Below are 103,861 nucleotides of genomic sequence, written 5' to 3' on the forward strand. Positions count from 1 at the left end.
GTGTGTTTGTAAATATTCCTTGCCTCCTGTCTTATTTCTATAAGGTCAGTGATGACTAACTCGTATCTATTTCAGAATTTCTATCGGAAGGAAAAAGAGAAAACTCATGTTTTTGCCGAGAACTTCAGTTTAGTTTTCTCGTTTTAGCGAGATAGAATTATTTAAAATAATTACAATACACTACCATAAAAACAGGGAAACTATTGCACTAATAAAATAATGAGGCCTTATACCGTTAAGCGTATATCAGCATCAGAACCCGAGAAGATCCGGGGTAGAATAGGTCTTTGCAATCCATGCTTGTCGTAAGAGGCGACTAACGGGATCGGATGGTCAGGCTTGCTGACTTGGTTGATGCATGTCATCGATCCCAATTGGATTGTCTGGTCCATACTCGATTATTTACAGACCGCCGTCATGTAGCTGGAATATTGCTGAGTGCGGCGTTAAACAACAAACCAACCGACCAAACACCTGTGTGTGTTGCAGTGCTGTGGAGGAACACGTTGAATTATGTGACGAACCTTCGCTCAAAGGGAAGTAACTGCATGCCAAATACAGCTTCGTTCAATACATTTTAGAGCAGGGTTTGTCTGACGTATGTCAGTTCGTAAACTATTCGGTTGAACAGGCTTGATTGCGCTGGACCATGCACTGTGTGAGATTTGTGAAACCTTTACTATACAACTTGTGGCCACGACTAATGTGTGACTTTTACAATTTTACTATACATCTGTTGTACTGTTCTGCCTCAACCGATCTGTGTGACGTCTACTATGTTACTATACAACTGTTAAACTGTGTGGTCTAGGCCGATCTGTGTGACGTCTACTTTCTTACTGTACAACTGTTGAACTGTGTGGTCTAGACCGATCTGTGTGACGTCTACTATCTTACTGTACAACTGTTGAACTGTGTGGTCTAGACCGATGTGTGTGGCGTCTACTATCTTACTGTACAACTGTTAAACTGTGTAGTCTAGACCGATCTGTGTGACGTCTACTTTCTTACTGTACAACTGTTGAACTTTGTGGTCTAGACCGATCTGTGTGAAGTCTACTATCTTACTATACAACTGTTGAACTGTGTGGTCTAGGTCGATGTGTGTGACGTCTACTATCTTACTGTACAACTGTTGAACTGTGCGGTCTAGACCGATCCGTGTGACGTCTACTATCTTACTATACAACTGTTGAACTGTGTGGTCTAGACCGATCTGTGTGAAGTCTACTATCTTACTGTACAACTGTTGAACTGTGTGGTCTAGACCGATGTGTGTGACGTCTACTATCTTACTATACAACTGTCGAACTGTGTGGTCTAGACCGATCCGTGTGACGTCTACTATCTTACTGTACAACTGTTGAACTGTGTGGTCTAGACCGATGTGCGTGACGTCTACTATCTTACTATACAACTGTTGAACTGTGTGGTCTAGGTCGATGTGTGTGACGTCTACTATCTTACTATACAACTGTTGAACTGTGTGGTCTAAACCGATGTATGTGACCCTTCCTATGAAACTTTGACGAGTAGGCAGGTAATATATGGAACTTTAAATTAAATAATATATGCATTAAGAAACGGACCATTTTGGTATTTTTAGGAGGTATTTTTCTTTCTAAGCAAGTTAATATAATTGTCATGTAATTCGGCATCGTGGTCTTTGCTTTATCCAAAAGGGAAATTGATTTATTTTCTGACTGTATTTCTTCCTGTCTCCTCTCCAAGGAGGCAATACTGACCTGGAGGGAGTGATGTAACCACCTAACACAATAGCGACGCGGGAAATGACCCATATTGGACAACACAAGTATGGTTAGACATGTTAAATTACTTTCAACTGCGCAGAATAGGTTGTGTCCTGCTTATACACAGATTACCAGCTTTTATAATTTGACACGGACTGGATGAGACAAAATACAGTAAGTATATTATAAATTCAATAGGTGTGACCTTGTTTGTCTCTGATGACATCCTCATCAACATACTCTGACCGTTTGCACAAGCAAACTGTCTGGGAGGACACTGACTTGTAAACAGTGAAGCCATGTTTATATGGACGTACGTATGTGGTGTCCCCAGCTGTGATATTGCTGGAATATTGCTAAAAGCGCACACGCACGCACAGACACACACACATACGTTTCCTACAATCTATACTACGTTAAACAAGTATGGGAACACCCACTATTTAGCATATATTTCAGTAAAAGTAAAATTTACTGTACAGTCATGAAGTGATACGAAGTCTAGTGGTGCATGTTGTTTGTTTGTTTGTTTGTTGTTGAACGCCGCACTCAGCAATATTCCAGCTATATGACTGCGGTCTGTAAATAATCGAGTCTGGGCCAGACAATCCAGTGATGACATCATGAGCATCGATCCACGCAATTGGGATCGATGACATGCATCAACCAAGTCAGCCAGCCTGACCACCCGATCCCGTTAGTCGCCTCTTACAGCAAGCATAGTTGCCTTTTACAGCAAGCATGGGTTGCTGAAGACCTATTCTACCCCGGATCTTCACGGGTGTAGTAGTGCGTGTGGAACATTGCAGAGGTAACGTAAGCAGACATGCAGCTACAACCCTGAGGGAAACCATATTGGTTGCGTTTGGGCGACAGTCCAAATGACAGAAAACACGTGGAAATGTTATTGAATGCAAGCGTGACCATTGTCACACGATGGTGTCTGCCACCCAAATAAAACTTTCCACGTACGCGACGTGATTCCTGTGCAGTCACTGCACACACGAGTTTAAAAGCTGAGGAAGCAGAAATTTGTCAATGTTCAGTTTTGCATTTTATCGAAGCAAGGGAGTTAACTGACAGTCCAGTTTCCACCCTTGCCGAACTAGGATGGAATTCCGGAGTTTCATTTTGCCTTGACTAACGAGTATAGTCCAATCAAAATCGCGAAACGAACTAGACACCCGGTTCGTGAACAACATGGATTTCAACATGGAATTTTCGGTCAACTGAAGGATTTGCAAAGCATTTGTACCGCCAACTGGACGTTGATAGATATTTGGCAAATCTTTTCATGTTTTTAATCAAGGTGCTCAAGTGATTTGCTGCACTTTGTGAGGTAAAAGACCGTTTTATGACAATATAGATCTTGATTATCGATGAGATCGTCTTGACTTGGCGTCGCCATTTTGTTTGAAGCAATTGCAGGTGATATAAGAGGTGGAATCTGATTGGTCAATAGGAGGGGCATAGAGGGGACATAACTCTAAATAGCCACTGGTGGCTCTACGATCGAGCCTGGAAATTCCAGCCTAGTTCGGCAAGGAAGGAAACTGGACTTTTGGTTAACGCCCTTGACTCGGGAAGATGGCCGTCATGGTACGAAGAACCCTAAGTGCTGTTGATCGTGGACGGGCGATTGCATGGCTTCTGGATGATGTAGCCATACGAGAAGTCGCAAGACGCCTTCAGAGGTCATCATCTGTGATCCATCGTCTGTGGGAACGTTTTCGGTCAACAGGTAGTGTACAGGACCGACCACGTTCAGGCAGAACCACATCAAGGGTCGATGTTCGTTACATCGTTGTGATGGCCTCACGTCAGATTCATCACCGCCAATGCACTTCGACTTCGACATGCCACACATGTGAACGTCAGTGAACAAACAATTCCCAACCGTCTGCGAGCCGCTGGTATCCGTAGTAGACGTCTTGCTGCTAGGACCCCTCCTCCCTTCCCGTCTTCAACGTCACAGAGCAGCCCGTCTTGCATGGTGTCGTGCCCATCAGCGTCGGAATCGTCAGGACTGGTCACGTGTATTGTTTTCGGACGAGTCTCGATTCAGTTTGCAGAATCAAGATGGCCGTATCCGTGTGTTCAGAAGGCGAGATGTAGGTTTCCATGAGGCGACGGTCCGTGAACGTGACGGGATTTGGCGGAGGGTCAGTCATAGTGTCAAGGGGCATCAGTTTGCATCACTTGACCCCCTATTCATGGCAATCAGACTGGTATCTGATATACGGATGAGGTTATTGGACTCTTTATGATTTGACCGCCTCCGTGGTCTAGTGGTAGAGCGTCCGCCCGGAAAGCGGAAGGTCCCGGGTTCGATCCCCATCCGCGTCATACCTAAAGACGTTAAAAGATGGTACTTGTTGTTACCCTGTCTGGCGCTCGGCATTAAGGGGCTTAAACAAGGACTGGTCGGCTCGGAGTCAGTATACTGTGTCTGAGTGGGGTATTCATGTTAAACTGCGGCATGGTATCTCAGTGAGCTAGCACTATAAATCGGCATCAGTCCGGACTAGTACAAGCAGCCACACAAACACACACACGTACATGCACATCGCTATATAAGTGCAATAATCTTGGACGCGACGTTAAACCCCATTTCACCTCACCTCACCCCTTTATGATTTCGTCTCTCTACGCCATTGGACCTGGTGACATGTTGCAGGATGATTCTGCCAGGCCACAGCGTGCACGTGTTGTCACAGACTTTGTCACTCAGAGGGGCGTTTGGCGAATGCAGTGGCCAGCATATTCCCCTGACCTCGCCCCAAATTGAACTTGTTTGGGACATTTTGGGACGACGTGTTCGCGATATCCATACTCCGCCTGCAAACCTGAAACAGCTAGTCGGATTCCTTTAGCAAATATGGTTTTACGCCGTTTTTAGCAATATTCCAGCAATATCACGGCGGGGGACACCAGAAATGGGCCTCACACATTCTACCCATGTTGGGAATCGAACCCGGGTCTCCTGCGTGACGAGCGAGCGCTTTAACCACTAGACTACCCGACCGCCCCTCCTTCAGCAGGAATCCCAGGCAATGCCGCGGGCTACATTGCGGGCACATGTCATGATCAGGTCAATGAGAGCTCGATGTGCAGAGTGCGTCAGGTACCGGGGCGGTCACACCCATTATTGACTGTGTGTACTGGCGTGTGACTTTTCAAAATGACCCCTCACACTTTCCGCTCAACATAGGGGTATTGTTCCATTTGTTTACTGGTGTCTGATCAGAAAGATTCATCCATTAAATGCCACTATCTGAAACTACCCAATGTGTTCTGGTTGTCTTTGTTGTCTTTGAGATACGATGGAAATATGGTGAGTGAGTGAGTATGGTTTTACGCCGCTTTTAGCAATATCACGGCGGGGGACACCAGAAATGGGCTTCACACATTGTATCCATGTGGGAAATCGACGTCTTAGGCGTGACTAGCGAACACTTTAACCACTAGGCTACCCGACCGCCCCTGGGAATATAGGGTGTTTCCTCATTTGTTTGACGTCTTATAGTAAGTGTAGTACATCTCCGCCCCATGTATCTTAATGGTTATGTAATTATATCAACTGAATAAAAGATAAAAGGCGCAATAGGTTGAATATACTTCTTATATATAATATTGTCATTGTGTTTGTGTTTGTTTCAGGAAATCTAAACTAAAACCTACAGAAAGTCCGACTGACATGGAAAAGAATGTGTGACTAATCATAACCTGACACTTACTCCGGATGCAATGAATCAGGCACAGCCTGAATTGTGGGGCGAAATATCTTCCTCATCAGTTCACGGTTCAAAAACACACACGCAGTCACACTCAACTTGTGCACCTATTTCCAGTGAGTAGCATAAACCGACGAGCACAATGGGAGATAGCCCAGATGAGAGTGATGACGATATTGCCCAGAGACACATCCTCCTCCCCTGGGTGCCCTCCGCAAGGACAGCAGCAAGTCCCTTCCTTGCCGCCGCAGAACTTACCGGCATCAAAAGACGATGGTCTAAAAGTGACAGATGTTGCATACACCACATGCCATCTCCATATGAACCAAAAAGTCGAGATTCATCAGTACCAAGCATTGATCAAACCACGTCATATGGGACACCTGCAGAAGGAGACGTACCTGAATCAAGCGTTGATCAAACCACGTCATATGGGACACCTGCAGAAAGAGAGGCGCCTGAATCAAGCGTTGATCAAACCACGTCATATGGGACACCTGCAGAAGAAGACGCACCTGGATCAAGCGTTGATCAAACCACGTCATATGGGACACATGCAGTAAGAGATGCACCTGAACCAAGCGTTGATCAAACCACGTCATATGGGACACATGCAGAAGGAGACGCACCTGAATCAAGCGTTGATGAAACCACATCATATGGGACACCTGCAGAAAGAGACGCACCTGAATCAAGCGTTGATCAAACCACCTCATATGGGACATCTGCAGGAAGAGACGCACCTGAACCAAGCGTTGGTCAAACCACGTCATATGGGACACCTGCAGAAGGAGACGCACCTGAATCAAGCGTTGATCAAAAGACATCGCACGGGGCACCTGCCGGAAGAGGCGCACCTGAATCAAGCGTTGATGAAACCACATCATATGGGACACCTGCAGAAAGAGACGCACCTGGATCAAGCGTTGATCAAACCACGTCATATGGGACACATGCAGTAAGAGACGCACCTGAACCAAGCGTTGATCAAACCACGTCATATGGGACACATGCAGTAAGAGAGGCACCTGAATCAAGCGTTGATCAAACCACGTCATATGGGACACATGCAGTAAGAGGCGCACCTGAACCAAGCGTTGATCAAACCACGTCATATGGGACATCTGCAGAAGGAGACGTACCTGAAACAAGCGTTGATCAAACCACGTCATATGGGACACCTGCAGTAAGAGACGCACCTGAAACAAGCGTTGATCAAACCACGTCATATGGGACACCTGCAGAAGGAGACGCACCTGAAACAAGCGTTGATCAAACCACGTCATATGGGACATCTGCAGTAAGAGACGCACCGGAACCAAGCGTTGATCAAACCACGTCATATGGGACATCTGCAGAAGGAGACGCACCTGAATCAAGCGTTGATGAAACCACATCATATGGGACACCTGCAGAAAGAGACGCACCTGAATCAAGCGTTGATCAAACCACCTCATATGGGACATCTGCAGGAAGAGACGCACCTGAACCAAGCGTTGGTCAAACCACGTCATATGGGACACCTGCAGAAGGAGACGCACCTGAATCAAGCGTTGATCAAACGACATCGCACGGGGCACCTGCCGGAAGAGCTGCAAGTGACTCAAGCGTTGATAAAAAAACGTCAAATACAACGCCTGTAGGTGGAGACGGGCCTGTATTACCCGTTCAGAACACATCTCACGGCACAACGGAGAATACCCATCCTCCTCGCAGAAGAGAGATGCCTGACGCAGGGGCCATGTCGCACAAAGGATGGATGTCTCATGCAACAGACCAAGATGTTGTTGCTATGCCATCACAAGAACAAGGTAAGGTTGGCGATTTAATTTCTTTGTACATTTAAATTATTCTGTTACAAATCCATGTTAGGAATATGATATATGATGCTAGACATCAGTGGCTCATAACTGAATAGCCCCGTGGGGATTCCTAATAGGATAAGAATAGGCTTATGTTCGTCGTAAGATCTAGTGGTAACCACTTGGGTCCGGTGATTAAGCTCTGTGACTTGGTGTCATAGTACTCTGACGACGTGGATCGTTGTTCATAAAGTCAGTCACTGGATTGTCCAAACTTGTATATTTAAAGTGGAATGTTTCTGGCTGAGGCTTCAAACAAAAAACAAAAAAAACATACCCGAATATCCTTTTTATTTACATGTGTCTAATTTACAGGTTTGACTGTCAATGTTTTCAACATCACGAACAGTGAGGGAATACATGTCACCCAGGAACGGATCGTGTCGAAAGGAAGACTTTTCGGTGAGTGATAAAATAGGACTTCACTTTTAGGCAGCTTCACGTGGCAAATCATCCAAAACGAGATCAATGAGTTAAGCTGGCGTGCAACAGAAAGAAATATCATTAAAATCAGATCTTAGTTTTCGCTACCGCTAAACAAAGATCTAAGGACATCCCTTTACTGGTCACGTCAAAACAACCTTTCGCAAACTTACACCGACCAATGAAATGACTGACAAGAAATCGTCATTAGCCAATCAGAAGGCAGCTTTCTCAAGCTTTACGACACTAGTTTCAAACTGGCGACTACGTTTCGAAACATATTTTGACGTATTCTCGATTAATTCTCTTTAAACCGATCAAAAGATCATTCTGGAATGATTTATAGTTGGTCTAGATTGATGGATATAATCATAAAAGAAGTAACTGTCGTTCGGAATACCCTCTGTTAAATATTTCGAGGTTGCATAATTAGAAAACACATTTCGTCACTTTCATGATCTGGTAAGCGAAGCTCTGATTGGTTGGATGAAAGGTCGTTCTGACGTGACCCGTAATGTGATGTCCTCAGATCTTTGTTTAACGGTAGCGAGAACTAAGATCTGATTTTAGTGAGATTGGTCACTATACAACTCCTCCCTCCCTTATACTGTCCTTCTCCCCACATCTTGACAAGAAGAAGAAAATATTAGGATAACGAAAAAAGTAAAATAGGAATAGTTTTGTACTCTCAGGGCAGTGGTTGCTATTCTATTGCTGAAATAAATGTATTTGACCCAATCAGGAAATTCGCCCTTCATGCCAAAGGTAAAGCCTATTACTGGTCTCCATATATATATGACAATATCTTACTTACCCTAACTCTTCCTCGTCAGAACCTGACGTTTCTCCATCAACAGAACCAGTCGGTCATGACATGACTACAAGTTGGAATCAGAAGGACAACCCATCTGTACAGTCCAGAACAGATACATATATGCCACACTGTTCCAACTCTAAATCACAGTTGAAGGGTCAACAGATACACCAAGCAAAAGAGGAAGGTAATCACTTGCTGTTGTTCTTCATAGCATTTCGAGATGGGTAAGGGATTCGAGAGAGTGAAAGCTTCCTCTGATGGACCGACCATTTGATATTCCGGAGAGGGCCTGGGATTTTATCCAAAATAAATTGTTCCCGAAAATTCTTGAAAAGATATTTATGCTTTAGACTGATCAACAAAAGAGTATTTGTTGCCATAAGAATTACATTGTTGTGTTTTTCTTTTAAAAAATATATTCAGGATCATGGTTTGAATAACAAAAATGTCTCCTATTAATGCTGAGCACGAGGCAGAGTAACAAGAAGTACCTTCTTTCAACGTCTTTATTTTGGTACACGTCCAGTGATCAGACTCACCATCCTTCTCCTGTCCGGGAAGCGTTCTGTTGTGGTGTTTGTATTTGTCAGATTACTTGCAATAGTTTTTGCATAGAATAAATCTTAAAAATGCTATGTTTCAGATACCAGTCGTTCGCCAAAACTGAAGCGGATCTCTGGTAAGTATATTTATCATTCAATATTTGCTTCCACTGGAGATATGTCTTGGGTGAGTTCAAGTGATCGCCTATGAGATACCGGTGCAATGAAATCGCATAACAATGCTTTGAAAATCATTATGATGTCACTGGTTACCATGATGTCACAATCAAATGACATCACTAATCTCTCAACTACTGAAGCTGGTTAACAGCACTTTTTTACACTCAATGACATGGCACTGCTTATGATTCTAACTTAGACTTAGTACGAGGGCTGGTCAAAAAGAGTAAGGAACAGTCATCAAGTTTGGACTTTAGAGAAAAGTACTCCCTAAGAAATTCATGAGCGCATGTCAAAAGGTTACGGGCATAAGTGTCATAGCTATTCCACTGTTAAACGTTGGGCAGCTATGTTAAAGACTGGGAGAACGAGCCTTGATGATGATCTTAGGTCTGGACGACCTTCAACTTCCATCAATGAATATTCAATCAAGGAGGAAGAAAAACTTTTAGTCAGATAGATGTATAAACCATTGCTGAACGTGAGGAAAACGCAGGTCTAAACCATGGATCCATTGAAACTATTATTCATGAACATTTACAGCTGAATAAGCTATCTGCTCGTTGGTTGCCAAAGTTTCTAAATTCTGGTCTTAGAAAAAAGAACTGACATTGCCAGAGAAAATTAAGAGCTTTTGAGGAGGAATTTGTCAAATTCGAAAAGTGATTAGTAACGGGGGATGAAACATGGGATTACCATTATGATCCCGAGTCAAAACGTCAACCCATGGAATGGCACCATTCCACTTCTCTGGCACCAAAAATCGTCAAAATCAGTGATGAAACTTATGGCCACTATTCTGGGATGTAAAGGGTGTGATTCTTGTTGAATACTTAGAAAGTCAAAAGACTATTACCAGTGCCTACTTTGCTGATATGCTTCATCACCTGAGAGATTCTGTCAAAGAAAAGCGGTGTCGAGTGCTGACTGCTGAAGTTCTACCATTTCATGACAATGCCTCTTCTCACACCTCTCCACTTGCAAAGGCTGCTGTGCGACAATGTGGGTTCAAAGAGCTTCCTCAACCTCCATACTCACCAGACCTGGCTCCAAGTGATTTCCTACTGTTTTCTAAACTGAAAGAACACATTCGTGGAAAGCACTATGACGCCAACAATGACCTCGAAGCTGCTGTGGATGGTTTTTTCAGGGTGGCTTCAGAAAACTTCTCTGGAATTGAAAAGCTTCACTATTGATATGAGAAGTGTACTGAAAGCAGGAAGATTATGTTGAAAAAAAATTCATGACACTTTCACAATTGTTGGTTTTGCTGGTTAGGCTTAGAACTTTTTGACCAGCCCTCGTAGTATTGGAAATAGAACCAATAAAGCAGCCGAGTCAGAAACATGAATAAATATTTTATTTTCGTACTTCAATAAACCGTGTTGTCCTGTTTCAGACAGAACACAACAACTATTACTGCTGACAGAGAAGGAGCTGTTCACGCCGACAAAGGCACTGGCAATAGCCAAGCGGTCCCTTTTGGAACTCGGTGTAGTGCTTGTCACAGGAAGGTCAGGGGATGGGAAGACAACTCTGTGTTATAGAGTTTTGAAGGACATAGCAAATATTCAACATAGAACCCCTCTCATCATCACCACAGCAGATGACTGGAAATATATACCACCCCCAAGACACGTAAATAACATTTCTGAAGAGGAAAAGTATGTGGTTTTCATTGATGACATATTTGGTCGAACTAATTTATCAAGGGAGGATCTTAGAATGTGGGAACGAGAACTGCCGATTATGTGGCCTTTAGTTGAATCTGGGCAGGTGTTTCTGCTGCTCTCATCAAGGGGAAACATTTACAAACAGTGTCAGCAAGGTCTAAAAACTTACAAAATCTTTTCTGCATTGAAAGAAGTAGGGTTAAACACGGACATATATGGTCTCAATGTGAAGGAAAAAATGGAAATGCTAGAAGCATATCTGAACAGAAGAACAGCACTGAAGATGACTTATGATGAGATGAGACAAGCTGTGAAGACAAGCAATGAGCTAGGTTTCCCACAAATATGCAGGTTTTACATCAGCAGCAGAGAAGCCCAGAAACGAGGAGTCAAGTTCTTCAGTAGACCATTACAGTATCTGATGGATGAGGTTAACACTCTCAGGGAGTTTGATCCCCAAGCCTACGGAGTATTACTGCTTCTTGCGTTTGAGGAAGGTGTTATCAAACAATCCCATGTTGACCCATTTTCCTCAGAATGTGGTCCTCTCATCAAGAATTGGGAACTGATCAGATCTCTATGCAACATAAGCCCAGAATTTGGGCTCGGTGATGTTTGTAACGTTGCCAAAAGATTATGTGGTATGTATTTGTCCTTTGTTGGGGGATATTACAGATTTAGCCACCGATCCATCCATGAGACTATTGTCTTGGAGTTCACATCAAAGTACCCAGGAAAGGGTATAGAAATTTCTCCAATTAACATTCTTGTGGAATTTGTCAGGACAGTTGAATGTGAAGACAAAACTGCCACATCTATTCTTCTCAGTGAGGATTACTACAAAGATTTTGCGGTCAGGATAATTGAACTACTCAAATCCAGAAATTCTGAAAAAGTCATGGACCATTCTGCTCTAAGGAATGATACGTTTCTCCAGTACTTCCATAGTGCACTCTCCGAGGATGACCGAAAAACTTTATGCTCCACAACCATACCTTCAACATACACCAACATAGGGGCATATTCAGTGTTTTCAAATGATTACATTACAGCTAACTACCAAGACAAGTTGGAGTATTTCAACTCTGAAATGCAGGCCATACAGCTTCCTGTTCCAGAGCTGTATATAACGTCAATACTGTTCGCTAAAGGTCTACAGTCCATTGCCACAATACTTACTCCATCATCATTTCAGGGCTGTAGAATGGATATGAACATGTTTCTTGCAAGCTCCGCATTTGTTGGGGACTTGACCACTGTTGAGAGGCTCCTTGATAGTGGCATTGTTCCCAACGAAACTTGTGTCTTGTCTGCTCTTTTGGCATTGGGAGACAATGAAAACGTTTTAAGGAAAATCCTATGCCACCATCAAGCTCCACTACTTGATACAAACATGCTGTTGTTTTCTTTGAAATTTGCTGTGCATTGTAACAGAGTGAATACACTGAAAGTTATCACGAAGAGCATTGTGAACCATCAAGCAAAGGAGAAAATGGTTGACATTGTTGCCAAATTATTTTTTGTTCAGATGTCAGCTGTACATGGACATGTGCCTTTAAATTTGCCGCTGACAGTAGCCAATGAACATGAACACAAATCTTCTGTTGACACATTCCATGTGCTTGTTGCTGCAGATGCAGAATTAGACTTTGCAAAATGCTTAAGCTTTGTAAGCCAGACCACAGACATTGAGTTATTAGAGAGTATCACATGTGAAATACGGAAAAGAGAGAAAGGGTCACTACAGTATCAACAATCATTTGACAGACATAATGATTTAGAAACAGATTGTTCTGCAACTTCAAGTCCTGCTACATGTCCTGAATTTCATCTCAAGTCGCTGATCAATTCAAAGGACGAATATGGTTGCACACCACTCCACAATGCAGCTTATGAGAGCTCAGCAGAATGTGTCAAGTTTCTCTTGGACAATGGCGCAAATCCAAACTCTGAGACAATCACACTGGAAACACCGTTGCATGAAGCTGCTCGCACCAAGAAAGATCGTTTGTCAAAAATGGAGTCCCTTTTGGCAGCAGGTGCCGATGTAAATGCAGCGGACATAGGTAGTGGCACACCACTTCATTCACTGGCGCTGAAAGGCAATTTGACAGAATTTCAATACCTTTTACTAAAAGGTGCAAAAATGAATGCTGATAGTCTAGGCCAGACTCCTCTACACCGTGCAGCAAGTGTATATACAGTTGACAATACTGTAATTCAGCTCCTGGTGGAGAATATAGGTGACATAAATCATAGTGATTATTATGGTTGTACACCATTGATCTACATTGCTGGGAAGGGTTCTTTTGCAACGCTGAAATATGTCATAGAAAAGGGGGCTGATGTTAATGCTAAAACGAGAATGGGGAAGACAGCATTACATGAGTCAGTTTTGTCCTCCATTGAATCAGTTCATAAGGCAGAGTTACTCTTACAGCATGGTTGTGGTATCAATGAAATCAGTGAGGAGGGGTTCACTCCGTTACTCTGCGCTGCCCAGCAAGGTACCTTTGAGTCACTGAAGCTACTCGTAGATAACCAAAGTGATGTTTCTGTGAAAGACAAGCAAGGGCAGACTGCGCTACATCTTATACCTCATTACTCAATAGATGAGGCAAAGAAAATCAGCTACCTTTTAAAGGCTGGAGCTGACATTAATGCTGTAGATGACAAGGGGGCTACTCCCTTGCATGTTGCAGCTGCTGAAGGTTGTTTAGCATCCGTTGAGCCCCTTGTCAAGTACAAAGCTGATATTAACTCACGTGATACTGATGGACTCACTGTTCTGCACAGGGCTGCACAATCTCTCACAGACTCGGAGGCGATCATTGAAATCTTGATTGCTAAAGGGGCTAATGTCAACATGAGAGATAACTCTGGGTTGACAGCTTTGTGCCATGCAGCAGAACATGGAACTTTGAACAGTTTACAGATTTTGGTGGCAAATGGAGCAGACATGTTTGTTAGGAGTTCCACTGGAGAGACAGTGTTACATATGGTGGTTAAGAAATACCACATGCCTTTAGAAAAAGTAGAATTCTTAATGGAAAGGGGTGTCAACGTGAACCTTTTGGATTGTTCCGGAACAAGCCCTCTGCATTATGCAGCTCTTGAGACATCTTACAAAACAGTTAAGTTTCTTGTGGAACATGGAGCAAAAATCCAGTGTTCTAATGACAATGGAACAACTCCACTTCACAACGCCGTAGAGTCAACGATTAACAGAAAGCAAAAGGTTGAGCTCTTGATCAAACATGGAGCTGATGTATTCGCAGCGGACAAGAATGGTGACACTCCTTTACACGTTGCTACAGACGGCGGCTTTGAACGGTTGGAACTGCTTATAGTTGATCTGAACATAGATATTTCAAATACTGACAAACAAGGAAATACTTTGTTGTACAGAGCGGCCATGTCTAGCCGTGATATCAAGTCGAAGGCATTACTGTTACTCGACAAAGGAGCAGACATCAATGCTACAGGCAAACATGGTTGGAGCTTGATACACTGGGCCATTTGTTTGGGGAGCGGAGAGGACCTGGCAGAGCTTCTAGAAAGAGGTGCCTGTGCATCAAGTATAGATGAGGATGGGTCGAGTCTCCTTCTCAAGGCAGTCAAATCCAAAACAGACGCCTTGATTAAGGTCCAGCTGTTGCTGATGAAGGGTTTGTCGCCAAACCAATTAGACGGAAAAGGTTGCACACCGTTGCATATTGCAGCCAAAGAAGGTCTGTTTCAAGTAATGATGTTCCTTCATAAGAATGGTTCAGACACTTCAGCAAGGAATAATGATGGAAGGACAATATTACATGAGGCAGCGGTATCACAGATAGATACACATAAAAAGGTGGTGTCACTGGTGGAGGACGGTGTGGATGTAAACGCACTCGACAACAATAATATAACCCCACTGCATGACCTAGCGAGACAGGGGCCATTTGAAACACTTGAATACATCATTAGTCAAGGAGCTGATGTCACTTTCACAGACAATCTTGGAAAAACACCTTTGCACTTAGCTGCGAGCGCAGGGTTGGGTGGTGTAAAGAAGGTTGGGTTACTCCTTGATAAAGGTTGTTCTGTGAACGTGGAGGACTACAAGGGACACACCCCAATGAATGATGCATCTGTGGCTGGGGATACTGACTGTGTGAATTATCTTGCTCAGAGAGGTGCAACAGGTCGGGATGAGGATGCAGGTGGAGGTTTAGCCTAGTGGTTAAAGCTTTCGCGGGTTCTATTTCCCACATGGATTCAGTGTGTCAAGCCCATTAATATAGAAATTGTAAAGTAGCTAAATCTAAAAAACTCACTTGTTATGAAGTGGCGGTCGGTTAGCCTAGTGGTTAAAGCGTTCGCTCGTCACGCCGAAGACCCGAGTTCGATTCCCGACATGGGTACAATGTATGAAGCCCATTTCTAGTGTCCCCCGCCGTGATATTGCTTGAATATTGCTAAAAGCGGTGTAAAATTATACTCACTCACTCACTCACTCGGTAGTTATGAACATACAATACAGCGTTATTGATGTCACATTCTTTAAGTAAACAATGAAATCTGTTTCATTTGGAAACTGTCTTTCCAAGAGTGAAGGGGGGCACGGGTGGTCTAGTCGTCTAAGGCGCCGCGATTCAGAGCAGAGCTGTGTCCCTTGGGCACGCCAGAAACCTATGATTGTGGGTTCGAATCCCGCTTCGCCCCGATTATGTTTCTAGGTTTGTCAGCACCATACCCGTGCTCGTGGTTTTCACCGAAGTGGTAAACGTCTAAGACCTGCATCCCTTCGAGCTGTCCTCCCATATTAAGCTGACACGTCGTGATATAACTGCAATACTGTTAAAAGCGACGTTAAACCCAACTCACTCACTCGCACATTCCAAGAGTGAAACCTTAAAAGTGAGTGATATAAAGTTGATATCCTTCTATCTGTATTGCTATTATAATGCCATTCAGAAATATGACAACATTTAAGCCCACTACCCAGTAAAAAATAAACAACTTCCTACGCCAGTTACAATCTTGAGTATTCTTACAGGGTTTGTTGTAAAGATGAACTCAATCTGCTTGTACTAGTCCGTACTAATGCCGTGTTTATAGTGCTAGCCCACTGAGAAACCGACCGCCTCCGTGGTCTAATGGTAGAGAGTCCGCCCGGAGAGCAGAAGGTCCGGGGTTCGATCCCCAGCCGCGTTAACCAAAAGACGTTAAAAGATGGAACTTGTTGTTACCCTGTCTGGCGCTCGGCATTAAGGGGCTAAAACAAGGACTGGTCTGCTCGGAGTCAGTATACTGTGTCTGAGTGGGGTATTCATGTTAAACTGCGGCATGGTATCTCAGTGTGATAGCACTATAAATCGGCATCAGTCCGGACTAGTACAAGCAGCCACACACACACACATATACACCTGCATGCACGTCGCTATATAAGTGCAATAATCTTGGACGCGACGTTAAACCCCATTTCACCTCACCTCACTGAGAAACCATGCCATACAGGGTAACAACAAGTACCATCTTTCAACGTCTTTTGGGATCGAACCCCGGACCTTCCGCTTTCCGGGCGGACGCTCTACCACTACACCACAGAGCACAATGCAAGTGCTAACTATTCTCAATGGAGGCACTGTTCACTTAAATGCAAGTAGAACCTTATTGAACTTTACGTAAATTTTATAATCGACACAGAAATCCAATTTTATGCAATATGATTGTACAGGGTTGCAGATCGATTAAACAACACTTGATTGTTTTGTGGATATTGCTCCAGTTTTATTTGTACCTCTGTTTGTCGGCGACACAGCTCTTTTGGTCCCGACACGTAAAGACCTACAGAAATCACTTACTGTATTCCACGTAGTATGCGCCCCGTTCTAATAAGCGCCCACGGCGATATTTGCTGATATATTGGCTAGTGAACAAGCCCAATTTGCATCCCTTCCGTTTGATCAATGTACACAAGACTTATTTATTCGCGTATAATACGCACACGTGTGTTATATGCATCCTTATTTATGGGCCATTAAATTCTGGATAAATATATCTGTCGTACATAAACATTTCAGGCTGTCAGCATAAACCACGAAATTTATTTTTCAACTATGTTTCATTTTCACCAAAATAAAATTTTAATAAGAGCCCCCTATTTCTAATTTTGAGAGCGCCCTGGGCGCTTATTACGTCGAATACGGTATTGTTTTGAAACTTATTATAAATTGTTGAAACTAACTGTAAACACGGACAAAACGAAGCTCTTATTTTCGATGGTGCTAAAATTGACAAGAGAAGGAAATATATTTTGAATGAAAATTATTTGAATTTTGTGGATGAATATAATTATCTTGGTTTTTATTTCCAAAGCAAATATAATATTTCTAAATCTGTTAAAACTATGTGTGGCCAAGCAACGTATTTTTGGCACGTTTACACAATCTCTCTTTAAAATTCCATCTCTATCTCTTTGATGCTATGCTAAAACAAACACTACTGTATTGTTGTGAAATTTGGGGTTGTGATCATTGTAAACTAATTGAAAAGGTTCCTTTACAGTTTCTCAGACAATTATTACCGGTAAAGAAAAGCACCTTTAACAATACTCTAAGGAGAACTCGGTAGAACCCCACTTTTTCTGGATGTTAAGTTAAGAATGTTAAATTTCTGGTCGAAGCTTATGTCAGAGATATGTAGCAAGCTATCGTTTGTATTGTATTCAGTCTTGTATAGAGACTCAATTGTAAATCAACGGACTTAAAAATGATTGTCTTTTATTAAACATATTTTGATGAAAATAAAATGAATCAGGTATTTCCTACGGAAGCCTTTTAGGGCCATTTGTTTTTTTATTTTCTTTCGATACTATCTTGAAATTTCAAGAAACTAAGTTGAAATTTCAAGATACTATCGAAAAAAACAAAAAAAACAAAATGGCCCTAAAAGGCTTCCGTAATTTCTCTATGTTTGGATATCACAGAGTTTTATACCATCCTCCTGGTTGAAATCATAAGTCTCCAAAACTCTCTCTGGCGCATATTGGCAATCTTGGAAAGCGGATATTTCAAATTCTAGTAAATGCTCCACATATCGTATTTTTAAAATCGCGAATAAACTTGAACATATATTTGATAAACATTCCTCCCCACGTATCTTTTAAATTGCTATATCTCTAGGACATCTTGTCACCGCCTGCCAATAGAAAGCGGAAGGTGGAATAAAACTCCGTTGAATGAACGTTTATGCAAGTTATGAAATGTTTTGAAAGGACATATATATATATGTGTGTGTGTGTGTGTGTGTGTGTGTGTGTGTGTGTGTGTGTGTGTGTGTGTGCGTGCGCGTGCGTGTTATTATATTTTCTCTTTACTTGTATATAATTCCTATGCACTGTACATTTATTCTGCACTATTATTATTCAAATATTACAATATAATGAAATTGTACAAAGGAGAAGGCCTCGTAAGTGTGTCCCTTTAACCTTATCCATTTGATTTTCCGCAATAAAATATGTTTAAATTATATCACATAGTTTTGACATTGGAGATGAATTCCACTATGTCTTCAAATGTAAATATTTCAAAGAACAAAGGGACCTGAACATCCCAAAACACTATTCTAAAAGGCCAAACATGTTACAACTCCAGCAATTATTAAACGGCCTTAATATCTCTGTCAAAAAGAAAATGTAAATTTATTAACATTATAATAAAAATTGTAAAAACTCCCCGTAAACCTCTGTCCACCGCAGTAAAATACTGTTTGAACTTCATAGAGAATTACTGCTCTGTTCTATCAATACGGCACCAAGGGGTCTTTTGAAAAAAAACAATGTTGCCCAAACAGTTCGAAAAAAATAATTTGCTATATTTTACCAACATTGATACACCTGTTCATGCAGGATGTTCTAAACATACTGAACTACTGATTATTGTTGTGGGTAAAACAATTGTTTGATGCCTTTGGGAGAAAAACGTGTGTTTTGAAGCACAGGCTTAAAAATATTCTGTTTCGAAAAAAACAAAAAGCTCATTAACATACGGTATCTATTTCGCCACCATGCCTACATTCACTTTATATTACCCTATCATGCCTACATTCGATATATATTTCTCTGTCATGTCTCATTCAATATATTTTCCCCTACCATGTCTACATTTTAATATATTTCCCTACTAGGCCTATGTCTGGACATTCGTCCTACATTTTCTTCAACAGATATGTCTACTTTCCGTAACTAGTATAATTTATAGCCAGTACAGCTGAATATGAGACCGTTTCTCGTCATTTTTCGGAACGATAAATACTTTCTGTTTAATAAAATGCATGGAATTTGTTTATGCATTATTGCTTCATAAAAAATAACATTGTACACAGTTACACTTTGGGAAAGTCAAATTTTGTTGGACGTTCGTTCTCATTCCAGTTTTGCAAACCCGATCCAAATTTTAACTTTACAGACACCTAGCGGTTGTGCAAGAACATGGATGTGTTTGTCGCCTTCGTGCTTATTTGATCACGAAAGAATCGCGGGGAAGGATAGGGATTCGCTACAATGGATAGAGAAGATTCGTCAGGCGAGAAAGGTAGTGATTTAACTATATTGTTTCGGTGAGGAGCTTAATAGTAATTATTTGTTAATGATTTGTGCAAGAGTTATCGTCCTTGTTTGGCGACAAGAACTGGAAGTTTATTATTGCGTTTTCACACGTATTTAAACATGTCTTCGAAAGTAATAAAGAGTATATACATCTGATTCTTTTTTGTCCTTTTATTTAAATAGAATAGTAGTATGGCCCCCTGTGGATAAAGCCCATATTTGACATCACTATTGTAAAGATGTAGGCATGTGCTTGAAGACAGAAGCATTATCACAAGATTCAGCTTGATCCCATATGTGGGCGAGACCACATTAATACCCAGGTGTCTCAAGTGGTACAAAATGTCCCATTGGGAATTGTTTAACTGGAGCCTTGGCAAACTATTTAAGTACAAAATAAGTGAAACGATCAGGAGTAGGTTAGAAAGAAAATGCAGACATTATAGCTACTTGTAGTGTAACCATGAGATTTATTGTTATTGTCATTAAACAATAACAGAGTTACAAAGTAGACACAACTTATGGATAACATCTTCTTTATTTACTGTAAAGGCAACGTTTTGGTATAGGTCCTTATGCCATTGTCAAGCAAGACTGAATAACATGGAATAATGAACATGGTACAGATTAACATGAGTAGGTTAAGTTGTCATTAATTAACCAACTCATGTTAATCTCTCTTGTATGCAATTGTTGTTACTGTTAATCCTCCACCTACTGTATATGTTCTGTGCCGTGTTCATTATACAGCACTGCTTGACAACGGTATAAAGATCTATACCGAAACATCCCGTTTACAGTAAATAAAGAAGTTGTTATCCATAAATTGTGTCTACGTTGTCATCTGTCAACTTCTAAGTAATGCAAATCAAACAATTCAATATCAGGGTTAGAACTAAACTGAAAAGCTTTACTAGACCAGGTAATGTAATATGCCCTTGTAGTGTTAAAACAATGGGCTAATTGGGAAATTTGTACTAGCCTGTAGCCGGAATGTGTACTAGCCCCGGGATAGCGGTCTGGTCTTAAGGGACATGACGTCGGCTGTCCTGAAGCTTTGTTTGTAAACAGTAGCTTACTTTTTATTTAATATGGTCATATCATGATGTGATTGTAATCATAGTGAGATAAGACAAGAAAGAAAATGGGGGGTTACACATGGTTGAGGGACCTTAATTTTTCCAAAATGTATACTGTTTCATCGTCAAAAAGGTATGATACAGATGATATCGTGACCTTAGTCTTTTGTCCCTCAGCCTTGTTAGTAATTGCATGGTTAAAAAAGAAGCCGAGAAAGAAACCATGCACCTTATTTTCCCTTAAATCTATTGTTTGCATTAACATGATTAAGTCCTATTAATAATCCAAATGTAGTTTTACATATCTATATGATGTTTTTACATATCTACATGCAATAAACTTGCTTATGAATTTTGCAGATTGTATACTTTTTTTGCTTTAATAGATTTTGTTCACCTGGACATCTGTTGGATATTGCCCAGGGATTTTCTAGGAAATATTAAAATAAAAAAAAATAGAAATTAAGAATTTCTTAATTATTGTTATGGTTACTGATGGTGTTGCACAAAAGAAGATGTAGCATTGGATACAATGCTAAGGTGTACTGAGTAGGGCTGGGACGAGTCCAAATTTACTACCCGGGGACCCACACCCCCATTATCCGACCCTACCTGGGTATCTGCTGTAGGTCTCAAGAGAGAGGTACAAAATGTCTGATTGGGAATAGTTTGGCCGTAGCCCTGGACAAAATGTATTTAGATACACGAATAAAACGATCTGGTCATGCATACACTGAAGTTGACTGAAGTTTTATCTTTATTCTAACATTCCAGTCAGAAGGAATGGGTGCAGAGTCAGAAAGATATGCGAACATTAGTGACTTGTAATGTAACCATATAGGTCTAGATCATTTTTGTCATTAAACAATATATCACATGACTAACCACAGGACCGGGTAGTCCTGTGGGTACCCGGGTCCTTCCCAGTACCAACCCGACCCAAGTACCCGAGTTACCCATCCCAGCCCTAGTAATAGTACTGAGGGATGCTAAAGGAAATACTAACTTTGAAGCATCCCAATTTTAGTGTTTTTTTTCCCAATTTGCTTGCCAAGGGCACTTGGTTTAGAATTCTAGATAAATCCCTGTTACTAATATTCAGTGAGTCAATCACTTCGGGCAACAGATTGGGGAATCGGTAGGTCTCTGGTAGCACATGCCTATTGTAACTGAGCTTATTGATTTAGCATTCAGTGTGCAATTGGTCTCACTGTATGGTTTGATGGTGACATTCTGGAGGACGGGGACTATGAGTGTAACAATCAGTGTGTTACTGATAGTATTGATTGCAGCAAACAATATACTGTATTCGACGTAATAAGCGCCCAGGGCGCTCCCAAAATTAGAAATACAATGTAGGAGGCTCTTATTAGAATAAAACCGCCTCCGTGGTCTTGTGGTAGAGCGTCCGCCCGGAGAGCGGAAGGTCCAGGGTTCGATCCCGGGCCGCGTCATACAAAAAGACGTTAAAAGATTGTACTTGTTGTTACCCTGTCTGGCGCTCGGCATTAAGGGGCTAAAACAAGGACTGGTCGGCTCGGAGTCAGTATACTGTGTCTGAGTGGGGTATTCATGTTAAACTGCGGCATGGTATCTCAGTGAGCTAGCACTATAAATCGGCATCAGTCCGGACTAGTACAAGCAGCCACACACACACATACACGTGCATGCACGTCGCTATATAAGTGCAATAATCTTGGGCGCGACGTTAAACCCAATTTCACCTCACCTTATTAGAATATGATTATGGTGGAAAAAAACAGAGTTGAAAGATCGTGAATTTTGTGGTTTATGCTGACAGCCTGAAATGATACAAAAGAAAAGTATGTGTGTATTATATACGGCAGATATATTTTCGAGAAGTTAAATGCCCATAATTAAGGGTGCATATAACACACAAGTGCGTATTATACATGAATAAATAAGTCTTGTGTACATTGATCAATCGAAAGGGGTGCTAATTGGGATTGTTCACTAGCCAATATATTAGCAGATATCGCCGTGGGCGCTTATTGCGTCGAATACGGTAGTAGTCCTCAGAACAGTTTTGCAGGCTGATACCATTGGCTATCATTATGTAGCCAGCTGCGTCTTGAAATGCCATTTGATCATTGACTAACCCACCAATCATTCGACGGTTTGAATTGAGGGGGTGCAGCTTCAGCATAACTGATCATAGATCAGTAGTACTTATACAATGGTGTGTTTGTCACCAGTACTATTTACCTTTTTGGTTTACAGGTAAGATATTCTGAAATTTCTATATGCAAAAAAGTTTTTTTTGTGATAATCAGAAAGATGGGTATATGTTATGCCTGTTAAATGTCGCTTTGCAGACTGCTGTTAGTCTAAGACATCTATTCAAGATGTTTAGCTAACTTCATTGCGGACAAACGATGTGTATAACAGGAGACTTCAGACCTCATGCTTTCATGCCCACCTTCTGGGCCATTTGTCTCCTGTAAAATGTATCGGATTAACCCGTAACCAACAAGCATAAAATTCAATGGTGATATTTGTTTCATAATTTCAAGCTCTTTTCTTCAAATATGGACTGGCAACATCAGTGCTGGTGATACTTTTAGGACTGGAGTGATTGTCTACATGACTATCAACAGGTGTAATTTAAGATGTTATAGTCAAGTAGACAACTGAATTGTTTCAGCAACGACTGTGTTTCAAATGCAGTCATAACACTGGTTTACAATTATTTTACATTGAATACATTTGAAGCAATGTAGTCGTGTAAGTGGAATCCGTTCTGATTTATCAATGAACAGAAATTCTTACAGCTGTTCACAGATGCTCATGCTTCCTTGAATTAAGTCGGGTAAATAAGTAATCAACATGAATAGGAAGGCTATAGAAATCTATTTGTTAACACATGCTGTCACTTCTTGGGACATTTTCGGGCAGATTTCTGCTGAAGGCAATGCCTTCCATGTCCTTTGTCAGGCACAACGTGTGCAATGGATGGGATGAACCCAGGTGAGTTACTTCAAACATTCATCTCTGGACATAATGTACATACATTTGTGTGTTTCCTTTCTGTGTGGTCTGGTCTACCATGTCCACTGGTATATATGCAGTCTGCATTGTTTGGACTGGACATAGATGGGATCTGTTAAGCACACACATTGTGTTTTCAGGGTTAGAAACTAACAGTTTTCGTCCACTAGTCCTTATAATGCTTACATATAGCAAAACCTTTAAAAAGGGCTAATTTCTACTAGTCCTTCTGATACCTTTACCATTGGGCAGTTTGGCAAGGACTATAAGACTAGTGCCAATTTCTAACCCTGTGTTTTACCTCCTACAATGAAACTATTGTAATGTAATGGAGGATTATTATTCTTTCCATGGTGGCACCCTTCCTTGAACAGCTGCTGAAGACTTCACCTTTTTTGTTATGGTGTCTGGGACTATATTCTCTTCTTGTCGGATTGCTTGTTTTAACCCCTTCAATCCTATAGACAAGTAATATCAGCATCCCAGCATCAGGTAGACACCATTGGCTATATCCAACTACTTCAGCTTGTTTTGGACTTGTGGTTTATGTAAAAGGACTGGAGTTTGGGAGAAAACGAATCATCACTCTCAATTTTCACTGGTGTCTGATTACTGCTTATGGGAGTGTCTATACCTGGACATCGATAGCTACTACATCACTATGACACCGTTTGTGTCCCAGTTTGATGAAGGCACAACAAGAAGCTCTGACTGTGTTACAAGATGTCTGGCCCAGCAACCCTGAGTGGAGCATGGTTGGCTAGGAACTGATAAGGAACCCCTAATACCTTCATCTGTGAGCTGGGCGGTCGGATAGCCTAGTGGTTAAAGCGTTCGCTTGTCACGCCGAAGACCCAGGTTCTATTGCCGACATGGGTACAATGTGTGAAGCCCATTTCTGGTGTCCCCCGCCATGATATTGCTGGAATATTGCTAAAAGCGGCGTAAAACCATACTCACTCACTCTCTCACTCACTCATCTGTGAGCTCACCAGTACATGGTTTACCTTGATCACCCCTGGGTCTGGTTCCTATCCCTGCACTGGAGCCCAGGTAAAGAAACATGTTCACTGACAATCAAATACCAGTGAAGTGTTATTAGGTTTTGTCGTGGATGTTGGTTTATCCATTGGCCAGTTGTCATGAGAGTTCATTTTCGTGTCAGTCAGTACACTTTTTGCTTTGTGACCTGTAGTTAATCTTGTGGTCTCAATCTACCAGGTTTTGTTTGCTGAGGTCACCTTCACTCTGGTTATTATCATTTCATGTCTTATGCTTTAGGCTGATTTGGATGGTTGCTGTGCATCTTGAGTGTCACTGGCCTAACAGGTGTAACTATAAGAGTGAGTCTGTCCATGAAAATGGAGGCCATTCAGTCATCATATGCTTACCGTGGCAAACTTTATGATATATGCTGATAATTTACTGATATAGTTTCTCTTCCCTATTGAAGGGGAGGTGGGGTAGCCTAGTGGTTAAAGCGTTCGCTTCCATGCTGAAGACCCGGGTTGATTCTTCACATGGGCACATTTCTGGTGTCCCCCGCTGTGATATTGCTGCAATATTGCTGAAAGCGGCGTAAAACCATACTCACTCACTCACTTCCCTATTGACACTGATTTGATAACCTATGAAGTGATAATGTTGTTTTTCCCCCATGGGCGCAATGTGTGAAGCCCATTTCTGGTGTACCCTGCCACGATATTGCTGGAATATTGCTAACTGCGGCGTAGATCCTTACTCACTCACTCACTCACTCACTGATAATGTTGCTATGGTTATAATCAGTGATTTAAATTTCCAAGTAACTCGAAGTGTCAAAGATCAGTTAAATAATGACATTTGGCAAGTATGGTTTAAATTTGTTTGGTTCTTTGCATTTGTCGATGTTGGCAAATAAGTTTTGAGTAGAATTGGCAGATTCTTTATTTGGTATGTAGAACTTTGTAAAGTGTTCACTATGAATCCCACTTGCCACACAATGTCTGGATGATAGGTATCAGAAACCCATTTCTCGTGTTAACATTGTGAGTGAGATGTGTTCAAGTTCCCACTTGGTATTTTATTTGTGAAGCCCAGATTGTTGTTTAACTCAGCACTCAGCAATATTCCAGCTACATGACAGCAGTCTATAAATAATCTTGATCAGACAATTGACAAGTGATTGACATCATGAGCATCGATCTATGCAACTGATATGTATAATGATATGCATCGACCAAGTCAGCGAGCCTGTCTACTTGTTTGCCTATCAAGACAAGCATGGGTTGTTGAATACCAATTCTAACCATCCAATTCTTCACAGGGCCCCATTGTGAAATGAAACCTCACATGCATAAATCAGCTTTCACTTCACAGTGGTTAAAGCGTTCAGCTGTCATGCCGAAGACCCGAGTTCGTTTCCCCACACGGGCACAATCTGTGAAGCCTATTTCTGGTGTCCCCCACCATGATATTGCTGGAATATTGCTAAAATATACTCACTCACTCTCATTCATATCTCATCAAATTCAGGCTAAGGCTCAGAAGTCTCAGAAGGCACTCTCTGTAATTTTCCAGTTGTGAATCTTGAGTTCCAATAACATTTGTCTGACAGCGTTTCATTTACTAAGGATGACACACCTTAATCAGGTGCCATCAACATGCAGAGGATTTCTTTGTTCTGTGAGGTAATTTGCTTTTTCGCCATCGTCATTTTCGTTCTTGATGATGACCTGAAGCTAGGTCTCCATCAGTGCCACTGATGTGGAGTCATCCCTGTTTCTTGTTACCCAAGGAAGAATAGCCGCTAATGGTTATTCATGTCATTCTCCACATTCTCTGAATCACCCTCTGGTCAAATATTCCCACTATGTGTTTCAGTGGAGATTGTTTCGGAATCCACTGAGAGGATGTATAATGCATTCTTAGTCCCAACACATTCTTAGTCGCAGATCTGTTGACACTGAACAAAATTGTTTGTTGGCTGTAAATAACATATGATTTTGAAAGTAACGTTTCACCTGTATTTGGTTGCAGGAGGATGTAATGGGTCATCCCACACAAGCCAAGCAGCAGGCACCGCCAATCAGAGACTTGCCTTGTTCGCAAAGCTACAGCAACAGATTCCAGGATTTGAAAACATCCCATCACCTAGAGTCCTGTCGGAACAGATAGGATCAGATCGCAGGATGAAAGAGCCTTTGAAGAACGTTTCGAGGAGCAATTTGTTTGTGCAGTGCATTGCCAGAGATGGTGTAGAAAAGGGACTGCAAACTGATCATCAGGCTACTCATAGTGTGTGGTCTGCATTAGATAATCAGGAAATTCAGTCAACCTCAAGAAACTATGGCCCTGAAGTAAAGATGGATGCTAACGATGCATCAAGTGGCAGACCAGGAGACAGTGGTGCAACTCCGATGCAATATGGTAGCTATGATTACCCGTATATGCAGCCACAACAAGAGCAACAAATATATGGGCATCCTCAATATCATCCATATTATTATAGCCATCAGCATCAATACAACTATATGCCTCCAGAATATGGAACACCTGGTGTCACTCAGGATGCGTATGCACAAGACATGAATAGACAACCTGAGAGAAATTGGCAGGGAGTTGACAGGGCTTGGGGGGAGGACTTGGACCGAAGTGATAGAAGTGAGAGATCTAGGAGACGTGAACATTCTCCTGATGGAGAGAGACGTTCACCTGTACGGCAAAGACGTTCACCTGACAGACAAAGACGTTCACCTGTCAGACATAGACGTTCACCTGTCAGACAAAGACGTTCACATGATAGAAACAGAAGCTCACCAGATAGACAAAGAAATTCACCCAATAGACACAGACTCTCATCTGATAGATATACAGTGGAGCGCAGGAAATCACCACAAGGTCGAGAGAAAAATTCTACTAGCTCTGGTGAAGAGAATAGCTCTAAAACATCGTACCGAAGGTATAGAAAGTATCTGTCATCTGTAGGGCAAAATAAATACATTGAGACCACAGGCAAGACATCAGAAGAAGAAAGGATTTTAACGCGGGCATCAAATCCACCATCAATAAAAGAATTAAAGGAAAAGTATGAATTGTTTTTGAAAAACAGGGATGGTATTGCTTCACCCTCTGATCAAATGTCAGAAAAGCAGGATTCAAATTCTGAATCCTCTGTCTTTAAACGACCACTTCCTCCACCCAGTACCAAATCAAAGTCAAGACATTCAGAAACATCAGGCCCTCCAAGGGAAAAGCAGAGTAGATTTTCCAACGATTACTCTTCCGTTCCACCACCTGTTTTTAAGGATGTAAAGCCCAGTACCAAATCAAATTCAAGACATTCAGAAACATCAGGCCCTCCAAGGCCAAAACAAAGATTTTCAAAGGATTTCTGCCCAGTTCCACCTTCTGAATTTAATGTAAAGCCATATGAAAAGACTAGGAGAGAGAGAGAAAAGGACCCAGGTATTTTAGGAACTGCTCATATTGCTTCTAAATATGTCAATAAAGATTCATCTGGGTGTCATGCTTTCCCTTCAGAGGCTACCAGTACATATGATGCTGAGAAGGCCAAGCTTGCAATGGCCTTAGCCTCAACAAAACCAAACAGAAATTCTGTGGAATGTATCAAAGATCCAAGACAACCAAATCAAGGGGGTACTGTTAGTGACTTTATAGCTAACTTCATTTCCACGGTATGCAAGTCCAAAGGGGGATTACAAATTGTAGCCAACAAGTACAAGTTGCCAGGAAATTGTATTGGGCTTTTGCCACCTAAGATGACCCAAGATGTTTGGTCTATTCTTGCGAAACCCACCCAGGTAAAAGATGAAATGTTGCAAGATGTGGAGAGATGGTTGGCACTTGGTCTTATTCCTATTATAAGATTGATCTGTATATTTGGAACTTGTGCACAATCTGCGAAGGAGGTCCGTTGCATGACTAGTGATGCTCTAACCGTTTTGGGGTATGTGTGTCGCAACATGTCTATCAAACGAAGATTGTTGATGCGTAATGCATTAAACAAGAAGTATGCTGTGTTATGCAGGACATCCAATTGTGTGTCTGATTACATCTTTGGGGGAAACCTAGCAAAGGATCTCATGGAAATCAAACTTGGAAACTACCACATACGAAACTCCAATGAAGAAGATAATGATGATATTTTTGCACCAAACTACAAGCTGAAATTCTGCGCTGGTCTTGCTTTGGTTGGTCCTGATGCTGATGTCAATGTGGCAGGCATGATCAATATGGCATGTGCCAATGATGGAGATGTTGAGGATTTGAGAGAGAAGTATATGATGCCTTTAAATTGTGACTGCCTTCTGCCATCAAGAATTAATCCCGAGATCTGGAGTCTGTTGTCCAGGTCTGGGTTGGAGATTGACTACCGGCTCCAGGATGTACAGCTATGTATATCAGAGGGGATGATTCCTCTGATGAAGCTCCTACAGTCAATCCATGAGAAGAAATATGACCCGGATGTAACCCTGGGCAGGCTTACAGATGCCCTGGCACTTCTTGGCAATTCCATTTACCAAATGAACAAAGTGAGAATGGAGCTGATGATGAAAACTCTACCTATAGAGGCCCATGGTTTCTGTCGCTGGTATTGGTCCGGGGCTGAACAGGTTTCCGGTGATCATCTGGAAGTGGAACTTCAAGCTCGCGAGGAGTCTGACACCAGCAAGATGGCGGATGTTATTTTGGGGGTAGTGAAGGCACAGAAGAACCAACACAGCTGAGTGTGTAAGTTGCAGATAAATGTAATTTTGTCCGTGGACGGTCACCTGGAAAGCTTTGTGGCTGATGCGTTCTTCCATTGTGTCATTGAATGCCATAAAAACAGCAACATGTTTTACAAATAGAATCATAAATATTTTGTCCCAGTACTTATGGTTTAGTGATCCTTAACCTGTTAAATCTTAAACTCTCTGCCCCCATTTTCGGCTTGTTATTATTTGAAAACCCATCATGTTTGCAAATTATGAATTGCATTATTAAAGAGTTGTTGGTGATAATCTGTGGCTTAGATACTTCAGTCCTGTGACCAAACAGTCATAGTATTGAAATAATGCATCTAATGGTATAATCATATTTTCGAGGTGTTCATTATCCATGTTTCACCATTTTTGCAGCATTTTCGAGTCCTACGGCACTGGACACTGAAGAGGATGAGCAACACAGATCTCAGACCATTACTACCATGACTACAAAAACAAATCTTAATGGTCATGTATTTTCACACCTTTGTCTTATGAAAGGACAGTGACGTAGGGTGTATTTGTAAGGGATTATTGACAAAGAGGCAGAATGAGTTAATCATGTTGAGATGTATTGATAATAAACCTTTTTTTGTAAAATATTCTGATGGATGTTTATTCTGTATATTAAAATAAATGTTATTTTATCACATTCTTCATTGATATTTGTTGGTGCTGTTTAGTTCAATAGGTCAGTTAAACAGTGATTTACAATCATTTTGTTAACACAGTATAGTAGGTAATATACAGATGTTTCAAATGTTTTAAGTGCTTAAGGAAACATTTATATGTTGAAGTATTAATGATGGTGAATTTGTGTCTCACAGTCCCCATGTTATTTCCTTTCAATTTGTCTCTCCATCTCTGGGGGCACGGGTGGCCCAGTCGTCTAAGGCGCCGCGATTCGCTGTGCAGAGTTGCCTCCCTTGGGCACGCCAGAAACCTATGATTGTGGGTTCGAATCACGGTTCGCCCTGATTATGTTTCTAGGTTTGTCAGCACCATACCCCTGCTCGCGGGTTTCACTGAAGTGGTAGAACGTCTGAGACCTGCATCACTTCAGGCTTTCCTCCCACATTAAGCTGACACGCCATGATATAACTGGAATACTGTTAAAAGCGGCGTAAAACCCAACTCACTCACTCTCTCCATCTCTCCAAAAAGTAGGTTTTTGTAGGGGTTACCAGGGGTTACCATAATGAGAGGGTACCATGTACATGAAACTCAGTGCGTGTGTTTCTTGCTATACTCATGACATTGAAAGTACCGCGGTCTCAATGTGATGTGACAATGTCTGTGTTCACCAACACAGCACAGTGTTTGCCTGCTCTGTACATAGCCCTGTGTACTCATTGGATGACATCCCAAGACAAATCCAACATTTTATGAATCTGATCATGTCTTATAGGCAATAAAATGTATTTCACAAATCATTATGTCTTATGTTAGTTATGTTAAGTGTGAGTGGTAGGGAATGTTGTTTGTTGTCACAGTCAGCAGTATTCCAGCTTTATTTCTGTGGCATGTAAATAATCAAGTCCGGCAAAACCAGTGGTTGATATTATGAGCAAGTCTTTTGCTGTAAGAGCTCAATGACATGAATACACACAATCAAGTCTGAACATCAGATCTATTTTAGTTGCCTCTTATGACAGACCGCCTCCATGGTCTAGTGGATAGGGCCTGTACCTGGAGAGTTAAAGGTCCATGGTTTGGCCGCCTCGGAAGGTCCAGTGGATAGATTGTCTGTTTGGAGAAGGACAAGCTTGCAGTGGCCTCAGTCTTGACAAAACCAAACAGGAATTCTGTGGAAAGTATCAAAGATTTAAGGCAACCATAAAAAATATCCCCAGCCGCATCATACTTAAAGGTTGTTGGTTGGTTTGCTGTTTAACGCCGCACTCAGTAATATTCCAGCTATATGACAGCGGTCTGTAAATAATCGAGTCTGGACCAGACAATCCAGTGATTGATATCATGAGCATCGATCCACGCAATTGGGATCGATGACATGCATCAACCGAGTCAGCAAGCCTGACCACCCGATCCCGTTAGTCACCTTTTACGACAAGCATTGTCGCCTTTTACTGCAAGCATGGGTTGCATACCAAAAGGAGTTAAAAGTACTTGTTGTTAGCCTGACTGGCACGGCATAGGGGGATAAAAGAAAGGCTGATTGTTTCGGAGTCTGTACACTGAGTGAGGTGTCCATGTTTAACTTCAGCATGGTATCTGAGTGGGTTAGCGCTATAAAACAGCCCTAGTACAAGCACAAAGACACTCGCTCACATGCACGGACACATGTCAGGTTTACCTCACCTACCCGGCACTCAGCATGGAAGGTTTACCAACTGGATGAAGATCATGGTGAGAGGAGGTGAAATTGAGTTTAACGTCACGTCCAAGATTATTGCACTTATATAGCGACGTGTGTGTGTGTGTGTGTGTGTATCTGCTTGTACTAGACCGGACTGATGCCGATTTATAGTGCTAGCCCACTGAGATACCATACTGCAGTTTAACATGAATACCCCACTCAGACACAGTATACTGACTCCGAGCCGACCAGGCCTTGCTTTAACCCCTTAATGCCGAATGCCAGACAGGGTAACAACAAGTACCATCTTTTAACGTCTTTTTGTATGACGCGGCCCGGGATCAAACCCCGGACCTTCCGCTCTCCAGGCGGACGCTCTACCACAAGACCACAGAGGTGGTCCTGAAGATCATGGATGGAGGGCCCATGTATGGTGAGCGAACGTTCACAGATACTGTTTTGTTTGTTTACTTGTTGTTTAACGTCACACTCAACAGTATGACGGTGGTCTGTAAATAATTTACTGTGGACCAGACAATCTAGTGATTGACATTATGAGCATCAATCCACGCAATTGGGATATATGATGACGTGCATCTACCAAGTCAGCGAGTCTGACCACCGAATCCCGTTAGTTGCCTCTTATGACAAGCATAGTCACCTTTAACAGCAAGCATGGGTTACTAAAGACCTACTCTACCCCGGATTTTCAGATACTGCACTGTATTGATTATGTAAAGTGATTTCTAGTTCAGTTTCATTACTCATGCCATTATTAACTTAAATGGAGTAATACATGTAGTTAGAACTAGATGACAAAAAATATGTCGTCTACTTATTTTTTTATTTTTTTATTTTTTTATTTTTCCCGCCTAGTGGTGGGATTTGGGGTGGGACAGGGGACAGGGACATTTTTAGTCCACTAGTCATTATGATGATAAAACCCTTAAAAAACATTTTGGCCAGTTCAGTAAGGACAACAGGTCAAGGGTTGCTTCCTTAGGTTGCTTCTAGGGTAGGAAGCTGTGATTTGTGCTGTTGCGATAGGGACCCTGGGAGGTTGCTTCTGGGGTAGGAAGCTGTGATTTGTGCTGTTGCGATAGGGACCCTGGGAGGTTGCTTCTGGGGTAGGAAGCTGTGATTTGTGCTGTTGTGATAGGGACCCTGGGAGGTTGCTTCTGGGGTAGGAAGCTGTGATTTGTACTTTTGTGATAGGGACCCATGGAGGTTGCTTCTGATGTAGGAAGCTGTGATTTGTGCTGTCGTGATAGGGACCCTGGGAGGTTGCTTCTGGGGTAGGAAGCTGTGATTTGTGCTGTTGTGATAGGGACCCATGGAGGTTGCTTCTGGTGTAGGAAGCTGTGATTTGTGCTGTTGTGATAGGATCCCGGGAGGTTGCTTCTAGGGTAGGAAGCTGTGATTTGTGCTGTTGTGATAGGGACCCTGGGAGGTTGCTTCTGGGGTAGGAAGCTGTGATTTGTGCTGTTGCGATAGGGATCCCGGGAGGTTGCTTCTAGGGTAGGAAGCTGTGATTTGTGCTGTTGTGATAGGGACCCTGGGAGGTTGCTTCTAGGGTAGGAAGCTGTGATTTGTGCTGTTGTGATAGGGATCCCGGGAGGTTGCTTCTAGGGTAGGAAGCTGTGATTTGTGCTGTTGTGATAGGGACCCTGGGAGGTTGCTTCTGGGGTAGGAAGCTGTGATTTGTGCTGTTGCGATAGGGATCCCGGGAGGTTGCTTCTAGGGTAGGAAGCTGTGATATGTGCTGTTGTGATAGGGACCCTGGGAGGTTGCTTCTAGGGTAGGAAGCTGTGATTTGTGCTGTTGTAAAAGGGACCCTGGGAGGTTGCTTCTGGGGTAGGAAGCTGTGATTTGTGCTGTTGCGATAGGGATCCCGGGAGGTTGCTTCTAGGGTAGGAAGCTGTGATTTGTACTGTTGTGATAGGGACCCATGGAGGTTGCTTCTGGTGTAGGAAGCTGTGATTTGTGCTGTCGTGATAGGGACCCTGGGAGGTTGCTTCTGGGGTAGGAAGCTGTGATTTGTGCTGTTGCGATAGGGATCCCGGGAGGTTGCTTCTAGGGTAGGAAGCTGTGATTTGTGCTGTTGTGATAGGGATCCCGGGAGGTTGCTTCTAGGGTAGGAAGCTGTGATTTGTGCTGTTGTGATAGGGATCCTGGGAGGTTGCTTCTAGGGTAGGAAGCTGTGATTTGTGCTGTTGTGATAGGGACCCTGGGAAGTTGCTTCTGGGGTAGGAAGCTGTGATTTGTGCTGTTGTGATAGGGATCCTGGGAGGTTGCTTCTGGGGTAGGAAGCTGTGATTTGTACTGTTGTGATAGGGACCCTGGGAGGTTGTTTCTGGGGTAGGAAGCTGTGATTTGTACTGTTGCGATAGGGATCCCGGGAGGTTGCTTCTAGGGTAGGAAGCTGTGATTTGTACTGTTGTGATAGGGACCCTGGGAGGTTGCTTCTGGTGTAGGAAGCTGTGATTTGTGCTGTTGCGATAGGGACCCTGGGAGGTTGCTTCTGGAGTAGGAAGCTGTGATTTGTGCTGTTGCGATAGGGATCCTGGGAGGTTGCTTCTAGGATAGGAAGCTGTGATTTGTGCTGTTGTGATAGGGACCCTGGGAGGTTGCTTCTAGGGTAGGAAGCTGTGATTTGTGCTGTTGTGATAGGGATCCTGGGAGGTTGCTTCTAGGGTAGGAAGCTGTGATTTGTGCTGTTGTGATAGGGATCCCGGGAGGTTGCTTCTAGGGAAGGAAGCTGTGATTTGTACTGTTGCGATAGGGACCCTGGGAGGTTGCTTCTGGGGTAGGAAGCTGTGATTTGTGCTGTTGCGATAGGGATCCCGGGAGGTTGCTTCTAGGGTAGGAAGCTGTGATTTGTACTGTTGCGATAGGGACCCTGGGAGGTTGCTTCTGAGGTAGGAAGCTGTGATTTGTGCTGTTGTGATAGAGACCCTGGGAGGTTGCTTCTAGAGTATGTTATTCTTCATGTTGGAAATAGAGACAACGTCCTGTGATTCTTGCTGTAAGGATAGGGACCTGTTACTAGCTGTTGGAGGGTGTAATTTGTGCTGTTGCGATCGGTAGCTGTTATTTATGCTGTTGGAATAACGGGAGAGGGACCTGTGATTCTTGCTGTTGGGATAGTGATCTGTGATTCTTGCTGTTGAGATAGAGCGCTATGGATGGTGTGGTTGGAATATGGGAACAGTGGATTACCACTGCTGATCTGACTCCAACAGTTTTACATACACCTATTATTGTCGTATCTAAAGCAATGAACCATATGGGAAGAGCTAGGGACCAACCCCACCCACCCTACCACACACACACACCGAATGGCTCGTCACACCAAAGACCCAGTTCGATAGCCCACCTGGGTACGTTTAAAGCTCATTTCTGGTGCCCCCTGTCGTCATATGTCTTCAATGATGCTGTCAGTAGCTCTGATTACTCCTTTCAATGGGAGTGTGCGTGAACACAATCAGTCGTGAGCCGAGTCCTTGTGTCGACCGTGATGGCATCACGTACAGGGGCCACGATGACCGCAATGCATGTCACAGTTGTGTGAAAGTAGGGCTTTACACCGTTTTGCCAATGTTCCAGCAATATAACGGCGGGGGACACTAGAAATGTACCCACCTGAAGAATCGAAGCCGGGGCTTCGGCGTGACGAACTAACGCTTTAACCACTAGGCTACCCCACCGCCCCTCCACAGTTGAATGTTGATCTGAGACGGTAGAAGCTGCAGTGGTTGCGATACATCCTTTTATTTCCTTGTTTCCAAGGAAACGAAACTCCATGTCTGTGATTACCGGCCGGGGTGTTGCTTGTTCAGATTGATCTGGTAAGTAGACTCGACTTGGCGTTGATATGTGGTATCAGCAATCAACAGGGCAAACACAGGCCCGGAAAATCCTATCACCTCAGGTCTTGAGAATCAACAGCTTGGCATATTCCCGGTTTTCTAATAAAGTTAATCCTTTGAATTGTACAGTATGACGTACTTTACCAAATCACGTAATCGCATCAAATACACCTAACAAAACCAAATGAAAAACATTGTCAATACGTGTCAAACAGTACATATCACATCTTCCCGAGGCAAGGGAGCTAAAGTGGAAACTGGACTCTTAATGTCAGTTAACTCCCTTGCCTCGGGAAGATGTACATATCACAGTCAGTACTGCGTGAGTGAGTGAGTGAGTGAATACGGTCTCACCCTGCATTTAGCAATATCCTGTGTCGGGGAGCACCAAGAATGCACATCACGCGTAATATATAAAACGTCAATGCAAGCGAATAACCAGTCTTGATTATCCACCGGAACAGATTCCATTTGGCGTAAAAGGCAAAATAGCTGTGAAAATTATATGAATGGTCCACTTAAAATCAGTGATGACACCAGGTGTTCGCGTAAAGGGCAAGCGTGCCCTTCCGGTAGCTTATGTGGGAAATGGAATAGAGGCCGGGCGAACGCTCAATCAACCAGACGAACCACTGTACCCTTAGCAGTAGAGGGAGCATGGGTGGCCCAGTCGTCTGAGTCGACGCGATTCGCTGTGCAGAGTTGCGTCCCTTGGGCACGCCAGAAACCTATGATTGTGGGTTCGAATCCCGGTTCGCCCCTGTGATGTTTCTAGGTTTGTCAGCACCATACCCGTGCTCCTGGGTTTCATTGAAGTGGTAAACGTCTGAGACCTGCATCACTTCGGGTTTTCCTCCCACATTAAGCTGACACGCTGTGATATAACTGGAATACTGTTAAAAGCGGCGTTAAACCCAACTCACCCACTTAGCAGTAGATATATGCTTCGGTTGTTATGCAATAACATAATAAGTGATGCACCCAGCTTTCGGATAAACACAGATGGTTGTCATCAAACAATTAACGCCCTTTTGTTTTCAAATGTTTTCTCTGTTGCCATTTCTTAATGTTATCTACATATCTTTCATGGTCTTAGCGTTATCCACATTTTATGTACAACTTACAACTTGCGTTTCTTTTGCGGTTGAGTATATATTTTTCAAACTCCCAAACTGTCAAAAGGCTCCAGTTCACCACTAATCCTATCTTGTGCCAAAGTAGGTGAAGGAATATTAATTGTACGGTTTTAAAGAACTGTTCTGGAAACGAGCGCTACCACCATTACCAGCGTAAGTAAAAAAAAAATATTACTTCACTTATGAAATCTTTCACATCTAGAATCTAAAATAACAAAGTGTATTAATTATGGAAATCTGGAATCAAAGACGTATATTCGTCTTTGCTGATATTAATCAAAACCTCACTCCTGGAATTATTCTCGTTATTTTATACTTTCTTTGGATATTGTTTGATGTCAGAGTGTTGGTCGGTAGTTTTTAAGACAAAATATGCTGGTTTAACTCACCCTCGCCACTAGAATTTAATAGCATTGTAAAAGAAGGTTCGTTTCTGCAGCTGGTATCAAGCATACATAGTCGTTGCGATATGACTAATCATGGACACTTAATATATTTAGGGTCCATGGACTAATACGCTGCCGTTAGATTTTACCCTAATCACTGTAAACACGGAGAATTCGGATTCCGTTTCCAGCTTGAGATAAGTTTTTGAGTCAACCAAGAAAAAGATGGCGGCCAATCTGTATACTATTTTGCTGTATTTGGTTGAACTGTGATTCTCTGGTGAATGTTTTGGGTAAAGTTGGTATCTTTGGGTAAACACTAGGCCTATCAACGCTCTACCTAGTACCTTGTTTATTTGAGAATATATTATGTCTTACTAGGTAATAGTTCCTCACGATTTTAAAAGCAAGAACCCGATAGGCCTATGTCTTGAAACCTGGAGTCGAGTGTAGTAGATGTCAGCCTTTCCTAGTTTGCAAAGGACACGTATTAATTTTCTTGTGTAAGTTACAGCTAGGGTAATGAGTTCATTTAGTTAGCTAACATTATTCCAGAGGACCACGGATACAATTTAGGACATCAGATGAGATTGGTCGGCCCTAAATGTTGACAAATATAATTTTTTTCCATTTCAGGTTTATATTGTTTTGCTTTTTGTTTTGCCAGAGTTACATGTATTTCATTTGTGACAGGCTTGTAAAGAACGAAATACTTTGTTGTTTGGATTTTTTATATGCATTGTTGCATGAAGTACAATGTTAATATGTCTGAATTTTTAGAAAATGAAGAAAGGCAAAAGATTCTAAATTTTTGACAAAATAATGGTTTTCTCCCCATTTCGCTTGCTATGGACACATAGTACTGCTTCATTTAACATGTTATATAAATGACTGCACTACTGTTTAGTTTAGTTGTGCCTTTGTACACTACAACCTGCTTCTTGTTTTGTTTCAGGTGGCGAATTTCTTTAATGCAGTGTTCGTGTACCTGATGTAGAACTGTACCAAATGGAAATTGTACTCAAATCGTCCCAGGTCTAAGACAAAATGGATGACCTTGCATGAATCTGAAAGGAAATTCCGAATTAGTATCTGTACATGGCATACCCATTTTGGACTGATTGTCCTAAATCTTAGCACATTACAGAGACTACTGTGTCAGTTTGAAAAACACAATGCCAGTGAATACTGTTGTTACTTGTACTGATTAACAGACACTGTTACTCAAGAAAACTTAAACATGACTGAGGAGGAAGGGAAAGGTCTTATTGCTACAGGGAAAACCTTTGAAGAACTTGCTGATGAATACTTGGGCGACACCGCAGGGTCTGAGATAGGAGATGATGATTTGGGTGATCTGGCAGAGAAGTATCTGACAGACTTGGTCACAGTTGACTTAGGGGAGAAGACATTCAGTTGTTCTGGGGTTTCAGACAGTGAGAAGGCTACTTCAGAGAAACCAGCCTCGTCTAGTACGCTGGAAAAAGATGCTGCTGTTCTTCCTGCTGCTTTCGGTAAGGATGCATATGGTGTAAAAGTCCTTGCTTTCAGTGTCTGATTCAAAATTGTCAGTGTCATTAGCAAGGGAGTTTTCTTTCTTACAGCCTGGCAGGTTAGAATCAATTTAATCTATCCCGACAGAAATGTTATCAGCCATGGGAATGTAGGCAGGCAGCTATTTCGGACACTTCATGCCTTGGAGAAAGTAATAAGGAACAACAAAATTCTTTTGTAGTGTTAAAGGACATGAAGAAAGCAAAAACAATTTATCATTTATGGGTAAATAAGGAAACAGAATGTTTGTTCTATCTGCATGGTAGGTGGCTGATTTTAGTGATAATGACAAATTGTTTTGTAGAATTTACAGCATGAATTGTTTGTCTTTGATATGTTTTAGCTTAGATATAAGCTTGTTTAGATACCTGTTACCATGGTTACAAATCTTAAATCTGAATTATTTGCCGGAGATATTTTCACTGTTATGGCTTGCAAAATATGTGTATGTCGTTTGATGTATAATATATAGCGAGTCTGCACATCAACATCTTGTATTTCTATCAGTACCTGATTATTCTAATGATGCTTCAATCATCTCAACGCACTGCAATTCACTGTGCAAAGTGAGTCCCTAGGGCATACACAAAGGTATGATTGTGGACTCCCAGTTCTGCTTGATCACGGTTGTTTTCTAGGTTTGTCAGTACCATACCTGTGCTCATTGGTTTCATTAAAGTGATGAGCCGTGAAGATCCAGGGTATAATAGGTCTTCAGCATCTCATGCTTGCCGTAAAAGGCGACTGACGGGATCGGGTGGTCAGCCTTGCTGACTTGGTTGATGCATGTCATCGTATCCCAATTGGATGGTTGCTTGTCGTAAGAGGCTACTAACGGGATCGGCTGGTCAGGCTCGCTGACTTGGTTGATGCATGTTTTTGATCCCAATTGCGCGGATCGATGCTTATGATAATTATCACTGGATTGTCTACTCCAGATTCAATCATTTACAGACCGCCGCCATATAGCTGGAATATTGCTGAGTGCGGTGTTAACAACAAACCAACCAACCAATTGGGTGGATCATGGCATCAATCCCTTGATTGTCTGGTCCAGACTCGATTATTTACAGACCGCTGTCATATAGCTGGAATATTGTTGAGTGTGACGTTAAACATAAAAACCAACATTAAAGTGGTAAACATCTAAGACCTGCATCACTTTAGTCTTATCTTCCAAATCAAGCTGACATAACTGAAATATTGTTCCAAGCTATGTTAAGCCCAACTAAGTCACATTTTATATCAAACAAATGGCGAAAACCTTTCACGTCTGATAGTGCTGACTATGGCCATGAACTCTCTTACTTCCCAACTCCACCAAAGAAGAAATCATGTAAGACCTGATTCACTTTGGGCTTTTCTCTCTACTTTGTTTCCTCCCACATTAAGCTGACACATGACATGAATTGAATACTGTCTAACTCAATCACTCACTGCCTACTTCTGATGGTGATGTTATAGTTCATTCATGCATCATGTAGGATGGTAAACTGTATTATTGCGGTAGTTAATTTATAATGGATTGTAGTGGCGTACACTTACTGACCTATTAAATATGTCATACGCAAAATGTTTCTTTTCTTTGTTCAACTTTTATGACACAATTGATCGATGCTAATTTTCTTGCCGTGTTTGGTTAACAAAGTACCTGTCATTAGCGACTCAAGGGCAGGTAACGCTATATTATTGCGGTATCACTATTTTGTTGTGTGATACGAGTGGATTATTTTGTTTACATCACTTCCTGTTTTGGATTATGCTTAATCAGTATGCTTACGACATATCTTCGGTCAAGGGACTTTGTCGAAACAAATGGGTTCTTTTGTAACGAAGTTCGAATGGAGGTAGGGTAATTCCACTTCAAAAACATTCCAGAAACTATCATAAAAAAGTTAACTTGTATACTTACGAGTAGCCGTGACATAGCGCAAGGAGTCCTGTATTCGATCAAGCAATGAAACATCATGCTTAGTTTTGCATAAGTCAACAGTCGACAGGGTGTGTGGATTACGAGATTTACTGATATCGCGATGATATAGAGCCTGGATAATATGGTCATACTATACATGTTCATCATTTTAAGAAAGGACTTTGTGTTTTACAGATTCGCAAAACAAAAGAAAATCTCTGGGTTCTCCTGCATCATCTGATAGGAAACAAAGGAAAACTGAAGAACTCGGAGAGAAGGACCAGGCCAAAGAGAAACTCACTGCCAAAGTTTCACCAACAGTAACAAATACCTCTGTCAATGATAGTAAACCTGGGAATGCAACATCGGCAGAAACCAAAGGAGCATCTAGTTTAACACAAGAGGGAGGCAAACACGATAAGCCTAAACAAGTCGAAACACAATCTTTATCGGGTGGCCCTAAAACAAAAGAGTCCCGTTCAGGTGGTCCAATGCGCAGTCATGGCAGAGGGAACCATCAAGCCAAATATTCCAGGGATGCTGCAACTAGATACTCTAGGCCAGGGCACAGAGAGCAGGATAGGAGAGGGCTTTTGGGACATTTTCCTTCCAGCCATAATCATAATAATGTTATGGCTAGACCGGAGAGCCAGAACAGGAATGGACCAAGGAGTGCTAGTCATGATCAGAATACATTAAGATGGAACAGTGATCGATTACCGTATGATTCTACTTGCATCGTGGGGCCCCGTGGAGAAGGAAGAGACATTGGTAGGTCAGACTTTCGTGCAACACATCCTGAGGGTTTTGACAGGCGACAACCTCTCCTTATTGAGAATATTGATTTTCGAGGCCCACCTATACCAAATAGACAGCCTATACTGAAGAAAAGAGATGGTCTACTAGATCCCCCTCAACCATCTTTTCAAAGAAATGAGTATGTGCCTTCTGAATTGTGCAGGAGAGATGGTCTGTTAGATCCTCCTCCTCAACCACCGTTCAATAGGGAGGAGAATAGTCGGAGAAATGGTCTGTTAGATCATCCCCCTCAACCACCGTTCAGTATGGAGGAGAATAGTCGTAGAAATGGTCTGTTAGATCCTCCTCCTCAACCAGCGTTCAATAGGGAGGAGAATGGTCGTAGAAATGGTCTGTTAGATCCTCCTCCTCAACCAGGGTTCAATAGGGAGGAGAATAGTCGGAGAAATGGTCTGTTAGATCCTCCTCCTCAACCAGCATTCAATAGGGATGAGAATTTTAAGAGAGATGGTCTGTTAGATCCTCCTGAACCGTCATTCAATTGCGAAAGTAATTTTAGGAGAGATGGTCTGTTAGATCCCCCTCACCAAGCTTGCAGTAGGGAACAGAATATGCAGCCCATGATGAACAGAAGAGATGGACTGTTAGACCCTCCTCAACCGTCGTTCAATAGGGATGAACATTTTCGGAGAGATGGTATGTTAGATCCTATGCAACCATCGTTCAATAGGAATGAGAATTTTAGGAGAGATGGTCTGCTAGACCCACCTCAACCATCGTTCAATAGGGATAAGAATTTTAGGAGAGATGGTCTGTTAGACCCTCCTCAAAAATCGTTCGGAAGGGATGAGAATTTAAGGAGAGATGGTCTGTTAGATCCTATGCAACCATCGTTCAATAGGAATGAGAATGTTAGGAGAGATGGTCTATTAGACCCTCCTCAACAGTCGATCTATAGGGGTGAGAATTTTAGAAGAGATGGTCTGCAAGACCCTCCTCAACCATCGTTCGGAGGGGATGAGAATTTAAGGAGAGATGGTCTGTTAGATCCTCCACATCAATCGTTCAATAGGGATGAGAATTTTAGGAGAGATGGTCTGTTAGACCCTCCTCAACCGTCATTCAAAAGGGATGAGAATTTTAGGAGAGATGGTCTGCTAGACCAACCTCAACCATCGTTTGGTAGGGATGAAAATTTAAGGAGAGATGGTCTGTTAGGTCCTCCACATCAATCATTCAATAGGGATGAGAATTTTAGGAGAGATGGTCTGTTAAACCCTCCTCAACAGTCATTCAATAGGGATGAGAATTTTAGGAGAGATGGTCTGTTAGATCCTCCACATCAATCGTTCAATAGGGATGAGAGTTTTAGGAGAGATGGTCTTTTAGACCCTCCTCAACAGTCAATCAATAGGACTGAGAATTTAAGGAGAGATGGTCTGTTAGATCCTCCACATCAATCGTTCATTAGGGGTGAGAATTTTAGGAGAGATGGTCTGTTAGACCCTCCTCAACCGTCATTCAATAGGGATGAGAATTTTAGGAGAGATGGTCTGTTAGACCCTCCTCAACAGTCATTCAATAGGGATGAGAATTTTAGGAGAGATGGTCTGTTAGATCCTCCTCCTCAACCATCGTTTGGTAGTGATGAGAAGTTTAGGAGTGATGGTCTGTTAAATCCTCCTCATCCGTCGTTCAATAGGGATGAGAATTTTAGGAGAGATGGTCTGTTAGACCCACCTCAACTGTCGTTCAAGAGGGATGAGAATTTTAGGAGAGATGTTCCCTTAGATCCTCCTCCTCAACCATCGTTCAATAGGGATGAGAAGTTTAGGAGAGATGGGCTATTAGACCCTCCTCAACAGTCAATCAATAGGGGGGAGAATTTTAGAAGAGATGGTCTATTAGACCCTCCTCAACAGTCAATCAATAGGGATGAGAATTTTAGGAGAGATGGTCTTTTAGACCCTCCTCAACCATCTTTCAATAGGGATGAGAATTTTAGGAGAGATGGTCTTTTAGACCCTCCTCAACAGTCAATCAATAGCGATGATAATTTTAGGAGAGATGGTCTTTTAGACCCTCCTCAACCATCTTTCAATAGGGATGAGAATTTTAGGAGAGATGGTCTTTTAGACCCTCCTCAACAGTCAATCAATAGGGGTGAGAATTTTAGGAGAGATGGTCTGTTAGATCCTCCTCATCCATCGTTTGGTAGGGATGAGATTATGCAGCCTCTGTTGAACAGAACAGGTGACCTGTTAGCTCCCTTAAACAGAACATTTGTTGGGGATGAGAACAGACAGAGAGAAGGCCTGTTAGAAGCCCCACACCCAACATTCGGTAGGGAGGAGAACAAGTCGGCCATGTTGTTGAACAGAAGAGACAGTCTACTGGATCCCCCACACCCACCCTTAACATGGGATGAGAATAATAGGAGAGATGGTCTGTTAGATCCTCCACAACCATCCCTTGGTAGGGGTGAGAACAGCCAGAAAGATAGCCTGTTATATCCCAGACACCCTGTGCCAACACCAAACAGAAGAGGTCTGTTAGATCCCCCTCTTGCCACGACTCTCAGCAGGGATATGTGTCATTTTGATTACAAAGGGGATGGCAATGAACGACAGGTACACAGATCACACCCCAAGCCTCATCTCCCAAGAGGTGATCAAGGCAATGGTGGACAGTCTGTGAACCAGAGGCCTCACCATCAGCCTGTTGAAGAACCCCCCAAAGCATCCTGCAGTGTTAAGGAAATGCAGAGGACGGATGCAAGGAAACCTAGAGAGTTCAGGCGAGGTGTAAGTGTACATGAATTCGTTACCAAGTTAGTATTGAGTACGTTCAGCACAACTAGAAGTGCTACATTGACAGTTGGAAAATACAGCATGCCAGCAAACTGTCAATCTGCTGTTCCTCCTGAGATCAACTTTCAACTGTTAAAAAGACTTCCAAAGAATATTCAGAATGCGAACACCGTGTTAATGGATTGTCAGCGATGGCTTGCAAGAGGTATGACCCCATTAGTCACACAAGTCAGTATGTTTGGCAAGGCGCCCCAGACTTCAGGTGAGGTTTGTCGGAGAACGACTGATTCATTGAGGATTTTGGCCTGTGCCTGTGTCAACATCTCCAAAGCGAGACGCCTGCTGATGAAATGTCACCTGCCAGAAAAATATGGAGTCTTGTGCAAAATGTCCAACTCTATCACCAGCTATCTGTTTGGTGATAAAGTTGATGAAGATATTCGCTGGATACAGGCAGGAACCTCTAAGAGCAAGATGCTAAATGGACCCAATGAAGAAGCTCACATTCCAAGAATTAAGAGTGATCTTCTTCGGGATGAAAACATTGATGAAGATGTGGCCAATATGGTCAACAGGGCATGCACAAAAGAAGGGATTGTGAAAGATTTGCGAGAAAAATATAAGATACCTTCAAACCTAAACTGTATGACACCCCCAAAGCTCAACCATGAGATATCTAGCATGCTTCCTGCTGCATGTGTGGACTTGGACAGCAAGCTGCACGATGTCCAGTTGTCAACATCTGAAGCTATGGTCCCTGGGGTGTACTTGCTGGAGAGAATTCATGAGAAGATGTATAATGACTGTGAGGCTTTGGGGATGCTTACTGATGCCTTAGCTCTCTTGGGAGATGCTATGTTTCAGTACAATAACCTCCGGATGGAACTCTTCAAGGAGAACCTGCCATTGCAGCTTCAACAGGAGTGTGTTTGGGGTGGTAGAGAGGCTGACAGTAAGGCTCCAGATTGCAAATAATGAGCTGGTCACAGTCAGGGTCTTAGGAGGAGAGGGTAAGGTCATGAGAGATGTTGGGTCAGAGGGAAGGTTTGATATAGAGACAGATTACATTAGGAAAGAAACCAGGAAAGGTGAAAGGTACAGGTGAGGTTAGATTAAAGGGAGGTGAGGTGGGAGGAAAGGTGTGGGCGAGGCTGGAAAAAGGAGTTAGGTGAGGTTAGAAGAATATATGTGAGCTTAGATTATGGGTACAGGTGTGATTAGAATAAGGGGATAGGTTAGGTTAGAGGAAAGGTATTGATGAGGTGAGAGGAACGGGGCTGGTGAGGTTAGATAAAAAGTGAGTAGGTGAGGTTAGACTAAGGGGATGGGTGAGGTTATCCGAAGGGGATTGATGAGGTTATCTGAAGGGATAGGTGAGGTTAGGATGAGGGGATGGGTGAGGTTATCTGTAGGGATAGGTGAGGTTATCTGAAGGGGATAGATGAGGTTATCTTAAGGGATAGGTGAGGTTAGGCTAAGGGGATAGGTGAGGTTATCCTAAGGGGATAGGTGAGGTTAGGCTAAGGGGATAGGTGAGGTTATCCGAAGGGGATAGGTGAGTTTATCTGAAGGGATAGGTGAGGTTAGGCTAAGGGGATTGGTGAGGTTATCCAAAGGGGATAGGTGAGGTTATCTGAAGGGATAGGTGAGGTTAGGCTAAGGTGATAGGTGAGGTTCCCCGAAGGGGGTAGATGAGGTTAAAGGATGAGAGGTTGAGATTAGAATGTGTACTCAGATGAACATGCCATACACGACTGCTGAGCAATTAAAACATTGAAGAAAGTGAAAATTTTGTGATGATGAGGATAGACTGTATGCAGGAAATAATGTTTTGTATTAATTTATGAGAGGCATTGCAACTTTTAGTTTAGTGTTATGTCCCTTAGGTTCCAGGATACACTGGTTGTGATTTGATAACAGGAACCAGTGCATCATGACCCTTGAGTTCTCCTGATGTTACGGTGTGTGTAGGAATCATTCAGACACTTGACATGTAGTTTCCCAATTTGACCGTTCATCATGTCATCGATGTGTGAAATGAGGATCAGATGGTCACAATGTCTGACCATAGTGATGCATGTGACTAGCTTAAGCTTTATGTAAAAGCCCTGCGATGTTGCTGGAATATTGCTGACTCTGCTTTTATGGGACATTCAATTCTCTGTATGCAAAATGTAAAACTTGCTTCACATCCTTCAATATTGGCTTATTGTTGTTTATAGTGATGTAGACATTGGCTAAGTTTTGAAATGTACAACATGCTTTGTACTGAGAGGGAGAATGGAAATTTGTTGATAGAGAAACATGATTGATATATATGGTCTGTGTTATAGGACTGTTGATTGAGTTTATATTGTATGTACAGCCATGAAACATTTAATGTTTTTTCTTGGTGCAGAAATGAGTGGAAGTTTTTTTGTCAACATATTTTCTTTTCACAATATGTATGAATGGCTTTGTTAAGGGATCTTTGTACAGCAAAGCTAACCCTTTCCTAAGTTTAGCAGTGGTCAAGAATATTCTTTTAACAGTTCAATTTAGTGGAATGATTAGGTCATACTGATTTGGAAAGAAATAAGGGAATTTCTTACATTGATATCCTCTAGATGTATCATCTGAGGGAGGACGGGCAGAAGCCTTAAGGTGCTTAAAATTAGATGTGCAGAGTTGTAGGGCTGGGACAGATAACTCGGGTACCCACAGTACTATGCGGACCCATGGTTAGTCACGTGATTTATTGTTTAATGACAAAAAAAATCACTTTAGCACAGTGGTTACATTACAAGTCGCCAATATTCGCATTTCTTTCAGATGATGCACACATTCCTTTTGACTTGCAATGTTTGAGTAAAGATAAAGCTTCAGTCATCTTCAGTGTACAAATGATCTGATCATTTGATACATGTACATAAGTAACTTTTGTTATGGTTGCGGGGAAAAAAATCCAAATCGGACATTTTGTACCCAACTTTTGAGACCTACAGTAGGTACTTGGCTAGGGTTGGGGAATAGGGGGCACAATGCATCACTATGGTACCTGGGTAGTAAATCTGGACCCGTCCCAGCCCTACAGAGTTGTTACCCTTGTGGAGTTGCTTCCCTTTTGTGGATGAGCATTGCACTTTTTGGCTGTGTAGAGTTGCTTCCCTTTTGCGGATGAGCATTGCACTTTTTGGCTGTGTAGAGTTGCTTCCCTTTTGTGGATGAGCATTGCACTTTTTGGCTGTGTAGAGTTGCATCCCTTTGGTGGATGATCATTGTACTGTTGGTTGTGTCACGTTGTGTCCTTACAGTTGCTAGAGCCACTGTCCATGAGTGCAAATCATACATAAGCCTTTGTCTGGTCCTTGTGTTCATATTCCACAATAGTGGTATATCATTGAAATCTGATCATATGGGATTTCTTCCGACTGCAAAACGTCTGAAGCAGTCTTAGGTAGGGGTGAAACGATACAGCATATTTACGTCAAGTCAGGTGGAAACTTCTTAACTATAAATATTTCAGAGCAGGTTCCAAAGGAAAAGCCAGCTGCAGACATGTTCATAGTGACTGTTCTTAGTTGTGAACTTGAAAAGCTAATTACAACACATTTTGCAAAATTTGTCTAACAAAAACGCTGGATTGGGGGTCATGAATAACTAGTAAGTGATTTATTTTAGAAAGTGTATCGCTTTGTATCGATACAGAAAAAACAACATGCGTCGTATCATCCCATGAAAACTCAATGCACAGGGCATCAGTGTATTGTTTCATCCCAATGTTAGGCACATCTAGGGCTGGGACGGGTAACTCAGGTACCCGGGTTGGGTGGGTACTGAGTAGGACCCGGGTACTCATAGGACTACCCAGACCCGTGGTTAGTCACATGATATATTGTGTAATGACAAAAATTATCTAGAACCCTATGGTTACACTACAAGTCACTAATTTTCGCATTTTTTTCTGACTATGCACCATTCCTTCTGACTTTATATATGGTAGAATAAAGATAATACGTCAGTCAACTTCAGTGTATGCATGACCAGATCGTTTAACACGTGTATCTAAATACATTTTGCCAGGGCTATTGTAAAAAATGCCCAATCGGACATTTTGTACCTATCTCTCGAGACCTACAGTGGGTACCCGGGTAGGGTCGTGTAATAAGGGCATGGGTACACGGGTAGTAAATTTGGATTCGTCCCAGCCCTAGGCACATCCCCTCAACTGTCTTGAGATACCTTGTAAAACTGAAATACTATACAAAGGGGCCTTAAACCATGACTCAGGCAAACCACTCCCCACACCACTCGTACATACCATTTCCACGAGTCTTGTCTTCTTCATAACATTAATACTGAATTCATATCCCTTATTTCTTTGCTATCAGTGTCTATTTGGTATACTTTATCTGACATTCAGTTTCAAAATACTGATGTTAAACATTGTATTTGTATTTGTCTCTGTTAATGTTCACAGGAAGAATGATTTCAAATTGCATTAATGATTTATGTGACTGTAATAAACATCATGTCTTACACCATACAAATTAAAACTAATCATGTGTCTGTTTTTTTGTTATTTATTTTCCCAAGTATGAAGTAACACAAGGCATACATACCAAAAAATATGAGTACACTTTTCTGTTTGGGAGCAAAAATAAAGAACATCAGTGCTGAAATCCTCTTAGTCTCTCTGAGGAATAGGCCATCAGAGTGTACTGCATTATGTAGTAATATAACAGCTGCAAGATAAATCCTGAAGAATAATGAAAATGTGGTGTGGTTTATTTCCCGATGAAATATTGTCCTATCATGACGTTATTTCTGGAAATTCGAAGTGCTGGCAACTTGATGGCGTAAATTGGACGACATCATTTTTCAGAGGGAAGTGTCTGGTTAGTTTTTCTCTAAAGATGTAGCTGGGGTACGCAGATAAATACGATGACTGAACAATAAGTTTGAAATACCCACCTGTGAGTACAATGGTGAGGTGAAATGTGAGGTGAGGTGAAATGGGGTTTAACGTTGCGTCCAAGATTATTGCACTTATATAGCGAAGTGCATGTAGGTGTGTGTGTGGCTGTTTGTACTGGTCGGGACTGATGCTGATTTATAGTGCTAGCTAACTGAGATACCATGCCGCAGTTTAACATGAATACTCCACTCAGACACAGTATACTGACTCCGAGCCGACCAGTCCTTGTTTTAGCCCCTTAATGCCGAGCGCCAGACAGGATAACAAGAAGTACCATCTTTTAATGTCTTTTGGTATGACGCGGCCTGGGATCGAACCCCAGACCTTCCGCTCTCCGGGCGCATGCTCTACCACTAGACCACGGAGGCGGTCGTGAGTAAAATGGACTTAGCTGACATTGCCAAAGTCACCCTCATGGTTATTCTCCCTGCAGTGTTTTATTGTACGATAACAACCACAAGTTGTTTATTTCTTAATTATCAGCTCATCACAAGGCATTATTGAAATTTGAAACCTCTGATTAACCAATTGAATAACAGTATAGTGGGAGCAGAAATAACTTTACCGCACCATGTATTTCACCTTTCCTGATTCTTGGTGAGAATGGATAATCAATACCTCATTAGAGACGAATAATTAAAGGCTCTCATATGATACCTCTATATATTGGTCATGTTTGTCCTGCTAATTCACAGGTATTTCCAAGCAGCAGTCATACATCTGGAATAATGCAGAATGATGTAAAACAAACAAATACCATATACTAGTATATTATAGCTAACAAAAGAGATCGATGATCGGAATTATCCTCGATGGGAAGAAAATAAATGATTATCAATCTGAAAATGATGTCATCGATAATATCTTACAAAAACTATTGTTATGAAATACAGTTTAGATTTAAAAAACCCAGACTTCTTATTGTCAATAATGTTGCTGGAGATGGAAGGTAACTGTTTTCGTTGTATCTTAAATGACAACAAAGTAATCTCTGCATTAATGTGCCACCACTCACCAGTGCAGTGGAATTTTTTGTGTGTATTTGCTTAAAGTTACTTCTCCTAAAAATATCAATTATTGATGGATATTTAGTTAATGATTATCAATCTCTAAGATCTGTATCAAAGGCCAGCCCTATTATATATATCTATATCTATATCTATATATCAGTGATACATCTGGAATATTGTGGACTGATATATATATATAGGAAGACATGTATATGTATTACTGTGACAGCACTGTGTGCAAGGAGGCTTACCTCCCACACCCATCTGACACGCTGTGACATAATTAACTGCAATAAAAGCAAAGCAATATTAAAACACAACTCAGTGCAAGGCTTTGAAAATTTGGTATATTTGGAAAAATAAGACTTTTTTTTTCTTATACTGTCTATATCAATTATTGGTGTTTTCAGTGTCTGATTGTGTTATTGCTGCATTGTAAACAGCCCAAGATATTGCAGAATGCTGATAAACTATATCAGAGAACCACCAAGAATTTTAGAAAGGATGACAATTTGCAGATGGTATTATTGACAGTCGACAGGGTTTTGATTTCTGAGATGAAATCCCTACAATAGGTAAAGTATGTTGTTTTTATCTTAGTTATAGAAATTAAAAGGCAATCTGACAACTATAGAAATTACTTCCATTACTTAAAATGAAAAATAGAAAAAAAAAGATATTGATTATAAAAACCAATTAACAATGAACAGTTTGATCTCATGTTTGTGTATAAGATTTTTATGGCCTTACATCCAGCCAGTAATTATAACTGACCATGCTTTTTCTATATCTATGATAATAATAAAAATTCTTATAATGCGCTAATTTCCACACAACAAAACATGTTCAAAGCGCTGACAACACACACACACACGCACGAACATATCAAGTGATGGGGCTGTTCGGAGAGCAATTGTGAAAAGTTTTGGCACCAAAGGATTTAAGTTTCCATGTGTGAGTGACCAGCTGAAGTTTGTCACCAGACCGCAAAATCCTAGATGGCTGGTACACTTGGACAAGTTCCTTGAGTATTTAAATGCGGTCTTTGTCAACATCATGGCTAAATGTGACCACAGATATTTTCAAGCAAGAGACATTTGGGGCGAACTGGGGGTGGTGTGTTTATCTTCCTGGGCACCGTTCAACAAAGCGATCTTAGCACTACAACTATCGTAAGCCAGTGTTAAAGTATGGGAGTTACAATCACCTTAGCGCTGAGATGGCTTTGGTGGAACGGGGCCCTGTAGGCAACTCGGAAAAGCAGCTGCGGCAGAGATTTACACGAGTTGTCGTTCTTGGAAAATACAAAATCAAGAATATTTATTTCGAAATAAGTTTTTGTTGTTATTGACATCTGCTGTTGCGCTGAGAAAAACAGAAGACAACAAATAAAGACAGAAAATAGGTCTTTATACCTATTGAAGTTATTCCCTATATTTTTGGATGGGTATATTCGCACTTTAATAAGATCATAATTCATTAAAACTACAGTGCTACGTTTACAGTTTGATAATGGCGACGAGTTTGTCGAGCACAGAGGACTAGAAGTTTTTGTTCAGCGGGAAGGTGCATGTCTATAGTGTATATCACAATACAAGTAGTGGCATATGTTTTTGCTCTACGCATGTGTTCATGTGAAATTCCGTGTTGTCGCTGTTGGAATATCGGAACATCAAATGCCTAAAATATCTGATAGGTTTGAATGCGTGGAACAAATGGGTAACAATATGTTCGCCACTAGGCCTATGTGAATAATGTTTAGAACTGTCCAAAAGAGGGTTTGGTAACAATGCAGTTTACAGGGCGCAGCATACTGTACCGCTAATTTGACTCAGGCTGCAGACAGTGGATCTCGCGTGACTGATGCTGATGGGGTCGTTGTCCATTAGTACATTAATACAAACATAATGAATGTATGTTACTATTTGTGTCTGTCTTCATACAAGTTAATACTTTTTTGATAAGAAAAAGGGGGAAAAAATGTAAAAAAAGGCCAAACTGAATTTCTACACAGAGTTATGGGAATTGAATTGCCACGTGGGCAAGAGGCCACCCTACATTGCCCTAACTGTTGTCTGCTCAGGTACTTCAGAGATATATCCCAGTTACGGTTTTGTCTACGGAAATGTACCCCAGACAAATTCAAAATACAGAAACGTATCTGGTACCCTACACGAGACCATATTCCCCAACCCGAGACCGAAACCGGTTGATGTTGTAGTTCCGGTCCACCTGATTACGGGTGAATGCAGGCATCACGGAATATTGCAGGAATTTAGATAAATGTACGTACGTCACTGTGTATTATCGTTTCCTCTATGATACACTGGAATGCAAGTTTAGAATGTTGAATTTAACCGTGGTTTAGCATGAAACAGGAGGGTGACGAATACCCCAAAACCGGTTACACGCATTGCGTCCTGCGGCCCTTGGCAAAATGGACTCCTCCTTGGGTTCATTTCTGTTTTTTGATTTTGGCTAGGGTACATTTCTGTAGTACCTGTGCTGACAGCGACCCTTTCAGCGTTACTGACCCCTTCACAATCCTAATGTTTGGGCACCACTTGCTAATCAAAGAGAGCAGGTGATAACGGCCTCAACCTATAGTCAAAACTGCCACACAAAAATATAGTCAATTATAGTGTCACAATATAAACAGTGAAAGGTTTTCTCATTAGTATCAAAGTACTTTCATGTTTTCACAACAGATTGCTACACTGGGAACTCTGCTGGAAGAGATTACAATGTAATATGGGGTTTAACACAGTAACACCCACTAACATGTAGATGTAGGCTTGTTATATCTACCAACCAGTAACACATGTGTAAACCTTGATTACTGTTCTGCATGCAAATCCTGACTAAATTGATTAAAATATTGCCACAAGCTATACCGAATGTATATATCATGGATTTAATGGTGCTTTTGTAGAGATATAATATGACCCTAATATGCAATAACGTCAACAATGCAATTAGTGGAGAAAATGGTGACTGCGCAAACAATCAGGTGCTGATCACTTGGTAAACGAGCACTGAATATTTGTGATAGCACCTGTCGTAAAGTGTTTGCTGAATAGATTAACTCATTAGCATAGCTTTGCTTCAAGCTGGCACGGTGTAGCATCTTCCACATGGCTCTAATTCAGATCCAACAAAGTGTGTCCGGCAAAGTGCACTACTCCCAAGTAATCCTGTATTAGGGCTGATACGATACACCAACTGTGCGATTCAATACATACATGTATCACAATACTTGCACCTGCTCTTATCTGTGGTGCGTAAGTCATCTTTTTCATTGACAAGATGGCAAAATACCTGGCGCACTAACAATTTACTGTTGGCAGTGTTAAGTATGGCACAGTGGATGAAAATATGTACGTTTTCACTACTCATTTTCACTTGTAATTAGTGTTTGGTGTAACATTTATTAAAGAATACATATAAGGAAGAATCGATACTTTTTACTTAGTGCGCGATTGTGATCGAGAAGTAAAAAATCATGATCGACCGATGCATCGGTGTATCGTTACACCACTAAGGCAAAGTTGCCTGTCTGTGGGTGACGAGTAATTGATTGTCTATACTTTCTTCGCTCTCTTGTAACCCGATTACAATCTGATGTTTCGTCCTATTTGTGTTTTTACAATTTTCAGTATTGACCTGTTCGGTCCTTGTAACCCACTCACTATCTGAGGATTATGTTGTTTGATGGTTAGGGTTCATGCTCATTTTATGAGCTCGAGTCTTCCCCAACCTGCTGTTATAAGTTCCTTGAAGTGTGAACCTCCATGGAGTGAGGGCCTAAATATGTCAGAGTTTCTGGGATATACAAAGATAATTGAATTATTATTGATCACAGGCATGCACAGGCATGCAGTGTCAGTCTTCACTTTTTCAATTTGTGCAAAAACCTTGAGTTCAAGACCATTGTGCCAAAATGATCTAAAACAATGGTTCTTCTTTTATTCATGCTAGAGAATTCCCAGCTGTTTCCATGGGAATCTGGAAGTAGTCCATTTGTGTTTTTGATTTCAGTCTTGTGAAAAACGTATGAACGTCAAAATATGTCATTCATACGTATATATCAACATCAGTTTAACAGAACTTCACATTATTAAAGTATGTTATGTTGCGCATTTGAATAGATTGTCGGATGTTGGGACAGAGCCATTTGTCATGAAGTCCATAGTAAGTTGCTGCATCAACAGAGAATCATCACATGAATGAACTCAACCGTGGCTGTGACCGGAACTGTACAATGAACTCAACCGTGGCTGTGACAGGAACTGTACAATGACCTCAACCGTGGCTGTGACAGGAACTGTACAATGAACTCAACCGTGGCTGTGACAGGAACTGTACAATGAACTCAACCGTGGCTGTGACAGGAACTATACAATGACCTCAACCGTGGCTGTGACAGGAACTGTACAATGACCTCAACCGTGGCTGTGACAGGAACTGTACAATAACCTCAACCGTGGCTGTGACAGGAACTGTACAATGAACTCAACCGTGGCTGTGACAGGAACTGTACAATGAACTCAACCGTGGCTGTGACAGGAACTGTACAATGACCTCAACCGCGGCTGTGACAGGAACTGTACAATGACCTCAACCGTGGCTGTGACAGGAACTGTACAATGAACTCAACCGTGGCTGTGACAGGAACTGTACAATGACCTCAACCGTGGCTGTGACAGGAACTGTACAATGAACTCAACCGTGGCTGTGACAGGAACTGTACAATGAACTCAACCGTGGCTGTGACAGGAACTGTACAATGACCTCAACCGTGGCTGTGACAGGAACTGTACAATGACCTCAACCGTGGCTGTGACAGGAACTGTACAATGACCTCAACCGTGGCTGTGACAGGAACTGTACAATGAACTCAACCGTGGCTGTGACAGGAACTGTACAATGAACTCAACCGTGGCTGTGACAGGAACTGTACAATGACCTCAACCGCGGCTGTGACAGGAACTGTACAATGACCTCAACCGTGGCTGTGACAGGAACTGTACAATGACCTCAACCGTGGCTGTGACAGGAACTGTACATGCTCTTAGGGACTAGCTGGAAAGATACCTTCCCGTGACTTCCACCCATCTCAACTTCAAAGACTGCTTCAGAGTTGACCATGACTGTCTGCATTGACTGAATATTTGAATCAGGTCATTCCAACTTTCTGCAAATTCAAGTACAAAGAAGCAACAAATCTGAAGGTCTGCGTCATGATGTTTTTGAACAAGACCAACACATAGAATGGACAGTCACTGATTGAGATGAAAAGTCCATCTTATTGTGTGTACTCTATAAAAACAGCACCTCATTATTAACCAATCCAAGGGGGCATGGGTGGCCCAGTCGTCTAAGGCGCCACGATAGCTGTGCAGAGTTGCGTCCCTTGGGCACGCCAGAAACCTATGATTGTGGGTTCGAATCCCGGTTCGCCCCAATTATGTTTCTAGGTTTGTCAGCACCATACCTGTGCTCGTGGGTTTCACCGAAGTGGTAAACGTCTGAAACCTGCATCACTTCGGGCTTTCCTCCCACATTAAGCTGACTCGCCGTGATATAACTGAAATACTGTTAAAAGCGGCGTCAAACCCAACTCACTCACTCACTCACTCACTCACTCACCCACTCACTAACCAATCCACCGATATGGTTTGGACACCTTTCCAAGGATAGCTTGTAGTCATTATAGAAGACAGGCTTCTATGTACTTTGACCTGTGTATCTGTGACCACAATGAGCAGTTCTTGTATCACACTGTCACTATCAGCTCTGCACTCAACTCTTTCATGATGATCACTGAATGTGATGTATTTGGAAAGTCTTCTCTTTTCAGTTTTGATTCAATTGCCATGGTAGATATATAGTTTAGTTGGATAACATCAACGTCAACATGGTAAAATCTCTTACTTCTTTTTCAGTCTGCGTGGAATGAAGACCTTCTTTCATTAATGCCAGAATGCATGTTCACTGTCTAGTACACCTGTTATGGTCACACCTGTCTGATTACATACAACTGAGAACAATGTCTTCATGTTCTTTTGATGTAAAAAGCATCACTGTCTGTCACTTTAGATATGTTTGATCCCTGGGTATGTACTCCGACTTGTTGTTCCATCTCGTTTCACCAAGCTCTGCAGCTAGCTTCTTATGCGACCATCAGCAAGCTGACTGAAGGCCTTCAACCATAATTTCTTTCTTTTTCTGTAAAAGAACCTATATCTTAAGTTAACAGCACAGTGGGCTATCAGCACTCCTCTGGATCATTAGATTGGAGGTTTGTATGGAACAAGCAACAGCTCCATCAGTGAATGATCCATGACACTTCCATGTCTTCTGATCTTTAGTGATTTCTTACGAGGTCATCTCACTCAAGCTATTCATGGATGGCATGAGCATCTTCATCAAGATGGTTGTCAACACACCTTGATCTTGATGATGCAGGGGTGAGAATCTTCTGCGGATCCACAAATTTGTTAAAATCTGATGGCTTACACTATAAACACCCCCAAATTATGGACCACACTCCATTGCAAAGACGTTTCAGCTGAAAAGGAAAATATCTATTCTCATCCCCAATCATGGTTTCAGCACTGTCAACAGATGGGGAACAGTGTGGTGTATGTCTGACACCCACTGGCAACAGAAGGGGAACAGTGTGGTGTATGTCTGACAGTGCCACAGGCAACAGAAGGGGAACAGTGTGGTGTATGTCTGACAGTGCCACAGGCAACAGAAGGGGAACAGTTGGGTGCATGTCTGACACCCACTTGCAACAGAAGGGGAACAGTGTGGTGTATGTCTGACAGTGCTACTGGCAACAGAAGGGGAACAGTGTGCTTTTTGTCTGACAGAGCCACAGGCAACAGAAGGGGAACAGTGTGGTGCATGTCTGACAGTGCTATTGGCAACAGAAGGGGAACAGTGTGGTGTATGTCTGACACCCACTGGCAACAGAAGGGGAACAGTTTGGTGTATGTCTGACACCCACTGGCAACAGAAGGGGAACAGTGTGGTGTATGTCTGACAGTGCCACAGGCAACAGAAGGGGAACAGTGTGGTGTATGTCTGACAGTGCCACAGGCAACAGAAGGGGAACAGTGTGGTGTATGTCTGACAGTGCCACAGGCAACAGAAGGGGAACAGTGTGGTGTATGTCTGACAGTGCCACAGGCAACAGAAGGGGAACAGTGTGGTGTATGTCTGACAGTGCCACAGGCAACAGAAGGGGAACAGTGTGGTGTATGTCCGACAGTGCCACAGGCAACAGAAGGGGAACAGTGTGGTGTATGTCTGACAGTGCCACAGGCACCAAAAGGGGAACAGTGTAGTGTATGTCTGACAGTGCCACAGGCAACAGACGGGGAACAGTGTGCTTTTTGTCTGACAGAGCCACAGGCAACAGAAGGGGAACAGTGTGGTGTATGTCTGACAGTGCCACAGGCAACAGAAGGGGAACAGGGTGCTGTATGTCCGACAGTGCCACAGGCAACAGAAGGGGAACAGTGTTGTGTATGTCCGACAGTGCCACAGGCAACAGAAGGGGAACAGTGTGGTGTATGTCCGACAGTGCCACTGGCAACAGAAGGGGAACAGTGTGGTGTATGTCTGACAGTGCCACAGGCAACAGAAGGGGAACAGTGTGGTGTATGTCCGACAGTGCCACAGGCAACAGAAGAGGAACAGTGTTGTGTATGTCTGACAGTGCCGCAAACAGCAGAAGGGGAACAGTGTGGTGTATGTCCGACAGTGCCACTGGCAACAGAAGGGGAACGGTGTGGTGTATGTCTGACAGTGCCACAGGCAACAGAAGGGGAACAGTGTGGTGTATGTTTGACAGTGCCACAGGCAACAGAAGGGGAACAGTGTGGTGTATGTCTGACAGTGCCACAGGCAACAGAAGGGGAACAGTGTGGTGTATGTCTGACAGTGCCACAGGCAACAGAAGGGGAACAGTGTAGTGTATGTCCGACAGTGCTACTGGCAACAGAAGGGGAACAGTGTGGTGTATGTCTGACAGTGCCACTTGCACCAGAAGGGGAACGGTGTGTCTGACAGTGCCGAAGTGTTCATGTTTCTGTCTCTGTGATCAGATATCTTTTGCCATCTCGACGTTATCCTTGCCATCAACTTGTGAAGAAACTAGCATTTCTTTAATGGGTTAAGAGGAAGTAGCATGGTCCCATTTTAAAAAAAAAATTTTTTTTATTGTAACAGACCAAAAAGAACACATTAGAATACCAAAATTCATTTTTTGAGTTTTGTTGATTAGTGTTGTTTTGTTTGCAGTAAGGTCAATGTCAGATGCTAAATCCACATCCTTCCGGACATCCCTGACCAGGGGACATGTCCTTATTATTGGCAGAGTTGACCTTTTTCACAGATGGTTCCTCTTCTATCGCAATACTCTGAGTATTCGTGCTCCACGATGAATTTTCCTAGAACATCATGTCCTTGTACTACTGGCATCATGGCCACACATACGAAATAAATCCCTCTTTCTGTCTGTCTGTCTGTCTGTCTGTCTGTCTGTCTGTCTCTCTGTCTCGAATACTCTGGGCTCTGTACAATCAGCAGAATTACAACATTTCAGCTGATCAGTCTGAGTGTTGGCAGGCTTAGACAGATATGATCTGCATGCCTGCTGGAGCAAGGTCCCCAAGCCAATAGAAGATTTCCAAAAGTTACAAGGTCCCAGAACCAAGAATTTCCAATAGTGATAAGGTCCCCAAACCAAGAATTTCCAATAGTGATAAGGTCCCAAAACCAAGAATTTCCAATAGTGATAAGGTCCCAAAACCAAGGATTTTCAATATTTATAAGCTCCCCAAACCAAGAATTTCCAATAGTGATAAGGTCCCCAAACCAAGAATTTCCAATAGTGATAAGGTCCCAAAACCAAGGATTTCCACTAGTGATAAGGTCCGAAAACAAAGAATTTCCAATAGTGAAAAGGTCCCAAAACCAAGGAATTCCAATAGTGATAAGGTCCCAAAAACCAAGGATTTCCAATAGTGATAAGGTGCCCTTTTCTACTGACCACATAGGGTAGCTATATCTTCAGTGCATGGACAACATTCATAGTCTCTCGTGGACAGATCTGATGATGTGATCAGGGAGTTAGATAACCAACTATAGGAAGGATAGCTTCCTGTCAACTCTGAATATGGCTTGGACTAGTCCAGTGGTTGAATGTTTTCTTCTGCACAGAAATTCGATTCTTCATCTTCACTGTAGGAATTATGCCAGTTCTTATGCTTTCACATTGCATAATAAATGAAAGCGGTGAGAAATGCACCTCAGTCAATACAGTGGCCCTGATGCTCTTATAACCACTGTCACCATTGACTTGAAGTCGCTTTCAGTTTGAATGAAATGCTGTTTTCCTCAATCATTCTCACTCACTCAATGGGCTGTATTGTAGGAAACTCACCTCGTATTCAATGAAGTTTACAATTTACTTAATCATCCGTCCAACACGTCCAATCAGCAACTGACAACACTGAAGTGCTAAGGCATATGTCATTCCATCAGCATCCTCGTTCAGGCGTGTCTTGTACATTTTGAGTTCGAGTCACAGTGGGATAATCCCTCAAGTTATGACTCAGAAACACAACCATGACTTCAGCTTTGCTGTGATGTGTCATTTCAAATGTGATCTCATAGTCCTTGAAACACAATAGAATAGGATGGCACTTTACTTGAGGCTTTTAATGACCATACTCTTTTTTTTCTTTTTTTTTTTGGTTAGGATTTTCTTTTCAGAAACTAATTTTATTCTTCAGGCTTTGTATGAGGACCTTTTTTTTCTTTAGTGTTGTGATGTAATCCTTGCACACTCATTTTTCAGGTTGAGTCTGCCAGCAATATGTTGAAACCAGGAAGCGTGAATGCAGTGTGCAAACATTGGCTTAGCGGCAACTGCCTGCAAGGGGATCGGTGTGTATTTCTTCATGGTAAGGATGGCGCTCTCTTTCTCTCTCTACACAGGTGGCGCCATGTTGGTTTTACTCCTAGGTGCATTCCTTTTGGTGCCTTTACAAATCCAAGGTTCACAGGATTGGTTTGGTTGGTTTGTTCTTTTATGCCGCACTCAGCAATATTCCAGCTATATGACGGCAGTCTGTAAATAATCGAGTCTGGACCAGACAATCCAGTGATTGACATCATGAGCATCGATCCACGCAATTGGGATCGATGACATGCATCAACCAAGTCAGCAAGCCTGACCACCCGATCCTGTTAGTCACCTCTTACGACAAGCATAGTCGCCTTTTACGGCAAGCATGGGTTGCTGAAGACCTATTCTACCCCGGATCTTCACAGGTCATGTTCACAGGAATTATGTTCCTTTGTCCGCACTTACTTGCCTTGGACTAAGGCGTGAATGTCTTTACTTGTCTCTCTGGGATTTCCTCCCATACTAAGCTAAGCCTTGCTATAACTGAAATATTGTTCAAAGTGGCATTTTGTTCAAACTTTCTCCTCCCACAGGTATTCCTCACAGGTATTGGCGAAATGCTTCAGGATCCTGACTGAGTGTCTTTCAGCTATTATGTACTTATTTTTTATTTTAATTCTAGTGATATATTTTATTTTTTTCAATCAATGTTTTCCATGAATCAACATTTCAGGAGCAGACACTGACAGTCAAGTGAGCATTGCACCATCTCGAAGGAATCCATCTGTACAGTCTGGTTCAAACTCTTCTCTTCTGGGTAACATCTTTTACCTTTCATTGCAGATATGTGTGCATGAATGTGTGATTATCTTTTTTGTGAGGTACTCGTGTGTTAGTTCGTTTATTTCTCATAAGTATGTTTTTTATTTTTGTCTTTGAGAGATTTTTCAGGCTTTTGCTTTTTTGATGAAGCTGCAGCACTTAAGAACAATATCAGCACATGCATGACAGCGTTTTGGTAGCATTCACAAATAAACTATATATATGTTCCGCACAGTATTTTGCAGAGATACATAACATGTAGAACTATTGACTGATCGCTAGTTTTTTTTGAGTGGTAATGTAGCCTTGAGGTTGGAGTGCTTGCTCTTCATTTTGATGGTACAGGTTTGTTTCCCAGATGGGTACAATGTGTAAAGCCAATTCTTGTGTCCCTTTGGCTAAGATATTGCTAAAAGTGGCATCACCTACTCACTTCACCTTTTTTGTGACGAGTAGTGTTTCATACAAATAAGTGATAAAGTAACCTTATTGAACAAGACAAAACTGCTATCCTAACATAAAGTGCCTTCTCACCAATCAGTCACAGACGAATTCTGTGGTAAAAATATCCAAATTCTGTGGTAAAAATATCCAAATTCTGATGTACAATTACCAAAATTTATAAATTCTGCAGTAAATTGAGCAGTGAAAACATAACCATTTCCCCCTCAAAACTTAATTTTCTCATATATTGTTTCTGAAAAATTATTACTCTTGCATTTAGACATTTGGTTTATCATGTCCACTTTATGTAGTCAAAATTCCGCAAGAACATTGAAAAGTGAGAATTGTTCACTTCAAATTTCGCCTTATTGTAGAATTCATATTTTGTACATTTGAATCACATGTTTTGGACATTTTTCAAGTGCAAAATTTGATAGAAAAGCTAAAAAATAACGAAAATTAGTGTATTAATTTGAAAAGGAAAATTCTGCGATGTTTCTGCAATTCTGCAGATTTTCAGCAAATTTTTCCATGATCACGGATTCGCAGAATTCGTCTGGGACTGATCATAGCATTATGCATGCACATTTCCATTCTAGGCACTATTGGAGTGTTTATAGGTGTGATATTGGTCTTTCAGGCTCCCCAGCTGTTATGAATTATGGACAAGGAACAGTTGCTATGCCCTATCCAATGTTACCTATGGGGAACATGGGAGGCCAAGGTCTTGTTCAGCAAGCCCCCACTAATTTGGCTGACCAAAGACTTTTGAGACTGCAGCTTGCTGCACAACAGATAACGGGACTACAACCACAGATGCCGAGTGCTCAACGCCGGATGCCCAGGCGTCAACAGCAAGTTCCTGGTCTTCATCAGATGGCCGGTCTTCCACAGCATATGGCCGGTCTTCAACAGCAGATGCCAGGTCTTCAACAGCAGATGCCAGGTCTTCAACAGCAGATGCTAGGTCTTCCACAGCAGATGCCAGGTCTTCCACAACAAATTCCAGGTTTTCAACAGCAGGTGCCAGGTCTTCAACAGCAGATGCCAGGTCTTCAACAGCAGATGATGATTAACCCTGTTGGAATGAACATGTTTGGACAAAGTCAGCCAATCTATGCTGCTAATCCTATGATGTCTTTGACTGAACGTCAAGGGCTAGACCCTGATAGCATGAAATTTATGGGCACTAGGTCTAAGAGAAAGTCTAGGTTCCATGATAGCTCAGAAGTGTTGCTTCCTACAGGGGATCTGGTGTCATCAAAACCTGTTCCACTGATGGGTATGAACATGCCCATGACTTCATCAATGATGTTCGTACCACAAGACAACCTTGTGTTGCAGACACCTCTTGGTCAAATGGGAAGGGCAGAAAGTTCTTCATTACAGATGATGACCAAATCCATGGTTCGTGATCCAAGTGATGGTACTATGGATGATGGCCCACAGAGGAAGAAGTCAAGATTCCAAAATCCTGAGTTTTCCAGGATGGGAAATGAAAGATTAGAGTTTGCAGGATCTAATGTGGAATATATCAATAATGATCCAGGACCAGATGACGATTATGTAGAAGACTTTGTTGATGAGATAATGTCAGGGATTGGTCCAAGAATAATTCAACCTGAAGATTCAAGGAAGAATAAGGGGATTTCATTCAAGACTTTGTTTGCTCCAATGCGACAAAGGCTGGAGAAAAACCACAAGTCAGGTAAACTGGGAGGTAGGATCATGACAGGCCAATCTGATGACATGCGGACCAAAGATGACTCCTGGGCATATCTGAGGAACCAAACTGACGATTACCGTAAGGGAGATCCTTTCAGGAAAGACGTCGATAAATTTTCATCACTGGATCCTACCTATCCCAGGAAGGATAATTTTATTCATGGACAAAGGGAAGACCAAGAAGTCAGTCGGAGGGAGAATTATTCTGGATATGGCACACATGGACATGCCTACGGACGTGACAATCCACAAAGTGACAGATTTGATGACCAAGAATACAGAGGAAATGCAGATGATGCAAGTTTCTCGAGAATCTCCAGAAGAGATTATCAATCAAGATACAGTGTTGAAACTGCCAGGGACACGTATGTTCCAGAATACACTGGTCAACATTCTGCTGCATTCAAAGAGAATATTAGCGGCGTAAAAGAGTCTTGGCCAAGGCCACAGAATATTGAGGATCCAAAGCCAAATTCCGATTTAGAACTGGGAGTCAGACCACCAAGAGAAGTCAGGTTAGGGATTGCAATGCCAGAGTTTATTGAAAAGTTTATGAAAACCGCAGGTAGGTATGCAATAGGGGTGCAGCGAGTGACGGCAACTTACAACTTGCCTGGCAACTGTGTGGGGCTTCTGCCACCCAAATTGAACACAGAAACTTGGGAGATCCTGACAAAGAAAGCTCAAAACCGAGATGAGATCTTGCAAGACCTTCAGAGATGGTTTGCTGGAGGAATTATTCCTCTGGTCAAACTTGCTGATCTTTTTGGCAGCAACTTGCAGATTGTTGAGGATGTTTGTCGTTATGCAAGCGATGCTCTAAATGTGTTCACTTTCGTCTGTTTCCTCCTTTCAATGAAAAGAAGGATCCTCATGAGAAATTCCCTTCATAAGAGGTATGGGATCTTGTGTAGAAGACATCAGGCCATTTCCAGCTTCCTTTTTGGTGACAGTCTTTCCAAGGACCTGGATCATATCAAAGCTGGAAGTTTTCACATCCCCAGGTCAGAGAAGGATATCAAAGACACAAATAATATTGATCCAGAATGTGCTGATTTTAAGCCAGCTTTCTTTGCATCTCTTGCTATGCCTGGCAATGATGTTGATGTCAATGTTGCCAACATGATCAACATGGCATGTTCCAGCGACGGTAACCTAGTAGATTTGAGGGAAAAATACCAAATTCCTTCAAATTGCAGTGTACTAATCCCTCCAAAGCTGAATCCTGAGGTTTGGAATCTTGTCTCCCGATCTGGTTTGGATCTGGACTACAGACTTCAAGATGTGCATATGTCTATTGCCGAGTCAATGGTTCCTCTGCTGATTATGTTACAATCAGTCCAGAACAGGACATATGATGAGACTAATACCCTGACTCTCCTCACACACTCTCTGTCCCTTCTAGGAAACTCCATGTATCAGATCAACAGGGTCCGGATGGAGTCCATCAAGAAGAGCCTTCCGTCTCAGGTCCACAGCTACTGCAGCTTCCACTGGACAGGCGCCGAGATGGTTATGGTGGATGATAGTTGATGTGGACTGTTCCAGTCATTATAACTTTACATTTGCTGTTGCAGCTGAGGATGACTGGAGTCATTGACGGGAGTTCTGTTGTCATTTGGCACAAGACACAAGTTCTTGTCTTCATCTTCTCTGAGATGACTGCAAATAGCATTTGATGTTACCATGCCTACGCGGTCAATTCGTTTGGCAATCATCCTCATCAGTTTTTTTTGTTATTATCCTTCATGTTCTTCAGGAAGGTGATGCTCCTTGTATGTTTGCTGCTCATCCCCGTGGGTGCCTACTGCCTAGCAACCAATGCTGGTTGTAGGGATGTTGGATCTGGTGGTCAGGCTCGATGACTTTGTTGATAGCATGTCATACCCTGACAATGTGGACAATGTGTTACAATGTCAATCACTGGATTATTTACAGGCTCCTGTCATTTAGATGGAATATTTCTGAACAAGGTGTTGAGCAACAAATAAACTGACTTCTTGTGTCAAGATTACGAAATTTTGGTTTAATGGTATACCTGGTTGATTAAAGATTTGTAATATGGTGGACATGGTGATGGATTATGTTGAAAGTGCCAAAATACTACTATACTACTGGAAAGCAGTTGTGAATATAGTTAATCTATCTTGACAGATTTACTATAGACATATGAAAATGAGTTCTTGAACTTCTTTGAGTAGTATGTGTCTGAAAATGAATTAATATGAATTTTTGAAGAAATGGACCATGTGGTCCCACAAGATACCCCTTCATTAAACTGAGGGACGCCCACACTGGGGATTAAACATGATCAGAATTATTTTTTTTGAGTTTCAGTTTGAATTTTTTTTTTTCTTAAACTAATTTCTTTTGAAGAAATTACAATGGTCATTTGGGCCATGTTAACTCCAGTGTTGAAAAATCTTTGCAGAGAGAATGTGAAGGTTTGAGTTGATCTAGATATGTGCTCCTAAATCATCTCAACATGATCATTATGCGCAGGTACTTCCAGCATATAAATTGTAAAATGTGTAGGTGCTATTGTTTGCAGGAGTGATTTCTTGACATTCTTGTTGGTTTGTGAGTTACCATTGTAGAATACATCGTGGAAGCCTGATCTATAACATTGCTTATATGGTCCTGGGAAATACAACAAAAAATAGCTTGAACAGATGTTTCTATATCTTTTTTGTTACTGCCGGGGTCAAGGGTGACCCAGTCTAAGGTGCTGCATTTCGCTGTGCAGAGTTGTGTCCCTTGGGCACACCAGAATCCTATGATCAAGATTCAAACCCCAATTTGCCCAGATTATGTTTCTTGCTTTGTCAGCAACCGTCCCTGGGTTAGTCTAAAATTTATCCATTTTTACACATTGTTTAGGGTTCTCTGTTCTGCTGCAGATAAACTACTACTTTGTTGAAGTAGTGTTTGTCAGTATTATAGAACAGGCTTGTTGATGCTTCTGAGGAGGGAAGAGAATACACCAGGCATCGTCCTGCGAGAAGTGTTCATGTGTAGACCACAACTTTGTGAATTGTTTTGACATCTGTGAGAATATGTACGCATAATGTAAAATATAAAGTTTCCAGATGTTTCAACATAATGTAATAAACTTCATCCCTTAATCATCAAATTGTTTTCTTTTTAATTATATTTTATTTGAATATGGAGTGTTATAAATATGTGTCAACATGGCGAATACTGGTAGTTTTCATATATCCTGGGTGGGGTAGCCTCGTGGTTAAAGCATTTGCTCATCACACCAAAGATCTTGGTTCGAATCCTGCATGGGTAAAAAGTGTGAAGTCCATTTCTGGTGTCCCCTGTCGTGATATTTCTAAAAGTGGCTGTATGGTGACAATCAGGCATTGGAAGATATTGTTGTGGCCAGAGCGTTTGCCCGGAGAGCGGAAGGTCCAGGGTTCGATCCCCGACCGCGTCATACAAAAAGACGTTAAAAGATGGTACTTGTTGTTACCCTGTCTGGCGCTCGGCATTAAGGGGCTAAAACAAGGACTGGTCGGCCCGGAGTCAGTATACTGTGTCTTAGTGGGGTATTCATGTTAAACTGCAGCATGGTATCTCAATGAGCTAGCACTATAAATCGGCATCAGTCCGGACTAGTACAAGCAGCCACACACACACACGTGTGCATGCACGTTGCTATATAAGTGCAATAATCTTGGACACGACGTTAAACCCAATTTCAACTCACCTCACCTTTTACACCTTGTTTCATCTGATGTTTTTCACAACATATATGTTTAAGAATCATTTGCAGCTTTAGGCTAATTTCACGTTCATGAAATCGTAACAGTTACACTATACACTATGCGCTATTAGAAAGTAATTAAGGAGTGCATTGCACACTAATACCGAGAATTTAGAAGCTTTGGTGCTGATTGGCTGATCCGAAAGTTCACCTGACTTGACCTGTAATGGTTCCTCCAATCTTCACTCGGACTGGTTGTGGCAGTAAAAGATGTGATTTGATTTAAATTGTGATGTAATTAAACCAGATGTCTTTTATTTTGTTATTTAGGTAGCAAGAGGCATAGGACTTTTGTTTCAAAACTGTACATTGGGCATGCATTTTCCCAAACCATAATTTTGTGATGTTTCCACGATATACAGATTTCCCATATGATTTTCATGAGACTGTTTTATGAAGGACATAAATAAATACTGATGGCTACTTCCACACTCCTAGGAATTTCTTTGTAGGAGACTCCATGGTCTAGTAGATAGAGCATATGCCTGGAGGGCAGAATGTTAGTGGTTCGATCCCCTGCCGGGTCATACCTGGGAACATTAAAACATGGTACTTGGTATCCAACCTTACGCTCGACACACATCATCATAGCGCCATGGGAGGGGGCACGGGTAGCCCAGTCGTCTAAGGCGCCGTGATTCGCTGTGCAGAGTTGCGTCCCTTGGCCACGCCAGAAACCTATGATTGTGGGTTGAATCCCGGTTTGCCCCGATTATGTTTCTAGGTTTGTCAGCACCATACCCATGCTCATGGGTTTCACTGAAGTGGTAAACGTCTAAGACCTGAATCACTTCGGGCTTTCCTCCCACATTAAGCTGACACACCGTGATATAACTGGAATACTGTTAAAAGCAGCGTTGAACCCAACTGACTCACTCACTCACTCACCATGGGACATCCATTATTCAAGGCACTATCACACTTCTCACCCATGGCAGGTGGTACATATATATATAATGTTATGGAAAACAGTGTAATACTTCAAGGTACTGTCACAGATCTCACACTATTGTCCCCAGTGTTGAGAATGGCCATTATTCCAGGCACTTTCACATTATCAACTTTGTCATAGTGCCAGGAAAGACCATTATATTCAAGCCACTGTCATGGATCTCACACTATCAACCATACATTACCAGAAAAGACTTATTGAAGGCACTGTTCCAAGTCTCACACTATCAACCTGATGTGTGAAGATCCGGTGTAGAATAGGTCTTCAGCAACCCATGCTTGCTGTAAAAGGCTTGTCGTAAGAGGTGACTAACAGGATCGGGTGGTCAGGCTCGCTGACTTGGTTGATGCATGTCATCGATCCCAATTGTGTGGATCGATGCTCATGACGTCAATCACTGGATTGTCTGGTCCAGACTCGATTATTTACAGACCGCCATATAGCTGGGATATTGCTGAGTGCGGCGTTACAACGAACCAACCAACCATCAACCTTATGGCAGTGCCTTGGACAACCATTATTCAAGGCACTATCACACTTCTCACCCTATTAGGGTGTCTGGTACACAAAACAGTGTCATATTTGTCAGGATGGCAGGAAGGACCATTTTTCAAGGTACTGTCACAGATCTCACTTTATCGACCTTACTGTGCCAGGAAAGAACATTATTCAAGCACTATCACCCTATAAACTTTATCATAGTGCCAGGAAGTATCATTATCAAAGTTCCTGTCACACTGTAGACCTTAAAGTTCCAGGAATAACCATAATTCAAGGCACTATCACACTATCCGGCCAGGAAGGACCATTATATTCAGACCGCCTCCGTGGTCTTGTGGTAGAGCGTCCGCCTGGAGAGCAGAAGGTCCAGGGTTCGATCCCGGGCCGCGTCATACAAAAAGACGTTAAAAGATTGTACTTGTTGTTACCCTGTCTGGCGCTCGGCATTAAGGGGCTAAAACAAGGACTGGTCGGCTCGGAGTCAGTATACTGTGTCTGAGTGGGGTATTCATGTTAAACTGCGGCATGGTATCTCAGTGAGCTAGCACTATAAATCGGCATCAGTCCGGACTAGTACAAGCAGCCACACACACACACATACACGTGCATGCACGTCGCTATATAAGTGCAATAATCTTGGACACGACGTTAAACCCAATTTCACCTCACCTCACCTCACCATTATATTCAAGTCCTGGTCACAGATCTCCCACTACAGACCTTCCAGTGCCGAGGGCAACCTTAAGTTCTGTCACACAGAAACATTTTTGAAGGGCAGCAAGAGGGTTTCACGTGGTTGTCAACAAATCAAATGTAATTTTGTTGTGCTTCAGGTCATCATATTGTTGATTGGATGTGATGTGGTATGCAATGTTAGAGAGTTGTACAAAAACACAACACGAGGAAACTTTGAAAACAATATTTATTGAATTAACAAGGAGTTTGAGGTCTGATGACAGGGAACATGACAGTGATGTGTACAAGATTATTAAAGGTACAGTGGTGACTGCTGCTGACATGCATGGTGAGGATGATGCACTGTATCCTGAGATCTGAATTACAATAGGCCTTATATTTTTATACCCCCGACCTTTTAGGAAAAAAATTGATTTTATTAATTTTCCATTTTTTAATGAATTTTTCAAACCCTAACCCTATCCATTATGTAATTTGAAACTACTGACACACAAGGCGGGTCGGGGGTATTAGTGAGCCACGCTCACTTTTGCCCTTGTTTAAGATGGTTTACAAGGCTGACCGCAAAAACAGGAAATTAGAAAATAATACAAAATGACCTTTAACCAAAATATTTTGTCAGATTCTGTTTGACAACAAGGTGAAATGAAAACACACAGGATTCTATCACCGGATGTTCATAAAAAATGGTAAAAAACATCAAAAAAAGCATTTATTCTAACGACATAGAAACCCAAACAATTTTCTTTTGGTATCTTGCCAAGTTATAACTTCTTTTTTTTCACATTTATAAGAAGTAGTACCGGTACTTATTGGGAAGTTGAAATAATTTTTAACTGTTGTTTTTTACCATGTACATCCACACTTCTCCCCGGCAAACCCTAAAGACCCGTGAAGATTCCGGGATAGAATAGATCTTCAGCAACCCATACTTGCCGTAAAAGGCGACTATGCTTGTCGTAAAAGGCGACTAACGGGATCGGGTGGTCAGGCTCGCTGACTTGGTTGATAGATGTCATCGTTCCCAATTGCGTGGATCGATGCTCATGATGTTAATCACTGGATTGTCTGGTCCAGACTGGATTTTTTTTACGGACCGCCGTCATATAGCTGGAATATTGCTGAGTGCGGCGTTAAACAAAAAAACAAAACAAATCGAACCCTAAAATGGTGTGGAGTGTGCATAACCATGTGTCCTTGTCTAAGAACAGTTTGATCATACCATCAAGTTTTGTTTGTTGTTTAACTCCGCACTCGACAATATTCCAGCTATATGAGGGCGGCCTGTAAATAATCGAGTCTGGACCAGACAATCCAGTGACTGACATCATGAGCATCTATCTACACATTATGGATACAATGACATGCATCAACCAAGTCAGCAAGCCTGACCACTCGATCCCGTTAGTCGCCTCTTACGACAAGCATGTGTTGCTGAAGACCTATTCTCTACCGGGTTCTTCACGGGTCTACCATCAAGTAGTTCCCAGTAATACTGTAATGGTTTCAAATAGGACACATGGGAATTCAAATTATTTCAAAACTGATAAAAAAATTAAAAAAAGATCATGGTGTCAAAAGTTCACAAAGTGAGTAGAAATATATATAAATATATGACGAAATGAAAAAAAAGGAAACGGATTGAAGTCGGGACTAGAATGTTGTGTACTAATTATACATTGTTTGTTTGTTTGTTGTTTAACGCCGCACTCGACAATATTCCAGCTATATGAGGGCGGCCAGTGATTGATATCATGAGCATTGACTCACGCAATTTGCATGGATCGATGCTCATGATGTTAATCACTATAAAGTCTGGTCCAGTCTTGATTATTTACAGACAGCCATCATATAGCTGGAATATTGCTGAGTGCGGAGTTAAACAACAAACATAACTTCGTTTTAAGCCCGATTTAAATGACACGATGCTTAAATTAGACGTCCAATCAGGATTTGTTAAAACTTGTCAAAATAGCGATATGTTAACACAAGTAACACAATATATGATATGTGAAAACAGCAAAATGTATATAAATCATTTGTAAGAAACATAGAATATATGATAAACACAATAATTTATAAACCAATCAATAAATTAATGGATTGACTAGGTACAGGATTTCATTAAATGCCCCCTCTGGGATGAGCTTCCTCATCAAATGACTGCATGACCCACTGTGCTTACCCTCCAGACTACACACCACATCAATCACAGATCTCAACCTTTTGATAGGTAAAAACTGTTTGATTCTCAGAGATGGAGCCAGAATTTTGAAAAATGGTTTGTGCACAGAATACACAGTTCACAAAGACTGGACCGTGGGCACAGTTAACATGCAAGGTGTCTGAAAAAGTCGGGAGTACTCCCTTGGATCCGTCCGTGATTCTATACATAGTTTGATTTTCATGTTTATTTTTCATTGCTAAGGGACGAGGGTGTTTTACACTATAGATATTTGGTAGTGCAGTGATCAATATTCTATCTATATCAAGACGGTCTGTTATTATTATCCTGGGGAGGTATTCACAAAAGAATTTAAGTCTGAAAAAAACCTTAAGTCTTGGAAAGTTTTTTTACCTTTCCTGACTTAAGATTTGACTTATGTCATATTTATAAAGCGACTAGGCTTAAGTTTTACCAATTCCTGACTTAAATCTTAAGATTGGGTAAGGGTTGGTTTGACTACACGGTGTTTGACTTTAGTCGGTGAACAAAATGGCTGCCGTACTCTTTTTGCGTCGTTTGTTTCGTCAAAGAATACAAAGTCTTGATGAATACAACGATGAGGAGTTAATATGGCGATACCGTTTAGATGGAAATGGCATTAAGTTTGTAGTTAATTTAATCTTAGGTTTTTTTATGAATACCGCCTATGCTTAACCAATGGTTGGGAGCATAAAAAATAAAATTATATTCTGCTGCTTCTTAAAACTCAATACAGTAATGTCTTATAAAAAAGGACCCTTTTTTACCACCCTTACAATGGCATTATACCCAACCATCAAACTTCAAGTTCTCCAACCAACCAACTAGGGCTGGGACAGGTAACTCGAGTACTAGGGTCGGGTGGGTACTGAGTAGGACCCGGGTACCCAATGGACAACCCGGACCCGTGGTTCGTCATGATATTTTGTTTATTGACAAAAATTAACTAGAACTCTATGGTTACCCTACAAGTAACTAATGTTCACATTTCTTTCTGACTATGCACCCATTCCTTCTGACTTTTTATATGGTTGAATAAAGATAAGTCAACTTCAGTGTATGCATGACCAGATTGTTTGATACATCTACATGTATCTAAATACGTTTTGCCAGGGGTATGGTAAAAAAATTCCCAATCAGACATTTTCACCTATCTCTTGAGACCTACAGTGGGTACCCGGGTAGGGTCGGGTAATAGGGGGATGGGTACCCGGGTAGTAAATTTGGACTCATCCCAACCCTACAAGAGACCCCAATAAACAACCAGTCCAATAACATCTGATAACCATGACTAAACCCGCTGTTGCCAGTCCTGAGTCGAGCCACAAGGAGGAGACTGAATAATGCCACATCATTTGCAGCTGCTCAGCTACATATCGGGAAAATGATATGATTGAAGAATGTCATAATGAACAGGTATGTGATATGTAGGAACGTGTAAAAATATACAGAAGTGTGCATAACAGATATGTACAATCAAGATATGCATGAATAGATATGTACAATCAAGATATGCATGAATAGATATGTACAATCAATGGAGACTAGGATCACCCAATATCGGTATTCACTGACATTAAATACTTCACCATACTTGAAATAGTGTTCACCAGGGCCAACTTGCACAAAACGATCTTAGCGCTAAGGCTATCGTAAGCCTATGTTTAAGTATGGCAGTTAAGATCATCTTAGCGCTAAGATCGCTTTGTGCAAGTGGGCCCTGGACTGTTGCCTCAGTGTTCAATATAACCTATTGACTGAAACTTCTGTTTGCATGAGGGACTCTTTACCCAGTAGTGTGGTAATTATGACTTCTGTTGCATGAACCACCAATGTTAATGGAGAAACAATTAAATATAAAGCAATAAAACGCTATTCTGACTCCTATGGTGCAGATTTGTAAATATTGACAAGTCAAACCATAAATTGAAAAATCAGCAGAAATGCTGCCAGGGCATAGAAGACCTCCCTTCTTGGGTCACTGTTTGAAATTTTACTTTGGCATTCATAAATTGTACATTATACTGTGTGTATGATCTCACAATCCCTTGTCTGGAAACATCTCTGAATCAAGGGACCGCCTCCATGGTCTAGTGGTAGAGCGTCTGCCCCGAGAGCGGAAGGTCGGGGGTTCGTTTCGCAGCTGCATCATACCAAAAGACGTAAAAAGATGGTACTTGTTTTTACCCTGTCTGGCGCTCGGCATTAAGGGGTTAAAACAAGGACTGGTCAGCTCGGAGTCAGTATACTGTGTCTGAGTGGGGTATTGATGTTGAACTGTGGCATGGTATCTCAGTGGGCTAGCACTATAAAATCGGCATTGGTCTGAACTACTACAAGCAGCCAAGTCCTGGCAATGTGTACCGATCCCAGACTGTTGTTGATGAAGGGCAGCTGTTGTCAGACCACCCTGGTCACGGTGTCCTGAACGGCAATTAGCTCCTCCACCGAGCCCTCTGATGTTGAACTCTTACTGATGTCTACACCTACAAAAACAACCACAACGTGACTATTAAACACACAAAAAACCCAAATCTGAATAACAAAGTGATAAAATGCACAAGGTGTAGAAATTATGTGTACATGTTTTGATTTGTTTGTTTGTTGTTTAATGCCCCACTCATCAATATTCAAACTTTATGACAGCGGTCTGTAAATAATTGAGTCTGGACCACACAATCCAGTGATTGACATCATGAGCTTCGATCCACACAATTGGGATATGATGACATGCATCAACCAAGTCAGCAAGCCTGACCACCAGATCCTCTTAGTCGCCTCTGACACCAAGCATGGGTTGCTGAAGACCTAGTCATCCCGGTTCTTCACAGGTCGGCACCAAATGGATCAGGCGGCGTGGCTCAGTAACTTTGGTGGTAGCGTGATATTGTGCCCTGATGATGTTGATTGTAGCTCATAACATCGATCACTAGATTGTCTGGTCAGGACTTGATTATTAACATGCCGCTATCATATAGCTTGATACTGATGAGAGCAGCAATAAAAAACACACAAACAAACAATCAAACTGATGCAGGAAAATAACCTGTACAATTATAAAAATTTGAGCGAGAGAGTTGGGTGTAACTCAATTTGAACAGTATGTTTGTTACCGTATTCGACGTAATAAGCGCCCACGGCGATATTTGCTAATGTTTTGGCTAGTGAACAATCCCAATTAGCACCCCTTCCGATTGATCAATGTACACAAGACTTATTTATGCACCCTTAATTATGGGCAATTAAATTCTGGAAAAATACATCGGTCGAATATAAACATTTCAGGCTGCCAGCATAAACCACGAAATTTATCTTTCAACTCTGTTTTTTTCACCAAAATAATATTTTAATAAGAGCCCCTTTTTCTAATTTTGAGAGCCCTGGGCACTTATTATGTCGAATACGGTATATCATGTGTGTCAGCCTGATGTCTGAGGAAAGCTTGATGAAGATAAGTGAAAATCACGAGATGGCTTGGTGCAGACAAACCAAGGATCAGGGCAAATCAGGGATTCAAACCAATGATCCTCAGATCCTTGCACTCCCAAGGGACACAGCTCTGCACAGTGGATTGTCAGGGCAACACCTTGGACAACTAGGGTCCCTGTGCCCACATACAGTATAGTCCCATTAATCCGACATCAATGGTTGCATTTGATTATGTCGGATTAACGAGTATGTCGAATAAAAGAAATTAAGTAGTATCAATGTTCGTGATCGAAAATTGGACAACTACATGATAGACAAGGATTCAAACATGTAATAAAAAAATAAAAAATAAATATTCATATTGTTATGTTACATTGTTGGCGGAATATGTTTTCTAATCATACAACCTCTAAAGTTTAACACAAAACAACTGTTACGGACTGTATGACTTATTCAAAATACCGTATTCGACGATATAAGCGCCCCGCTCTAATAGGCGCCCACGGCGATATTTGCTAATATATTGGCTACTGAACAATCCCAATTAGCACCCCTTCCAATTGATCAATGTACACAAGACTTATTTATTCGTGTATAATACGCACTCGTGTGTTATATGCACCCTTAATTATGGGCAATTAAATTCTGGAAAAATATATCTGTCGTACATAAACATTTCAGACTGTCAGCATACACCTCAAAATTTATCTTTCAACTCTGTTTTTATCCCCAAAATAATATTCTAATAAGAGCTCCCTATTACTAATTTTGAGAGCGCCCTGGGCGCTTATTACGTTGAATACGGTACTTTAAAAAGCATAGTCTGGAATGGAAGTCGCAAATTTGAAACTGGTACCCGAAGCTTAAGAAAGCTGCTTTCTAAGTGGCTAACGTCAACTTCCTGTTTGTCATTTCATTGGTTTCTATTGGAATATGTCCTCGTTGATAGCGCGAACTTGTATCTGATTTTAATAAGATTGAAGTAATCTAAACATGTGATTTATCCTGTTTTCTTTATTTAAAGCATTAATTGTTTATTGTTAAGCAAGTTTATCCCTGCAGCCGTTGTAATATGCAGCTACCAGCTGATTCGTCTCGCATCAAAACACGGGCTGTGCACTCGCGGGCCGATGACCACGGAGTACGCTGATCACTGTGTCGGATTTCGGTAATTCGTTGCAAATTAGGTGTGTCGGAGTCGGAGTGAGAGACTGTCGGATTAACGGGTCTAAATAGCACTCATTTAATCGGTTCCCATCATTAGTGTCTGATAAAGCCGATTGTCGGATTAACGAGTGTCGGATTAACGAGATTTGACTGTACTTTGGGTTGAAGAAATTTAGGAAGGGTGACATGAAATGTAAAATGACTAAATGTGATATGGAAAAATGGTGAAATTGTTCAACTTTGTCTAACTAGAATGGGCATAACGTTCTGAACAACTCAAACAGAGAAAGGACAAGCACCGAAGAAAACACACTAAATATTAGATTAACATGATTCAGAGTTTCTTATGGCCGTCGGCAGACCAATAAAAAAATTAATTTGAAAGATGGTTTGTTTAACTAGCCGGACTTTTGACCGATAGAAATGCTAAACAAGGCGTCACATGTGTCATAATTTCATAAATAAAAAGTACATAGTAACGATAAGCCCTACTTACAGTATCGATTTAATAGAACAATGCACAGCCTGCAAAACTTGTAACGAAAATTCTGATCAGTGCATGTCTTTGCATCATACTTTCTGTATCATAGGGAAACACTGTCAGGAACTTTTGTGACTTAGTCAAGAGCTTTTCTTATTGCAAAGTTCAATGGCTAGCTCGTATGTATTCATCCAATCACGAATGGTATTGCATTGATTTGTTATGGTTTGTCATTGGAAACTCTCAGACTTATTGACTTTTGCCATTAACTTATTACCTTTCTCGGGTCTAAGTCATTGACCTGTATACAGATCTCTGTGATTAATAGAAAAATATAAATATCAACACAGCTGTTCCCTACCTTTCCATCTTCTCTGGGGGAGGAAGAAGATGACACAGGTGAAGAGACAGATGTGCCAGGTGCTGTGGACGTAGCGGTAGTTCTCCACCGTCTCTGCGAAGGAGAACACCGCCGCACCTGACCCCGCAATGACCACGCCCGGCAGCAGGAAGAACACATACCTCTTCCATGTAGGATAGCACCTGCCGCGTGATCGGCACTTTAAGCTCTGAAATAGGAAAACTTAACTTTGTACTTCACTCTTGCAGACTCGTGTTTCTTTCAACCATAGGATCAACTGTTGTTTTTTCTACTCAGTTACTTTTTGTTGTTGTTGTTGTTGTTTAATGCTGCACTCAGCAATATTCCAGCTACATGACCGCAGTTTGTAAATAATCGAGTCTGGACCAGACAATCCAGTGATTGACATTATGAGCATCAATCCACGCAATTGGGATACGATGACATGTATCAACCAAGTCAACGAGCCTGACCACCTGTCGCCTTTTACAGCAAGCATTGGTTGCTGAAGACCTATTCTACAGTTACTGCTATAGTAGCTACCATTCTTGAATCACTGCTACCAGAATGACACAGACTTTGATGGTCAAGATTTGACCGATGGGTTTTGACTGATTATTGTTTTATCACATTATTAGTAATATTCCAACAATCTTACAGAAGTGGATATCAGAAATGGGCTTTTGATATTGTAACCGTTTTGATAATTATTATTTTTGGCATGACAAAAGCTTGAAGCTCTACGCTACCCCATGATCTTGCTTCTTGAGTAGATATGGTTTTATGCCACTTTCAGCAATATTCCAGCAATATCATGGCGGGGAACACAGGAAATGGGCTTCAATGAACACTTTAACCATTAGACTACCCCACCGCCCTCCTGGCTCTTGAGGACACTGTTCTTTATGATCATATATAAGATAGCTACGCGATAAATCATAAAGAACAATGAAGAACGAAGTGGGGTTTATTTCACGATAAAACATTGTACTATCATGACATCATTTCTGGAGGTTCGAACATGCGCTCACAAATAATGACGTCATAAATTGGACAATTTTAGTTTTGAGAGGGAAGTCTGAAGTGAGATGTTCCCCATAGATGTAGCTGGGCCATGCAGATAAAGACAGTGGCAGAACAATTGCATCCAAAATTGAGAGAGATATGACAAACGTTATTAGGAAAAAAGTTACAGTTGTCCGACGTGAGGATTGTGAGACCATGCAGGAAATACCAAACCTGTTTGTAAAATGGACTTGTCCGACATTTCCGAGGTCGGATTCTATTCAGTGAGTCATTATTATTTAAAAATGGGTAAATATTTTTACTTTTTACTAACATCCTTGAAAAGACTGTACATAATGTTAATATCTCATAAGAAATAAACGAATCGTGGTCGTTGTTTATCATACAATAAAACACTGCAGGGAAAACATCGGGGCTAGTGTTTATTGTACGATAAACAATGACCTCGACTTGATTATTTCTTAAATACATGAATTAATCCCTGAGTAGAAATGGCATGGAAATATAAACTATCATGACTCACCCATGACACAGCAAGAAGGACAACTCCACACAACAAAGGCACAACAATCAACCACAGACTTGTATGATCCTTGAGAACTCCTATTGGCAGAACCAGCAGTGCTGCCACCTGGAGGATGACTGTGATTGGTGCCTGTACCCTCGCCATGGCAACGATGGTAAACCACAGCGAGCAGACGGACGAGAGGAAGTCGCAGAAGCTGAGGATGTTGTAGTCCATCATACAGTACTTGTACATCGCGATACGGTCTCCATCACACGCGTGGTACATCTGACAGAGGGAAGAGGAAGTTGTGAAAACTTAAAAGGGGATAACCAAAATTAACGTAGCCCCATCCTCGCTTTCGAAATGTTAACTCACCACGGGGTTTGTATACGCATCATTCCTCCATTACCCCATCTCCCCGAGGCAAGAGAATTAACTGACTATTAAAGTCCAGTTTCCACCCTTGCCAAACTGGGCTGTTATTATGGAGTTACAATTTGGCTGGACTAACGATTCTATGCATAGTCCAATCAAATTGCGCACAGAAATCGAAATCGAAATCCGGTTCGTAAACTGTCGTGCAGATTTCGGTCGATTGCAGGATTTGCTAAACAAGAGCACCACCAACTCGCTGACAGCAGATATTTTCCATTTTTTTTCATGTTTTTAATCAAGGTGCTCACTTGATTTGATGCATTTCACAATGTAAGACCCGTTTTATCACAATATAGATCTTGATTATCGATCAGATCGTCCTGACTCTGCGCCACCATTTTGTGCGAAGCAAACGCAAGCAATACGAGAGGTGGAATCTGATTGGTCCATAGGCGAGGTGTAGAAGGGACATAACAGGTAATAGCCACTGGTGGCGCTATGATCGAGCCCAGTAATTCCAGCCTAGTTCGGCAAGTGTGGAAACTGGACTTTTAAAGTCAGTTAACTCTCTTGCCTCGGGAAGATGCCATTACCCCCGGATACATACAACTTCTTTGTAGTGTAGTTTTGATGTACAGTAAACTACGGTTATAACAAACTCAAAGGGACCACCAATTTCGTTTATATCCGTCGTTCGTCCGTATATTCGTCAGTCGAATACGTATTTCGACCGTCAGACATCTTATATCAAGTCATGTGACATCATGTTACTCGATAAATAACAAAAGTGTGCACTGTACATGTACAGAATATATCCACTTCAATCACTGTGTTACTATTATTAATTGCGGGTGTAGTTTGAGGACAAGGTGTCAATACTTAAGAGTAAATCAATTGTCTTCAAATGTTTATTGACGCTTTGAACAGCAGCGCTTGGCCGCGGATGTTTTGAATGGTGACACGTGAGGAGCTCAGCTCAGAGATTAACAGTTCGTTATACACTTACATATTATCGTAATGTTGACAGAGTACCCACGGGACCACAAGGTGAGTTTGCATTATCCGTTATTTCGTGTATTTCCGTTGAGCGTGTTCGTTATATCCATCAACTTTATATGATAAAAAATATAGCAAACATCCGGTACCAAAAGAGCAGTTCGTTATAAACGTGTTCGTTATAAACGTAGTTTACAGTATGAACATTCTGTCAATTAAATGAAATGATGTTTACAGTGTAAAAAATTCGCCAAAATGTCATTCTGACAACTGGAGTGGTGACATAGTAAAGCAACCAGAACAGATAAAATGTCCGTCAGGAATTTTCTAGGCTAACGATCAAAAGTAACAGAAGGGTAAGCATAAGTACTGTTTAATGTTAGTTCTCAGACAATAACAATAAACTGGTGGATTGTCAACTTAGTAACTTCAACCCCAGACCATCGGGCGTGTTACTTTTCAAAACTGTCTGTCCATCAGCAAAATAGACTTTCTCGGACTGTCGGGCAGGTGGGTTTATTAAACACTGATGTATCGCTCAAGGAAGTCCAAATTCAGGAAGGATATTTCCTTGTGGGCTACCACTCTTACTGTTAGGTCCTGTGGCTAATGTTTTTTGCAGACAAGTGAAAATGAACAGTGTAGTCCGAGTGGGCTTGGTGTACTCACTGTGGAGAAGAACATGTTGTACGTGAAGACCAGGGCCTCAGTGTAGAACCTGCGGTACAGCGCCAGGGCTATGGCAGGAAGGAAGAACAAGTTGCTGAGAGTGAGCAGGAGGATGTCCTCCAGCTGGGATGCTACTGTGAATGCCTCCGACCCATCACTGCACGCATAGCCCCGCCAACCTGGCAACAACACATGGTCTCTCAGCTGACTTGTCAACAAAACAAACAGTTACAATCGTACTAAAATCTCACTTGTTTTGGCTTAAAGTGAATAGGTCGTATTACATGCAAGAACTGATGGCATCCTGACAGAGGGACCACAATGTCCCTACCGGCATGACAGAAGGACCACTACCGGCCTGACTGAAGGACCACTACCGGCATGACAGACGGACCACTACCGGGCTGACAGAGGGACCACTACCGGCCTGACAGAGGGACCACTACCGGGCTGACAGGGGGACCACTACCAGCATGACAGAGGGACCACTACTGGCCTGACAGAAGGACCACTACCGGCCTGACAAGAGGGACCACTACCGGCCTGACAGAGGGACCACTACCGGCCTGACAGGGGGACCACTACCGGCCTGACAGGGGGACCACTACCGGCCTGACGGGGACCACTATGTACCTACCGGCCTGACAGAGGGACCACTACCGGCCTGACAGGGGGACCACTACCGGCCTGACAGGGGGACCACTACCGGCCTGACGGGGACCACTATGTACCTACCGGCCTGACAGAGGGACCACTACCGGCCTGACAGGGGGACCACTACCGGCCTGACAGGGGGACCACTACCGGCCTGACTGAGGGATCACTATGTACCTACCGGCCTGACTGAGGGACCACTATGTACCTACCGGCCTGACTGAGGGATCACTATGTACCTACCGTCCTGACAGAGGGATCACTATGTACCTACCGGCCTGACAGACGGACCACTATGTACCTACCGGCCTGACAGACGGACCACTATGTACCTACCGGCCTGACAGACGGACCACTATGTACCTACCGGCCTGACAGAGGGACCACTATGTACCTACCGTCCTGACAGAGGGATCACTATGTACCTACCGGCCTGACAGAGGGATCACTATGTACCTACCGGCCTGACTGAGGGATCACTATGTACCTACCGGCCTGACTGAGGGATCACTATGTACCTACCGGCCTGACAGAGGGATCACTATGTACCTACCGGCCTGACTGAGGGATCACTATGTACCTACCGGCCTGACAGAGGGATCACTATGTACCTACCGGCCTGACTGAGGGATCACTATGTACCTACCGGCCTGACTGAGGGATCACTATGTACCTACCGGCCTGACTGAGGGATCACTATGTACCTACCGGCCTGACAGACGGACCACTATGTACCTACCGGCCTGACAGACGGACCACTATGTACCTACCGGCCTGACAGACGGACCACTATGTACCTACCGGCCTGACAGAGGGACCACTATGTACCTACCGTCCTGACAGAGGGATCACTATGTACCTACCGGCCTGACAGAGGGATCACTATGTACCTACCGGCCTGACTGAGGGATCACTATGTACCTACCGGCCTGACTGAGGGATCACTATGTACCTACCGGCCTGACAGAGGGATCACTATGTACCTACCGGCCTGACTGAGGGATCACTATGTACCTACCGGCCTGACAGAGGGATCACTATGTACCTACCGGCCTGACTGAGGGATCACTATGTACCTACCGGCCTGACTGAGGGATCACTATGTACCTACCGGCCTGACTGAGGGATCACTATGTACCTACCGGCCTGACAGACGGACCACTATGTACCTACCGGCCTGACAGACGGACCACTATGTACCTACCGGCCTGACTGAGGGATCACTATGTACCTACCGGCCTGACTGAGGGATCACTATGTACCTACCGGCCTGACAGACGGACCACTATGTACCTACCGGCCTGACTGAGGGATCACTATGTACCTACCGGCCTGACAGACGGACCACTATGTACCTACCAGCCTGACAGACGGACCACTATGTACCTACCGGCCTGACTGAGGGATCACTATGTACCTACCGGCCTGACAGACGGACCACTATGTACCTACCAGCCTGACTGAGGGACTACTATGTACCTACCGGCCTGACAGACGGACCACTATGTACCTACCGGCCTGACAGACGGACCACTATGTACCTACCGGCCTGACTGAGGGATCACTATGTACCTACCGGCCTGACAGACGGACCACTATGTACCTACCAGCCTGACTGAGGGACTACTATGTACCTACCGGCCTGACAGACGGACCACTATGTACCTACCGGCCTGACAGACGGACCACTATGTACCTACCGGCCTGACTGAGGGATCACTATGTACCTACCGGCCTGACAGAGGGATCACTATGTACCTACCGGCCTGACTGAGGGATCACTATGTACCTACCGGCCTGACTGAGGGATCACTATGTACCTACCGGCCTGACTGAGGGATCACTATGTACCTACCGGCCTGACAGACGGACCACTATGTACCTACCGGCCTGACAGGGGACCACTATGTACCTACCGGCCTGACGGGGACCACTATGTACCTACCGGCCTGACAGACGGACCACTATGTACCTACCAGCCTGACTGAGGGACTACTATGTACCTACCGGCCTGACAGACGGACCACTATGTACCTACCGGCCTGACAGACGGACCACTATGTACCTACCGGCCTGACAGTTGCATGTGGAGTAGATGATGAGGGATGGGCCGACAATGTACTCTTTGCAGTTGCCGTGTCCACTGCAGGTGTTGCCCACACAGCGGTCAGTTGCCAGCTTCATCTTGACATTGTAGCTGTTGTTGGAGCAGGGAGTCCAGGTGATGCTGTTGGACAAAGGAGGAGAACAAGTGCATTGCTATTTTAAAATATTATCTAAAATGTTAGTGAAATGCAGGTATGGTTTTGACAAACCTAGAAACATAATCAGGTGAACGGAGATTTAAACCCACAATCATAGGTTTCTGGCATGCCAAAGAGACGCAGCTCTGCACAGCGAATCGCGGCGCCTTAGATGACTGGGCCACCCGTGCCTCCCCGTGTGGGTGGATGAGTTGGGTTTAATGGCATAATGGATATCAGTTACATAATGCTGTGACAGTGTAATGTGGTTGGTTGGTTGGTTTGTTGTTTAACGCCGCACTCAGCAATATTCCAGCTACATGACGACGGTGTGTAAATATTCTGGAACAGACCAATACAGTGATTGACATCATGAACATCGATCCACAATTGGGATAGATGACATGCATCAACCAAGTCATCGAGCCTGACCACCCGACCCCGTTAGTGGCCTTTTACGACAAGCATAGTCGCCTTTTATGGCAAGCATGGGTTGCTGAAGACCTATTCTACCCCGGAATCTTCACGGGTCCAGTGTAATGTGGAAGACAAGCCTGATGTGACAGGCAGTACAAAGTCGGATCCAGAGGGGGATCTAGGGGGTCCCCCTTCTTTTGAAAACAAATGTAGTATGTTGTAGACAATCCCTCACTGAGAGCATATTTCGTTATTAGACCCCTCCCTTTCAAAAAATGATGGATCCGCCCACAAACATACCTATTTCGACAAGGATCATAATTAGGGCAAATCTGGGATTTGAATCCATGACCATCAGATCCTGGCACAGCTAAGGCATGAAACTCTGCAAAGCAAACATCACCTTACACCACTGTGACACCCTCACTGTGACGCACCCACTGTGACACACCTGCCATGACACACCTACAGTGACACACCTGCGGACATACCCACTGTGACACACCTGCCGCGACATACCCACTGTGACATACCTGCTGACGTACCCACTGTGACACACCTGCCATGACATACCCACTGTGACACACCTGTCGTGACACACCCACTGTGACACTACTGCCGTGACATACCCACTGTGACAAACCTGCTGACATACCCAGTGTGACACACCTGCCATGACAAACCCACTGTGACACTACTGCCGTGACATACCCACTGTGACACACCTACCATGACACACCTGCCATGACACACCCACTGTGACATACCTGCTGACATACCCACTGTGATACACCTGCCATGACATACCCACTGTGACACACCCACTGTGACACTACTGCCGTGACATACCCACTGGGACACACCTGCTGACATACCCAGTGTGACGTACATGACATGACACAACCACTGTAACACTACTGCCATGACATACCCATGGTAACACACCTGTTGACATACCCATGGTGATACACCTGCCGTGACACAACCACTGTGAGACACCTGCCATGACACACCCACTGTCACACACCTGCCGTGACATACCCATAGTGACGCACCTGTTGACATACCCACTGTGACACACCTGCCATGACACACCCACTGTGACATACCTGCTGACATACCCACTGTGACACACCTGCCATGACATATCCAGTGTGACACTACTCCCGTGGCACACCCACTGTGACACTACTGCAATGACATACCCATGGTAACACACCTGTTGACACACCCATGGTGATACACCTGCCGTGACACAACCACTGTGACACACCTGCCATGACACACCCACTGTGACACACCTGCCGTGACATATCCATGGTGACGCACCTGTTGACATACCCACTGTGACACACCTGCCATGACATACCCATGGTAACACACCTGTTGACATACCCATGGTGATACACCTGCCGTGACACAACCACTGTGACACACCTGCCATGACACACCCACTGTGACACACCTGCCATGACAGACCCATGGTAACACACCTGTTGACATACCCATGGTGACACACCTGCCATGACATACCCACTGTGACACACCTGCTGACAAACCCAGTGTGACACACCTGCCATGACACACCCACTGTGACACTACTGCCGTGACATACCCATGGTAACACACCTGTTGACATACCCATGGTGATACACCTGCCGTGACACAACCACTGTGACACACCTGACATGACACACCCACTGTGACACACCTGCCATGACATACCCATGGTGACGCACCTGTTGACATACCCACTGTGACACACCTGCTGACATACCCACTTTGACACACCTGCCGTGACACACCCACTGTGACACACCTGCTGACATACCCACTGTGACACACCTGCTGACATACCCACTGTGACACACCTGCCATGACACACCCACTGTGACACACCTGTCGTGACATACCCACTGTGACACACCTGCCATGACACACCCACTGTGACACACCTGTCGTGACACACCTGCTGACATACCCACTGTGACACACCTGCCATAACACACCCACTGTGACACACCTGCTGACAAACCCACTGTGACACACCTGTTGACAAACCCACTGTGACACACCTGTTGACATACCCACTGTGACACACCTGCCATGACACACCTGCCATGACACACCCACTGTGACACACCTGCCGTGACATACCTATGATGACGCACCTGTTGACATACCCACTGTCACACACCTGCTGACGTACCCACCATGACACACCCACTGAAAGACACCCACCTGCTGTTGTCCATTGTGTAACAGTACACCGAGAGGGTGAGGGACCACAAGCCAGGCTCGGGGTAGGGCACAAGCACCTGCCCCTTGTGTTCAGGGGTGCTGGTGTTCACCTGGAGCATGTTAGTGGGCAGGGAGGAGACATTACATAGGTTGTCAGATGCAAGAGCTGGAATCTTGTCCCGAAGGATTTGCCCACAAACCTGGACATACTCAGCATCTGTGTCCTGTGGAGGAGAAATGGCAGTCTGAATGTTCCAACAAGAAGCACCATCAATACGATAGGTCATTTTAATAAATGACAAATTCAGGAGATTCAAGATCTAAATATTAAAGGAATAAAAAATAATAAAAAATATTTATCATACCCTATATACCAGTATCCATAAAGTTCAATTGATAAAACATTAAATTATTCATGAAACTGGTAATAATCATGTTGACAATGAACCTGAATCTGATCTACCTCATCACCATCTTCCATGGCAACCGTCCAGACAAGACTCCCATCTATACCTCACATCACACACAAGGATGGAGACAAGCTTATAAAAGTCTTAATACAGGGGAGAACACCAACTACCTCATCACCATCTTCCATGGCAACCGTCCAGACAAGACTCCCATCTACTTCTCCCATCTAACACAAGGATGGAGACAAGCTTATAAAAGTCTTACTACTGGGGAGAACACCAACTACCTCATCACCATCTTCCATGGCAACCGTCCAGACAAGACTCCCATCTACATCTCCCATCTAACACAACGATGGAGACAAGCTTATAAAAGTCTTACTACTGGGGAGAACACCAACTACCTCATCACCATCTTCCATGGCAACTGTCCAGACAAGACTCCCATCTATACCTCACATCACACACAAGGATGGAGACAAGCTTATAAAAGTCTTAATACAGGGGAGAACACCAACTACCTCATCACCATCTTCCATGGCAACCGTCCAGACAAGACTCCCATCTATACCTCACATCACACACAAGGATGGAGACAAGCTTATAAAAGTCTTAATACAGGGGAGAACACCAACTACCTCATCACCATCTTCCATGGCAACCGTCCAGACAAGACTCCCATCTATACCTCACATTACACACAAGGATGGAGACAAGCTTATAAAAGTCTTAATACAGGGGAGAACACCAACTACCTCATCACCATCTTCCATGGCAACCGTCCAGACAAGACTCCCATCTATACCTCACATCACACACAAGGATGGAGACAAGCTTATAAAAGTCTTAATACAGGGGAGAACACCAACTACCTCATCACCATCTTCCATGGCAACCGTCCAGACAAGACTCCCATCTATACCTCACATTACACACAAGGATGGAGACAAGCTTATAAAAGTCTTAATACAGGGGAGAACACCAACTACCTCATCACCATCTTCCATGGCAACCGTCCAGACAAGACTCCCATCTACATCTCCCATCTAACACAACGATGGAGACAAGCTTATAAAAGTCTTAATACAGGGGAGAACATCACCTACCTCATCACCATCTTCCATGGCAACCCTCCAGACAAGACTTACCGTCTACATCTCACATCTAACACAAGAATAAAGACAAGCTTATAAAAGTCTTAATACAGGGGAGAACACCAACTACCTCATCACCATCTTCCATGGCAACCATCCAGACAAGACTCCCATCTACATCTCACATCTAACACAAGGATGGAGACAAGCTTATAAAAGTCTTAATACAGGGGAGAACACCAACTACCTCATCACCATCTTCCATGGCAACCATCCAGACAAGACTTACCGTCTACATCTCACATCTAACACAAGAATAAAGACAAGCTCATAAAAGTCTTAATACAGGTGAGAACATCACCTACCTCATCACCCTCTTCCATGGCAACCGTCCAGACAAGAGTCCCACCAATATCCACAATGTCCTTGAGCTCAAATGGAATGACTGTTGATCTATTATCCATCAGGGTCAGTGATATGTCGGATGGCTTGCTGTCATTAACAAGATACACATAGTCGACTCGGAAGTCTCGATCGGAGTACTGGAACCGATCTAGTTTGGGGTACAGGTTACATGAGGAGGCTGACGGCAAGTCAGTTGTGTTGCCATCCATGACGTCCTCCTCCAGATCACAGTCTGTCACAACATCAATAATCAAGAAATTAATGGACTTTTACTCAAAGTGGAAGGTACCAAAAGTATTGTTCAACAAATGACACAAGATATCCAGGTGACAATTATGACAATTACACTACTCAAATGAAGTTGAAGAACACCCAATTTTATTCTACCAGCGATAGGTGAGGTGAGGTGTAATGGGGTTAAACGTCGAGTCCAAGATTATTGCACTTATATAGCGACGTGCATGCACGTGTATGTGTTTGTGTGGCTGCTTGTACTAGTCCAGACTGATACCAGTTTATAGTATAGTATAGCAGTTTAACAAGAATACCCCACTCAGACACAGTATACTGACTCCGAGCCGACCAGTCCTTGTTTTAGCCCCTTAATGCCGAGCGCAAGACAGGGTAACAACAAGTACCATCTTTAAACGTCTTTTGGTATGACGCGGTCTGGGATCGAACCCCGGACATTCCACTCTCCGGGCGGATGCTCTACCACTAGCCCACGGAGGCGGTCCTACCAGCGATAGAAACTAACCCGTTTAGTCTACTAGTCCTTATAATGATAACAGAAAAATCTTTAAAAAATGGCAAATTTTACTTGTCCTTATTATACCTTAACTATAGGGCAGCTTGGCAAGGACTATAGGACTAGTGCCAGTTTCTAACACTGCATACGACTATAGTTAAAACCAGGACAGATTAACAACAGTCATATGAAAAAAAAACAGGCATTCTTTAACTTCTTTGGAGCAGGATATTTTATGCTGAATTCATCACTAACCCATTCATATCCCCGAGCAGTGTAAAATATCAAGTACAAACCAGTGGTTGATAGCATGAGCACTAATGGGTACTATGACACACTGTCGCTATCACCTGATCCTCATTTATCAGTGGGCTTTAAGTTGAAAAATTCATGAATAATTCGATCAGCCAACTTGTCAATGTTTACTAAATTTATTCTTCTGTTAAACATTTGTAACCCTTTTTATATGAAATGAAAACTTGAAATGAAATGAAACATACCAATGCTTGAAATATTGAAAGTCACCTCAGCGACCTGGTCAGATGTAAATAGCTGCACATGATGCCACGCCCCTAGCCAGGGGGAGATAACTGTGTACATGCATGGCGGGGCAGTACAGAGGGAGCTGTTGGCAGAGATGTTGTTAGCTTCATAGATAGTGACATGTAGGCCGCAGTCTGTGTGGTTACACCCAGAGACTCCCAGACTGTACTGTAACACTGTCTCCCCTACATAGAACCTGTAACATACAAGACACCAGACTGTAACGACTCACCAACAATCTGTGTGGTTACATCTGGAGACCCCCAGATTAGGAGGTACCAACGTTTACTACAATATCTGAAAAACTATCGGACCTACTCCAGTCAAAGTTGGTATGAGATTATTAAACAGTCATACATAACTGGATATTACATTTAGAGACAATCGGTGCAATTGGAAAGGTTGCACAGGAATCACGCACGCACGAATACGGTGTTAGCGTTGGGCGTCTCAACGTGCATGATTCCCGTGCAACCTTTCGAGTTGAGTTGATTGGTTCAACTGTGTCATATGGCCCTGTGACGCAGGGGTAGCATTATGCAGATGGCTGTTTCAATGAATGCTCGTTCCACCCATGACGAACAGGTCTGGTTGTTGATGAAATACAGTGATAGCTAAATAGACAGATTTATTATTCATGCACCGATTGTCTTTAAATGTAATATCCAGGTTTTTATAACTGACTATGAAAGTCCACCCATGCTGAACTAGGCCAGAATTTATGGGTTAAATCATAGCGCCACCAGTGGCTATTACAATTATGTCCCTTCTATGTCCATCCTATTGACCAATCAGACTCCACCTCTCGTATCACTTGCATTTGTTTCAAACAAAATGGCGGCACCCAGTGAAGGCGATCCGATAGATAATCAAGCTTTATATTGTAATAAAACGGGCCTTACTTCGTGAAATCTATCAAATCACATGAGCATTAAAAACATGAAAAGATTTGGAAAATATAATCTGCACGTCAGTTTACAAACAGGATTCGATTTCATTGCGAGATTTTGATTGGACTATGCATAGACTCGTTAGTCCAGCTAAAATATAACTCCATAATACCAGCGTAGTTTAGCAAGGGTGGAAATTGAACTTTTATACTCAGTTAACTCCCTTGCCTTGGGAAGATGTATCTCCCCGACATAGAATCTGTAACATACATGAAGTGTTTCCTACATATATCTGCTTTGTATTATCGCAGGTATTTGCATCACATCATTGCAAGAAATTGTTACAAATACAAGCTATGCATAATCGCAAGTATTGTCGATTTCGTTACACATATTCACTATGTTGGTTGGTTGGTTTGTTGTTTAACGCCGCACTCAGCAATATTCCAGCTATATGACGGCGGTCTGTAAATAATCGTGTCGGGACCAGACAATCCAGTGATTAACATTATGAGATCGATCCACGCAATTGGGATAGATGACATGTATCAACCAAGTCAGCGAGCCTGACCACCCGATCCAGTTAGTCGCCTTTTACGACAAGCATAGTTGCCTTTTATGGCAAGTATGGGTTGCCGAAGACCTATTCTACCCCGGAATCTTCACGGGTCTATTTACTATGTAATGTTGCAATACTTTGCAACACATATTAACTATTAAGACCATTAACTATATAACACAAGTGGAGTATTTTAACCTGGCACAGGACGGATGACAGACTGACAGCAAATGTTACCTGAAAGTTCGGCCTGAGTCGGAAACAACCATGGTGTTGTCTGTTCCCATGGCAACAGTGTCTATGTCTGGATGGATGTCGGTGAACAGAGAGGAAGAGATTTTATACTCACAGCTTCTGGTGAGACCCTGGAATCACACAGATCATCATCATCATCATCATCATCATCATCATCATCCCGAGGCAAGCGTGTCCACTAGCCTATATCAAAGCCTAGTTTCTACCCTTGCCACATCAAAGCCAATTATCTTGGCTCGACCCTGGCGTCACCTCGTGAAGATCACAAGTTATGCCCCTTGTAATAAGAGTGCGATATCCAATCTCATACAGTTTCACAAAAGATGGTGACTACCATAGATGATGACCTAGTCGATAAGATAACAAAAACATTTGCGATTTCATCCTTGACACAAATAACAGAGCCACTCGTTGGGGGGTTTAAAAGATGAAAAAGACATATTCTAGCGGTAAATCACTTTCAGGCAATGGTGTACCAGTCTTGGATGTTGATTTTGTGAAATGTTCTCTGATTGTGCGATAGTCCAATCATGTTTAGCACAGGAAAGTGGGCTTGATGTGGCAAGGGTGAGAACAAGACTTTGATAAAAAGGCTAATGGATGCTCTTGCCTCATGAAGATGCCAATCTTCATGGCTTCATTCTTGGCTCTACATGGTATACTCTTAGCTCTTGTCACCAACTACTATATCACCTTTATCATTCTTACCCTCTAAAAAACTTGCAATAAGCTACGCTCAATAAATCATCATCATCATCATTATCATCATCATCACCAGTCACTATCATACCCATACCTGCAAACTGATTATTGCTTGACTCGTAAGTGAGTGAATATGGTTTTACGCCACTTTTAGCAATATTCCAGCAATATCACAGTGGGGGGACACCAGAAATGGGCTTCACACATTGTACCCATGTGGGGAATCGAACCCGGATCTTCATCTTGACGAGTGAACGCTTTAACCGTTAGACTACCCAATGGCCCCTTGACTTGGTGACAAAACTAAGTGTTCATTACAACAAATTTCAAACTGGTCTTCAGCATTGTCCTTTGTTAATTTGATGATGTGTTCATAACATGCCTTTACCATTAGAGTGGCAACAATTTCAGGGCACACTGGTCATCTATTATGTAATAATAGTATTTATGAGTAATACTTCACTTTTCAAGCAAAGGTCAGTTTACACTTCACATTCATCAGGGCTAGTATTATTCCTGACTAATACATCACAGTGCAAACTACACGTCACAAGTCAAACAAAGCTACCATGTTAATTTCAAAAACTGAGTTTCTGTACTTTTGTTGCTCAACTGACTTTCTAGGTTAAATACAGTAAATCTTGAAATTAATGCGTCTCCAAATTAATACGACTGCTGACCCCTAGCCAAAAATGGGACTGAAAATCAATGCGACTCCCCCCCCCCATCCCAGCGGAATGATACATGTCCTTCCTAAATCCAATCAAACAGCAAATTGCACCACTTATTAGCACTGCGTAAAGTATTTCCGCAATAACAACAAACAGTATTTTCCTGAAAACAACACACAGTTTTTTTTGTTTATTCTGTTGACTGGCATTATGGAAGTTCAAAGGCAATAAAATAATTGAACCAACAACAGTTCACTGATTGGAGTGGTCAATGATGCCTAGTTTGACACGAGTGGGTAGAACTCTTGACCCCAGCAGTGATAACTCACCGGATGCCTATTGCGTAATTCCTATTCTTTGCATGACATTGGTATATACTTGTTACAACTGCAGCTCAATAAACTGTGTTTGTGTACATATTCAAGTTGGTATTTCCGCGATCCAAAGTGTGCAGGCCGTCTTATTGTTGATAGTCATTTTGGAGACATAAACGCGAAGTTTCATTAATGCGAACAAAGACCACTCGCATTTTTTGCATTTAATTCACGCTCGCATTAATTTCAAGATTTACAGTGTATCCTTTTCTGGTAATACAAGACCAACCTTCTGCTGGATGCGAGTATCTTGCCACGGTCTGAAGGCGACGGCATACCAGTAACCCGGAGTAGGCCATGACACGGACACGGGGACGCTGATGTTGTTAGGCACCAGCTGCAGATGATGTTGATGCGAACGTTGGAGGTAGAAGTGATCAGGGAACGTCTCGTTCTTCGGGCTGATGACCGGCAGGCTGCCATACTGGAGGTACCTGGTAGTCATGGATTGCAGATCTACATTGAAGTTTACAGGTATGGAGATTCAGTTCAGGCATTCATTAAACATTACTTTAGAATTTCAAGTTTAAAATTCTTAAGTTGATTTGTAAGTTAAATGGTACTTTGAAAAATTCCTGTCAGAAAATGTTTAAAATATTTGATAACGTCTGCTCTACGTATGTATATCTTACACCATGTTATTTCGACCCAAGAGTGAGTGAGTTGGGTTAAACGCCGCTTTTAACAGTATTCCAGTTATATCGCGGCGTGTCAGCTTAATGTGGGAGGAAAGCCCGAAGTGATGCAGACGAGCAAGGGTATGGTGCTGACAAACCTAGAAACTTAATCAGGGCGAACCGGGATTCGAACCCACAATCATAGGTTTCTGGCGTGCCCAAGGGACGCAACTCTGCACAGCAAATCGCGGCGCCTTAGACGACTGGGCCACCCGTGCCCCCTCGACCCATGAAGATCCGGGCTAGAATAGAACTTCAGCTACCTAAACTTGCTGTAAAAGGTGACTGTGCTTGTCGTAAGAGCCCACAAATGGGATTGGGTGTCAGGCTCGCTGACTTGGTTGACACATGTCACTGTATCCCAATTGCGCGGATCGATGCTCATGATGTTAATCAGTGGATTGTCAGGTGCCGACTCGATTATATACAGACCGTCGTCATATAGCTGGATATTTGCTGAGTGTCGCGTTCAGCAAAAAACAAACAAACAAACTCAGTGAACTCACACATCAACTTGGTCATCATCACAATCTTCGGGATCTTTACTGGCTCTGAAGTTCCATGTGACTAGACTGGTTCCCTCCGGGACGCGGTACTTGACGGGAGTCACTGAGTGGAAGGAGGCATAGCTGTAGACATTGAGAGCTTGTTGCCACTCCACCCCATACGCACCCACTGAAACACAGACAGATACAAAACCCTAGCTACATGAAATCTGCCATTCTGCAATCTCATTAAAATCATATCTTAGTTCTCGCCACTGTAAACAAAGATCTGAGGACATCCCATTAGGGGTCATGTCAGAACGACCTTTCATCCGACCAATCAGAGCGTCGCTTACCAGATCATGAAAGTGACAGTCGGAATGTGATTTCTAATCATGCAGCCTCGAAAACGTTAAAACGGGGTATTCCGAATGAAAGTTACGGGCTTAACGACTGAATCTATACAATCTAGACCATATATTAGCCATGTTCTTTTGTTCAGGTTTCAAATTTTTAAGCGAGAATTTGTCAAAATATGTTTCGAAGTGTAGTCACCAATTTAAAATTAGTGCCGTAAAGCACGAGAAAGCTGCCTCCTGATTGGCTAATGTTGACTTCTTGTCAGTAATTCCATTGGTCGGTCAGAGTTTGCGAAAGGTCGATCTGACGTGACCCATAATGGGATGTCCTCAGATCTTTGTTTAGCAGCAGCAAGAAGATCTGATTTTAATGAGATTGGCCATTCTGTAAATAAAAAGACTTTAAACATTAAATGTCTTTTAATCTGAAATGAGTCAACTCTGATGGTTAGAAATTTAATACAATATGGAGAATTGATAGTGTCGATAAACTGGCCAAACACCAGATAGAAAAGGCCACATGGTATAATCCCTTGCAATTTGTCAAATCCAAATTTTACAGAAGTCATATTGACATTAGGGCTCGATTTAACTATAAAAATCATGCACCAGAGAAACTTATCACTGAAAATGTGACCTAAAATTCATGTTTACAAGCGCCAAGTGCATGTCAAAATTCTTCAAATTTGGCCACACAGGTGAACACATTCGATACCTATAAGCATTATTTACCATATTGCATCAACAATCCCTGTGTTCTGTGTAATTTGTCATGCTTTTAGGGGCTTGACATCTTCAAACTGTGGGTACTTCAAGATTATGTGCATATTTCAAACTGATAAATTGACTAGGTTTTCATGTCGACATGCACCTGGTGCATGTTAAAGGGGCACTGATCTCTGACAATTGACCAGGGACTGGTTGTTGCCTTTGTTGTTTTTTCTCCATGGATGCCCAGATTTTATCTCAGAAATCTTGACTAATTCATGACCTGTGCTGCGCCAACCGTAAGAACATTTGTTGCTTTTATTGATAGTATAAGGGTATATCGTCACATTGATCAACAAAATTAAATACAGTCTTGTCTTGGAAATAATTAATGTTTAATTCATCACCCAGTTACTGAAAATGATAGGATTAAAAGGAAACAACAGTCAAAGTACATGTCTATATTTTTATCCTTCTAATCCAAGCATAATCTATTGTGGTGTTTTTAAGCCCTTTTGAACTTCCTTATACTTTTTAGTCAATCTGTTAAATAAATGGACAGATTTTTCAGTCAGATTGTAACATGACTGAAATATTTAGACATTTTAGAAATTGCCTGAGTGAATAACATTTTACAAACTGACTGTAACATATATACACGCCTACAAACAAAAAGGCTTTTGTAAACAATGATTTAGTGTTGTCTGTCCCACATGGAAGAACTTCCCAACAATAACATAGAGGAACAAGAATGATTCTCTTCAATGCTACAGCATATGAATGAAATCAAAATGCAAGTACGAGGGCTGGTAATAAAGTTCTAAACTTGACTAACTTTCAAATATGGGCCATAAAGTGAACTAGTCAATGTAGTACATTGTTTGAGTAGTTCATTGCAAGTGTATTTTGTCTGTTGGGGCCGTTTGTATATTAGTGGCAGCCAGTTGAATGTGATAGGGTCCAAATGGACACAGAAATAAAAAAGAACGAGAACCGAGCTGTGATCAAGTTTTTGACTTTAGAGAAAAGTGAGTGAGTGAGTGAGTATGGTTTTACGCCGCTTTTAGCAATATTCCAGCAATATCACGGCGGGGATCACCAGAAATGGGCTTCACACATTGTATGTCGGGAATCGAACCCGGGTCTTAGGCGTGACGAGCGAATGCTCTAACCACTAGGCTACCCGACCGCCCCTTTTTAGAGAAAAGTACTCCCCTAGAAATTCATGACTGCATGTCACAAGTGTATGGGGGAAGAGCTCTAGCTATTCCAGTTATAAACCTATCACCGCGTTGCCCTATGTTGCAATACGTTCGTGACAACCTCAGGTAAACCAAGTAGCCAGCTCATTCCAAAACTAGGTTTTGAAATGGGTCACTTCTAAACCTGCTTTGAGGTTTTACATTTCAATTGTAATACCTAGGTTTTACAAACTGGCCTCTTGACAGGAACACAATATTAATTTTTGATTGGTTAAAAGTCACAAAAAAATTTTCATGAAAATGCTATGACGTGAATGAAATCTTAACCTCACATATCGCGTTAAGTTTTGTCACCTACTGTTTTCCCACTAAGCCACCGAGGCAGGTGATACAAACTTGTTCAGTTTTACATGTCATGACTCCAGTTGGTCCATGCTGCACTATGTTTTTCTCTCGCACACTTAGATCGAATTGCTTTTAAACCGCAACACACTGTAGTGTTTCCCTATAAGGTATATCAATGTTTTCTTAATTCTTCTGGTATTTCTTGCATTTAGACGGTTCATAAGTTTGATAAACACCCCTCAAGGTTTTGGTTGAAAATCTAAAACCTTGAGCTCGGGACAACTCAACTGATCATTCCTCTCTTGTTGCGCTGTCATGTGCATGTTACATAACATACATTTCACCCCACTTCAGACCTGGATTTATAAGCCGATCTTAAGCCCTGTTTATTGACCTTTTTCACACTTCACTACTTCCGGTTTGAAAGTGAGGCTTGGAGAGCAGAAGGTGAAGGCCGGATAGCACATGAAACACATGGAGATGTCAACAAGACACGCAATCGGGACAAACTGTGACAATTTAACCATCCCTGTACATTTATCGTAAGAGCTGAACAGACTTAATACAAATGCTACTGAGATCTTGTAAAGAATAATTCATTGTTTACACACCATTAAGCCAAACTATTTATTGTTAGTTAAATAACTTTGCGGATTGTATTTGAAGTCGAAATATTGACCTTTTGATCATATCTAGATATAGATCTATGTCAGAAACTAACTAAATTGATATGTATAAATTGATTATGTATCAAATTGTAATCTACTGAGAATTTACAATCGTAACAAATAAGAATTTTGCATCAGTTGCGTATTTGATGTACATTGTAATGGACTCAAATGCATTCCAATAAAATATTAGACCTCTAGATCTACTTGTGCTGTTGTGATTGTGAACAGTTGTTATTTTGATTGTCAATGTTGACAGATTAGATAGCATGAGGTGTAATATTTCAACTGAATTATTTCATAAAGGGTGTGTAAATATTTGAAGTAAAGTTCAGTTTGATCTGCAATTTTGTAAACAATATTTCTACCAAAATAATATTTACTTTACTATACCAAATTATTCATGTCATGAAATGAACAAAACCCCAACTAATTAATGGCCAGTAAATGTTCAATCTACATGTGATCTTTATATAATTTACAGAAACAGATAACTCTTTAACAGTCTGTATTCAAATATTTCAAATGCATAAATTGATATTGACATTACTATAAACTTAAAGTATAAACAGAATTATTTTTAATTCCAATGCGTATTGCAATCATAACTCATTTATTCCCTTTGTTTAATTGTGAAACTCATCTGGTTTTATGTCCACAAACATGTTTTGAAACTTTAAAACCAAATAATTTCTTTTTGTGCAAGCAATTGCCATGTATTATTGATTATTAAGATTATTATAGTTGTGCTTACTGTGTCATTTTGCAATAATTATATTGTTATGATGTAATAGTTTACTATTGTTAACAATCTTTAGAACCTTAGTTTATTTCAATCAAGTCAAGTGGTGTGATCATTTTGATAATTTGTATAATTCAATCAAAACGAGAAATATTTTTTTTTATAAATACATAGAAGAAATTTGTTTTCCTTGTCAAATAACGATGATAGCATGAATTTATCTCATCTTGTGATCTGACAAAGTTAATTTTTTCAAGTCAAGATATCAACTTTAGTAAACCACAAGAAGAGATAAACATTTCATTTGACAAAAAAGATTCAAGTCTTATATTTTCTTTGTGATCTTCATGACCTTAGTGAAAACCATAGTGTCAATGAGGCAGACCGACTGTAGGTGTGACAAAACGTGATATTTCACGTGGTTTTAATAAAAATCTTTTTTATTTCATTCTAGTGAAAGTATGTTTTCAGCATGGTCAGACTAAACAAAGTATTTCATGGTTAAATACATACCGGTAATACAAATATCAAAACGTGTTTCATTAAAACAAGAGTGAATTTCTGTGTGACATTGATATAAAGAGCTGTAGTACACTGTCATTAAATTGATGCATCTGTTGTGTTTACTGTTTACACCGAATATAGTGTTTGAGTTTTAGACATATCAGATGAATTGATGCCTTCAAAATTGTTCTTAAGTAGCATGTAATGTTACACACTGTGATTAATTTTCCTTAAATTTCTCTATTTCAGAAGAATGTTGTTTTCTACATAAGCAATATTTTGAGAGAGGGTGAATATTCATTGTTTATAAAAATAATTATGGAAGTAGAAATATTATTACAATATTATTGATTATTCATTTCAGGCTTAGAGTCCAGCGAGTCAACACAATGAAGTACTAGTATCCGGTGATGGATGTCTGGAGGAGCTTTCTGCTGACAATAACACACTGGTTACAATGTGCGTCCTGTCAAAGGACGATGAAGTGAAAAGCCATATTCATATAATCAACAAATGTGCTTCCTGTCACATTTCACTTAAATAGGACGAGGAAGTGAAAAGCCTTATTCACTCACAAAACAAAATGGCCAATATTTATCAGACACTACAAAAGTACATTGTACCATTTGTTTACAAGCGAGAAAATTATTTTCTCCTGGAATTTAATGAGGTGCTGTTGACTGACAAAGACACCCGGTCCATGTTAAGTTTTGAAAACTTATATTGTGAGAAATAAAGACATGAAAATTTCGGTTTGTTTTTCTTTATTAAATATGAGAAATCCAGATTGAAGTTGATTCCTTTTCATCTTTTGTTATTTTATCTGTACTCATATCTGATCAAGACATTTTCAAACTATTCAGGATAAATTTATTAGTAGCTTCCTTTTGATATACAATTACCTATCATCATACAGGATTAGGTCAGGGTGTTCAAGAAGTTGGTGTTTGTATCAATTCTTATATTTCTTCAATTTCATCCATTATTTATATTTATCAATTTTAAGTTTCCTTTTAACTTATTTAAACAGTTCACACATTATTACTTTTGTCGTGCACGGTGCAATCTCAATCGGTAATAATCGGTTAAATAAATGATGTTTGAAGAAAAAGTATCATCTGTCATTGTACACACTGAATAGAGTTATCGCCCCTTCTGAATATTTATTTTGACACACGAGTTATTTTGTGAACTAATTTCATTTACATCGTAATATGTTTAGATGAAAATCATAGCAGAAAAAGTGTTTTTTGTCAACTGGATTCATGGCAAAACGAGTGCGTTGTGCAGCAAACACCACTATGAAACGTGAAATAAACATGATCGACGATCTCGAGTTGCCAAACCACGCATTGACTGAGCAAATTTGCAAAAGTACACTGACGTGTTTCATGTTATGCGGTTCATTTACGATACAAAACTTCTGCCATTGAATGTACTGTCACAATGAACCAATATGCCGACGAGGTTATGATAAAACAATCTATTTCTGAAATACGTATCTCGAAATGCACCTTTTGATTCACTTCCGGGATCCTGACAGCAAAATGCTAATTCCAGTGTATTACAGGCATATTTTAGTTGGACCTCAGGATTAAATGTGAAATATCTTCTGTATTAGATACAGAGGATACCATTTTTTTCTTCTTGAAATGTCCATCAGTGAAATGCACAACATGCTGTCTGCACATGTTCCCTATCAGCTGATGCGACTCACACTGCATGGAGCTATGCTCTCCAAGCCTCGTTTTCGATCCAAGATGGCGAAAGTGTGAAAAAGGTCAATATGCACACTCTTTGCCCCCAGGGTAAATATACCCACGTGGGCAAAGGGTAAAATGGGGTTGTGTTTGTATGCACTTGTATACTTGGGGGTAGATCATTCTCATATCATATAGACTCCCTGATAATATCAATAATTTAACTCATTTGAGTCAAGACAATGGAGAGGTTTGGATGTAGTGCTCGGAAAAGGAGAAGGCAACGTTGTATGCAGGGATTTGCTCTTGCAATAAGCTCGTCTTTTCTACGAGAAAGATTAACCTGGATGAAAGAAAGAAGCAGAAGTTGGAGGTACGATATTGTTTTAAAAACATTTGATGAAGATCAATGGTATATAATTACCCCTGACACAAGAAATGCCACATGGGAACCTTTGTCAGGTGCTACCACTTATTATATCTGTAATAAATTCATTAACTGAGTATCAAGTGAATGATGACAAATACACAGGTGGCGGTTTATACCTTGAAACAAGGATGACAAGGGAGTAGTCATTGTGGTATAATTCAAGGTTAGAACTAAACTCAAAAGCTTCACTAGACCTGATAATGTTAAAACAATGGGGAAATTTTGAAATTTGTACTAGCCCAAAGGAATTTGTACTTGACCCAGGATAGCGGGATAGTGTTAATTTCTATTCTAACCCTATGATATGCAATTTAGTTGCCTGAACAATAAGGGCTGTTGCTGTTTTAAGTATATGGACTGAGTTATTGTTGCAAATATAATGAGTTAAAGTATTTGCTATAAACATAAAGTACATAAATGTAGGCGGTCAGGTAGCCTAGTGGTTAAAGCATTCGCTCGTCACGCCAAAGACCAGGGTTTGATTCCCGACATGGGTTCAATGTGTGAAGCCAATTTTTCTGGTGTTCCCGCCGTGATATTGCTGGAATACTGCTAAAAGCGGCGTAAAATCATACTCACTAACTCACATCAATGTACATAGGCATTTACTTAACAAGTTGATTTTATTATGCCTCACCCAAATGTTTTGCAGGGGAAGAAGAATATGGTCCGTCCGTCATGTTTCGTTTCCAGAGCATAACTCGTACACCAGTCAATATTTATTCATGCAACATGGTATACGCATAAGGCGTACAGTGAACTGGAGCCTTGTGCTATTCAGGAATAATTGGTATAATGCATGTACTGAACTGATGGGTTTTGTTATTGAGGTGTTTTTTAAGATTTTGCGTTAACAAATTGAATATGGGTTTAAATGAGGGTTTTATTTTGCGGTTCAGTCATCTGTCATAGACCGCCTCCGTGGTCTAGTGGTAGAGCATCCGCCCGGAGAGCGGAAGGTCCGGGGTTCGATCCCCGGCCGCATCATACCAAAAGACGTTAAAAGATGGTACTTGTTGTTACCCTGTCTGGCGCTCGGCATTAAGGGGCTAAAACAAGGACTGGTCAGTATACTGTGTCTGAGTGGGGTATTCATGTTAAACTGCGGCATGGTATCTCAGTGAGCTAGCACTATAAATCGGCATCAGTCCGGACTAGTACAAGCAGCCATACAAACACACACACGTACATGCACGTCGCTATATAAGTGCAATAATCTTGGACGCGACATTAAACCCCATTTCACCTCACCTCATCTGTCATAATGTCAGCTGTATCCCAAACTTTTTTTGGTTTAATGAGGTACATATACATTGTTTGATTTATGCACATATTTAAATGGGCGGGGGTAATTGATCTTCTCGTTCAGTTTACATCCGATAGTCAACAGTATACAATAACCATGTGCAATGGCAAAATGGGGTTTCATTCACGGCTTCAAACAAATCAAATGTTTATGTTTAATATTACAGTGAGTGAGTTTGATTTTAGGCCGCTTTTCGTAATATTCCAGCAACATCACGGCAGGTGACACTAAAAATGAACTTCACACATTGTACCCATGTCGGGAATTGAACCCGGGTCTTTGGTGTGACGAGCAAACGCTTTAACCACTAGGCTACCCGACCGCTCCTTTAATATTATAGGTTTATTGACATGACAAGTATTAAATATCAAGTATGAAACACAGAGATAGGATCCAAAACAATCTCAATCATCGAATATCACAAAATTCAAAAATTCAAAAATGCTTTCACTGCGAGGATACATTTATTTATCATACTATAACCATCAGGGTATTTCCAAATAACAACATCCGATGAGCGTCGCCATCCTTTCTGTCTGTTTGTTTAGGTTGAAGAAATTAATTAACATGCACCCTTTGTGATATCAAAGTATAGATAGATTACAGGTAACCAATAATTGCTCTGAAATGCGTAATAGATACTGTCTCAAAAGTATATTTACTCTCTTCTTACAGAAGATATACCAAACTCTTGTCACAGTTAGTTGTGTTGGCGAGCAAATCGGGCAGTGTTAGACAGCCAGATAGAAACCAGAGTTTAGTGCCCCTTTAAATCAAGTTCTTAAAATTGAGGCTTCTGGAAAAACATTTGAGACAATCCTACACGCTGCACCTGGCAATAATTTTCTTAAGTGACAGGAGGCAATAAAGATACTGGGTATCTACTTGATCACTGGCAATAAACTAAATAGGCCATGTTACCCAGTTAATATTCAGGCTTCAAGACTTTGTCCATCTGCTATCCAAGTTAATTTTGATGTACAGTTAGAAATCCCTATTTGATATTAATAACTGTCACTGGTGTTACTATGCATATTAAAGAAGACAGTTATTATGACAAAATTAAAACATATACCGTATTCGACGTAATAAGCGCCCAGGGTGCTCTCAAAATTAAAAATAGGGGGCTGTTATTAGAATATTATTTTGGTGGAAAAAAGAGAGTTGAAAGATAAATTTTGTGGTTTATGCTGACAGCCTGAAATGTTTATTTGCAAGAGATACATTTTTCCATAATTTAATTGCCCATAATTAAGAATGCATATAACACACGAGTGCGTATTATACACAAATAAATAAGTCTTGTGTACATTGATCAATCAGAAGGAGTGCTAATTGGGATTGTTCACTAGCCAATATATTAGCAAATATTGCCGTGGGTGATTATTACGTCGAATACGGGATTATATATTATATTTCTAATGCTTAACACATAGAATCTATTGATTATGTATCTGATCTGATGAATTTCTTTAAAACAAAAACACCAATATTTTCTAAACCATGTTATGGTATCACTCTCTTCATCACTTTGGTCCACTGGTACAGACCCTCATTGAAAGGAAGATGCTCCCAATGTACGCAGCAACACGAGATCATATACATACATATACAACTACATGTATATGGATCAACTAGACACTGGTAGTAACACGGATATACATCACATCTTTTAACCATTATAAGGGTAGAATTTATCAAGCTCCCCTTGCCCACTCGTGATCGATCTTCAATAAACACAACTTCACTGGCAAACGTCATAAATTTTCTCCATTTCGATACAAGAATGTGAACAAGTGTCAGTTAAAATTGTGGTTATTTTCTCTGCCCAACCTACCTGAAAATATCAAGATACATACAACGTATCTTTCCATGTGTGTTTGGTCAACTTTTGCGTCCCCTTCCTCCCTTCACCACCAGGGATTTGTCACTCATAATTTCCGTTCGTGTTATACCAGAAAACAGCGCCGCTTGTCAGAATGAGGCTCTAAACCCAGGGTCAATTTATTCAACGTTACACATTTAGGCAAATCTCTTCATCAAATATGTCCCTAAGAGTGAGTGAGTTTTATTTTTACGCTGAATTCAGCAATATTCAGGATATCAATCCTCTCTCTGATAAGTTTACTGCCTACAAAACACTACATTTGGTTCTTAAAAAAAGGTGGATGGGGGGAGGGGACAGACTAGTGATGGAGTAGAAAACCATATGCTAAGTTTGAATTACGTCTGCTGTGTACAAGTCCAGAGATTCTCCTGCTTATAAGTAAAGAAACACGTTTAAAAAATATTTCGTTTTGCAACACAGTGCGGGCAGTTTCAATGCCTCGGCACAAACTTTTCTTTTGTAATTGACT

General features: G+C 41.9%; 6 protein-coding genes and 1 long non-coding RNA gene across 12 annotated transcripts; 6 read left to right on the forward strand and 1 right to left on the reverse strand.

Annotated features, from left to right (window-relative positions):
* Nucleotides 1-1,808: 1,808 nt before the first annotated feature.
* On the forward strand, nt 1,809-15,642 carry LOC124118744. The gene is made up of 6 exons (XM_046480989.2): nt 1,809-1,925; nt 5,412-7,296; nt 7,663-7,749; nt 8,604-8,771; nt 9,231-9,266; nt 10,709-15,642. The coding sequence occupies exons 2-6, from the start codon at nt 5,628-5,630 to the stop codon at nt 15,199-15,201; spliced, it is 6,453 nt and encodes a 2,150-aa protein (XP_046336945.2). The 5' UTR covers nt 1,809-1,925; nt 5,412-5,627; the 3' UTR covers nt 15,202-15,642.
* A 2,968-nt stretch (nt 15,643-18,610) lies between these two features.
* Nucleotides 18,611-30,395, forward strand: LOC124118745. 2 transcript variants are annotated; one of them, XM_046480992.2, is made up of 3 exons: nt 18,611-19,558; nt 26,679-29,393; nt 29,783-30,395. In XM_046480992.2, the coding sequence occupies exons 1-2, from the start codon at nt 19,528-19,530 to the stop codon at nt 29,387-29,389; spliced, it is 2,742 nt and encodes a 913-aa protein (XP_046336948.2). In that variant the 5' UTR covers nt 18,611-19,527; the 3' UTR covers nt 29,390-29,393; nt 29,783-30,395. The 2 variants fall into 2 exon arrangements, with proteins under 2 accessions (XP_046336948.2, XP_046336947.2); XM_046480991.2 differs by lacking the exon at nt 18,611-19,558 and having other exon boundaries at nt 22,605-29,393.
* Nucleotides 30,396-37,327: 6,932 nt separating this feature from the next.
* On the forward strand, nt 37,328-48,696 carry LOC124118747. Of its 4 annotated transcripts, none has more exons than XM_046480995.2 (3): nt 37,328-37,408; nt 38,071-38,629; nt 40,777-48,696. In XM_046480995.2, exons 2-3 carry the CDS (start codon nt 38,356-38,358, stop codon nt 45,123-45,125), a joined length of 4,623 nt encoding a protein of 1,540 aa, XP_046336951.2. In that variant the 5' UTR covers nt 37,328-37,408; nt 38,071-38,355; the 3' UTR covers nt 45,126-48,696. The 4 variants fall into 4 exon arrangements, with proteins under 4 accessions (XP_046336951.2, XP_046336954.2, XP_046336952.2 ...); XM_046480998.2 differs by having other exon boundaries at nt 37,334-37,395; XM_046480996.2 differs by having other exon boundaries at nt 37,340-37,618.
* Nucleotides 48,697-50,037: 1,341 nt separating this feature from the next.
* LOC125381938 (protein app1-like) lies at nt 50,038-58,196 on the forward strand. The gene is made up of 2 exons (XM_048399308.1): nt 50,038-50,056; nt 57,172-58,196. Exons 1-2 carry the CDS (start codon nt 50,038-50,040, stop codon nt 58,194-58,196), a joined length of 1,044 nt encoding a protein of 347 aa, XP_048255265.1.
* Nucleotides 51,614-66,161, forward strand: LOC124118728. The gene is made up of 4 exons (XM_046480971.2): nt 51,614-51,683; nt 59,992-60,097; nt 60,776-60,859; nt 61,949-66,161. The coding sequence occupies exons 2-4, from the start codon at nt 60,010-60,012 to the stop codon at nt 64,564-64,566; spliced, it is 2,790 nt and encodes a 929-aa protein (XP_046336927.2). The 5' UTR covers nt 51,614-51,683; nt 59,992-60,009; the 3' UTR covers nt 64,567-66,161.
* A 7,227-nt stretch (nt 66,162-73,388) lies between these two features.
* Nucleotides 73,389-103,461, reverse strand: LOC124118729 (transmembrane protein 8B-like). 2 transcript variants are annotated; one of them, XM_048399990.1, is made up of 12 exons: nt 103,342-103,461; nt 93,562-93,730; nt 92,608-92,812; nt 90,614-90,741; nt 88,885-89,123; nt 87,597-87,868; nt 85,728-85,951; nt 82,896-83,053; nt 80,173-80,351; nt 78,148-78,417; nt 76,599-76,806; nt 73,389-73,646 (listed from the first exon to the last, which is right to left on the reverse strand). In XM_048399990.1, exons 1-12 carry the CDS (start codon nt 103,376-103,378, stop codon nt 73,561-73,563), a joined length of 2,175 nt encoding a protein of 724 aa, XP_048255947.1. In that variant the 5' UTR covers nt 103,379-103,461; the 3' UTR covers nt 73,389-73,560. The 2 variants fall into 2 exon arrangements, with proteins under 2 accessions (XP_048255947.1, XP_048255946.1); XM_048399989.1 differs by having other exon boundaries at nt 73,389-73,649.
* On the forward strand, nt 96,639-98,674 carry LOC125382074. Its single transcript, XR_007222261.1, has 2 exons — nt 96,639-96,696; nt 98,433-98,674. It is a non-coding gene; the product is annotated as an uncharacterized LOC125382074 (long non-coding RNA).
* Nucleotides 103,462-103,861: the final 400 nt, after the last annotated feature.

Source organism: Haliotis rufescens, unplaced genomic scaffold (genome assembly GCF_023055435.1).
Source record: "Haliotis rufescens isolate VD_foot unplaced genomic scaffold, xgHalRufe1.0.p SCAF_2, whole genome shotgun sequence".
Lineage (NCBI taxonomy): Eukaryota > Metazoa > Mollusca > Gastropoda > Lepetellida > Haliotidae > Haliotis > Haliotis rufescens.

What these genes read in the sequence shown, in the direction of transcription:
- LOC124118745 (XM_046480991.2), top strand. Translation starts at nt 26,639, where the DNA reads ATGATTTTGAAAGTAACGTTTCACCTGTATTTGGTTGCAGGAGGATGT.
- LOC124118729 (XM_048399989.1), bottom strand. Translation starts at nt 103,378, where the DNA reads ATGGAAAGATACGTTGTATGTATCTTGATATTTTCAG. An exon ending in TCCTTCTTGCTGTGTCATGG is followed by an intron (nt 76,807 to 78,147) that starts GTGAGTCATGAT and finishes TTCCTATTTCAG; the next exon opens with AGCTTAAAGTGCCGATCACG. An exon ending in CCCCCAGAGAAGATGGAAAG is followed by an intron (nt 73,650 to 76,598) that starts GTAGGGAACAGC and finishes TGGTTGTTTTTG; the next exon opens with TAGGTGTAGACATCAGTAAG.
- LOC124118728 (XM_046480971.2), top strand. Translation starts at nt 60,010, where the DNA reads ATGTTGAAACCAGGAAGCGTGAATGCAGTGTGCAAACATTGGCTTAGC. An exon ending in TCGGTGTGTATTTCTTCATG is followed by an intron (nt 60,098 to 60,775) that starts GTAAGGATGGCG and finishes TCAACATTTCAG; the next exon opens with GAGCAGACACTGACAGTCAA. An exon ending in TTCAAACTCTTCTCTTCTGG is followed by an intron (nt 60,860 to 61,948) that starts GTAACATCTTTT and finishes TTGGTCTTTCAG; the next exon opens with GCTCCCCAGCTGTTATGAAT.
- LOC124118744 (XM_046480989.2), top strand. Translation starts at nt 5,628, where the DNA reads ATGGGAGATAGCCCAGATGAGAGTGATGACGATATTGCCCAGAGACAC. An exon ending in TATGCCATCACAAGAACAAG is followed by an intron (nt 7,297 to 7,662) that starts GTAAGGTTGGCG and finishes TCTAATTTACAG; the next exon opens with GTTTGACTGTCAATGTTTTC. An exon ending in GTCGAAAGGAAGACTTTTCG is followed by an intron (nt 7,750 to 8,603) that starts GTGAGTGATAAA and finishes CTTCCTCGTCAG; the next exon opens with AACCTGACGTTTCTCCATCA.
- LOC124118747 (XM_046480995.2), top strand. Translation starts at nt 38,356, where the DNA reads ATGACTGAGGAGGAAGGGAAAGGTCTTATTGCTACAGGGAAAACCTTT. An exon ending in TGTTCTTCCTGCTGCTTTCG is followed by an intron (nt 38,630 to 40,776) that starts GTAAGGATGCAT and finishes TGTGTTTTACAG; the next exon opens with ATTCGCAAAACAAAAGAAAA.